General features: G+C 40.8%; 1 protein-coding gene and 2 long non-coding RNA genes across 3 annotated transcripts; 1 reads left to right on the forward strand and 2 right to left on the reverse strand.

Moving 5' to 3' along the window:
* Window positions 1-13,095: 13,095 nt before the first annotated feature.
* Window positions 13,096-81,994, forward strand: WIF1 (WNT inhibitory factor 1). Its single transcript, XM_041754305.1, has 10 exons — window positions 13,096-13,422; window positions 14,649-14,788; window positions 55,771-55,879; window positions 64,874-65,014; window positions 66,026-66,121; window positions 67,081-67,176; window positions 70,717-70,812; window positions 76,236-76,331; window positions 76,836-76,931; window positions 81,126-81,994. Exons 1-10 carry the CDS (start codon window positions 13,275-13,277, stop codon window positions 81,245-81,247), a joined length of 1,140 nt encoding a protein of 379 aa, XP_041610239.1. The 5' UTR covers window positions 13,096-13,274; the 3' UTR covers window positions 81,248-81,994.
* On the reverse strand, window positions 76,022-86,020 carry LOC121490550. The gene is made up of 3 exons (XR_005987710.1): window positions 85,868-86,020; window positions 80,808-81,021; window positions 76,022-76,251 (listed from the first exon to the last, which is right to left on the reverse strand). It is a non-coding gene; the product is annotated as an uncharacterized LOC121490550 (long non-coding RNA).
* Window positions 86,021-90,655: 4,635 nt separating this feature from the next.
* LOC121490549 lies at window positions 90,656-115,919 on the reverse strand. Its single transcript, XR_005987709.1, has 7 exons — window positions 115,803-115,919; window positions 110,472-110,539; window positions 102,480-102,892; window positions 101,195-101,379; window positions 96,603-96,695; window positions 94,522-94,757; window positions 90,656-90,784 (listed from the first exon to the last, which is right to left on the reverse strand). It is a non-coding gene; the product is annotated as an uncharacterized LOC121490549 (long non-coding RNA).
* Window positions 115,920-144,179: the final 28,260 nt, after the last annotated feature.

The following is a 144,179-nucleotide window of genomic DNA, read 5'->3' on the forward strand; positions in this document are numbered from 1 at the left end:
ATTTTGCAGGTAGACTCATGCTAGGGAATGGGTGTCGTAGAGTGCTAACTTGTGTTCCAGTCCTCAGAAATATATTCCATATCCTGGAGATTAATAAATTATCATTTTGGTTGATCCCAGTTCTGAGTGTGTTTAGCCTAAAACCATCTCTGAGATCTGATCAATTTGGAAGTAACAAAATTGAGATTTATCTCTGCAAAATAAACTTCCAGTTTTGTGTTAACTACACTGAGTTTTTATCCCCTCAATAGGTTTTAGGTTCGCAATAAGCTCATCTCCTTTGAAATTTTAAATATGTCTTTTTAAAAATTCACGAGTGTGATGTCTGGTGGCTTAGTTGGTTAAGCATCTGCCTTTGGTTCAGGTCATGATCCCAGGATCCTGGGATTGAGCCCCGCATGGGGCTTCCTGTTCAGCAGGTCAGTCTGCTTCTTTTTCTCCCCCTCTCCAACACGTGTGCTCTTTCTCTTCACTCTCTCTCAAATAAATTAATAAAATCTTCAAAAAAAATTCACAAGTGAACGTTTTTTAAGGCTACAGCAAATACCATTTAGTATTTTACCTAAAAAAAGCCAGTTACACAATCTGGCATTGTTTGATTTTGATTATTTACATGAATGGAAAGAAAATGTATCATGTTCAGGTGGTCTAAGGAAGATACTTCAGGAAACTTGAGAATTCTCAAGAATGAGTGCAAGATAGAAGAACTCAACTCTTAGTGTGGCTATTGTCAATGAGGCAACTTCCACAATAAATTATATGAAATCCTTGGTTTCTAGAAGTTTTAAAATTATATATATTTTTTGTATACAGGAAGGGTTTTTAGAGTCATGATGCTCTCTGAGACTGTATTTGATGCTGCTAGTCTTGCATGGATGATGAAACCAGACTTATGTCTTCGTCGTCCATTAATGGTAACATTTTTATTGCAATATCCCAAGAGCAAAGTAAAATTTGCTTCTTGGAAATAAGCTATATGGCTCCATATAAATTAGTGATAACCAAGGTAGTCATGCTATTAGAGCAGCCTGAGTTAAGAGTAAATTTGTGTGGGCTGCCCGGAGTAACTGAGAAGAAGAAACCAACTATAACCATTTAGATCCTAGTATTGTATTAAGTCTTTCAATGTACATTTAACAGACACTCATAAAGCACCTATTATATTTTAGGAACTTTAAAACCAGAAATATTCCTTAAACTGAATCTGAGTTGAAGTATAGTCAAAGTTAACACCATTTTAACTTACAGCATGACATTCATTGTGTGCTCACTTGTTCAATTTGGATGAGCAATGTTTCTAGTCCTTTAATATTGTGAAGTCTGACAAGAACATTCTTTTTTAAACATTTTTTAATCTAAGTTCAGTTTAAGTAATGTATACTGTATTATTAGTTTCAGAGGTAGAATTCAGTGATTCATCAGTTGCTTACAACACCCAGTGCTCATTACTTCAAGTGCCCTCCTTAATGCCCATCACCCAGTTACCCCTCCCCTCACCTACCTCCCCTCCACAGACCCTCAGTTTGTTTCCTATAGTTAAGAGTTTCTTATCATTTGCCTCCCTCTGTTTTTGTCTTTATTTTTCATTCCCTTCCCCTATGTTCATCTGTTTTGTTTCTTAAATTCCACATATGAGTGAAACCATATGGTATCTGTCTTTTTTTCTAACTGACTTATTTTGCTTAGTGTCATACCCTCTAGTTCCAGCCACATCATTGCAAATAGCAAGATTTCATTCTTTTTGATGGCTGAGTAATATTCCATTTTATATATATATGCCACGTCTTCTTTATCCATTCATCTGTCGATGGACATCTGGGCTCTTTCTCCAGCTTGGCTATTGTGGACATTGCTGCTATAAACGTTGGGGTGCAGGTGTCCCTTAAAATCACTATATATGTATCCTCTGGATGAATACCTAGTAGTGCAATTGCTACAGTGTAGGGCAGCTCTATTTTTAACTTCTTGAGGAACCTCCATACTGTTTTCCAGAGTGGCTGCACCAGTTTGCATTTCCAGCAACAGTGTAAGAGGTATGTGTTGTTGTTGTTTTTTAATATTTTATTTATTCATGAGAGACACAGAGATAGAGGGAGAAGCAGGCTCCCCACAAGGAGCCTGATGTGGGACTCGATCCCTAGACCCGGGACCACGACCTGAGCCGAAGGCAGACGCTCAACGCTGAGCAATCCAGGCGTCCCCAGAGTTTGATAAGTTCTTTATAGATTTTGGATACTAGCCCTTTATCTGATAAGACACTTGAAAATATATCCTTTCATTCTGTAGATTGCCTTTTACTTTTGTTGACTGTTTCCTTTGCTGTGCAAAGCTTTTTATCTTGATGAAGTCCCAATGGTTCATTTTTGCTTTTGTTTCCCTTGCCTTTGGAGACGTGTCTGGCAAGAAGTTGCTGCAACTGAGGTCAAAGAGGTTGCTGCCTGTGAAGAACATTCTTGTTCACATATATTTTATGCATTTTAATTATTTTATGCATTTCTAATTATCTCATAAATTCTCAAAAATAAAAATTCTTTAAAAATTTGTGTATCCAAAATGCTAATACAAGATAATAATATTACTCTTTGGAAAGACTGTATCATTCCTGCTCTCAACACCAGTGAACGCTATGAATTATTTACAACTTTGTTCCAGTGAAAGGTAAAAGAGAGTATCTCATTGTTATTATTTGTATCTCTGTAATGACTAAGGAAGTAGGATATCCTTTAAAATATTAAATGACTGTAGCTTTTCATTTATTTTATGTGTATGTCAGTTACCTGGAGATATGCCCATTTTTCCACTGGGATATTCACCTCCTCCTCTAAATTTTGGTGAGAATTGACTTATATTAGAGATGTTAGCCCAACATTTTCCCCTAAGGACATCATTTATCTTTTAATGTTGTTTCTTGTATCACTAAGCATATAGATATATAGATACATGTATAGATATGTGTCTATATGTACACAGAAACTGTACATAAATGCATTTAGTTGAAAAGATAAAAAATATAGATCTTTGGCACCTATATACGATATATGTATATACTATATACCTTTGATTTTTTTAAAGAAAGATTGCCAAATGATCATGTAAATTTTTTTCTAGAATGTTTACAATCCATCACACTTTCAAGATTTTTTTTTTCCTGCAAGACATACAAATGGATGTCGTAACCCTCTCCCCTAAGGCCCAACAGACAAAAAAGACTCATAGAAGGAAGGGGTGAGGATTCCTTGGTGGTGGTAGCAGTCACACCCCTACTGACCCCAAACAACACTGTTGCAGTGTGATGGCTCCTGCTCTAGACAAGAAGGCCTCATCAAAGCCGCATGTCAAAATCATCCTGCTACCTCTTAAGGCTCATTCTGAAAAAAATATCTTTTACATAGTATTTCTGTTACTCATGGAACTTTCCATTCTTCAGGTAAACTGTGTTCTAGGATGTCTGTGTCTGTGATAACTTTCTGGGTGTGGGAATGAGTGAAGGACTAGAACTCAGATTAGCATAAAAATCAGACCTCCATCAAGAGAGGAAGGTTCTTACTGCTCTGGAGACTTCAGAGATCAGTGATCACGAGAAGAAAACCCTCCAGCTCCTCTGTCCTGAGGGTGGCCTCAGGTCTACAGGTGAGTAAGCAGCTCCATGTCAAGGCCTTGAGCCTTAGCTATTCACTTAGATCACTATGACTAGAACTCATGAAATGCCAGCTACCAGTGGGGCTTTGCGGTTTACGGTTTGCTTCCACACGACTTATGCAGTTGTTATTGAAACAACATTTCTCATTAACCTATCAGGGCATTTTCTTATGTTCTGTGTGTTTACATTACACATAATACATTACACAGAAACATTGTTCTCCTGGGGTTTTTTTTTTTCACTCAAAACTTTATTTTCAGCTATTAAAAAGTATTTGAAAATGTCATTTAAAAATATTTCTTAGGGACGCCTGGGTGGCTCAGCGGTTGAGCGTCTGCCTGGGGTCCTGGGATCGAGTCCCACATCAGGCTCCCCGCATGGAGCCTGCTTCTCCCTCTGCCTGTGTCTGCCTCTCTCTGTGTGTCTCTCAGGAATACATAAATTTTAAAAATATTTCTTAGAGTCTTATTTTTGAAAATGGAGAAGCAAAGAGAAGAAATTTTAAATGGCTCATAATCACATTTACCTTACTAATTCCTAGTAACATTTCATTTTTTAAAATTTTTTGTTAACTTTTATTTATTTATGATAGTCACAGAGAGAGAGAGAGAGAGAGGCAGAGACATAGGCAGAGGGAGAAGCAGGCTCCATGCACTGGGAGCCCAATGTGGGATTCAATCCCGGGTCTCCAGGATCGCGCCCTGGGCCAAAGGCAGGCGCTAAACCGCTGCGCCACCCAGGGATCCCCCTAGCAACATTTCAAAAGGGAGAGATCAACTATTGTCTAAAAAATAGATGATGATAGATAAAAATGATAAATAAAATTTATCTATCTAAAAATGATAGATAAAAAATACAAGAGAAAAAAACCCTCTTCCCCCAAAATCTAACTAATCCATAGTTCTCTTCTCTAAAGGAAACCAGCATCCAGTTGGCTATGTATGATAAACTTAGGGTGTGTGTGTCTACGTGTGCATGCTATTGCGTCTTTCTGGTATGTACATGTACATCCGTGTTTAAATGCTTGTATATATAATTTTATGTACATTAAGGAACAGAAACTACATACTCTGCTTTGTACTTGCTTTCATAATGAATCTTGAGAACTTTCATAATCAGCACATACAGAGCTTCCTTTTTCTGAATATTCCTGATATTTGCCTGATATTCCACTCTATACATGTACTATAATTTGTTTGACTAATTTTCAGTTAATGCATATTTAGACTGTCTCATGTTTTTTGTTTCTTTGTCTTTGCCTTTACAAGCAACAGTACAAAGGATATTTTTGTAAATGTATTTTGGTCGTTTTTTTTTTTCATCTGTATTCATGTAATAAATTCTCAGCAGTGGAATTATTGAATCAAAGGATGTATGTGTTCTGAATTTTTGTTGAATATTGGGAAATTAAAAAATTATTCTTCAAAAACGATGAATCAATCAACTTACACTTTCATAAGTCATATGAGAATATCTCTTTCCTACATCCTTAACGATACCTTAGTTATTTTTAAATTGGTCTAATTTTTAATTTATTTAATTTTAATATTTAGCGATATTTTGTATTTATTGTTTGAGTTTGCATGTCTTTCATTAGAAGTGGAGGTAAGCACCTCCTAGTCTTTTGTACTTCTGTTTCTGTAAAACAGAATTCTATAGTCTTGTCCATTTTTCTACTAGATGACATGCTTACTGGTAAGTATAACCATTTTGGGAAATTAAGAAAGTTCTTCATTTGTCTCTCATATGTTTGCAGGCATGTCCCCCAGTGTTTTGTTTATGGGGCAGATATTTTTATTTTAATTCCTACATAGCTATGTCAAATACTTTTCTAAAAAATACTTTTTAAGTCAAATTTATATATCTTTTCTTTTTTTTTTAAATTTATTTATTTGTGATAGTCACACACACACACAGAGAGAGAGAGAGAGAGAGAGAGAGAGAGGCAGAGACACAGGCAGAGGGAGAAGCAGGCTCCATGCACCGGGAGCCCGATATGGGATTCGATCCCGGGTCACCAGGATCGCGCCCTGGGCCAAAGGCAGGCGCCAAACCGCTGCGCCACCCAGGGATCCCTATCTTTTCTTTTATAGCTTTCAAGTATCTTGCTCATAAAGATCTTCCCCATTCGAAATTTATAAACACATTCATATATGTGTCCTACTAGATCTTTTATGACTTTGTTTTTTATATGGTATAACAATTTTTAGTTAGTATTTTATTAAAACATAGCATGTTAAAAAGTGCACAACTATAAGTATGCAACTTAATGAGTTTTCACCAAATAAACATTCCCATGTTGCTAATATCAGGATCAAGAAACAAAAACATTATCAGTATCTCAAAGCTCCTTTTATATTCCCTTTCAATCATAACCACCCTCCAAAGGTAATCCCTTCACTATCTTGACTTCTAATATCATGTATTAGTTTTTCCTATTTTTGAATTTTTAGTAAATGGAATCATCATCCAGTGTGTACTCTTTTGGATTATTTAGTTCAACATTATGTCTGAGATTCATCCATGATGTATGCGATTGTAGTTTGTATATTCTAATTGTTGTATAGTATTCCATGTATGCCTAATAATAATTTATTAACTCATTACACTGCCAATAGATATTTGAGTTGTTTCTGTTTTGGAGCCAAGATAAATAGTGCTGTTACAAACAGTCTTTGGATACATATATATGCTCTCTCTCTCTCTTTTCTTTCTTTTGCTAGACTGTCTCTCTAGGAGTGGAATTGCTAAGTTGAGCTAAGTTGAGCTTTTGTAGTTATTTCCAAATGGTTTTCCAAAATGATTGTACCAATTTACACTTTTGCTAGCAGTATATTCTTCACATCCTCGCCAACTTTATATAATCTTTTTTTTTTTTTTTTCATTTTAACGATTCTGAGGGATGTGAATTGGTTTCCCACTGTGGTTTTAATTCACATTTCTCTAATGGCTAGTGACATTGGGTATTTTTTCTTGTGTCAATTGGCCATGTAAATATGGTCTTCTGTGAAGTGCCTGTTCAGGTCTTTTGCCCATTTTCTACTGGCCCTTTTTCTTATGGATCTTAGAAATTCTCCACATATTCTGGACAAGATTCCTGTACATTCAAGTATCTTGTCCCACTCTGTGGCTTGTCTTTTCATTTTCAATGCTATCTTTTGAAAAAAGATATTCTTAATTTTAATATAGTTCAACTTACCAATTTTTTTCTCTTATTGTTAGTGCCTTTTGTATCCTGGTGAAACATCATTTTTTTTTTTTTTTTACTTCTTCAGAAAAAATTTAAACAGACTTAATGATATTCAGTTGACAGTAAACTGCATGTGTTTAAAGTGTATGACTTGCTAACCTTTGGGAGTGATGGGAATGTACATTATCTTGATTGTGATGATAGTTTCATGATTGAGCATATGTGTCAGAACATTAATTTTAATGCGATAATATTTCATCCTATAAAAGTGTTTTAATTTGTTTCTCATTCCTCTAATATTGGGCCATGAAATTGTTTTCCTCTTTTCCCCCATCACAAAAAAATAATACCTGTTAAATGTCATAGAGATGAAATAGCATGTATGAACAGAGAATAAGGGCTATGGCTTGTGGAAGACCAGATATGCTAGGTTGCTTGGCAATGCCATTATGTGAGGGAAGAAGAGCAAGAGTGTTACATGGGATGACGAGGAATGCTCAAGCTGTGCTGTGCCTCAGTAATGAGCTGTCATGTGTTGTGATGTACAGTTTTGAAGTGATAAAGTATGCAAGCAGCATAGCAAGAAGTGCTGGCCTAGGGTGGTGACAGCTGCCTACTTTAGGAGAAACTGACTGAAGCAGGAAAGAAAAGATCTTTCTCCCTTCTTAAAATGGTTTTAATTACAAGAGCATTTGCTTATTTTTAAAAAATCAGGAAATATTTGTGCATGAAGTGAAAATCATGCCCTAGACCCAGTTCCACTCCCTATGGACAATCCCTAGAGGTATTTTGGTATGTGACCTTTTAGACATTTTCTGTGCATCGTTTTAAACACACACAAATGCATACATATGTTCACATACACATTGTTTTTTTTTTTTTTTTAAAAGGACTGCAATAAAAATAATGCGTGTCAACTGGCTCTATTTACTCCATATCTTATGGTCCCCTCTCCAAACAGGGTACTATGGGGGTGCCCATTTCCCTCCTTTCCCAAACACAGCTTAGGATGCAGCAGAAATGCCCCAGTCTCAGTGGCAACACCTGGAGCTCTGGTTGAGACCACGAGGCAGAGTAGGCAACAGAAAGACGGCTTGCCTGGTAGGTGGGTGGCTGGATACTGGCAAGCTCCTCCTCTACAGCAGGCTTTGCCCCTGTTCCCTGGGATGACTGCTGGTTTCAACCCCCTCCGGCACTTCCCCACTCCCTGTCCCATTGCCTCTCCTCTAAGTCCAACAGTAGCAAACTCAGGAGCCAACAGAGGCCCAGCAAGTCAAGTCAATGAGTCAAGCAGGCTCAGTAGAAGAGTGTTAAGAATTGTCAGAAGCGGAGCCCTGCTGAATGGCAGCCACTACTCATACCACCACTCACACACCTCCTCTTTTAGGAGGGAATATTGCCAGATCTCTAAATTTTCCTTGAAGAAGTCATAAGAAGCCAGGAAAAGTCTTGAGAAGCTAGAAATCCAAATTTCACAAGAAATCTTCTAAGTTTCAAATGTCAGCTATCCCAGTGTTTGGGGATGTACTTAGGGCTGTTACTTTTTATTTTTAAAATAAACTTTATTTTTTAGAACTGGTTTAGATTTACAGAAAAATGGCAAAGATAGTTCAGAGAGTTCTTGTATCCCCTCATACCCACATGTCCCTGCTACTGGTGTCTTACATTAGAATGGTAGATGGTCACATTTAATGAGCCAATATTGATACATTAATATTAGTCATTTATTCAGATTTCCTTAGGTTTATCTGATGCCCTTTTTCTGTTCCAGGATCCCATCTGGGACACCACGTTACACTGAGTTGTCATGTGTCCTTAGTCTCCTTTTGACTGGGACAGTTTCTCAGATTTTCCTTGTTTTTGATGACCTTGGCAGTTTTGAGGAGTACTGTTCAAGTATTTGTAAAATGTCCCTCAGCTGGGTTTTTCTGATATTTTTCTCATGATTAGACAGAGGTTGTGGGTTTTCAGGAGAAGGCCACAGAGATAAAGTGCCATTCTCCAAACATACCAAGGATATGTATTATCAACATGACACATCCCTGTTGATGTTGACCTGGATCACCTAGGTGAGGAAATGTTAGGCCTTTCAACTATAAATTCACTCTCCCTCCCCCGTTTTTGTACTGAACTCTTATGAAAGAACGTCACTACGCACAGCCCACGCTTAGGGAGTGGAGAGTTGTGCTCCACTTCCTTGAGGACAGTGTCTCTCCATAAGCTACTTGCAATTCTTCCCAGCACAGTCTTGCATAACCAACTCCTACACACCTTTCTGGCTTCATCCAGCTGCTCCCTCTCTCTCCTCGTCCAAGCTCTCATGCTGCAGACCAGTACTCGCAGGTGCTGGATAGTTCCATTCTTTCTCTCATCTCTTGTTCTAAGGCCACTCTCTGCGCAGGGATATCCCATGTCTTCCTCCCTTGTGTGTTCAATTCCCTTCTAACCTTCAAGACGGTTCAAATATCCTGCACTCTAAGAAGTCTTTCTGGAACCCTGTGTGTATTAGGGGACTCTCCTCTGAGTCCCCAAATACCCAGGGCATGTTCCCATCATGGCATTCATCTCTCTCTATGGTTCACTCTTTACACTCTCCTAATAGACCAAGATTTCAAGAGCAGGAGGCATCTTTTTACTCGCTTTTCTAGCCTCTGTGTCTGTGCAGTCCGTACATCAGACACTTCACCAATGCTTTTTGAATGAACTAAAAAACCTTCTGAATCCCAGATATGAGATTTATTCTTTGAATTCCCAGTCCTTCTGTGAATAACCACCGTATTGTGCCTTGCATTATAATTACTTGGGGGCTTGTCTTACTCATTTTAATACCTCTGATACTCCTCAAGGGCTGAGGTCATGTTTTGCTTTTCACACAGTTTTTTAATTTTTTAATTTTTATTTTTTGCTGCCTTTGTCTTCCTGTAACTTTTAGGACAGTGCCTTGAACAAAATAGGTATTTTTATTTATTTATTTTTTAAAAAGATTTATTTATTTATTTATGAGAGAGAGAGAGAGAGAGGCAGAGACACAGGAGGAGGGGAGCCCGACGTGGGACTCGATCCCGGGACTCCAGGATCATGCCCTGGGCCAAAGGCAGGCGCTAAACCACTGAGCCACCCAGGGATCCCCGAAATAGGTATTTAATAAATCTCTGTGGAATGACTGAATGAGTTAACGAACAAACAAATGAATCTGCCTACAAATGTAGTTGATGAGAACGAATTACATAAGGAAAGGAAAAGGAACAGTCTCAAACATAAATGATAGAATTTTTAAAAAAATATATTTTTAAGGTTTTTATTTATTTATTCATGAGAGGCACACACAGAGAGAGGCAGAGACACAAGCAGAAGGAGAAGCAGGCTCCGTGCAGGGAGCCCAATGTGGGACTCGATCCTGAGACTCCAACATCGTGCCCTGGGCTGAAGGCGGGAGCTAAACCACTGAGCCACCCAGGGATCCGTTTAAAAAAGATTCTGAAGTAATCTCTACACCTAACATGGGGCTCAAACTTCTAATCCTGAGATCAAGAGTTGCATGCTCTACCCACTAAGCCAGCCAATAAACGGTAGAGGTTTTAAACTGAATGAGTGGATTTGTGATACTACATAACACATTATTTCCAAATTTTTATCATATGCAAATAAATATTATTACTTTTAATACAGAAATTTGAAACAGGACTGTATTCTAGATGAAAAAGCCACTTTACTCCTTCACAAGAGAAAGGAGAGTCAAGCCTGATTTAGGTCTTAGGTGACCCTTCCCCCCAAAAGATACACCCTGTTACTCTTGGAAATAGCTCACCGTGTGTACCATATGTTCTTTTCTTCCCTTTAAAATGCAAGGAGCTCAAATCCAAGATTTTTTAAAATAGAATGTTTTTCTAACTATAATCAAACATATTTTTTTTATAAGTGTCCACTGCTAAGGAGAAGTGAATAGAGAGGGTCTCAATCAGAGGAAGTTGGATGAGGAGGAAATTTAGGCCCCTCTTTCTCTACCAGAAAGCACATTTTAGGACTATTTCCTGCTTAGTATTTGATTATAACAGCCTGTAGAGGGCGTCCTTGCACCAAGAGCCAAAGGGGTTTGAGCATCGCTAAGGGGAAAAAAGTTGCAATTAAGACCACACTTTCTGGAATCAAGGGAAAAGGTCTCTTGTGTTTCGAAACCATCTATAATTGGGAGACAACTGGCATTAAAATGTTAAAGAGTTTTAAGGTTTGCCTAACGTATGTGCATACTCTCTATAAAGGAATAATTACTGAAATGAAATCAAAACTAATAAAATGTCTGAAAAGAGGTAAAACTCTGATTTTCAAGGAAGAGTGCTGTGAGGCTTGGGATGTAAACGCCCAATTATGATTTACTTATCAGTGCGAGGTATAGGGGCTAAAAGAATGGGCTCTTAAATCGGGGTGCCTGGGGTTTGAACTCTGCTGGTGCCCCTTCCCAGCGAGGCAACCACAGGCGATTTACGGGGCGTTTTGGAACCCTGCTTCCCAAAAGTAAAATGGAAATCACAACAATGCCTATTTAAGAGAGTTGTGAGGATTAAGTAAGCGCTTTAATGTACTTACAGGGCAGTCCGGGGGAGGGGCTCAGCGGTTTAGCGCCTGCAGGCCCAGGGCGTGGTCCAGGGTCCCGGGATCGAGTCCCACGTCCGGCTCCCTGCATGGGGCCTGCTTCTCTCTCTCTCTCTCTCTCTCTCTCTTTCTCGGTGTTTCTTATGAATAAGTAAAATCTTTTTCAAAAAGTACTTATAAACTTTGACACTGCAAGTTCAAATCAGTCATAACTAGACATCCACTCTAACTACTTCTAAAGACCAACAGTTGTAGGGCGGGGAAATAGTCCACAACTGGAAATGCATATTCTGGGCCTTCTAGGCGCTTCCCCGCGCCAACCTCTTCCCGCGGACGCCCGCCCTTGCGCGGCTCCTCTTCTGTTCCGTTTCCCTCTTGAGGCGGCCCCGGCTCTGCAAAGGCCTGAGCGGAAGCCCGGGGCCTGGAGCCTCGACGCCCGGGCGTCTGTCACAGCATCTGAGACGAAGGGACAGAGGGAAGTCGACAACCCTTTTTGGGGTCTGAAGCCTTTCTAAGTTGTTTTGGTTTGAAACCTTTGGCTTCCGTGTGCTTGGGGGCAGCCAAGGGGCCAGGCAGGGGCAGGCGAGCTGGGGCGGCCCCTCCAGGCTGCAGCCCCCGCCCCGACCCCCGGGGGCCGGGCCCCAGCGCGCCGACTGCACTGCACGAGGCCGGGGCCAGGCAGGGGCAGGCGAGCTGGGGCGGCCCCTCCAGGCTGCAGCCCCCGCCCCGACCCCCGGGGGCCGGGCCCCAGCGCGCCGACTGCACTGCAGGAGGCCGGGGCCAGGCAGGGGCAGGCGAGCTGGGGCGGCCCCTCCAGGCTGCAGCCCCCGCCCCGACCCCCGGGGGCCGGGCCCCAGCGCGCCGACTGCACTGCACGAGGCCGGGGCCAGGCAGGGGCAGGCGAGCTGGGGCGGCCCCTCCAGGCTGCAGCCCCCCCCCCCGACCCCCAGAGGCCGGGCCCCAGCGCGCCGACTGCACTGCACGAGGCCGGGGCCAGGCAGGGGCAGGCGAGCTGGGGCGGCCCCTCCAGGCTGCAGCCCCCCCCCCCCCGACCCCCAGAGGCCGGGCCCCAGCGCGCCGACTGCACTGCACGAGGCCGGGGCCAGGCAGGGGCAGGCGAGCTGGGGCGGCCCCTCCAGGGCCCCCCCCCCCCCGACCCCCAGAGGCCGGGCCCCAGCGCGCCGACTGCACTGCACGAGGCCGGGGCCAGGCAGGGGCAGGCGAGCTGGGGCGGCCCCTCCAGGCTGCAGCCCCCCGCCCCGACCCCCGGGGGCCGGGCCCCAGCGCGCCGACTGCACCAGGCCGCGCGCCTCCGGGCTCCGGCGCAGTGCTCCGATCGGCGCGCCGGGCGGCAGGTGCACCTGTCAGCCTTCGCGGCGCCGCCCGAGCCGCGGGGAGGACCGGCCCCCGCCGAGAGAGCGCCCTCCGCGCTGCGAGCCCGGGGCGGCGGCTCGGGCCTTCCCCCGAGGGGACGCGCGGAGGGCGGGCGCCGACGGCTGGGCAGCGGGGGCGGCGGAAGGCGGGGAGCGGGGGCGCAGCGCCTCCTGCAGCACCGCGCGGGGCGGAGCCGTCCCCGTCGCGTCCCGTCCCCGTGCCCGACCCAGCATCCCAGCCGCGGCCGCCGCGCCCCCCCGCGGGCGCCCCTCGGCGCCTCGGCCTCCGCCCCCGACGGCGCCCCCCGCCCGCGCGGCCGCGTATTTAACCCCGGGGCTGTTGGCCTCGCCGCGCGTGCCGGCACCTCCGCCCCGCCCCGCGCTGCGTCCGCCCAGGGCTCGCTCCGTCGCTCTCTCGCTCGCACCGGGCTCGCGGGCTGGGCAGGCGAGGGGGAGCCCCGGGGCGGCAGTCGGCGGGAGCATGGCCCGCAGGGGCGCCGTCCCCGCCGCCGCGCTCGGCCTGTGGGGCCTCCTGCCCTACCTGCTGGGGCTGCGCGCCGAGCTCGGGCCGCCGCGCGAGGAGAGCCTGTACCTGTGGATCGACGCCCGCCAGGCCAGAGCGCTCATCGGTAAGGCCCCGCCGCCGCGCCCGCACCGGGGGCCGCCGCGCCTCGCTCCCCCAGCGCGCGTCCCTCCGCGGAGCCTCCTCGCTCCCCGGGATGCTCCCCCCCCCCCCAGCGCGCGCCCCTCCGCGGAGCCTCCTCGCTCCCCGGGATGCTCCCCCCCCCCCAGCGCGCGCCCCTCCGCGGAGCCTCCTCGCTCCCCGGGATGCTCCCCCCCCCCCCCAGCGCGCGCCCTTTCGCGGAGCCTCCTCGCTCCCCGGGATGCGCTCCCCCCCCTGCCCCCCTGCACGTGTCCCTTCGCGGGTCCCTTCGCGGAGCCTCCTCGCTCCCCGGGATGCGCTCCCCCCCCCCGCCCCCCTGCGCGCGTCCCTCCGCGGAGCTTCCTCGCTCCCTGGGATGCTCCCCTACCCACCCGGAGCGCGCCCCCCGCCCCCCTGCGCGCGTCCCTCCGCGGAGCCTCCTCGCTCCCCGGGATGCTCCCCCCCCCCCCCCAGCGCGCGCCCCTCCGCGGAGCCTCCTCGCTCCCCGGGATGCTCCCCCCCCCAGCGCGCGCCCCTCCGCGGAGCCTCGCTCCCTTGGATGCGCTTACCCCCTGCCCCCCTGCACGTGTCCCTTCGCGGGTCCCTTCGCGGAGCCTCCTCGCTCCCCGGGATGCGCTCCCCCCCCTGCCCCCCTGCACGTGTCCCTTCGCGGGTCCCTTCGCGGAGCCTCCTCGCTCCCCGGGATGCGCTCCCCCCGCCCCCCTGCGCGCGTCCCTCCGCGGAGCTTCCTCGCTCCCTGGGATGCTCCCCTACCCACCCGGAGCGCGCCCCCCGCCCCCCTGCGCGCGCCCCTCCGCGGAGCCTCCTCGCTCCCCGGGATGCGCTCCCCTCCCTCCCCACAGCGCGCGTCCCTCCGCGGAGCCTGGAGACCCCTAAGCGGGCCCAGCGTTCCGGTGGCGCGGGTGCGGGCGCCGACGGCCCTGCGCCTGTAGGGTGGGCGCCGCGGGGACCCACCCCCGCCCCCCGTCTCCTGCCTTCCCCGAAGGCCTGAGTGCTGGCACTGCTCTCATCACACGCCGAGGACAATCAGGTGGGGCAAGGACAGGTGCCTGGCAGGTAGCACCACGCTCCTTCTTGAGCGTCTCCCCCCCCCCCCCCCCCCCCCGCGTGCGCTGTCTGCTTTGGCTTCTCTGAAATCGGCCTGGTTGGATGGTTCTGTTGATTTTACTTTATTATTATTTTTTTAACCAGGATTTGAAGAAGATATCTTGATTGTTTCAGAGGGGAAAATGGCCCCTTTCACTCATGATTTCAGGAAAGCGCAGCAGAGAATGCCAGCCATTCCTGTCAATATCCATTCCATGAATTTCACCTGGCAAGCTGCAGGGCAGGTAAGCTTTGATAACGAGGAAGGGTGGAGAAAATGAGCCTGTAATATTTCCACTGCCTGATGGGCAGGTAGAGAGAATACTGTGTAGTGTGGAGGCTGCTACACTTCTACGACTTTTTTAGAGTGATTTCTCATGGGATCATCTCCAAAGCAAATAAGGAATTTACTCCCGTTTATTCCAACGTGTCATATAAAGATTCCCAAAAGGAAAAGGTGAGCAAATAAATAAATAAATAAATAAATAAAAATAAAAAGATGAGCAGTGTGCCTAAGCTTGCTGTTTTGATATGACTCTGAGTCTTCAGGCTTCTAGAGACAAACACCAACATCACTTCTTTCTATGATCGTTGACATTAAAATTTAACATAATATCTTAAAAGATTCTTTGCCATGGTATATACCCAATCACTCTTGATGTTGTTTATGCTTTACAACAAATTTTAAACTCTGTAAGTGATTTTGACATTGTGCGTTTGAAAAAATTGTTGAATGTTATTCACTGGGACAATGTAAATGCTGCGTATTTCTGGTTGAAGTTCACAGCCTCAAAAAGTGTCACATTTGTAAAATATTGCAGGCTATTGATTTTTTAAGTACCGTTTTAAATACTTTCATATGGAAAAAGAAAACAATATATTTTTATGAAGAAGCATTCCTTTTATTTCTTAGCACATTACCATCCTTTGTATGTTACCTTTTGTACGGTTCCAGTAATACATAAATGATGTCTAATTTTGGAAAGAAAGGGAGAATAAATATTATGTGAGTTTAATTTCTTTTGTGCAGTTGGAGAATTTACTCTGGAGGACAAATAGTAAGTAATAAATTCTTTTGCTCATTAGTCGGTAAAATGTGTCCACTATGAGAATCATTGTAATTATAATTAAAATCACATTTTCAGGTCTTTTTTTTATTCTAAATTTACTTACATGGCTATTTTCATGAACAATGCAATCCAGAAAACACTTTATAAAAAGTAATTATTTGGAATTGAGATGCCACATTGGGTGCCTCTAATTATCTGTTATATGCTGGGTGTGACTGTTTTACTCATCTTTTTCCCTCAGGTCTGTTCTCTCATTTTGTTTTTGGTTTTGTTTTCTAAAACAAACCGAATCTAGGCCTATCAACACTCCATCGTTGTAAAAATAAAACAAAAGCAAAAAACAAAAAACAAAATGGATTTTGGATCCACCAGGGTTCATAGCAGGAAGGTCATGTACTCTAATATCCCCATTTGGCAGATAAGTTCACTGAGGCTCTTATTGCTCGAGAGGAGATCATTCCTTTTCTCCTATAATTCCCTCTTTATAGATACTTCATAGACTATTAATTTTGGAATAGTGTGAAATCAGTAATAAAGCAGTGAATGGCCTTTTATCATCTCCTTTTCTTTTCACCTGACTTAATCTGTGTTTGACCACTTGGCAGATGAGATCAATATTAATTCTGTAGTTTTATTTTTTTAATATGTTATTTATTTATTCATGAGAGGCATAGAGAGAGGCAGAGACTTAGGCAGGGGGAAAAGCAGGCTCCTTGTGGGGAGCCGGACGTGAGACTCGATCCCAGGACCCCGGGATCACACCCTGAGCCAAAGGCAGATGTTCAACCGCTGAGCCACCCAGGTGTCCCTAATTCTGTAGCTTTAAAAAGGACATCATCTTTACCTATACTTTTATGAATTTATAAGAACCATTAGAAGGTAGCTTGACTTACACCCCTTCCTAGCTGAAAGTATTTGGTAACTATAGGAGAAGCAGAAAATGTCAACAGTTCTTATTTATTAATTTATTTTACATATGCATTTGTCTTCTGGAGAATGGATTTTGAAGCAAAGACTTAAATATCATGTCATCTCCCCTGTTACTTTATAGCTTAGCGCATGTTTGCAAACACTGACACATTGTTGAGTACAAAATGAGTCTCGAATCAATCTCAGGAATGTCTCTTGTAAAGGATTAGAGAAGATGTTGGAACTGGCATGAATATGAAGCTTCTAGCATCTTTTTCTCTCCTGTTTGGGTGTTGATCACCCTTGTGAATCATCTCATTATGCAGTATAGTGTTAGCACTTCGGTTAAGTTATCTTGCTCTTTATGCTCAGTCTGCTCTGGATGTAGTTACCATCAGTAACTACATGAACTCTGGTGTCTGTTTTAATTAGCTAGGAGAGTAGGTGAGGAAGGTAGGGTCTACACAATGCCAAATAGAGGGACACTTAAAAATACTATTTAAATTTTACTTATTTTGCTCAATAAAGTTATGTGACTCCAGCAGCATAATTTTTGAAATGCATGGAAATTTTGAAGATGAGAAAAATAATCACTTCAATGCCAATTAAGTATTTTGAAAGGCATCTCTGGCTACAGCCAAACCACATCAAAACATCGACATGGAAAATGAAAAGTTCATTTCATTATCTAGTTATTTCATCCAAATAATATCAAACATTTAGGATTTCAACACAAGCAAGAACACACAGCTGATTAACAAAATTTTAAGCTTAATATTTAAGTGTTTTGGCAACACGTGGAGAAAGTTAAAATAACTTTAGGATTGAAGACCTAGAGGCAGTAGGTATTATCTCTTTCCAATAAATTATTAGTCCATTAACCCAAAGTGTTCTTGGGGCGATTTGAAATAACTTTTATGTTCTACTTCAAACAAATGCAAATAAAAATTACAGTGAGATTCATTTACCCAAATCAAGTTGGTCAGGTTTTTAAGAGTGTTTTGAGTATGTGGAGAAGAGTGCATGCTTATATATGGCTGATGGCCCTGTTAGCCTTTTTGCAAGGCTATTTATTCTGATAGCAAAAAGTTTGATAGACACCCTTTGACTGGAAAATTTTATTTCCAGAGATTCATTCTAAGGAAATAATTGTGGATGTTAATAAAAATGTGGTGCAAGACTGTTCCTCATTGTGCTATTTATAAAAGTAAAAATGGGTAGGATCTAAAGGTCCAGTGATAGTGGCAGGAGAATGCAATGAAGCATTAATAAGAGTATTCTAGACATTAAAAAAAAGAATATTCTAGGCATCTACTCAATGCCATAGAGAGACATTCATGACAGATTAAGTCAACAGCCTGTATCAGTATATTCTATTTGATTCCATTACAAAATATGTAGGCAGACACAGGAATAAGCATCTGATACACCTCTGATTCTCCAAGGTGCCAACATAGTTACATCTGTGTGTATTGTGTTTTTGTTTTCCCACGATGAGTGTGTATTGATTTGTAATTTCAAGAACTATTTTACATTAAATGTGTGCAAAAAGCTCTGCTTTAGAGTTAAAACTTTCATGATGTTCTACATTATAGTTTACTTATATTTATTAGCCAGTATCATTTTTACACTATGTATCACTCAACAAAATGGTAAAACAGATGGTTTTCATGGCTGATCATAACTATGGAGCCCAAAGAATTCACTAATGCTTATCTGATTGTCACCACTTTCTTTTACGATCCCTAAAAATCTGTATAGGAAGGCTTTCCTATCTGAAATCAGATGACCTGACCCCTTCCTCTCACTGAAATCCTCATTTTCTGTGGGAAACCCTGTCTCTACTTTATCTCCCATTTAAAATACTCATTTTCTGACATGCCCCTTTTCGAGGCCTTTAGATCAGAGAAGAATTTCTATTAAAGAAGTTTAGGCTTGAAGGATTTTTAGTAATTAAGGGAAAATACTCTTTATTGCTGTGTATAACTTTTAATAGTTGATATTTTTCAATGAGACCTTCCTTATTCTAATTTTTCTCTAAATTTGGGAAAGGTAGGGGCCATGAGTGACCATTTTGGTTTTCTAAATGATGCACTAATTAAACATTTTATTTGGAAAATAGCCCTTTCTAAAACTAATGACTTTCAAATAAAACTTTAATGAGAAGTTTTGTTGGACAAATCTGAATTCTAATACTAGGATACCACTGCTGATTTCCATATGAACCAATTTGGTTCAAGGCCAAATTTTTTTGTTTATATAGACCATATAAATAGATTTTTATTTAAAAAGATTTATAAAGATCATATAGACTTGATTTTAATAACTGTAGTATAGTCTATCACCCGCATATAGATGCCAAGGTTCTGTGAATATAGTACCCATTTGGTAGGGCATCTCTTTTAATGTTGGCTTTTTTTTTTCTTTTTTAAGCAGTGGTGATGGATTTATGTTGAGCCATTTGTACTAGTTTACCAACCTCCTTGTGACCAAATGCTTGGATTTCTGAGATGGTTGGCAAGGGTTGGGATGAAACTGGGGTGTATGGAATAAAAATTCTCTGGGTGAAGATAACTAGTCGCTATTAACTTCCAACCCACCATGTGGATTACCAAGCTTGTAACAACAGGTCCAGATCTCAAAGTACGCTTGTTATCATATATAGTGGTCCCAATTCTTATAACCACTAGAAGTCAGTGACAGAGCTTCATTTTTCTCAGTTGCAAGATGTTTAAATACATAACTGAGAATGTCATTGTGGATACGGGAAAGGAAGAGGAGAATGTTGCTGTCCTGGGAAGGGGGTGGTCACATGCATATTTTAGAAGAATCGATTATTGGGTTACAGTGCAGAAATGTGCTCCTGTGTTTTATGTATCACCATAGAAAACAGCAAGTACAACAGATGGTGAAGATACAGTGTATCTAGTGCAATATTCACTCATGTAAAGAACATAAATGTGTTCATAACCCTTCCTAGCTCCCTGTCAGTTAAAAAACTTCTTGAGTTACTTCAAACTGCCAGCGATAAGGGCAATAATAATACAAAATCAAGTATGAGAAAGCTCAAGGACTTTGTCTGGATAGTGGTGTCTTTGTGAATGATTCCAGTCAGTGGCACCCAAAGTTAGCTTTGAAATGAGGGAGGTACTATTGGCAAAAAGGAAAATAAAAAACAGACCATTTTCCTGAAAACTGACTCATATTTTTGCTAATTTTTTTTTAAAAGCGGAATCCTTCTGACGTGTTTCCATAATATGAACTAGATAATATGATTCTGGCATTTAAATGCCCCTACAGCTCGGGATAGCTTGTTTTTGCAATGTACAGTGTCACACTAGTCCCATTAAACTGGCTATAGTTTGTAGCCTGAAATCTCCCACTGGACTTGTTGAGGAAAGGAGACCTGTATGAAAATGTTTCTTTCTGGGACCGCTGGGTGGTTCAGTGGTTCAGTGTCTGCCTTGGGCTCAGGTCATGATCCTGGGGTCCCGGGATTGAGTCCCACGTCGGGCTCCCTGCATGGAGCCTGCTTCTCCCTCTGCCTGTGTCTCTGCCTCTCTCTCCGTGTCCTTCATGAATAAATAAATAAAATCCTTTTTTAAAAAAAGAAAGAAAAAATGTTTCTTTCCTTCTTTTCTCCCCTTGACAAAAATGAAAGAAAAGCAATAGAGAAGTGAATTTTAATTCACGTACTTCCCCTCCTTCTTCAAAGGAACTGCCAAATACCATTACCGGCCTTCTTCCAATTCCCTAAGTTATGGTAACACTGATTATTATTATTTAAGTCCCTGAATGTGTACCGTCCACATTTTTTCCTAATGGAGTTGTGATTGTTTTGGTAGTTATAAGTGGTTGCATACTTGCATACTCCTGGGGTTAGCCATCGTACCTTTGCAGTGGTTTTATGTCACCAAATGGAGGAAATACCTCGGTTTTTAACCCCTGGCCCGTGGTTTCAAAGTGGGAATGCGAATATGTTTACTCACTGTGGGCATGATTTTTTTTAAGAAGGTACTCATATCGAAAACACAGCTTTAAACTTTTAATGTTTAGATGCTGCTCCGCTGTGGTATTTTGCATTGTGGTGTTGTGGACATGCCACTAGGGATCAAAGAGTAATTCTGCAGAGAGCCCATTTCATTTAGCAAAGCAGGCATGTGCCAGCCATCTGTTGTATCTGCTGATAGAAAACAGCAGTAAGTTTCTCAAACTTCTGCCAGAAAAAAAAAAAAAAAAAAAAGCCTTTATTGCTTAGAGGAGATGAGTTACAAGGTACCTTGTAAGCCACATCTGGTTCTATAGCGATTTACATGGCACAAATGTAAACTCTGCTGTGTCTTCCTTACACGGTGGTATAAAAGCGCATAAACAAAGCCTCCACCACTATCCTCTGTGTTTATTCCTGACTTTAAAACACTTGCACAAATAAAAATCTTTTAAATTGTTGTGGCGAAGCAGAAAGGAATGATATTCAATAAAGCATTTTGTTTTGGATTAAGCTCATTTCACTTAAATGTCCCTGATGTGTTGTGAGAGGAGAAGTTTGGGGGGATAAGAGTTTAGTGAAAATGTTCTTCATCCTGTAGCAGGATCTCTGGAGGAAGCCTTGTCAGGTCAGGACTTCTTTGGCTGCAGTAATTTAGCCAACTTGCCCCATTTGCCAGCCTGGGGGTAACTTGGTTCCATTGCTGTGAACCCTCCGTTGTTCTCCCCTGCCGCACTTCTCTGCTTCAAGCAATCAACAAACATAGACCCTGCGTCATAGAGCACACGGAGGGTCCCTGCTCTCAGGAAGCTAATAGTCTAGGAAGCACATATTCATCATCCTCATCCACATGAGGTTAGAAAGAATGGGATTGGCTGAGAGCACGAAGAAGGCCACTCTATTCCCTGCCTGGAGGAACGAGAGGCAGGAGCTCTTCACTGAGCTCACGGAGCAGGTGATGTCTGAATTCATTCCCGAAGGGTGAGGAAGCATTCATCAGACCAGCAACAGAGGAAATTTCTTTCCAAGGGGAGAGCTCAGGATGTTCAAGTGCATGGAGATCTTAAAGAGAAAGCCGTGAGAGGTCATTGGAAATTCAGCGAAGGAGAGGTCAAGGTCAAATAATGGAGAAGGGTTCTGGGGGGAGAGAAGATGGGAGAAACAATTCAGGGAGATATCTCTCTTCTCTGCTGTGAAAATAACAGACTCAATATTTTGCAGGTTTGTCCCGGGGATATATTAAATAAATCTTTGGTTTAGGTGTTGGGTGGACAGTGGCTTTTCTACAATCATCAATTAGTTCTTCTTTTTTTACTAAACTTTTGGAAAACTTTGTGATGGTTAGTCTCAGTCCCAGGTTAAATTATTTTTGGCAATTAGAGTATGGAACGATAAAAAAAAATATCTCATTTTGTGAGTGCATAGAACTTTTAAAAAATCAATTTAATTTTCTAATGGAGCCTAAAACTTTGAACTTAATGTAAAAAGAAGCTTAAATAAGGAAAATAACACGTTGATATGGGAAAGAATTGATTTAGCATCTATTCTCCACTCCCAAACCTTTTTAAGTATCAAGCAAAGTACAATAAAGGTATAGAAATTACACTTGGCAGGTGATACTTCCATTTAAATGAGGAGAAGTAGACACTGGACATAGATTTATTTAAAATAAGCCTGTTTCTTCAAGTATTTACCCTTCTTTTAAAACTTACTAGTTAAAACTCTAAACTCGGGCACCCATGTGGCTCAGTCAGTTAGGTGTCCGACTCTTGATTTTGTTTCAGGTCATGATCTCGGGAACATGAGATGGAGCCCTGTGTGGGGCTCTGTGCTCAGCGGGGAGTCTGCTTGAGATCCTATCCCTCTGCCCCTACCCCCCCCAGCAAGTGCACCCATGTGCCCCCCCACACACACACACACACTCCCTCACTTTATCTTAAATAAATCTTAAAAATAAAAAACAACCTTCTAAGACACTTTCTGTTCTCTGTTTTTCTCAGGTAGACATGTGGATTTTGCCTTCTTTTTGAATTTTAAGATGAATGTGATTAAAGAATCTTGAAAATTGTCGGGCGTCATTTGAAACGCATTTGCCTGAACACAGTCTCATAGAGCAGCTATGTCTTGTGTGGCCCTGAGAAAGGGGACATATTCACGATCGACTTCTTAGCTGACAGTATGAGACAGGCCATGAACACAGTTCTTGCCTAGCTGCTCTTGGCCAGAACGCAGATCATGCCCTGTGGAGGCAAAACATGATTAAGGACCAATTCTCTGCCCTTGAGAAAATTAGAAGCTAACTGGAGAGGCAGATATATATATATAAACAGATCATCCTAATAATTACTGAGAAGTGCTATTGTAGCAGTACTAGGACATTGCTAGGCTATAATAAGAGAACAGAGAAGCAACTCCAGAGCTGAATCTGACTTTTGGGTTAGCCAAGAAACAATGTGGAAGAATGGATGGTTTTTAGGGAAAGGAAACAGCTTAAGGCAAGGTGTAGAGACCAGAAAGATGGTATCTGGGAACCAGTAGTTTGGTGTGGCTGATGTGTATGTTCAAGTGGGAGGTAAAGAGGTCGGCAGGAGTTAAGTAAAGGACTTTGTGCAGAATGTTGATGCACCTGGGATTTACTCTACAGACAAAGTTGAGTTAATCCACAGAAAAGTATAAAGCACAGGATAGTGGCGTCAGAGTTATGTATTTAGATTATTGCATCAGCAGGATAGAAGATAGCTTTAAGGGGGGTTGACTGCGAGGAGGAAATCAGCATATAAGATCAGGGATGAAGAGAAGGGGAAAATGGGTTGGGGAAACATTTAGGAGATAAAAATCCAAAAGTCTTGGTGCTAGGGATAAAATCTCATTTCCCCCACTGTCTGCTTCATTAACTTGGTAGTCGCCCTGTTGGCCTTTCTGCCCCCTGCCACCCAAGCTCATCCTTCCTGCCCAAGGGCCTTTGCACATGAAATTGCCTCTGCCTACAATTCACTCATGCTAGATTTCTGTGTGGCTTGCTCACTCAGTTCCCCCATGTGCAATCAAATATCACCTCCTCTAACAGACTTTCCCTGCCTCCCCTCTCAAAACAACAGCCACTGCCCTCAATACTCTTGAGTCTGCTTCTCTGCTGTATATTTTTATGGCCCTTACAATAATGATTATACTTGATTATATTTTATTTTAATTGTTCAGCCCTCCCATTCAGTGTAAGCTCACGAGAATAAGGACTTTGTCTCATTCACCATGTCACTACTCCAGGTCCTGAACAGCTCCTGACACACAATAAGCAGTTGATAACTATTTGTTGAATGTATTAAGACATGAAGTAGATCCCATGATTATTTCCATTTGATAGATAAGGTGACTGAGGCAGAGAAGAGCAAGAGAAGCACAGGTAGTAAGTGACAGAGCTGGAATTTAAAGCCATACAGTTGGGATTCGGAGCCTTACTCTGATGAGGGTTGGATAGAGGTATGAACACAGAGGGGGCCACAGCCAACCTTGGCTGACTTGGGAGGGGAAGGCTTTGCCAGAGAAGACACAAATACTGAACTGGGACTTGAAGCTGAGACAGGAGTCAGGGGTAGAGAGGAAGGCTATCACAGGCCGAGGCAAAGGAGCTGCAAAAGGGCATTCTGGGAGAGGTTGTGATGCCCCAGATAGGGGCTGGATGTATGCAAGGGAAGATATTGGGGGCCAGGGCTGAGCGGGCAGTATTTGTGTATGTGAGGAGATGAGGCCAGACATTTGGGAAGGGCCGGAGGAAGAAACAGAACCCATGGAAAGGTCACTAAACCCAATTCTTTTATCTATAAGAAAAGAAGTTTGGATTATCTCTAAATGCCTTCCAAATTCTAAAATATTGCGATTCTGTCTCTTGAACATCTTCAATACTGTAACATTGACGGTAATATCCTTATTTAGATTACCGTCAGTAACTGTCCCTGTTTCTTAAATCAAGGCAGAAAGATTCTTCCTCTAAAACTGTCTTATTTGTTGTCAAATTTAAAAGGGCTGGTCTCAGAATACTCCTTTATTTATTTGTTATGTTGATGATAATAGTCAATAAGTCATGTAACATAGACTCAGGGCTGGTCACTTTGCCAGATACTCTTTCATCACATCTTCACAGAAAGCCTGAAGTAGGCACCAGTAATGTCCTCAATTTATAAATGAGGAAACTAGGGAATAAGGAAGTCAAATTATTTACCTAAGATCATGCAGCTAAGAAGACTTTTTTTTTTTTTTTTTTTTTTTTTTGCTAAGAAGACATGTACGTGTTTATATACTTAAGAGATTTCTTATGATAACTTCTGGAATGTCTTCTCATTCAAAAAACAACAATTCAAAGGACATTTATCAATGCTTACTATGTGTGAGGTTCTGAGAATACAAATTTTAATTGATCTAACTGCCTTCTAGGAATTCACCAGCTGGTGGTAAAGACTGTGGCATATAAGGCAATAATAATTGTGTTGAGTTCTCAGGGCCCATGCATGGGGTTGGATAGGCTTTTTCGTTGCATAAGGTAACCTGACCAAAGTGGCAGGTTCAACCTTCTGAGCAGAAATCCAGCTCACTTCACTTGTCAAGTCTGGCCTGACAACATGCCACAGAGCTGCCAGAGGGGACACTTCTACGTAATTTGCACAGAACCTTCATATGAGCTAGGTGGCCCCCATTAAATGCCCTAATAGAAGTGCTATGGGAGCATAAAGCCAAAGGGTTTTGTCTTTGATCAGATAAATTTACAATTACTTATGTTCTGAAGAAGATATCACAGAAGAAGTAACATCTAACCTGGGTCCCAAAAAATGTTCAATAGGCAGACACTGGCCAAGGCAGGTGGGGCTGGAATGGGCTTTCCTACATACACTGAATGACCCGTAGGAGGGCACATAGGATTAAGAATCACTGGTGTAGTTGGAAAAGGACTATCAGTCCCAAAAAGTTTGGAAAGATTATGGTTTCTGTATGCCATAGTTGGCTTGTCTTATAGAAAATGGGGGGGGGGGGAGAAAATGGGGAGCATGATTACATAGGTGATAATGTGATGCCTGTATGAAAGACAGCTTTGGTGGCAGAGGAAGGATAGATGCTGGAGTGCCTGGCTGAAGACTAGGAACCAATTAGGAAGTTCTTTAAGACGTTACAAGGTGACAGAGTGTGAAAGAAGACGAGTAGTGGGGAGAGGGAGGAAGAAGCAGATTCTAGAATATCTCTCAGTATAATTGACACGTGGGTGTTATGAAAATGAGGGGCTAGAGGATGACTCCAAGATGGTTGGACAGATGGTTGGATAGTTATGTCTTAACTGAGAAATTAATTACAGGAGCAAAAGCAGAACAGTTTGAGGTACAAAAGCAGTGGGGCCCATTTGGAAATTCCTAAACATGAATTTTCTGCTGAACATTCCCACAGCAGAGTCTGGTATGAATTTGAAAACTTGAGTCAAGAGGGAAGATAGGAGATGGAGAATAAAAAGCCTGCTTTCGGAGAGCTGAGGTCTTCCTTCTCTACCTCCCCCTCTTCCTTCCTTGTTTTGACCCTAACTCAGTAAATATTTAAGGACCTACCTACTGCCAAAGCTTGTGCTTAATGCTAAACAAGCAGACAAACAAAAAACAGAATTCGTATATGAAGATTGCCCGCAAGGAGATCAAGCTTGCCTTCAGTCTAGTGTGACAGCAGGTATGAACAAAACAACAAGAGTGCAATATTAAGTGGGTTATAATTGCAAAATGAACAAGGTACATAACTGTTGGGAGAGGTGTGAATTAATTTACATAGCTTCCCTGGTGTTCTTCGGGGCGTAGCCTAAAACCTATAAAACGAATAAATGCCCACTTGGAACAACCGCTCTGCTTCACTTCATGGCTTTTATGTACTTGAGATAGATTGGCCTCATGTATGCTGCCTTCTACTTGCTGTTATTATTATTATTACTGTTTTGGAAATGAATATGACAGTTGTCCCTATATCACTAGGTGTCTACACCACGGGCTTTGTTAGTATGCCTCGTTTTTAAGGGCTATTTCAGGATTAGCCATGGGTGCACCACCAGGGGGTGAATCACATCTGAAGTCAAGTCCATGTAGATTATCTCCTACTTAAGGCAATACTCTGATGGATGGATCCCCAATAAACTTGTAAAATTACTCTGCTGTCTGCCTTCTGAGTACTTCGTGAAGCCATTTGATTCCTGTCATTGGTAAATTCAATGAATATTCCTGTTTCCAGTTGGAACTTGGTGTGTCTTTGAAATTGTATTTCTGTTGCTGTCACAGCAGTAGCCAGCAGGTGGCAATGTAAAAGTTACTTCTTTGTGAAATATTCCACCTCAACATTTTTCGAAGCTGTGGGGCTGCTCTCTGTCTAACAGAGAGCAATTTGTGGGGTACCGTGATCTTACGTAACTCATTTCACTAGACCATTAATATATTCAGTAAGTTAGAGAATGAACTGTCTCAAATTCCACATCACTGAAAGCATTTGAGACTCATTGTAGATGTGAGGACTCATCCTAAATAACTACAAATGTGAATGATTTCATTTTATGCCCATTTTCTGTTTTCTTCCTCTTAAACAATTGCTCGGTTTCAGGCTGGAGTGAAGTTTTGAGTATCTCTCTGTATTCATCCAGGATTTTCTTTGCCTTCTGTGGCTGTAGCTTTAGGTGTCAACAGAATTGCAGAGTTGGAAGAGATCCCGGAGCTCCTCCACCCCATCAAGCCCAACGTTTTCTGAAGCATCCATGAATCGGGGGCTCTCAGCCTCTAGTTGAACATGCTCAGCGGCAGGGAACTTACTAGCGCAGGTGATACTGAATACTTTTAACTGTGTTAACCAAAGAAAGTTTTCTTCAGAATGGGCTACAACCTGCCTTCCTGCTGTAACCTGAATATCCAAGACTCGAACAATCTGTGTGCTCCGATTTGGAGAGTCCTGCTTTGCATTTATACCCTAAAGTTTGCTGATGTGTCGTCTCCCTCATGGCGGATGTAGGGTCTCTGGTTCATTTACCCCTGCTTCTTCCCTAGTGAAGACCAGCTATTTCTGTGAGTTCTTAGAAGGACTCTTCACATGCCATCCTGGAGGGAGATGTCTTGACCTCACCTGGTACAGTGTGGCCCTGGTGAGACCCGCCTGTCAGGTCTAGATGCAGCCTCACCATGCTCCCTAAGCTATGAAGACTCAAGGGGCCACAGAGGGCTGTATTCTCCATTGGCCTCCCAGTCTCAGTGCAACATGGTGTTCTGCGCCAAAATGGGGAATCTACCTCTATCCTCAATTTGACATTGAGCGTTGTCACCTGGCACCTACAAGAGCATGACTAAAGACCCTTGACCGCCACTAGACACCAACATTAATTTCCTGCAGCCTGAGTCCCTTCAGCTCCTTCACGTTAGCAGTTTTGCATGTCTTCAACCTTGACTCCTAAATCCTCAGCGAAAGTATAAAATTATCACAGATGGCATTTACTGGTACTCTATTCTTTATACCCTGGTGAGAAAAGAGTTCATTGCTAGAATCAGGGATTACTTCTAGGATTGTGAAATCATCTTTTGGGTCATGAAACTTGTGTGATAAACTAGGGAAGAAACAGAAGAAGAGGGAGGAAAGGAAGAAAAAAGGAAAATATCTAACACTTCTGGTATTCTATGTGCCAGTCGTTGTTGCTAATAATCACTTTTCACCACTAGCTACTTTAATTCAACAACCAGTGAGATCAGTGCTCCTAATACTACCATTTTACAAAAATGAAACTGAGTCAGAAAAAAGTCAAAAATGCAACATGCCTAAGGTCACTCAGCTAGTGGGGGCTGGAGCCAGGATACTCAGCTAGATACTCAGGTATCTGACTCCAAAATCCATGACAAAACTGCAATGTGTTTAATTCTCTTTAAAACCGAGAATTTCCTGAACCGGCCCCTTTATTCTTTAGACATTTATAGTACGCACACCACGTGCTGTGGAGCATGAGTAGATAAGGACCCTGACCAGTAAGAGCTCATACTGTTGGAGGAGGCCAAAACAGAATGTCTTTTGTAGAATATTAGGTTGACTCACTTGAAATTGTCATTTATAGTAGGTCAAAAATGGTTGAATTTCATGTGATTTAACCTAATAAGAACTGATATTGATTAGATATTTACTGTGTGCCAGCAGATATTCTAAGTAATTTATATGGATTTAACTCTCCGACCAATTCTTTGACCTGAAGATGCTGTTTTTATACTATGAGAAGACTGAGGTGCCAAGAAAGTAAGTAACCTGCCCAAGATCATACCCTAGTCATCTGCAGAGCCTGGGTGTGAACCCTGGTAGTCGGATGCCCAAGTAGGGCTCTGGCTGTATATATTATTTCACCCTCTGTGTTATATAAGAGTAGGCCAATCTTGTCCAACCAAATCAATTTTTAATGAAGCAGCTTCATTTAGAGTCCTGTTTTACAAGGTAAATATCAAATCGATTAAGTCAAGATCTAGTCCAGAAGCTAAATGGAATGAATGCAAAGTCCATTTGGCTCCAGACTGGCTAAATGTCTTCAGTTCCCAAAGCTTGATCATTACATTTTTCTGATTTCTTGGGTATCCACAAGCTTGAATTTGGAGAGTTATCATTGCCTATCCTATTGTCTGGGGTTGGGGGAACATTTACTCGTAAACTGAGGGAGACAGTGGAAACTGGTACAGCTGTCTTGAATTAAGGTAAGAGATTTCTATCATTCTGCTAATAGGAGTGACACCTTTTTATATTGCACTTAATAGTTTAAAACATGCTTCATTGATATTGTCTCACTGAGTTCATTCAGTTCTCCTAATAACTGAAAAAAATCATGCATTGCTGAAACTGTAGATAATTAAGTATGAGGAATAACTGTGATAATTTGCAGTGAATGGCCTTTAGCCCAAAGAAAAATAATTCAAACCTGATCTTTAATAGTTGTGCATTCCTCCATAATGCATGAAAAGATTTGCTTTTGTGATTTTATAGAAATACTTTTGCTTCTTGATAAAAATAAATAAGGGCCCATTCAATAAATACTATTTAAATTATAAGGAAGCATTTTCAGTGGAAAATATAAGTGGATTACCATTTCATGCCATGGTAAGTATAGAAATAATTACCCTTCATCTGTTTTCATTCTTGATATTTCAGATATTTGTTGCCATCAATTCCTTGAGAAACTGCATATCCAAGACTTTTCTAGAATGGTATTTATATGATTGTAGAAAGCTGTCCCCTTAATACAAAACCCTTCAAGTTAAGAGAGGTGATGAAATCCACCCTTTTGAGTGGGACATGGGGCCAGGAGTAGGGTGAGTGAGACAAGTGAGGCACTCAGGGTGAACCTAGGAGTAAGTAAGTGCCTCCCTAAATTTACACTCTGCATACCTTGATCACTTCCCCCTAGTCCAGGCCCTGACCACACTGGGGAACATGATATATGATTGTTAATTTTATGTGTCAACTTAACTAGGCCACTAGGTACCCAGACATTTGGTCAGACATTATTCTGGATACATCTGTGAGGGTGTTTTGGAAGAGATTAACATTTGAATTGGTAGACTGAAGGCATATGGCGCCACCCCCGCCCCTGCCCAGTGTGGATGAGCCTCATCTGTTCGCATGAAGGCCTGAATGGAACAAAAAGGTTGACCCTCCCAGGAGCAAGAGGGAGCTCCTCCTGCCTTCAAACTGAAACACTGGTTCTTTTTGGGTCTTGACCCTGCCAGCTTTCGGACTGGAATTGTATCACCACCTCTCCTCAGTCTTTAGCTTGCCATCTGCAGATCTCAGGCTCACCAGCATCCATAATTACATGAACCTATTTCTTGTTATCTATCTATCATCTATCTATCTATCATCTATCATCTAGCCTACTGATTCTTTCTGGAGAGCTTTAATACACTGTTTTCTGTCTTAGCTGGAGAAGTTACTGTCAAAGAGAAGCAAACAGCAGCATGGACCAAATCTTGAAAATGCTTGGGGCCTTGGTTTCTTCAAGTGCTAAAAAGAAATCATTAATTTACTTCTTACACCGGCAGCAAAATGCAGTGGCATAATGTGTACAAAGTACTTGACACATAATCGACACTGAAAAAAGTAGGGTCTTTTCTTCCCTTTGTATTAATGAGCTGTTAGTGCTAAATGGGAGCCAGGAGGCCAAAGAAAGGAAGCCTGCCAGATTGCAGGCTGGGGAGTGTGCCGGCGAGGTGCCCAAATTCCACTATATGTGATGGTGTCCCAGTCTCTGAACTCAGCGTGTCACACTGAACTGGCCTCAGGAGACCTGGCTTCTGGCCTGGACTCCCACACCATCTATCTGGGATCTCAGACAAGTATTTCATTTTCTTTCTTCTGCAAAAATAAGGGGTTCTTTTTAGGTCTAAATGTCTGTGATTTATTAGTCATTATCGTTTCCGCCTTGTTCTTGGTTTGTGTTTGAATTCAAATCACCAAAAGACAAACAACTTGGAGAATACCATTAATTGTAACAAAAAATAAACTTGGAGCAGAATTAACTTTTCTAAATACGGTTTGCCTGAATAATGCCAGTAGCATCTTCCAAAATCTATTTTAGGCAACCTTCATCAGGTTTTCATATTAGCTTGATTTCAGTTCGTTCAATCTGACTGATAAACTGATTTTAGGAGTTCAACTCTGAGGCAGGTAGAGCAGATGGCTCTATTACTCATGTTTACCCTTTAAGATCTCCTTCAGACGGTAGTTCCTTTCTACCGTCTGAAGGAGATCTACTATATTCATAATATTTATCCTTGCTTGGCTCTTTACAAAGAACGGAGGTACCAAGTCTGAGATTTTGTCTCTCTGGTACAAATTGATGTTTCTGCATTGTGAGCTGCCTTTGTAGTAATTACAACTTGCAAAACCCATTACTCACTCAGTTACATAAACTGGACTTCATTAGAGTGTGCAGAACTTAATTTCCTGGGTAAAACTATTTCTTTTTATGAATCCTTACAGAGTTTTATTTTAAGTTCATTACTTTTTTCCCTCATAAACTAGTACACCCTCTAAAAGTCGTTGGAAAAATACAGAAAAAGAGAAGGACGAATGGGAGAAGGCAAGTCATGTATGGTCAATGCATATAAGAAAATGCTAAAATTTTGGGGTTTTTTTCCTTTCAAGCAACAACTTGTGCCCCTTTTTGCTTGTTGTTTGCTTAAGGATGGTGGGGCAGTTTCCCATGTCATTACATATTCTGTAAATATGATTTTTTTTTACCAGCCACCGAATATTCTGTGGATTATTTAATCATTCTTCTCTTTAGATTGTCTCTAGATAATTTTTCACCATTATAAATAACACTGTGAAGAGCAACCTGGTGCATAAGAGTTTTTCCATATTAGGATTACTTCCTTAGGACTGAGATCCGCAAGTGGAATTTTTGAGTCAAAGCACCTGATCGCTGTGTTGGCACTTGGCACATACATTAATGCTGAATGGCTTGCAATGGTTACTCCGTGCATTCAACATAATTATGCAAGGATATCCTTTTTAGTATTCTCTTGTGGCTTATTTCTAAACCTCTAAATGAAGCTTTCCAAATGATACTGGTGGCTGTTGATTTGTACCACAGCATTTTTAAGTTCTGACGAGTTTACCTCAGTAGGAATTTCATACTGTAGGGGGCAGTGGGGGATCAGTAAGTGGCTCTGCTCCTTTTCCAGAGAAGGAGATGTCAAGGTCGGTCAAGGTAAAAACTACATAGGGATGATTATTAATTGTGAACACAAAACTCTTCAGAAACATATTATTTTCAGATTACAAATACAAAACTAATGTGTGACTTCCAAAGATTAAAATAGGTCATTCCTTTTTAACATAGCAAGGAAACACATTTTCTATTAATTTTTAAGAGAATATGAATACATAAGTGAGTTCCTCTGCATGTTTCATGTACATATGTAGTTATACTTATCCAGAAATGTTTTGAAATAATAGTGATTGGAACATTTACTTCTGCATATATCCTCTTCAAATAATTTTAATGTATTTTATATATTAGGTAATTTATTCTCTAAATACTCAGTGATATAATTTTCTCAATTTTCAAAGGGACAGGATAGAGAAGGATTAGCAAGTAGATCAACTTCAAAGCCTAAAGGGTTATTGTCATCAGTGGCTAGAGCATAGCACTTTCTAAGAGGAAGAATGGTATGTTTATTGCATTATCAGGATAAGAGAACCCTGAGCAAATAAATTTGCCTTTATAGGTGTTCCATAAAAGGGAAGACAAATTAATTTGCCAATAAGAGCTCCCAGAGCTGTATATCCAAGTGGAAGGAGAAAGAGTTGATATAGAGGATTCTTTTTTTTATATATAAATTAATTTTTTATTGGTGTTCAATTTACCAACATACAGAATAACACCCAGTGCTCATCCCATCAAGTGTCCCCCTCAGTGCCCGTCACCCACTCACCCCCACCCCCCGCCCTCCTCCCCTTCCACCACCCCTAGTTCGTTTCCCAGAGTTAGGAGTCTTTATGTTCTGTCTCCCTTTCTGATATTTCCCACACATTTCTTCTCCCTTCCCCTCTATTCCCTTTCACTATTATTTATATTCCCCAAATGAATGAGAACATACACTGTTTGTCCTTCTCCGATTGACTTACTTCACTCAGCATAATACCCTCCAGTTCCATCCACGTTGAAGCAAATGGTGGGTATTTGTCGTTTCTAATGGCTGAGGAATATTCCATTGTATACATAGACCACATCTTCTTTATCCATCATCTTTCGAGGACACTGAGGCTCCTTCCACAGTTTGGCTATTGTGGACATTGCTGCTAGAAACATGGGGGTGCAGGTGTCCCGGCGTTTCATTGCATCTGAATCTTTGGGGTAAATCCCCAGCAGTGCAATTGCTGGGTCGTAGGGAAGGTCTATTTTTAACTCTTTGAGGAACCTCCACACAGTTTTCCAGAGTGGCTGCACCAGGTCACATTCCCACCAACAGTGTAAGAGGGTTCCCTTTTCTCCGCATCCTCTCCAACATTTGTGGTTTCCTGCCTTGTTAATTTTCCCCATTCTCACTGGTGTGAGGTGGGATCTCGTTGTGGTTTTGATTTGTATTTCTCTGATGGCAAGTGATGCGGAGCATTTTCTCATGTGCATGTTGGCCATGTCTATGTCTTCCTCTGTGAGATTTCTCTTCATGTCTTTTGCCCATTTCATGATTGGATTGTTTGTTTCTTTGGTGTTGAGTTTAATAAGTTCTTTATAGATTTTGGAAACTAGCCCTTTATCTGATACGTCATTTGCAAATATCTTCTCCCATTCTGTAGGTTGTCTTTTAGTTTTGTTGACTGTATCCTTTGCTGTGCAAAAGCTTCTTATCTTGATGAAGTCCCAATAGTTCATTTTTGCTTTTGTTTCTTTTACCTTCGTGGATGTATCTTGCAAGAAGTTACTGTGGCCAAGTTCAAAAAGGGTGTTGCCTGTGTTCTCCTCTAGGGTTTTGATGGAATCTTGTCTCACATTTAGATCTTTCATCCATTTTGAGTTTATCTTTGTGTATGGTGCAAGGGAGTGGTCTAGTTTCATTCTTCTGCATGTGGATGTCCAGTTTTCCCAGCACCATTTATTGAAGAGACTGTCTTTCTTCCAGTGGATAGTCTTTCCTCCTTTGTCGAATATTAGTTGACCATAAAGTTGAGGGTCCACTTCTGAATTCTCTTCTGTTCCATTGATCTATGTGTCTGTTTTTGTGCCAGTACCACACTGTCTTGATGACCACAGCTTTGTAGTACAACCTGAAATCTGGCATTGTGATGCCCCCAGATATGGTTTTCTTTTTTAAAATTCCCCTGGCTATTCGGGGTGATATAGAGGATTCTTTAGAGAAAAGTACTCAGGCATCTGAAGAGCTGGTTTCATCTGAACCAGCAATCTTGATATCTGAGTAAATATTCTGCATTTTAGACTTTGAAGTGTCTGTTAGCTTGTCCTGAATTTGCTCTCTGTGGAATAAAATGATCCAGGGAAGAAAAAAAAAAACCTGGTAGGTAGACACAAATTATTGTTTATAAACTGCTGGCTTCTCTGCCGCAGAGCATCTTCTGTAGCCACTTCAAAGACAGGAGCCCTTGTGTACTTCTTTGAGCAAAATCTCCTGCAGTGAACACGTGGCAAACAAAATGGAAATGGGCAGATCTGATGGAGGGAATTCATTCTCACTCTAAGCAGTCTCGTCAATTGGTTATCAAAATGTATCTCTGCAGTTTGAAAACATCAGAAATTGATAAAGGCAAAGGTGTAGTTCCAAGGATATCTGTGCAGCAAATTTCCAGGTTTGTATGTTTCTGAGAAAATTCCTCAATAGGTCCTAGATTGTAAAGGCATTTTTTAAAAAGATTTATTTATTTACTTGAGAGAGAGATAGATGAAGGGCAGAGGGAGAGTTTCTCATGAGGCTCAATCTCACATGAGGCTCAATCTCACAACCCCGAGATCACAATCGGAGCCAAAGATAAAAAAATTGGATGCTTACCCAACTGCACCACCAAGGCACCCCACGAGGTCACTGTTTATTGAGCCCAGTTCTCTATCCAGTTATCTATGCAGAATGAACTCTGTTCTTCTCAAATGCTCAGGAGAGACTCTGTGTTAAACTCTGGAAGGATTTGTCAAGTGCTGCCTCCACTCAAAATCACAAACTCTTAGAAGGCAAGGAAGGGCATCTTAAAGGTTCCTTTGACCTCCTTAATTTTCAGATTTGAAAACCAAGGACCAGAGGTGACAACGGACTTTCTGAGGATCACAGGGTTAGCAACAGAGCTCGCAAAAAAGCATGTGTCTTCTGAATTTCACCCAGCACCAGTGTCCAGAATGTGGTAGGCAGTTAACAATGGTAGTGCCCCAAATCTCAGGCTAATATCAATGTTGGGTTCTTTTTCTCTTTAATTTTAATATTAGTGTAATGAAGACAGAGGTAGGGAAGTATCATGGAAAGCGTGCTGAGCCAATCCTGTTGGACGGGCCTTGGAAATATAATTTAACCTCCCTGGTCCTCAATATCCCTAAATGATCTCCAGACTTTTTCCAGCTCTACAGTATCATATTTCCCCATGAGAGGGACTTAATGAAGACTGACCCGTTCACAAAGCTTTCTGAGGTTTCTTACTGTGAAAATTCCAACAGTATCAAAAGAAAGATATAAACAAATTTTTCAATGAGATTTGGAAAGTCAGATAATATATATATTTAAATATAGCATTGTTTTTACATGACTTTAAAAAATTGACCTGATCCTGTGCTAACCTGTTTCTAAAAGTCTGGGCTCTTAGGTTGGCTTTTGTCTTCCATCCACTGCCTACGGAGGAAGAATGACCTGACCTGACATTAGCACAAAGTGTGCTGACCCTTTTGTTCTCTGATTTCTAGAATGATATGTAAACAACAACAACAACAACAACAAAACCAGGAAGAACTATAGACACAATGAACTTGGAAAAGTAATCAACCTGAATACTTAATTTTGAAAAACACTCATTCATAAGACTTTTTAAATGATTTCAGTAAACTTACAATTTTTTATTTAAATTCAATTAGCTAACATATATTATTAGTTTCAGAGGTAGAGGTCAGTGATTCATCAGTTGCTTATAACACCCAGTGCTCATTACATCACATGCCCTCTGTAATGCCCATCACCCCACTACCCCATCTCCCCTCCAGCAATCTTCAGTTTGTTTCCTAGGGTTAAGAGTCTCTTATGGTTCAATAAACTTTTGATATGTTTTTCTAGATCCTTCTATTCATTCATATCATTTAAAATAGATACCAGTAGTATTTTTTTTAAATTTCCAATTCTTTTCTTTTAATTGAAGTATAATTAACACACAATGTTATTTTAGTTTCAAGTGTACAACATAGTTATTTGACAATTCTCTACATTACTCAGTGCTCACTACAATAAGTGGAGCCACCATATGTCCCCACGCAATGTTATTGCAATCTTATTGGCCATATTCCCTATGCCGTACTTTTCATCTTCATGACGAAGTTTGTTCCTCTTAATTTTACACACAATAAGCTTCATAATCAAGTTGACATTTTCCATATAGCAGAAAATTGCTAACTCATCTTCAGTTTGTGGTAAACTGATTTTCCAGATCTGGTTTCCCTAGTTTCGGTTGCTGCATTATGCTCAGAAGTTGACCTTTTGTCCCTGCAAATTTAATTCTAGTTTTAGTGTTGTCATATGTTAACTGATTAAGAACACTTAGATTCTTCTGTCTTCTAGAGTATAAAACCCACTTAACTCAAGAAAGTCTCCAGCTTTTGTGAGCACCTTTACATTTTGTTTGTAAAAGTCACTAATAAGGGTATCTGATAGATTGATTTTCTAAAACCAATCTGAATGAAACATCACCCAATATGTACAGGCTGATGGAGATTCATGTTTTGAGTGTAACTTAAACTCTTAAGCCAATTGTTTAGCTATTCCACAGAGGAGTAAAGGCTGGACTTCCCAACTGTGGGAAGCAATCAATAGTGATTTTGACATAGAGGTAGACTCTCTATTGCTTCCTGTCCTCTCTTATGAGGAAGAACAGTAATTTGGTCAGGCACTGTTTATTTCTTGTGACTCTGTGTTGGTATCTAGGTTATTCTTCCGGGTGTAAGAGCCATGAAAACAGGTACTGATGCTGAAAGATCTATAATTTCCAGAACCATCCTTTTTTCTATTTTGAAACAAAACAAAACAAAACCCAAAACCAAACCAAAACAAAATGAATAGAGGAGACCCACTTCTTAATGTCTTTTAGTTTCCACGCATTCACATAAATCATGATTTAGATCATATTGTCCTTGCTGATTTGTGTACGTCTGGTTTTCCCATGGTCTATTTCTTTTCCTCTTTATATAGCCTGTCACAACTGGACAGAGGCTCATTGGTATTTTCTTTAAAAAACAGTCAAATCAAAGATATTAAAAGCTTGATCCTTCTCCCCTTTAGTGTACTGGTCTTCTTTCATCATCCATGTGTGTGTGTGTGTGTGTGTGTGTGTGTGTGTGTAAGACTTTGAAATTACTTCTATAAAATAAAGTTGGACAATTGAAAATAGATTGGTAAATAGTTATAGTCCCTGCATTTAGGAATTACATACAATCAAATAGAGGAGATATGGGGCCAAATATCACATTCTTAATGTAGATGGTATAAGAAATGCATTGTGAGTCAGTAATTCAAATTTTAATATGGAAGCTAGTAACATACTTACAAGTTTGAATAGTGACTGTAGAGTCACAAAGATTACTTTAATGGTGCTATTTTGGACTAAGGAAACTAAAGGTGTATACATTTGCTGGAAATGAGCTTTGGCAACATTTTTTAATGGCGCTATAGTTGACACACAGTGTTAGTTTCAGATAATACAACCTAGTGATTCGACAGGTGTGTACATTATGCTACGTTCACCACAAGTGGAGCTACCAGCTGTCACCATAGAACATCATTATAATACCACTGATTATATTCCTTATGCTGTACCTTTTATTCCTGTGGCGTATCCATTCCATAGCTGGAAGCCTGTGTCTCCCATTTCCCTTGACTTATTTTGCCCAACCCCCTCCCTACTCCCCTTTGGCAATTTTCAAATATGTTCCAGAAGAAAAACTAATTCGTGGCAACAGGTAACAAAACTGAATAAGGCGACACTGAGAGGGGTCATAATAGTCGAGAGAGAGAAGGCTAACATGCAAAAGAACAAAAACAAAAAAACCCACTTTTGATGTGTCTCCTCCCCCCTTTAATTATTGGTTTGGGCTTTCTATACTCCTCTCTCTTTAAAGATATGATGTTTAGTCTAAAAAGATAGGACTCGTCCTTCCTTGGACATCTTTCACTCTGTCACTGAATGTTCCTTCAGTTCAGACTTCTAACTACTGTGACCATGGGTTAGGTACTTCTCTTCCCAAATCTTTTCTTGCGTTCTTACTGCCCTTTCTCCCAAAATGAAGCCAATTAAGCTACACTAAACACATTCACAATTTAGTAATAGTGTAATTTAGCTTAGTGAGAGAGAGAAGTAAGTATCAGTCTTAGATAATTAGATAGTGGCATAACGGCTTCCTAGCCAGGTCCCAGTTATTTGAGAACGTTACATGAGAACATGCCTTTTTGCTAAGTGAATATATTTTCTACTTGTGTTTTTAACCATCATTTGCTGGAGGTCTTTTTCCCCTGAAATATTTTTTAAAGCACATAAGCTGCACAATTAAGTAAACAATTACTGGCTTTGATTAAATTGCTTTGCACAAATGAATGTCTATTGGATTGGGAGAAATATGTATTTATCCTTTTAAGCTTTCCAAAAATCCTGCCTGTTAACGTACCCACACCCAAGCTCAGAGGCCTGAAGAGTTCAAGGCTGACAGTAGCTGTGAAAGTTTCATAGCCTTTTAAGAAAGTTCAACGGCTATGTTTTGGGGAAGAAATATATGTATTATGCAAGACTGTAGCTAATGCAGAGATTGTAGCATATGGAATTCATAAAGGTCCAATTACAGGACCGTCACTGTTTGCCATGGTTTTAACTTATGTAAGTTATTGATTATACTTTCATGAGATCATAATCAAAAGGTTATTCTTTGGTAATGGTGTGTTAGAAGGGCTTTATCCTGAACTTCAAAGCCATCCTCTGAGCCCCAAGAACAAAGGCTGAGAAGTTTGAACCAGGGCCAGAATCAGTCTGTATGAGTTAACGATGTTCCAGACCATCCGGGAGCCGAATCAACCAATCCACGTGCATGAACTTTCTCTCATCACATCAGATCAACAGTCATCACTAAAAGATGACAGTTGATCCAGCTTTAATGTGCCTTTTTTTTTCTTTAATGAATCAGCTTGACTAACTACGGTGCCTGCCCACATCTGCCTGTTTATTTTAACTGCACAGCATTGTCATTCACTGTGCCCTCGAGAGTCACGGTCATTAACTAGGTTTACGTCTAGGAAGGGGAACTCAAAGGACTAAAGAATTTACAGGAAATCATTCTTAGAAATGAGAAAGCTAACATGTGACATAATAATTAAAAAGAAATAAAGGAAGGTTCATATTTGTGCTAATATTCTGGTGTGTTTTAAGTGGGCAAAAAAGAAAGACCGTGAGGTTACAAATGGAAGTATGCTTGCTGCCCACCCCTTGGCTCCTCAGAGCCTTCTGTAAGGACCCAAGGCTTAAAACTCTTACACCCAATAAGCAAAATGCTGCCACGTGTAATGACCTAGAGCAGTCGTGGCTGCTTCTCACACAAGCCCCTACAAACCAGCTGTGTGGGCTATTTTCTCCCTGGACCTTCAGATGACTCCTCAGGTAGGTCCTGGACTTTCTCTAGTCAGCCAAACATCATAAATGTCCTCAAATGACTTTAGTGCTGACGTTATTCTCATTTCAGTAATTAAAATACCCACTACTGTGTAGTAGTTAAAGTTCCCATCTTCATTCACAGTTAAAACTCCTCCCCTCCCTTAGCTGCAGCCTGGAAGGCACAGTGGTTGACTCTTCTCTAGACACCTCCAGCTCCCCAAGGGCGGGAAAGCTGGGGTGTTGGTGGGAGAACATGGGAAACAGAGACTTAGGAGCACTTCCCTGGGTTCCTCCAGTGGGAGCCTCTGAGCCCTTCCTTTGCCTGAGACAGGGTGAGGCTTCCCGGCCTGCTGAATGCTCCTAACCCCAGTGCCCTGCCCCGCGGGCTCTGGTCCTGCCACCACTGGCCTCCTGCTGTCTGCCCAACCTGTCAGGTACCTTCCCACCTGGAGGTCTTGGCACCACCATTCTTTCTGCTGGAGTGTTCTTCCTTCAGATATTTGTTCAATTACTTACCAGTTTTCCAAAATTCATATTTGCCTCCTTGTATCAACATGAAAGCTTTTCTGACAAAGACAACAATGGAGAGTATATTTTTTTTGTTTTTTGGTTTTGTTTTTGTTTTTGTTTTTGTTTTAAGTACTGGTTTAAGTCAGTAGTATTTATTACCTGTATTGTCTAGGACGGTGTTAGGCAAGTCAAGGATTGCAGAAGAAGTCTTAGTGTCTGGCTTTGAGAAACTTGGATAATAATACTATTTGAACTTATGAAAGGAAATAAGAGGATTTGCTCCTGTTTAAATTAAATTTGATGTTTAATCTCATACAACCAATTTCTTGTATTAAAATCTGAATAGAAAAAAAGATAAAATCTGAATAGAAGGAAATCACATGATCAGTAAAATTGTGGTTGAATCATACTGTGCTTGAAAAGGGGGCGGAGGATGGTCTCTGGGTGGTTCAGTCAGTTAAATGTCTGACTCTTGGTCTCAGGGTCATGGAATCCAGCCGCACTTTGGGCTCCGGGCTGAGCATGGAGTCGGCTTGAGATTCTCTCTCCCTCTCCATCTGCCCCACCACCCCCAGCACACGTACACACCCACTCTCTAAACATCAGCAATAAAAATTATACTGTGCTTATGTTTCCAAAAACACATACAATTTTCCTAGATCTTGCCTTTTACCCGACAGATGAATTTTAGCCAACAGCTCTCAAATTGCCAAAGTAAATTTTAAAGTAAATTAACTTTAATTAATTAATAACAAAAACTTTTCCAAATTGAAACATAAACAGAAGCATGTCATATGCTGGCTGACCTTTCTTTATTTGTTCCTTCTTTAATTCACCCGATAAATAGTTATAGTTAGGGAGCACTTTCAATATGCCAGGCACTGCTCCAAGTACTGGAACTATAACAGTGAACACAAGAGAGTGATGGCCCTTGTGGAACTTACTTTCCCTGTGGTGAAGAAGAGGAGACACATAATTTCTTTTTTTTTTTTTTTAAGATTTTATTTATTCATGAGAGACACACAGAGAGAGAGGCAGAGGGAGAAGGAGGCTCCATGCAGGGAGCCCGACATGGGACTCCATCCTGGGACTCCAGGGTCATGCCCTGGGCTGAAGGCAGCGGTAAACCTCTGAGCCACCCAGGCTGCCCCACATAATTTCTTAAATGTTTAAATGGACACATATCAAGTGATGATAAGTGCTAGTGGAAAAATATAGCAGAAAATTAAAATATGCATGGTGAGGAGGTGCTGTTTCAGAGAGGACAGGCGAGGCTGCTTGGATGAGATGACATTTTACTAAAGAGGGATACAATTCATAAGGCGGCAAGCTATGTGGCTATCTGGGGGAAGAGCACCCCAGCTGAAGGCGGTCGTTAGTGCCAGGTCTCTCCGATGGGAGTGCACCTGGCACATTCAGGAAGCAGCAAGGAAGCCAGTGTGGCAGGACCAGAGTGGGTGGGGAGCTACAGTTAGTGAGCATCCAGCCGGAGGGGAAGCATTACCGTATCACTTATGATGTGTTATTCTCTATGAATTAAAGCTTATTCATTCAACACAGATGCCAATGTGAGGCTTTTTTTCTTTTATAAAAAGCCTTTTAGTATGGAAAATTTCAAACATATACAAATATTGACAGAATAGAAAAATGAACACCCACTTATCCATCACCCAGATTCAAGAATCGTTAATTCATGGTTAATCATGTTTTATCTACACTCCCCTACCTGTGGCCCCCTCCCATAGTATTTTGAAATAATCTCAGGCGTCATGTCTTTTTATCTACCAGTATTCTAGCATGGATCTATAAAAGGTAAAATTTAAAAAAAACCTCTGTAAACCATTAAAAATAGTTCCCTAACATAATCAAGTATCTGGTTAGTGTTTACATTTCCAGGTATTGCTCATAAACGTCATCGATTTTTAAAGTACATATGTGTGTGTGTGTGTGTGTGTGTGTGTATACTTTAAAATATATAAAAATAAACAATGTTTGTTTGAATGAGAATCCAAGTAAGGCACTCATACTGTGACTGGTTGATAAGTCTTAGTTCTCTTGTAATCTGTAGGCTTCCCCTCTCTTTCTCTCTCTCTCTCTCCCTCTCTCTTTTTTTATTCCTTCAGACTTTTTTTAAAGGCTTTTATCTTGATTTCTTATTTTTAAAATATTTTTATTTTATTCTTATTTATTCATGACAGACAGAGAGAGAGAGAGAGAGAGAAAGAGAGAGGCAGAGACACAGGCAGAGGGAGAAGCAGGCCCCATGCAGGAAGCCTGACGTGGGACTTGATCCCAAGTCTCCAGGATCATACCCTGGGCCGAAGGTGGCGCTAAACCGCTGGGCCACTAGGGCTGCCCTCCTTCAGACTTTTGTTGAGGAGACTGGGTATTTGGCCCATAGTTTCCCCTAGCCTGGATTTCACTGATTATATGTTTTTGGTATAGTTTTACTTGTTCTTCTATCCTCTAAATTCCCTGTAAAATAATATTTCAATAAGACATCTTTAATTTGTTTCAAAGCTAAAGAAACGAGGCAATTCCAGGTATACCTATTTATGCTAACTTCAACTGTAAACCCACATCTGCAATAAGCAGAAAATAAAATGTTTTTTAGACTATTTTCACAACCTCTTGTTCCCTTTGAACTCTACTGCTATGCCCACAGCACGTAGCTGATTGCTTTGGGACTATGGGAACCCCCTTGATCTCATTCCTCTAGTGCCAAACACTCAGAAGTCACCAGACCACTCCTTTCTACCTATGGATTCTTCCACTGTCTAGAAACTCCCATTGGCATGCCCCAGCAATAGGAGAATTGTGTATTGATCCTATTAATGATGACCACTATTTGTTGACTGCTTACCATGTGTCAACATTGGCTACCTACTTTACCCATTACTTATTTTCATCTTTGCGACAACACCGTAGAGTGGGAGCTGGCCCAGTTCAGTCCTCCAGCTTGCCAAAGTCCTGCGAGAGCTTATGCACCTGATCTTACTTCTGCCAAAAATGCCGCCCCTCTTCTACCCACGTAACCTCCATTCCGTAAGGAGATCTCAATTCTGCCATTCTTTCTCAGTCAAGCTTTTCTTGACTCCCCTCCCCAAGCTAAGCCTAATTACACATCCCCAAAACACTATATTTTTCTCCTCTGAAGCACCTTATCACAGTCTTTTTTTAATCATTTATTATTTTATTTATTTAATTTTTTAACTATTTGGTTAATGACCAATTCCCTTCCAGTCTGCAAGCTCCATAAGCATAAATATTAGATCTATTTTTGCTCCTCTTTGGCAGGTGAGCATGTACAACATCTATTGCCTGGTACATGATGTGTTGAATGAATAAGAGGCTAAAACTAAAAAATAAAAAATTAAAATTAAAAATTTTTAAAAAAGAGGCTAAACTATGCCAACACCAGCTAGTAAGTAATAGAATGAGAATTCAAGCCAGTTGGTCTTACCATAGCCCAGATTTCACCCAAATTAGCCTCAGCCTGTGAATGTGGTTATTTGGACTGTCAGTGGTCTGTCTCCATGGAGAGCCAGCTCAAGACCAGCTTGAGTCTCCTTGGGCATGACTCCATCTTCTCCCATTTCCTGCTGACTTGTGATTAGGATCTCAATGTCTACTTCTCTCAATCAGGACTTCACAAAGTATACTTGGGCCTCTGTTTCATTTAAGTCAGAAATTTCGGGACTGGGAATGGATATGGTAAGATGTGATTTACCTAATTTTTCAGGGTATGACTAGTTTGACTCAAAGCCTGTATTTATTTTTTATAAACAGTCTCTGTGCCACAAAAGTTGTTAGTCACTGGGGATTCAAATAAGAATAGACAAAGTCCCTTCCACAGAGGAGACTTTAATGGCGAATTCAGGTAAATAGACTGTTACCGGAAGTACAATGGTAAAAATAAGGGGGAAAGGACAGGAAAGAAGGATCTGAGGTGGGAAAGTTTTACAGAAGAATTGATATTTCACCTGTGCCTAGAGAGGTAAGTCAATTTGCTTGATAGACAAGGGCAGTGAGGGAACATCCCAGGCATATAGAGTAGGGAGCAGGGTTCATGAGAAAGCACAGCAGTTCAGTAGACTCAGTGCTTGCTATGGCTGGACCAAATATGTGAAAGAAGAGGACAGTGGGCAGAGCCAGCTGTAAAGCTGTAGCTAAACTCTTCCCCATGATTAGAAACCATTAAGATTTTTAAATGGGAGCAGTGGTATGGTCCAATTGGCATTTCGGAAGAAAACCTGGATGATATTGTAGCGTGGAGAGTATAAATCTGGACAGCAGGAGTTAATAGGGAGTTAGGTTAGGGGACAATTATACAAGCACGTATGAGAAGTGTCTGAATTTTGGTAGTAACAGTAGGAAGGAAAAGAAGGGAATAGATTTAAGTCAGTGAGAGTTTGTGGAAGTGGCTAGTGAGAGAAAAGTTAGGGACCTAGAAATATTGCCAAGTTTGTCTCTTGAGCAGTCAGGCATCAGGAAGGTAATGAGTTTGGTTCAAACATGTTAAGTCCGAGGGGAGATGTCTGTGAGACAGCTGCCAGTATGAACGTAGAGCGCAGAAGAAATGTGAAAACTGGAGATAAAAATTTGGAGGTCATTGAAATGTTGGCAAAAATTGAAGTCACAGAAATGGATATGATACCTCAAGAAGAGAGTAGAAGCAAGAAGAGGAGAGCAGCAGCTGTTTCTTGGAAACATCAGCTTTTAAGGCAGTGGCTCTTACCATTATTTTTTGAGTCATGGACTCCTTTAAGAACGTGATGAAAGCTAGGGTCTGTTCTCCACAGAAAAATAGTCACAAATATATGAACACAAAAGCTATGGATTCTCTAAGGGTGCACGGGCCCACATTCAGAACTCTTTCTAAGTCCCCATTGTAGAAAGAGAAGCACATGAAAGTCATGAGGGAAAGACTGATGAGAGAAGGAGAAGAGGAACTCACAAAAGACAGGGCAAAAAAAATTGATTATAATAAAAAATTTCTATAAAAGACTATACAAGAGATTAAAAAGGAAAAATGTCCATTGGATTTAACAGTTGGGAGGCCATCTGCGACCTTTTATGAAGACGTTTTAATAGTGATAAGGGCAGGGGCACCTGGGTGGCTCAGTCGGTTAAGCATCTGCCTTCGGCTCAGATCATAATCTTAGAGTCCTGAGATCAAGCCCCATGTTTTTGGGCTCCCTGCTTAGCAGCGAATCTGCTTCTTCTCCCTCTGCCCCTCCCTGTCTCATGCTCTCTGGTGCGTTCTCTCTCTCTCTCTCTCTCTCTCTCTCTCTTAAATAAATAAAATCTAAGATAATAATAACAGTAATAATGAGGGCAAAAGCCTAACTGTAGTGAGCCAAAGACTGATGAGCAAGAACACTGAAGCCATGAGTACAGACCCCTCTGGAAGCAATGTAGTGACAGGAAGGAAGAAAGCCTGATGGAGACAGTGTTGAGTTTTCAACCTTTTAATCATATTAATACACATGAGGGAAGATGACATTACTATTAGAGCCAACCACCCAGGATATGGGAAGGAAGCAGACTGAATGTGAATGTGGGCTCTTTGTAGGTGGATGGAGGAAAAGTTGAGAGAATTCCTGTCCAGTAAACCCCTGTTTTCTTTGTGAGTAGGAAGTTGTCATCAGTTGAGTGATGATAGCAGAGGGGGCAGTGGACTTTGGGGAAACTATAGAATTGTGGTGTGTAGGAGAAGGGAAGGAAGAGGGATGTTTAAAAGAATTGCTTAGGGGGGCACCTGGGTGGCTTAGTCAGTTAAGCATCTGACTCTTGATTTCAGCTCAGGCCATGATCTGAAGTTGTAAAGATTAAGCCCCTCCACCCCCTCCCTGTTGAGCTCCATGTCAGGCATGGAGCCTGCTTGAGATTCTCTCTCTCCCTCTCCCTCTGTCCCTCTCATCATCGTTCTCCCTCTCTAAAATTAATTAATTAATTAATTAATTAATTAATTTAAAAAATAATTGCTCAGGGGTATTAGGGGGCAATTGAAGTTGGCCACATAGATTTAGCCTGTCCTCGGATAACAAATTTGCATCATCAGTGTTCTCCAGGAAATTGCTTCAGTTGTGCCTCAGTTTCTCATTTTATTAAAAAGGATGAATAATGTGTGTATGAGTAACAGTTTTAAAATAGCAAATATCTAGAGGAGCTTGGAAGATGAAAAGGGCTGATGACACTGCATGTTCTAGGCAATGGCTTTTTTTTGAAGTATAAAAATAAATTTATAGTGATGACTATTACTTGAACCTTCTGCTAGTAACACTAGTTCCCTAAAGTTTTAGACTTTGAAAATCTGTAACTATGAAATTGCAGACTTTTTTTCTATTTGGCTCTTAGATAGGAACAGAACAACTGGTCATTGGAGGATATCTTGTAACATAGGATTTTGATATATGAAATTGTAATTATATGAACTAAGGAGTCAAATTAAGGCATATCTCACATTTACCAAATAGTATAATGTATTTTTTCAAAATACAAAGTCAAGAAGGACAGTCTATTTTTTTTTTCTGGTTTTTATCAAGAAGTAGGTTAATATGGTCCACATGGATTCAATAAAAATATATTAAAGAATTTTAGAAAAAACTACCTGAAGCTGAAACTAAGAAAAACATGACCTAATGTTAAATATTTTGAAAGCCATCACCAAGAATATTTACTGATATTTCTACATCAGTTAAAAATTTCCAAGCACTTTTTATCAATGGAATGAAATAACTACATATGCCAGGAGATAACTATATATTTTAAAGAACTCAAAGGAAATGGGACACTAGTCTTGCCTGCTTTGAGCTACTTCTATGTGCTAAACAGATTTATGTGGACATTTTATAAGAGTCATTCTGTCCTGTAAAATGTCATGTGCTACCGCAGCGCATGAATTGCATGAGGTGAGACGGAGGGAAGGAGATACCAGTGAGGAATGAATGTACTACATGAAGCATAAGGGTAGTTGCTCAGTTTTGAAATTATTATCAAAGAAAAGAGCTCTTAGCCCATTCTCTTCCCCTCTACCCCATATAAGTGAATACCCAATGACTGCCTCTAAAACCTTAAGAAAAGAAAATATTCAAATACAGATTTTGAGATCAGAAGAAAAAAAGTATTCCTTTTCCTTAAGGAGCTGAAATCTTTCATCTCCTCTAGAGCCCCTGCATTCATACCGCTGCCTCCTCGGCCCTTCCACGTTCTCCATCCTCCTTTCCAGGAGAAATGTGTGACTGTGCTCCTGACCTTTCTTTTCCCGCACATCCTGTTTGGACTGCGCCTGGCTGCACCCTGTAGAACAAAGTTTTCTTTCCTCAATCCTTTTCCTTACCCACCTAACCCACCCCAATATTGCCCAATACTATCCCTCTCAGTGCCCAGTATGGGAGTTGACCCACAACTTTGCAAATGCTTGAATTAGGGCAGGCTTACTGTGAGGAGGAGGTCCTGGTCCCAGAAGCCTTGAGGAATAAAGAGGAATGAAGCTTTCGGAAGCCTCCCCGCTGCCTACATTGCCCTTCCCGTGGAAAATTTTGGCAATCTGGTGAAAGCAGTATGCTGAAGGGGGCGGGGGCTCTACTTTTAGAGCCTACTTTGTGTGCATACTGATACCCTTTTTCTCCGTCTTTAGAAGCACTAAAACAAAACAAAACAAAACAAAAAAAAACACACACACAAAAAAAACACTTTTCCATTCCCCAATGCTTGGCTTTTCTACTTCCTTGTGTTATGCTATATGTTGGCAAATTGAATTTAAATAAAATATTCTTTAAACAAAAAATAAAAATCGCTAGCTTTTGGTTTTATCTAACACAAAAAAGCAATATAGTACTCTATGACACTGCTTTTCTATCTTTAGGAATCTTAAAAGAGAGTGACTAGCCAGTGATTTGTCAGATAGCCAGGTCTGTTTCTGGTTTGCATGAGCAATGGTGATTCCAAACCGTAGGAGGAAAAAGATGGAAAATGGCTTAGATATTTCAGATTCATGTGAAGCCAAACTGTGTGATCTCCTGCCAGTTTTCGTTTACAAAACTTTCATGGTCCCGTATGTGTTTACTTGGACTTTAAGTTTTAATGTTATCATTATATTCCAATAGCTTTACTCCCTCACCCCAACCCAGTAATTGTGGTCAACGGCAGTGTGGATAAAAATAATTACTGGAACAGAAGAATGAGGCCATTGAGATTCTCTCCTTAAGTGATGTTCACTTCATTATCAATTTAGCCAAGACCAGTAACACAATTAAATAACCACTCTGCATGAGGAGCTTTTTCTTTTTTCTTTTTTTTAAGATTTTATTTATTTGAGAGAGAGCACGAGCAGGGAGGGAGGCTGAGGGAGAAGGAGAAGCAGGCTCCCCACTGAGCAGGGAGTCTAACAGACTCAGGGCTCAATCCCAGGACCCTGGGACCATGAGCTGAGTCCAAGGCTTAACCAACTGAGCCTCCCAGGCGTCCCTTTTTTTTTTTTTTTTTTTGAAACAAGTTCTTAGAGCCAGTTTCAAAAGAAGTCATGAAAGAAGTCTTTGTTGATATTTCACACTTTCTCAGTGACATTGTAATCGCATAATTGTAATTTGCAGAAGGTGTTTATATGTATAAATTTATACATAGTTATACAAAATTTATAAACTTATAATGATATAAATTACATATAAATACAATTATATATGTGTGACTTAGAGAAGAGATCAAGTCTCTTCTGGAAATATGAACCAGAAGAGGATTGGACAATGTCATGTTTCAGAACTGGGCCTTATCTACACTATCTGCTTGTATTTATTCTGGGAGCCTCATTGCCAAGGTTTTGTCCCTAAACAAGCATGAAACAGTTACAAACTACATGGAGATTGGCTGGATATCAAATGTCAGTGTTTGGTTCATCGTTATTTTTTTCAAAAATATTCTCTATTCTCCATACATGCTGTGGTGACTGGCCACACAGCAAAGTAAAAGAGAATCTTTTGGCCCATAAAAGTAATTTAGCAGTTGCCAAAACAGAAAAGCTGATGCCCGTCTGTAAAATCATAGGGTAATGCCATTTCACTGTAACAGTGTGTTCTGGAATGCACTGGGCTTATGCATCTGGATGCCTCTCAGTAGGTCATTCATTCATTGAGCAAGTATATATTACATAGCTGGCTGTACCTAATGCTGGGTACTGGGGGGAAAAAATCCCATCCTCAACCACCAAGAATCCAAACTGTACATGACAATACATGATCTGTACATGGGAAAAGTTTAATAATAATACAGGACTGTATATGTTTAAGGGCCACACTGGTTTGAGTCCTATTGCAGGCCAGTATAGATGAAAACCCTGGGAGATAGGTATGGCTATGATGTATTCAGAGCAGGCCAGTTGAGCTCCAGAAAAGGATCCCTGTTGGGGAGTAGTCTGAAATCAAGGAAATTTGGAGCTAGACCATGAGGGACCCTTAACAGGCTAAGGGCCTTATCCTAGAGACAAGAGGTGACATGAAAGCATTGCAATATGGCAAGTCTGATGTCTCAATTAGATATATTGGTTCATGTCATGATGGAGATTTTATTTTATTTTATTTTATTTTAATTTATTTATGATAGAGAGAGAGAGAGAGAGGCAGAGACACAGGCGGAGGAAGAAGCAGGCTCCATGCACCGGGAGCCCGATGTGGGATTCGATCCCGGGTCTCCAGGATCGCGCCCTGGGCCAAAGGCAGGCGCCAAACCACTGCGCCACCCAGGGATCCCATGATGGAGATTTTAAAGAGGAAAAATAGGAAGATATTTCAGGAAAAGTTATAATAATGCCAACATGAAGGCCTAAGGGCCAAGTTAGGGCAGAAGCAGTGGGAATGACAGGCAAGGGGCAGAATCAAGATTATGCAAAGAGAAAGGACAAGTCTTTGATGTCTGTGTGGCTATCAGGACACGGGGTAGAGGCAAGAAACAACAATGACTCAGAGGTTCAGTACTTTTGTTATTGGAAAAAATGATAACTCTGTTGACAGATACAAAGACGTCAAGTGAGGCTTCTGGCTTGGGAAGGTAATGAATGAAGCTCCGTGCACATGAGGAGCTTGGCCACGAGGCAGTGGGAATGGTTTGCATCGAGTGAGCATCATTGCCCAAAAGGAAATAGTTCCATCTGTACAAGTGCGTGAGCTTTATGATAGAGTATAAACAGAGAAGAGCTGAGGCCTGAGTCTTAGTGATTTTTTGAGATCATGAGCTGGGAGGAGGAGGGTTAACAAGGAACTGCAGGAAAAGCAAGGCATGGGAGAAGAATCAGCAGTGTCCCAGCATCCAAAGATAATGAGTTGTGCGTCTGAAGGATGACATTTTGCAGGGAGGTGACAAGAAGAATGCCCAGGAAGAATGTGAGATCTGGCAATTTTGGGTCTAGACATTCAGGCGTCAGATTATTTTAAGCATTGGGTGTGCTCATTCATTTTGTTTGGGACTTTAACATCAAACTCTTTTGCTTTCTCGCTTATTACTTTAGTAGATTTCTTCTTGCCGTTCGCACACAGCATAGGAGTTTACTTCAAATCGCTCTGGTAATTCTCATACCGAATGCCTGGTTAATCTGAACACAACGTGTATGCTCTGATAATACCAGGTTCTTGTGAGAATTAAGTGGACAGTGACCGGAGTTTAGTAAACACTCAATAAAAATTATTTGCACATTTTCAAGCTTTATGGCATCTGTATGCTTTGCATCTGTCAATCGCCTGAAATTTCCTTCAGGGCAAATCTGATACCTTTATTGTTCCATGTGCCTCATGAACACTTAGGTCAGCATCGTGATACATGAAGTTGAAAGAGGTTGGAGAGCCATGGTTTTATGAAGAACCCTTGATTCTTAACTCAGACGCTCCTGTAATTATCGTGCTAATATATTAGATTAAGTAGGCACCACAAACCCAGAACTTCAAAGATGGAAAAGAAATACTGGATTCCCTCTGTTCCTCCCAATGGTTAATGCAGTTCTCTGCTTCCTTTCTGTGTGTCTACCCAAGAAAGAGGGCCAGAGCGAAGGCCTTCTGAGTTGTCCCATTTTGCTGTTTAAATAATGTCTTCATCTCTTCTGGAAGGAACGACTTTCATATTCAGCCAAGTTGCTTGGAAGCAAGTTAAGTGGCCTCTAGCACTCACTCCTCTCTTGATAATATTTGGGTGTCTTTTATACTTCTCCATGAAAAGAAAATTTACTGCATGGGAAACCAGGCCAGCAAGATTTTTCAGCGACTTAATTTAGAAGTGAATTATTCTCCTGAATAGACCCATTCTTTGTTTGAATACAAGGCAATCTTTTCATGTGTTTCTCAACTAAGCACCCTACTTACCTCTACCTGAGTTTCCACTAGTGTCATTTAATAAAACAAAATGTACTTTTCCCTAATAGAGGTTTCGTGCTCTCCAATATGCCACCTCCCTATTACAGTTCATACTCTGAGTTCCTTTTATCTAACTAATAAATCTACAATCTGTGAAACTTGTTCCCAAACTTGAAAGCGAGCTTGCTGTTCTCTTTGGCATAGAATTTAGGTTTTATTTGCCCCCAAATAAGTGTTTCCAGTGGAGAGGTTTGAGACTAAGACTGTTTATGGTATTATAAATAAAGTAAAAACAGAAAGTCCTGTCTAGAACTTAAACTGTGACATTATAAATTTAACATTTATTTCATCAGCCTTTTTTTTTTTACTTTGAGGGAAATATTTTAGCCATTTAATAATTAAGTTAAATGAGGAATATAGGTTATCTCTACTACCTGGTGATGATACCTGATTTGCAGAAATATTTTATATGGCATGGGTGGTTTTGCTAGGTCTGTTGATAATGACAGAGTGAAACATTGAAAGAAATCTGTGTCAAGATCAGAGACAAAGGGTTGGTCAATTTCTAAGTAGTTTTCAACTTGGAATTTTTAAGAAGGAAAATGGTAAATGGACAAACCTCTTTAAAATGTATATGCCGAGGGGATGCCTGGGTGGCTTAGTGGTTGAGCATCTGCCTTCAGCTCAGGTTGTGATCCCCGGGGGTCTAGGGATCAAGTCCCACATTGGGCTTCCTGGAGGGAGGAAGCCTGCTTCTCTCTCTGCCTGTGTCTCTGCCTCTCTCTGTGTGTGTCTCATGAATAAATAAATAAAAATCTTACAAAATATACATGTGTGTGCCAAGTATGATGGAAATTATGTATTTCAGAAATTACAGCATCGTTATCATCTCCAAAAAGGAGGATTAACAAAAAAAAAAGTTTTCTCTGGAAACTGCCTATTGCAGATAAAATCCAAACATAAACTGTTTTGACCAGTTCCTGCTGTAAAATATAATCTTAGTATTGCAGCAGAAAAACTGATATTTACTGATTCTCAGAGAAATCAAAGGGACACCCTAAAACCTCTAGTGTGAAATTTGTTATTGATAAGATGAGACTATTGACTATCTGGACAAATCCATTGAACCTGGCTGCATCGTGCTAAGCAGTCACACCAATACTGGTTACAAACTCTCTGACACTGAATATAACGGATTCTGAGCTTACCAGTCTACCTGATGGGGTCATACTCAAAAGCAACAACTGGAGACCCAGAGGCTCTATGGAATTGTTTCTGGACCCTGAGTGAAATTCTTTCAGTTCCACATTCTTTGAGCATAGTCAAAAGCTTTTGAGAGACACATTCAGAAGCTACTTTACTACTAAATGTTGTTTTCTTAAAGCACACTTTCAGGGAGGGGCACCTGGGTGGCTCAGTTGGTTGAGGGACGTGACCATTGATTCTGGCTCAGGTCATGATCTCAGAGTCATTGGGATCAAGCCTCATGTCAGGCTCCGCCCTCAGCACAGTTTTCTTGAATTCTCTCTCTCCCTCTGCCCCGCCCTGCCACTCCCAATCAATCAATCAATCTTTTTTTTTTTTTTAAAAAAGCACACTTTTAAGACGACAAGAGATTTAAATCAAATTGTTCCATGAGCACAATCTCACTAAATAAAAGGTCCAAGAATATTTCATCTATGATCAGAGAATTCTACAAACAGAGCCAATGATTATCACCAGCCACGCAGAACTGAAACAAGGTACATAATTAGTGTTTGTTTTTAAATAAATGTCTTTATTTCACTAGGAAAGGCATGGAACCACTTGTAGAAAAATTGGGGGGAAATCAGTATCAGTCCTACACAATCATTGTTTTAATATGGGTGGCTAGTCTTTCATCCTTTTTCTTATTAACACACACAAAATTGTTAACTTATATTTAATTGTATTTTTATTCATGCCCTTTTAAAGTATATCACCCATATAAATTTCATTTATAATGTGATGAAGCTCAAAGATGTAATTACGGAACAGTAAATGACAACTTATGAAATGGTGTTTGAAGCAGTCTAGCCAGCGAAATGTTTTATTTTCAGCATGCTTGTGCTCTACCCACCCAGCTCTTTTCCATCATGATATGTACTGTTAATACAAGTGTTCAAAATAAGTCTTGGGACGTGGGATGCATTACACAGGTGTTCGCTATGTTACTGTTGCTAGTCGTTATTCCTGTACTTAGTAATACAAATAACCCAAAGGTATTAATTATAAGGACATACATCACTAACTCCTTTCATTAATGCCAACGAAAATATGTTTTAGAACAAAATGTTAAGTGATAAACATTATCTAGATAAGCAGAGAGGGAAGCGCAGCTGGTAGAGGTCATTTAAAACAGCTGGATTCAGGAAACACTCCCTAAGAAGTAACCCACTTTTAGTAGTTGTTGGTTTTACTGCAGGGTCAGAAATCATCTCTTTTTTTTCAAAGGAATTCATTCCAAATTGAATTACCTTGACGGGCAGTGAGGAGAGCACTTGATGGGATGAGCACTGGGTGTTATACTATATGTTGGCAAATCGAACTTCAATAAAAACAAAAACAAAACAAAACAAAAAAAACCCAAACAAATTGAATTACTTTTCCTGATGACACTCCTTTCTTTCATCGGACTTCTTGTAACCCTCTGCCTTCCCTCAAACAGGGTAGGAATCGACTATCTTAAAACTCTTTATCCTCAGGGCCCTCCTGGTGAATGAATTTAATAAAATTAATTCACAAATCTTTGTTACCCATAAGGAAGGACCCTTCATGGTGGTCATGTGGAACATTGCCACAACCCAAAGAAGGGGCTGCAGTGGGAATTTAGTCTGTTTTCCTGGGGAAACCAAGAAGTGTTTTGCGCCAATGTGCTGCAGGTGTCACCCACGGCAGCTGGGATGACCCCTTTGCATGACCCTCCTCACTTGGAGTCCCTAATAGCTAGTACATTGATACTAGGACCCAAGGCCACAAAACTGTGTGTATATGTACGAGGTATCTCTTAATTTTCTCCATATTGGGAAATAAATTGTATACTGACTATAAGAAAGACTATATTCTTTTTTAAGTGTTATTCTAGCCCATGCTCATGTAATTCATAATTTAGTTACTTAACCCGTCCAAATTCTGCATATCTCTACAGATAACCGCAGAGCCACTCAGCTCACCTCTCACTTTGACAACAGCACTAATTATTGGTTGTCCTCCCTTCCCAAGTGAGAACACATTGTTTCCATCACAAATCCTTTGAATAACCCAGTAGAGAATCAGTTAAGCATCAAAGCTCTCCAGGGAGATTATGCTTCACTATTTTCAGTTATTTCATGCCTATTCAAGTAGCAGGAACCATTTTCTCTCCTAGACTTAGTGGGGAAAATGAAAATGTTTACAAAGTCAAATTTCACAGCATGCTGTCATATTGCAGTAGCGGTTTTTACACTTTTAGGCTTCTCTCTCCATAATTAAATTGAGACGTGAAATGTAAACCTGCCAAAGAAATGATACTGAAAAATAAATATTTAGAGCAAGTTCATTACATTTTGGGCTTTAATATCTTCTTTCGTCGATAGCTTACTGCATTCATTATCCCTTGTTTATTCCAGCTTTCCAAATTCTGATCAAAAGACTCACCTCAGATTTGAAAAGAATTAAAGAATGGCCCAAGAAGCTGCGATGGATCTTCTAGGGACTAGTTGCTGATTGTTTTGACACAACCTGTTTCCTTAGGAGCATTTTTTTTTTCTCAATCCTTTTAAGAGACAACAACTAAATAATATCATAAAAGGCTACCTTGTGGGTATTTTGGACAGATGTCATTAATGTTTTTAAAGCACCACTTCTCTCCCAATGGAGTCTGATTATAGAGTTCTAAAATCCAGAAGGGTGAGTTAGGCCTACCCAGTTTTTTAGACGTCATGTGTTCCAGATTTCCTGTAGTGCAAAGTGTCACTCTCCCATCAGAGGAGTGACCAGTTAGGAAACACCTTCTCACGCTCCATGGTTCCCCTGGTACTGATTGTCAATGCCTTTTATTGTAGGAAGAATACTTCTATGAATTCCTGTCCTTACGCTCCCTGGATAAAGGCATCATGGCAGACCCAACGGTCAATGTCCCTCTGCTGGGAACAGTGCCTCACAAGGCCTCAGGTGGGTGGTCTTTGCCTCGGGGGAAAGTTTACACTTAAACTATGATGGTGACCAAAATAATATTGAAGGTCCAGAAGCCACTCATCAGAGGAATCATGGAATAATTTCCTGAAGAGATCCGTTGATTTTTTAGGGCAACTCAATTGTTATGTCCCTATCTCTTTGGGGCAAAAAATTAGGATGGGAGTGATGAAATGACTTTTCTCTTAATTTGCTAAAAACTCTACATGGCCCCAGTTTGTATGTGATTCCAGATTAAAAAAAGAAAGTCACCACATGAGATGTATCCAGCCAATAGTTATGAATTAACGTAGTACACATAAATGTGACAAGGATGCAAAGCAAGTCATTGGGGGAAAATGGGATGCATCAAGAAAAACACCCCCCAAATGAGCATGGTACTGAATAGGAATTTGAAGGAGAGAAGACACCTGGAAATGTGGGAGGTTAAGGGGTTAATATGTCAGTGCTAATCATCCTTCTCTGCTGAGAAAATATAGTATGGGGTATTTGTTTAGAGCTGTTCGGCCTGCAAAATAGCAGCTCCTTCCTGATCTAATTTGAGTTCTGGGAAGGAGCCAAGGCCACAATTACTGCTCCATTCTACAAATTAGAAAATTAAGCCTTCTGAGGCTTCACTGACTTTCCCAAAATCATATATGACTAATAAGCAGTGGAGCGGAGAACAGGTTTCATGATCTTTAGAGAAGTACAGAGATCACTTATGCTAACATGTTCAAATACATGTTTGTTTCTTTCTAGTCTATAGAGATACATTTTTCCAGAGTTGTGAAAATATTACATACTTACATACTTGGTTTTGCACTGTGTGGTTTTTTTTGTTTGTTTGTTTTTGTTTTGTTTTGTTTTGTTTTTTGCTTTTAACTTTTAACATAAGCATTTTTCCATGCCATTTTAGATTTTTCCAAAAGTTGTTTTTGATGCCCTCATTATCCATTTTATGAAAATACCCATAATTGGTTTACTCATTTCCTTATTGTGTGTTACTTAGATTATTTTCGGGGATTTCATACTAGAAATATGACAATAAGCACTCTTTTTGAAGTAATAGTTGGTCACTGAGCAGGAGGCCTTGTCTTATTCACCACAACTGCCAACAACGGCCCAGCACGGAACAGGCATTCAGAAAATACTTATTGGATTAATGTGTGTACCAAAATCTTTGCACTCATCTCATTATTTTGTTAAAGTAGATTCTTAGAAGTACAATTATTGTGTCAAAGGACATGAACTATGAACATTTTAAAGGCCTTTTAGAACAAATTGCCAAAGTGCCAAATTAGTTTCCACAAAGGTTGTGCATTTGTGCCCTGGCTAGCAGTGTGGGAGAGGGCCTCACTCACCGTAACCTCATCAATGCTGGTTCTTAATCATGTGAGCTGTTCTGCTCACTTAAAAAGCAAAAAGTGGTTTCTTAGCGTTCTTTTGATTTTTTTAATTCCAACTGGGGTAGAAGATGTGTTCCTCTATCTATTAGATGATGTAAAATATCTGTGTACCACACTCATTTTTTATATTGAAAATATAAAACAATCTATTGATTTGCAAAGCTCCCTATATATTAACTGTCTACACTTTCTGGCATATTCTTCAGTTTATTACTTTTTTTTAAGGTGAGGATATTTGATTCTAAGTCCTATGTGATCACAATTATCTTTCCCTTTGTCATTTTCCCCCTATTACTTTTCTGTTTGGAAGTTAATTCTTATTCCAGAGAGCAGTTATGTGATCATTTACATATGCTTCTGGTATGTTGTCAACACTTATTTCGGCAATAGTACGAGGTAGGGCTCTCACCTGAATTATTTTCCCGAGTATTCAGCTTTTCCAGTGTGAGAGGTTGAATTGATTCCAGATTTGCCCTTTATTTCACATTAAGTTCTTTCATACATAGAGTTTTAGAGCTTACTATTTGTTCTAATACTGTAATATTTTTAGTTTTATACTATTTTTAAATAACTGATATTGTAATCCTGTCCTTTTTAGAAAAAAAATTAGTCTTATTCTTCTAGAGAAATGTTAGAATAAGTTTTTTTTTTTTAAAGCTTTTCACCTTTTTTTTTTTTTTTTTATAAATTTTTATTTATTCATGGAAGTCACACACACAGAGGAGAGAGAGAGAGAGAGAGGCAGAGACACAGGCAGAGGGAGAAGCAGGCTCCATGCAGGGAGCCTGATGTGGGATTCGATCCCGGGTCTCCAAGATCGCGCCCTGGGCCAAAGGCAGGCGCCAAACCGCTGCGCCACCCAGGGATCCCTAGAATAAGTTTAATGTCAAATGAAAATCTCATTAAGGACTAATATGAATCTATGCAATAATTAGGAAATCAAATACCCTTGTAAAGCCCACTTGCAGGTTGCAGTCATCTATTACTTCCAGTGGATCTCTATTTTCACGTCTCATCACTGGAAGAGCTGGGGACCAAATGAGCAGAGTTTTTTCAGTTTCCTGGCATAGGTATCAATGCGGGTGTAGACACGGGTGTGTAATTTGAGGTGTAACTAGCAGCCCTCCCAGAGTATTTGCTTCCAATCCGGATGAGTTTGGGGTTCTACGAAACTCCTGTGAAAGAATGAGGCCTTGGATTCTGGAGATAAACTCACCTGAGATTTGTAGCCCCAAGGATATGGATACCCCGTTCCAGATCCATGGCCATCCCTGTTGCACACAGATGGCATTGCTACTGTAGTTGCATACTGCTACCTCACAGAGACAAGAACGTTCTTGGACGAGAACATTCCTCAGTCTCAAGCCACGTCTCACAGTGTTTCTTTTTAGTCAAAGATCATTTTTTTTTTTAAATAAAATGTTCTTGATCATATTTTTTGCTCTCTCTTTTTAGAAGCAGTCAGGAATAAAACAAATGCAGAATGTAGCTCTCAATTTCCATTTTATATTCTCGAATTTTTCCTTTGTCATTCCCTGATTATTAAAGGAATATAAGCTCATTGTAGCCCATTAAATAATTAAATTCATTATACAGTCACATCAGCTCAACTTCCAATAAATCTTGCATCTTTGGGTTTCCAATTTAATGCTTATATCCTAAATCTTCCCAGCTTCATTCACTTTAGTGTCTAGTGAAAAAAGCTTCCTGAAATTCTGTTTCTTCAGAATCTGAGATAATCAAATTGTGAATATATGGAATATATGATGTGAGAATATTTTAATACATCATGCTGAGATAAAACTTCAATTTCTAATAATATAGAATCTTTATAAATAATAAAATTTAGGGGAAAAGCTGATTGATGCTTGGACAAGGTAGGATTAAAAAGAATAAGCCTTCTGGGCTGAAGTGACTTATGCATGTGCATGCACACACATACACAACACACTGCATGTACAACCCCATCGTCCCCACACAGAGGGTTTTGAAGGCAGATGCAGGTTTGTTTGCAGAAATGCAGGTGCAAGATGTTTATGGGAATTTTAGCTCATTGCAGGGCAGTTATTCATTAGCCTTATGAGCTCAGTCCCCACAGTAGGAGCAGCAAGGGTACCTTGAATTATTAAAAAGTAACCAAATCAGTGTGTCTTTGCCCCTAAACATCCAGGTAATATTCATTATTCTACCGGTCTATTTTATATCCTCATGCTGCTAAGTTGTTCTTTCATCCCCCCAGACTCCTCTATGTCAAAGCATTGCATGAAAAAGAAAACTCTTGATCTTTAACAGTTACGAAGCGCCTGCCTTCTGGCATCTGAAGAAAACAAAAACAGGAAATACAAACTGCAGGCTGCTTCAGTAAAATTGGGTAACAAAAAACAGTTTCCATAAACCCAAGGCTTTGCCTCTCTGAACACGGTTTCAGTCGTACCGTGAAACCAGCAGAGCAGGCTTGTTTCTCAACCAACATTTCCAGGAATTCCAAGTTGAGAAATGTTTCAGTAGGTGCTAATGCTGGAGGGACCATCTTCTTCTTAGCGATCCCAGTCCTTGGGGGAAAGTGAAGCCCAGGGAAGGTGCTCAGGATTTGCTGAGACAATGAACTGCTGCCAGCACAGCCTAGAGCACTGATGACTTGGTGCCATCGCACAGCCCTTTGTGGTCAGGTGGTGCTGAGGATGTGCTCTCTCCTCTCGTCTGGTCTCTTCCCTTGTAAGGACAGTGGCTCAAGTGACCAGAGGCTCCCATCTCAGAGTGGAAGAGGTGTTTAATCAGAATACGCTGGCTGTTTACTTCCCTTTGAGAGTTAGTTTATGTGCAGTCAGTTAGTGGCACGAGTGTCCCGGAACACCATGTGAGTTAGGTTCAATCTGCTTTCGTTTTTTCTGGGTTGTTTTCATTTACCTCAGTCTCAATGATACAATCTAGACTTCCCCGGAATTCACAACATCTGGACTAATTTCATCTAGCTGTAGGTAACAGTGGCCCTCCACTCATATGCTTATTGTTGCAAAAACACAACGTTGCCATCATGTTGCTGTTACTCCTTGGAAGTAGGGAGTCTGTGCTTTCTCTACCTTTGAGATCTCTTTTTCTTCATGGATGCGTTTTTCTGCATACACACTGTTAATGTCTTATTCTCTGCATCTCCCACTGTCGATGGTGGATTTCTGTGTGTATGCATTTGTGTGTACGTGTGCTGGTGTGTGTGCCTTTGTGTATAAAGGTATATGGGTGAGTCTCCCCACAAGGTTCATCTTTGTGTCTGTCAGTGACTAGTTGGTGATGCACTAAGTTGGTGATATGCTAAGTACTGAAGTTACAAAAACCAGTAGGATATGGTCCCTGCCTTTGAAAATCTCATCCTTAGTGAAGGATGCAGAATCATAATTAAATCATTATGTTCAAAGGCAAGCATATGTAGAGGGGCTCTCGTGAAATACATAAATGAAGTGATTTAGGCAGGTGGTGTTAGGGAAGGTTACAGAGAGCAAGTGCTGTTTCACTTTGGTCTTGAAAGACAAGTAGGAGGACACTGGACAAAAAACAAGAGAAAGAATATTCCAAGCAGTAGGATGGGTGCACGGAGTCAGGGGAATGTGGACCTGGACCACATGTTGAGGAAATGAAAGAAACCTAGTTTGGGTAGAGCACAAGTTACAACTAAGTCAACTACTAAAGCTAACTAAAGTCAGGTGTTGCTTTTTGGTTTTGTTCTTGTTGTTGTTTTTATTTGAGAGAGAGTAAGACAGAGAGAAAGTTGGTGGGGGGAGTGGCAGAGAGAGAGGAAGAGAGAAGATCCCAAGGAGATGCACCTGCTAAGTGCAGAGCCCAACGCAGGACTCGATCCTACAACCCCAAGACCATGACCCGAGCTGAAATCAGGAATTGGACCCTCAACTGACTGAGCCACCCAGGTGCCCCAGATGGTTCTTTTAATAAAGCAAATTTTTTTCCAAATAACTCCAAAAGGTATAATTGTAATTCTTATTACTTGAATGGTCTTATAGATAAATTTATAAACAGAAAGGAGGACAGATAGCATTTGCATAAAAGGAAATCACATTTCTATTTCATATTTTAAAACTGAAAAATATGCAAGTATAAGTAGTGTAATTTATACATCTTTTATTAATTTCTACTTTTATCTAAAAGTTAATTCATTGAGGGGTGCCTGGGCGGCTCAGTTGGTTAGGCGTCTGCCTTCAGCCCAGCTCATGATCTCAGGGTCCTGGGATCGAGGCCTGTGTTGGGCTCTCTGCTTGGGGGGGGGGGGTCTGCTTCTCCCTCTCTCCCTCTCCCTCTGCTCTTCCCCTTGCTCATGCTCTCTCTCGCAAATAAATAAATAAATTTTTTTAAAGAGCTAATTGAAACTCATAAACTAGGTACCCCTTAACTTTATTTATTTATTTTAAACTTCCTTTCAAATCATTCTGTATTGAGGAAGCCCATACTTATGTTGACATACTTCCTGTTTTGAAAGAGATAGGTACGTGTTGGTAAAACGTTTCCACCTGGGCTGAGGGAATTTGCGATGTGTTCATTTTTAATTGAAGTTGTATTTGTTAAGTTGTGATTATGAAAATACGCACAGGTTTAAACCTAGGGTGTTAGATCTTTAAAAGATGAAGAAGAAAAATACTTCATATGAATATTAACATGAACATCATTTTAGATTAGTACATTAATTCTTAGAGATAGCTTCCTTTTGGTTTACTAAGAGAATAGAGATGCTACATCTTTAGTTACCTGCCAAGATTGCCTGAAGTATTTCTATTCAAAGATATAAAAGACTTTTTTTTCTTTTGCATTTGACAGAATAAGGCCATAACTATGCTACCTGAGTGAGTGCTTTGATAATATTTTTTTTAGAGAGAGAGAGAGCAAGAGTGGGAAAAAGGGAGGGGGGGCAGAGGGAGAGGGAGAGGGAGAGAGAGAATCTTAAGCAGGCTCCATGCCCAGTGCAGAGCCAGATGCAGGGTTTGATCCCATGATGCTGAGATCATGACCTGAGCACCCCATGAACTACCTTTTTTAAAGAATTAAGTGGGCTGAGAAGTGGAGGCTGAATAAGGTCCAGGAAAAAGATCACCTGGAAAATAATAGCTTGGATGATTACATGTGGCGAGAAAATTCTGAAAGTTTCATCTCTAAGAATCCTTTCAGGTTCTTCCAGCCTTTTATGCCTCAGGATGGTTATTGACCTCCCCTGTCCATGCAAAAGATTCATGAGAAAGAGTAACAGAATTTTGGAACTGAACACAGCGAAATTGCACTGGAAGAGTTAACAATTGAAGGAAAATTGTCAGCGCTTTTGCTTCTTTTTGAAATGGAAATTCCTACAATGGATTTTTGTGTTTTGTAAATTGGCATTTTCACGCATAAGATTTCATTAAACCAAGGCTTTCGGTGGAGACAATTTTACTTTGAAACGTCAGACACAGTTTTGGTTTTCTCTTCCTTTTTATTTCTGTTAGAATGTCTGTATTTCCTTTTTACCTTTTAATTTATTATTTGCATTGCTCAGATCTCAAGATTCAGGAGAACTGGAAATCCGTATTATTTGAGAATGGCACAGTAATAAACACTGACAATGCCAAAGCCTTGAGAGAGGTTTTTGGTTGTCAAGCACATTAAGATTATGTGACCAGGGACGCCTGGGTGGCTCAGCGGTTGAGCATCTGCCTTTGGCTCAGGGTGTGATCCTGGGGTCCTGGGATCAAGTCCTGGATGGGCTCCCTGCAGGGAGCCTGCTTCTCCCTCTGCCTATGTCTCTGCCTCTCTCTGTGTTTCTCATGAATAAATAAATAAAATCTTTAAAAAAAATTTATGTGCAATGCGTTATAGAAGAGCAAACCAATTTCCAAATCATTCCTTTTTAAAACCTAGGGGAAAGGTTTATGAAAACTAAAGGGAAAGGATTTTTCTTGGCTTGGTATGATTTCCCCAAGCTTGGCAGTAATAATAACCTGCTGTATACAATGGCCACAATAGCCAAACTGTGGAAGGAGCCTCGGTGTCCATCGAAAGATGATGGATAAAGAAGATGTGGTTTATGTATACAATGGAATATTACTCAGCAATTAGAAACGACAAATACCCACCATTTGCTTCAACGTGGATGGAACTGGAGGGTATTATGCTGAGTGAAATAAGTCAATCGGAGAAGGACAAACAGTGTATGTTCTCATTCATTTGGGGAATATAAATAATAGTGAAAGGGAATATAAAGGAAGGGAGAAGAAATGTTGGAAAGATCAGGAAGGGAGACAGAACATAAAGACTCCTAACTCTGGGAAACGAACTAGGGGTGGTGGAAGGGGGGAGGAGGGCGGGTGTTGGAGGGGAATGGGTGACGGGCACTGAGGTGGACACTTGACGGGATGAGCACTGGGTGTTTTTCTGTATGTTGGTAAATTGAACACCAATAAAAATTAATTAAAAAAATAAAAAAAATCATCAAATATCAAAAAAAAATAATAACCTGCTGTATAGAAACAAAATGAAGCAAAATTTCAAGTGTATACTATTAGCAGTATTTCACCTAGTGGATCAGCTAGGTCACTATTCCCCAGTGGATATGTTATGATAATTCAGGGGATTTTAGAAATTTATATCATCAGGGTCTCAGTCGGTTTGGTGTCTAGACTCTTGATCTCAGCTCAGGTCTTGCCCTCAAGTCATGAGTTCCAAACTCCACCCCCTAAAAAAAAAAAAAAAAGAAGGAGAAATCTACATACTCCATCTCTTAGCCAATGACTTGATCCAGTTTCCACCCACTCACTTGTGGGCATTCCACAATTGGTGGTCTCTTTGCTCCTCCAGTCACCATCATCATTAGTTGTCATTCTTTGTTAAGTCAACATCTACATACCCCCAGTGATCATTACACTTATACAAATAATGGTTCATTTTTAGGAAACTAAACCATTAGGTATATAAGCTTGTCATGACATTATTTGAGCACATCAAAGTTTCTTCTAGATCTCCAAGATATGGACTCTTTAATATTAACAAATAGCCTAAGAAAATATTAGCTTCGCTAACTCAATCCAATAATTGGAGTCTAGTCTGAGTTGTAAAATGTTTCTAAAGAAAATATTTTGTCACTTTCAAGCACACAGAGTAAAAAATAAACTAGCGCTTATGGGTCGTTATTTAATAGATTCTGGAATACTGTTTTTTAGCTCTTTTTGGATTATATGAAGGCTGGTGAAGGTACCCACAAGGTTTCTTTCCCTAATCAGTCCATCTGTGTTGCCTGTTTGCTCCTTTAATTTTTAGAGAAAATCTTTTTTTCAAGATAGTACAAGCCCAGACTAGGAACAAAATATCCCAGATTCCATATTGGTAGGGCACAAATTAACGAGTCATTCATTCTTTTGCCACCAGGCATGATGTATAAGTTCTGAGGAGAATGCCCATATGATCAAAATACAATCACTACTCTGGTAGAGATACAAGAATATCAAATAAATGAAATGTGAACGTTTTTGCCTTGTTCTTTGTCTCTCTAACCATGATTTCTGTACAACTGGAATCAATTAGATAAACTGTTTCTCTATACTTGCTTTTTCGTTAGTTGTCCAAGTTGGTTTCCCGTGTCTTGGAAAACAAGATGGAGTGGCAGCATTTGAAGTGAATGTGATTGTAATGAATTCTGAAGGCAACACCATCCTACAGACACCTCAAAATGCTATCTTCTTTAAAACATGTCAACAAGGTAATCAGTGATCACCATCAAGAGACGGCTCATAGGGCTTCCTTCCAGGTGTGATGTGGGTAAAAAGATATAGATAGATGATAGATATATAGATAGATAAAAGATAGATAGATAGATAGATAGATAGATAGATGATAGAAAGATAGATAATAGATAATTTTTAATTATAATTAATTAAGATAGATTAATTTTTAATTATACCGAAAAATTATCGGTATAATTATAACCACACCAATGGATAGAAGGGCTGGTTACTGCAGGGTCCAGTACTAAGACTTTCTCTGCAACCCCACTCACAATTTTAGGAACCCCCAATACCCCTTCAAAAGCCCTCTTCTTACCTCTCTCCTTCCCTTCCTCCAACACAATCTTTGGGAGTCCCCAGCCTCATGGCAAGGCTGCCAGTCATTACCAGCAACCACCACCTATGAAGGCAATACCACTCATACCCCCACCATAAGCTTGGTGCTGCTGACCTCCCCAGAGGACAAGGTGCTCCCATCACACCAGCAATTTCTGCTAGGCAAAGGCATCTCAACCTGATGCCCATTTAAAGCATGAAGGCCTAGATTTTTTTCCCACCCAGATACAAGCTTTTCCAGCACATATTTTAAGCTTTGCAGTTTTTCAGGGCTCTAAAGATGAACCAGAAGGCCATTCCACCCTCTGAAAGTGAGCATCATGGGCCATATCATTTATTTCGGTATGAATTTAAGAAGGTACAGTAGATTGATAGGTGGGGATGAAGGCAGAATGAAGCTTGTTTGTCTTCTTCCATGAGCCCCCTACTGTTGGAAGTAGAATTGAGAGAAGCAAAGTCTGACTTGGATGAGGATTTAGTGAAGCACAAGTGGTGTAGAGGGAATACACGTAGAAGTCATCAGTACTCAGTAAATTAAGATCATCAGTGCACCGGAGGGGGAAAGTCACCACTCACCTCTTCATGCTCACTGTAATTCACTCAGCACAATTTCAAAGGTGTCCATATAACCTTGTTTCTCTTTGGTGAAGCCGAATGCCCAGGAGGGTGCCGAAACGGAGGCTTTTGTAATGAAAGACGCATCTGCGAGTGTCCTGATGGGTTCTATGGCCCTCACTGTGAGAAAGGTAAAGAATGGGGAGAGCCAGCTACCCTCGCTTGCTTCCCAATGAAATTGATGTCATACCAGAGCCCTTACATATGCTTTTTTAACACATTCCTTGAAATTATTTTTTTGGGCATAAGGATTGGTAAAATCTTAAAAAGCCACAGAAGAATAGTTGGAAAGTACTACTCGGAGTGATATTCTATTAAATCCAATATATGGGGAGGGGGCAGAGAACTTTAACACAATGTCTACATTCCTTGTGGCCACTACCCACCGCCCCCCCCATCCCTAATTCGCTACTATATGTGCTATGCTTCGGCATAATCTTATAAAAGTCTTTAAGTTTTTCTCCTCCACTTAAATTGGATTTAAAAAGCTAATATTGTGACTGGTCTGAGAATATCTACTCCAATTAAAAGTAGCTTGATTCACAACTGAGTCTACACCTGAGTTATGAAGTTCCTAGAAGGCCAAAAAAAAAAAAAAGTGAAAATCATTTGATTATAAATATTTCTCTTAGTGAAATTCCTATTATTATGAAAGAGTTAAACAAGAAAATGTGTATTAACCACAAGATGCTCAAATAGTAAGAGCTTACTTGATGAGGGTCAGCCAAACATTTTTCATTTTCAAGACCTAAGAATTTTTCTCGTTTGCATAGATTTTGGAATTAGAAGGGGAAAAAGGGCAGGGAAAAATTTTTATAGTCATAAGAAGGCTACATCTTAGTCAAAGTAATGATTCAAGGCAAATTTTCATCAGCCATGGAAATGGAACAATTCCAAAATTCTCATTGATGAGATTGGCCCCCAAAGAAGCACCTCGTTTACAACTCATATATAATGTTTAATAGAGCAAACCTATATCTCTAAAGACTTTACAGAGATTAAAAATGTAGAGCTATTCTATTACTGGTATTTCCACAATGTCCTTCCTCAAACCTCTACTTGGCCTTACTCAGTGCTCTCTCTCTATCAGCCCTTTGCACACCATGGTGTATGAATGGCGGGCTCTGTGTCACTCCTGGGTTCTGCATCTGTCCACCTGGATTCTATGGAGTCAATTGTGATAAAGGTAACAGTTTCTTTTTAAAAACAAGGTTCTTTTTTACTTTTTAAATGTTTAGTGAAAAGTATATTTAATATATCATCACTATGTAATAGCTCGTTGTAAATAGGTAAATAGGGTGTAACAGTTCGTTGGCTGCTATGATAACTTTAACACAAATTTTAATGTAGTTCAACACAGTCGAAGTTTGTTTTCACCTACAGAATGCTCCAGGGCAGGGGTCCCTACAGTGGGCAGGACAGCCCTTCGTACTGTGATTCTAGGGCCTGGCACCTTCCACCTATGGTCCCGCCTAAAGCTCTGGAGCTCTCTGAAGTTAGCCAATGAGCAGAGAAGAAGATTGGGGTAGACACTACTTTAAAAATGGGGGGGGGTGTGGGGCACCTGGGTGGCTCAGTGGTTGAGCATCTACCTTCAGCTCAGGGCATGATCCGGGGGTCCCACATCGGGCTCCCCGCAGGGAGCCTGCTTCTCCCTCTGCCTGTGTCTCTGCCTCTCTGTGTCTCTCATGAATAAATAAAATCTTAAAAAAAAAAAAAAAAGAGGGTAGTGGTGGTGGTGGCTGTGTGGCTCAATCAGTTAAGTGTCTGCCTTCAGTTCAGGTCTTGGGATCAAGTCCCACGTTGTGGTTGGGCTCCCTGCTCAGCGGGGAGTCTGCTTCTCCCTCTCCCTCCCTCCCTGCTCATGTTCTCTCTATCTCTCTCTCAAAAAAATAAATAAAATCTGTAAAAATAAAATAGAATAAATTAAAATAAATACATGCCGTGAAATAAAAAGATGTGTTAGTTTTGAGAAGTGTCTCTTTGGTGATCATGCAGTTAGCATCAATTAAGATTGAAATGAACAGCTTTTTTAAAAAGAAGGAAAAAGTACAAGAAGAGCCCCTCAACATGAGTCAGAAGAATAATTTGCAGGCATCTGCCCTTTTGTGATACATAAAGTACTTCACACATTTATCTGATTTTACACTCAACAACAGCCTTTTGAGATATGTAAAGTTTTCTCTGTTTCATTCTCAGATAAGCAAGATGAGGTTTACGGAACTTCAGTAGCTTGACCCCGAACTCACATCTTCTGCTGTCCTGTGTTGTCACTCAGGCTAGCTGCCTCGGGTCCCCATTTCTCCACAAGTGACTTCATCTGGGCCGGTGACTTGATCTCTCTGGGGGTCACACTTTTCCAGAATATAAATTGGGAATTAAGCCATTGCCCTTGGCTCCCTAGCTCCAAGCTAATTGAGATAATATGTGAGATCATCTCTACCTCTTATTTTTGAGTGATCTAAAACTAGAATGGTTGGATTAACACAGTTTTAAAGTCCGTGTTCATCAAGGTTAAGCACTGATGACACGAGGACAGCCAGTGAGTAAAAAAGTTTCTTCTTGTCTTAATCTACCATTCACCATCTCTGCTATGCCAAAAGTGGGCAATTTTTGAAGCAGAATTAAGCTCCTATTGTCACAAAACTGTTAGGAAATAGAGCAAATCCTTCAGAGATTTGGAAGAACAGGTTTAAAGAGAACATTTGTGAGACCTGCTTACTTGGGTGTGTCTGTCATTGTGTGTCACTTGTACAATGGAGCATCAACTGCAATGTTTTCCCAATGCTATGGAGCCACAAACACTGCGTGGTCACTGTGGAAGGAAAATATGCATATTCCAGTATGTTTTACACTTTATAATATTTTGCCTTTCAGATGAAAGATTTTTCCCTACTTGTCAGACTCCAGTAACTTTTTATTATTATTATTCTTTTGGAAAGCCTGTTGAAATTCCACTTGGTCTCATTGGAGATCTGGGAATATTAAAAAATAATGGTTTTTACTACCTCAACAAAAAAATACATTTATCATCCAGGAGGGAGTATAGAGCTTCTGAAAAATGGCTTAATTACTGGCCCAGAGCTAGACCTTAGCACAGCATATTTGAAGAAACATTAAAGATTAACGTTCAGTGGCTCTTGGGACATCTGTTGCAAACTTTAGGAAATGAGTAGTTAAGCCCTGGCCCAGGACACCCTCAGCCCCAGTGAAAGTTACCTGGTGTCTCTGGTTCATTTTCCTGGTCAAGAATCATTGCACAACAGAAATGTAGAGAAGCTTGTAAAGTGTTCTACAAATACTGGGAGCGGGGACACATTCTTTAACTAGCTCCGTTGTTCTTGTTCTTCCGTGACTTCCAATCCAGCTCCCAGGTTCACTGCATTCTATTCATGGGATGGTGCCCAGAGGGCTCTGGCCAAGCAGATCCTAATCCTGATGTTTCTTCATCTCTTCTTAATTCCCCAGGAGAAACAGGGACAAGTGGGGAGACAGAAACACACCCGCAAAACAATCCTCCGGTCCCAACAATACTAGCAGCAAGTAGCAAGGAGGAAGCCCTAAGAGCTGGTTCTCCTAAATCCTAAATTCCATACCCAAATGCTGCTGCTCCCCTGTGCATCGGGAGGCTGGATTTGCCAAAACAAGTACAGCATGACCTTAAGATGGGAGATACTTAGGATTTTAAACAAAAAGCTTTATCATTTTAGAAGCATGATATTTGCAGAACAAGCTAGTTGGACTTCTTTTCCACAAAGCGTACACATAGCTCTTGGATCTCCTTTTTGATTTTCCGCTTGGAAGCTTACTCCAGCTTTTGTTCATCTGCAGCCAACTTTGGCCTGTTTTATATAGGACACGAACAAATAGGGCCGATAACTGGAATTGCCGAGAATCCGAGCTCTCATTTTAATCTCCTTTATAGAATGAGCCAACTTGTCTATCTTTAGATACTCAGTCTACCTTCTCTCGTCCCCATTTTTGTCCTTTTATTTTACGTGTGAGCAGCGAAATTCCAGAAGTTGACACGAAGACAGGGTTTACGATGAATCACAAACAGTATGATTATTACCTGGAAAATCTAGTTAATTGGACTCCCACAGGAATCTGTGCAAGTAGCTGGTGCCACTCCCCTGCCTGTGGGATCTCACGAGGGATTGACAGTCTGTCCTTTTCCAAATACCTTGACTCCTTCCTCTGAAAGTCATGAAAGTCTATTTTTTAAAAAATCCCGATGACATAAGATGAATCTCTGTTCTCATTCTGGGAAAAAAATAAATGCTTTCTCCTTTGCCGGCTCCTAGTATTGATGGCCTCTCTCCCTTTTATCTAAAGTAAGTCTTCTTTTCACTCTTCTTCTAGCTTCAACAAATATTTTAGGGGGTTATAATGTTCTCTTTTTTAAGGGCATAGATATTTACAAGAAAATATAAAAGATCATTTTTTTTTTTTACACATTCTGCCTTTTTTTTCTAAGATAGAAGCACCTGGGGGAGGATAGGATATAATGTGTGTGCTATTCTGTTGTGTGGTTGGAATCTGCCATTGGCCAAGCAGTTGGTGACGATCCTTGGCCTTTGCAGAAGTGGCTTATTTGACTAAGTATGTAAACAGGCAGGCAACAGATGCCTCAGAAATATCACCTCACTTTAAGTGAAGCTGCATTTTTTTGTTTGTTTGTTTGGCCTACTGTCTAATGCAATCACCCTGTTATCCATTCTAATAGCAAACTGCTCAACTACCTGCTTTAACGGAGGGACCTGTTTCTACCCTGGAAAGTGTATTTGCCCTCCAGGACTAGAGGGAGAACAGTGTGAAATAAGTGAGTATTGACCTTCTGCATTCTCTTCATTGGGAGGGAGAACTTCAAAACTCCACCTATCATTTAATCAGTGAGGAAGCTGAAGCCCAGATGCAATGACTAGTGGTTTCTTTTCACCAGATTTAGCCACCATTCATTGTGGCTAAAGCTGGAGCAGAGGGTGCCATAGCTCAGCTCAGCTGACTGAGCACACACACTGACTCAGTTATATCTGGGTTTGGGTTGTTTAGCGTGTTGCATTGTTTCTTGTTAGTGAGTTCATCCCCTTCTCATCTCAAAGAGCCCATAGCTTCAGCCTAGAAATGTAGACCAAAGTTTTGAGACAGGTGGATTTGTTTATCTACCTGCAGGCATAGAAGTTTCTTCTCCTCCTTTCACTGCCACATGTCCTGAATTACACTGAGCCAGGACCCATCTAAAAAGAAAGGATAAATTCAAGAAAAAGGGAGAAAGGGTGCAGAGCAATAACAACAAAAAGAACAAACTAACAGTACATACAACACGAATCAATTGCAGAGATGTTCAGTAAAGGAAAAAGTGCATACTGCACGATTCCATTTTTGTGAAGTTTAAGAACAGGCAAAAATAATGGATGATAGTAGAAACCAGGATAGTGGTTGGGGGTACAAAGGGACTTTATGGAGTGCCAAAAATGCTCTATATCTTGAATGATGAAGTGTCACATGAGTGTTTATTTAGATTAAAAACAATAGCTGAGCTGTAAGCGTAAGATCAACACAGTTATGTCTTCGTTACGCCCTCACTATATGTTTGTCGTGCTTCCATACAAAGAAAGAAAGAAAAATGTAAGGGTGGAATGTGGTAGATAATCATTGTTTTCAGAATTAGGATATCAAATTGCTTATCCTGGCTCTGCCACCTACCGGCTGTGTAACCCTCAGCAAATCACGGAAGCTCTCTATTAAACTCAGAAATGAGCCAGCCACATCCTAGATTGCTTTGTGATCCAGAAAACAGATAACACCAGCACTCTGTTCAGGAAGGAGCAAAAAGAACGTGAGCATGTCTGCTAAGGGTGCTGTGTCCGTGCCTTTCCTGAAGTTCTGGAATATAGCATTCTCATTTCCAGCTGGATTGGGTCTGTAAAATACTGCTGTGTTTAGTACAACCATAATTTCTGAAGTGGGTTGCAGTGGGATCAAAATTAAATAATATCGACTTCCTATTTTTTCAACCTCTAATTTATTTGTGAGTTTTTGTACTTTAATGAGTAGTAGACGAAGTAACCATTTTTTACCGAGTTCAAATGAAATACCTCTGAAGTTTCCATAGAACATGTAATTAATTGTCAGGATGTGGTTTCTGTTCTTACAAATTACCCTGACCTGATAAAGATATCTCTGAACTAACTCCCCTCAATTTTCTCCCCATACTTACTCTCAGACTTCACATACTTAGCTAGATTATATTTATGAATCTTTGTTCATGGGCTCATTTCTCCTCATGTAAGTCTGCCCTTGGGTTTACGACCTTTCCATTGACAGAGACAATGATTTCTATTCCTGTTTTTTCCCCTAATTGCACCACAAATGTAGGCCTTTGAAAGCTCCTGATTATCCCTATCACAAGTTATGCTCAAATTCCCCCCTAGGAAATGTCCTGTTTCTATTACAAGAACCACATTACGAAGAAAATACAGAAATAGGTCTTGAGTTGCAAAGTGCCTCTAGAGAGACAAAAAGTTGAATTATGAGTTCTTATTTTTAAAATTGAGATCTAATTCACATACTATAAAATTTGCCATTTTAAAATATGCAATTCGATATATTCATGAAGTTATACAGCATCATTTCTGTCTCATTCCAGAACATGTCATCACCCACAAAAGAAACCCTGTTCTCATTCCCCTTTCCCCAAGATACTAGAAACTGCTAGTCTACTTTCTGTCTCTTGAGATTTGCCTATTCTGGACATTTCACATAATAGAATCATGTAACATATGTCCTTTTGTGTCTGACTTCACTTAGCATGATTAAGTTTTTGAGATTCATCTGTGTTGGGCATGTATCATTACTTCCTTTAATTGCTGAATAATATTCCATTGTGTGGATATACAGACCACCCTTTGTTTATCCATTCATCAGTTGATGGACGTTTGGGTTGTTTCCACTTTGGGGCTGTTGTGAATAAAACTGCTGTGAACATTCATGTACAAGTTTTTGTGTGGACATGTTTTCAGTTCTCTTGGGTATATTCCTAGGAGTGGAATTGCTAGACCACATATTAACTCCAAGTTCAGTTTTTTGAGGGAATGCCAAACTGTTTTCCAAAACAACTGTACTATTTTACTTTCTCACCAGCCATGTATGAGGGTTCCAATTTCTCCAGATCTTTGCCAATACTTGCTATTGTCTAATTTTTTTCACGAGATATGTATTCGGATGTTATTTATATTTTCATTTCTCCTGGCCTCTATCAGGACTGATATCTTATCAAACTTTACTTTGACTTAATTTGAGATACTGTTACCAGTTAACAAATAACATCATGGTTAGAAATATCTGGATGTATGTAGTATACATTTACCGCATTACTTAAGGTTCATAGATAGCCCAAGGATCTTCAGTGGATTTTCAGTTAAAAAGTTTACATGGACTACTTATACTGTATTATAAATGAGGTTTTAAAATAACTTAATGGGTTCTTATTATTATAAAAGTCCTTTGTATAAAGTGTTCTTTATTAAAAAAATTAAGAACACTGAATGAAACAATTAAAAATCACCCATAATCCTAAGACCCAACAATAGTTGTTGACACTTTTGTAAATCATTTTTATCTGTTCTCTACATGAAGCAGAGTCACAAATTTAAGTTCTCTTACAATTCGATGGGTAGAGGAAGTTTAATGCCCTTATTTTGTCAATTTCTAACTAATTGTTCTCCTTGGACTCATCCACATGTTATAGTAAAAATGCTAACTGATTAAACTGAAGTCAGATCTGTTTGTCTTCAAGCAATGCTTAGTCTGTTTTAGGTAAAAATATGTAATCTTCCAAGTTGGCTCACTTTCCCACAGTCCAATGGATAGAATTTGTTGCAAAATGTTTTCAAGGAAAGGAAGTCAATATTAAAGGCACTTTTTAGGATTCTGAATTGTAAAGCAATCAGACCTTCATGCGGCTTTGGCTTCATAAGATTTGATTTGAAATGGCCTTTGAGCAGTCACCCAGAGTCACGTTTCTGCTGTGTGATGACCAGGAGAACATCCTTCTTCCTGGCTGGGGTGAACCTAAGGACTCTCACTTCCCTCTGACCAAGAAAACAAAAAGACCCATGGAGCCAATGAAAAGCTTCTCTCCACCAGTCATTCTCTGTGATATCCCTGGCTACCAAGTTCACTTCTCATTGAATGTGGGGAAATTTGGACTCACCAAGTATTTCACCATAAGTATTATCTTTTCTGCCATATAATTATTGCCCCACATCTTGTTTACTTGAAAAACCCAAGTGCATTTCAGAGTACTGTGATATGATCTGATTTCATACATATGGTGGGGTCAGATGTTTTACTGATATAAACGGAAATTCAGAGTTATGTGTTCCTTTCCTTTAGGTAAGAACCGAGATCTTGACCAAATAGTAAATGCTATTCTTTGTATCCAAACCTAGCAAAAAGGTTTAGGATTTTTAATAGTCAATGAAAAGGTGGTATTCTATTAGTAAGGTATTAGTAAGGTATTCTGTTGTTTTATGCTTATTTCTACAACATCCCTGCATGAGGAAAACTTAAAGGTATAAAGGCACTGCAGGTTTTTGAGAGACTCTAACATCTCAACATTATGTATATATGGTCTCCATAATAACTAAATGCTATTTGGATCTATTTACACATGAAGAAAGTTCTTTTGGATAAGTGAAAAGAGAAGTAAAGTGCTTTAGCAAAATAATTTGCTAATATGGAATTCATGTTTATCAAACATAGCACTTGCTGGGAAAACATAGAGTAGCTCACTTCTTTCAAAGGTTCATTTGACCATAAAAACAAGAGCTTAGAGAATAAAAGTGTGTTGTTTTATAATAAAGATTTCATTTCTTCTCCTTGTATATTGAAACTGATGTAGAGTGCTCTACTAAAAAAGAACTACAGTAAAAAAATCCAAACTCCTCCACTACCAAAATCTAATGGCTGTTTGCTCTCTTTGGAGCATCTTTATGCCAGTTACAGGGTGCCATCTCAGCTCTGGGTGAACAATCCTTTTTTTCCTACTTCTTACAAACATTCAGCCTCTGGATGGCAAATTAATGAGTAGTAGACTACTCATCTAGATTGCAGAGGGAGAATAAATAGCTTCTGGAGTAAGAAAGAAGACAATCATTATGTCATTTTTACATCTAAGGCTCTATTCCAGCTCTACAATCCTGTAACCCAAAGAGCTGCGAAAACACTAGCAGTTCTTAGTTGGCACTGACATGAAAGAAAGAATGATAAATTGTAAGGATCTAAGGCATTCTAGAAAAAAAGCATAGGTGTGGCATGGGGCCCCTTTGGTGCCCTACCTCATATCTCTGCTCTGCCAGCCTTTCACTCCAGTCACTGCTGTGGGAACCTGTTTTGCACAGACACAACCTGATTGCCCCTCATCTTAGCTGTTCCACACTTCTGCTTTCTGCCAGACGCCTCTGAGTCCTGCCAAATCAGTCTGCTCTCACACAGTGGCAGATTGGAAGTGTGAGGAAGCTATCCCATAGGGTGACCCTCAACCAGGGGGAGACAGGTGCCAATGAACAAATGCCCCCCTCTCCCTTCTTAAGAGTGACTTGAAGGTGCAGTCTTCATGGCTCCTCAGTAGGACCCAGCAGGACAGAGCCCGGTTGCCTGTAGTGATGACCAACCCACAAACATAATTTTGTTTTGGCTTTCCCTCCTTCCATTTTCTTCACTCTCGCTATTACCCCATCCCCCATTCTGGTTTCCTAGGATTGCTTCACCAAAGAAACTCTGCATGCAAGCCCTGCTGTCTGGAGAATCCTAGGCTAAGAAAGACACTGTTGGGTACAGGTGTAGGCCTTCTTTCAGAAGGAGTGGCATTCAGAGTCAGCACTCAGAGAAAAGATCATTTAGAGGCTTATTCATATCTTAACTTTTACTGTAGCTTAAATTACAAATGTTTATGAATCAGATTTTTATTCTGTTTATAAAAAGTTCACATAAATGTAGCATGTGGGCCACACATTTATTGTAGAAGATATACATTGGAAGTCGCAAGTAAAAATGCTAGCCTGTTTGTTCCAAAAACAAAACACGAATGGTATCAAAGCCAGTGCAGGTCCAAAATAAGTGGGAATAACTGCCCTTTAGAAGCATTTATCCTCTTAAAGCTGTGCAGTTCCTTTGAAAAATGTGATGATCTCTGAATGATGCACTGAGTTCCTTGCTTACTCACATCCTTCTCTGTTTCAGGCAAGTGTCCACAACCCTGTCGAAATGGAGGTAAATGCATTGGTAAAAGCAAATGTAAGTGCTCCAAAGGTTACCAAGGAGACCTCTGTTCAAAGCGTAAGTGCCATCCACATAATCACCCTGGGTTTGGGGATCTCTTCCTACACATCTCCTGGACCATGTTGCCTGGGCTTCGCAATGAACCTTTCTTCACTGATCCATATGTTCCCTTTATCTAAAACAAAGACACTGTATGAAATCCATGCGTGTAAAAACAAACAGACACATTCACACACTAGCAACTCAAGTTTTTAACTATTCAGGGTTTTCTTAAGGAAAACGCACTTCCATTCCAGCAGTTTCAAAGTCTTACTGAGCATCTTTTGTGAATGAGAAGCATTAAGCTTAGTTTATGATCTCTCTCAGGACTTTTTTTCAAAAAGTCTCAAACTGACTTATAGCTGGAGTTTGGCTTAGGAAACAAAACAGGACAAAACAAACAATAGCCCAAGGCATGAAGCCCAAACTAACACATTCTAAAGAACTGCAAGCAAAGCAGCTGTGTGATTCTGTTGGACAATGAAAGCTCAGTACATGCCTTTTATCTCCTCCGTGTCTTAGCTGTCTGTGAGCCTGGCTGTGGTGCACACGGAACCTGCCACGAACCCAACAAATGCCAATGTCAAGAAGGCTGGCACGGAAGACACTGCAATAAAAGTGAGTGGGAACCATCTGGAGGGCCCGCCTCTTTCATATCTTGGTTCCAAAGGCTAATAGATAACCCCTACCTCAGCCCTGCTTTCCATTTCAGTGAAAGCAGCTTCCCCTTCTCTGCTTCCTCTCCCCTGTGGTTCCCCCCTGGCCCCTATAGCTCTCTACACCTTTGGCTCCACGTTTTAGAGTATAGGGGCAATGCAGCTGTGTAAATCATCGCCACATCTGTAAAACTGCTCCACGACCGTTTTCTAAGTACTAATTCTCAATTAGAAATTTATGTATACAATAGAATATTCCTCAGCCACTAGAAACGACAAATACCCACCATTTGCTTCGACGTGGATGGAACTGGAGGGGATTATGCTGAGTGAAATAAGTCAATTGGAGAAGAACAAACATTATATGATCTCATTCATTTGGGGAATATAAATAATAGTGAAAGGGAATAGAAGGGAAGGGAGAAGAAATGGGTAGGAAATATCAGAAAGGGAGACAGAACATAAAGACTCCTAACTCTGGGAAATGAACTAGGGCTGGTGGAAGGGGAGGAGGTCGGGGGGTGGGGGTGAATGGGTGACGGGCACTGAGGGGGGCACTTGACGGGATGAGCACTGGGTGTTATTCTATATGTTGGCAAATTGAACACCAATAAAAAATAAATGTATCAAAAAAAAGAAATTCAGGTTGACTTGGTAATACAGTGTGGTAACTATGAAAGAAATGACAAGTATAAAATTTTAAACCAAATCTATAGATCTGTTGGGCTCTGATTTTATCATTCAAGATTTATCAGCAAGCATATAAGACATGAAAGGTTTTGCTCCTTAAAATCATTAACTGTTATTGGTTATGATAGGTTTTAACTAAGTTCTTTTGAGGCAAAAAAAAAAAAAGTATGGGAGAGATGTTATAATGGAGTTGTGTTTTTTTCTTTTTAGATTGACTACCAAAAAGGAGCTAGCTTTATAGATAATAAACACTGGCCTGTCTTGGACACAAAATGAAACTGGCTACATTCAACCATTTCATTTTGATTGATATGTTCTCTGTTCCAAGCAGGAATCCAGGCGTTGGAGACATGCCAGTGAACAGACAGAAAGTGTCCTGCGTGGTGGAGCCCAGGTTCTAGTGGGAGGGACAGTCAATTAGCAAGGGAACAAAATAAACATTGTGGTTTCAGTACATCTGGCAGCTAGAGTTCAGTCTCCTGAGCGTGGGCCCACGGTCCACTTCTTTGAGGGAAGGAAGGCTTCAGTCATACAACACCCTTTTTAATACAAGCACCCAGAAGTTCAGATTGTGCTTGTCAGAGTGCGTCTCCAAAATAATGGACACACACTGAACAGATCACATTCATGTCAGATGTTTTTTCAGATCCTCAGCCTCCAAAGGGTGATCTGTGTAGCCCGGTGAGTATGGGAATGTTCAGCTGGGTTGATGGAAAATACTAGTTTGAAAATATTCTTATGTTTTATTTTATTATATTTATATATAAACAGATATGTAAATTTATATATCTCAATCCCAAATCTCTAATTTTTGCACATATTTTTATTTTTTTAAATTTTTTTTTTAATTTTATTTATTTATGATAGGCACACAGTGAGAGAGAGAGAGAGAGAGAGGCAGAGACACAGGCAGAGGGAGAAGCAGGCTCCATGCACCCGGAGCCTGACGTGGGATTCGATCCTGAGTCTCCAGGATCGCGCCCTGGGCCAAAGGCAGGCGCCAAACCGCTGCGCCACCCAGGGATCCCTGCACATATTTTTAAAATGTTTTTGTTGGAGTTCAATTTGCCAACATATAGCATAACACCCAGTGCTCATCCCGCCAAGTGCCCCCCTCAGTGCTCGTCACCCTGTCACCCCAATCCCCCGCCCATCTCAATTTCCACTATCCCTTGTTCGTTTCCCAGAGTTAGGTGTCTCTCGTGTTTTGTCACCCTCACTGATATTTTCCCTCATTTCTCTCCTTTCCCTCTATTCCCTTTCACTAATTTTTATATTCCCAAAATGAATGAGACCATATAATGTTTGTCCTTCTCCAATTGACTTACTTCACTCAGCATAATACCCTCCAGGTCCATCCACGTGGAAGCAAATGGTGGGTATTTGTCATTTCTAATGGCTGAGGAATATTCCATTATATACATAGACCACAGCCTCTTTATCCATCATCTTTCGATGGACACCGAGGCTCCTTCCACAGTTTTTTTGCACATATTTTAAATGTTCACATTATATTATTAGGATGTATATCTAATATGTTTCTATGGAGATAGACGTACTTAGTTGTTGATTTTAAGGTATGTTGTTATCTGGTCCAGGCTACACTAAGCCATTGACTTGAGTCTTGTCACTCACTGAATTGACTGGATGGTAGATTGAATTGGCTTCAGGTGATTGTAGCTTAACAAGAATTGCATCTCCTCTGGAAAATAGTTGTTTCCCCAGGTAGTCATGGCTGAATGGTATCCCTGCAGAGACACCCTTGGTGGGTGGGGGGGGGGCTTGTTTTGGACTAAAAGACCTAGAAAATGAATCATTTCTAGAGACACTTTGGGAAAGAATAAACTAAATCCTTTACATCACCCTTAACTTGAGATACAAGTAACTTTTGAGACCTCCTCGGGCCTAGGGGTGGTTTGAGATCACACTATACATCCCAGGCCTCAGTTACAGAGATCTTCTGGGACCCACGTTTGGGACCTGGGGACCAAGAGTGGTGGCGAGAGAGTGGAAGGGCACTGTTCCTGCTGGTACACCAGTCATGCCTCCAAAAAGAAGGCAAGTTAGGAGCCCTCGGGTGGCATCAATGAGCAATCCTGACCGTCTGCCAGCCTCACCCCCCCAGGCACCCCTACTCCTAGACCTGCTGCTGAGAGTTTTGTCACCAGTGTACCTCCCTCAAATCAAGGCACCGCATCCAGAAGATGCCCTGGCGCCTGATGCAAATGTGAACGTGTTGTCCAGGGGAGGCCACCCAGCCATTTTGCACATTAGCTTAGAGAATCAGGCCGGAAGAATGAGGTTTATTTTGACCAGGGGGAGGTGACGAGGGAGCTTTGAGGCACAGAGTTCTGCTGAGAACAGACTCCCAGCGAGGTGACACTTTGGGAGGTCCCAGGCACCCAGATATGTTATTGGGGGAGGAGGACACTGGAGACAGACTTCCTGGCTGAGACTCAGCCTTGCCAGCAGGGAGGCTGGGGCTTCATGGGTGGCGGGGAGACAGCAGGGTGGGGATCTACTCCAGCGCATTGTTGGCTCCTGTTGTGGCTGTTCTTGAGCTACTAGCCTACATACTGACAATTCAGAGAAACACATTCAGAGACAAAGTATTCTGTTCTCAGTAGTTACTTAATGGCAAGCTTGCATTTGAAAACCACAGGGAACAAGCTGCAGTGCCAAACTTGACTCTAATGCAACAGGAAGATGGAGGCAGATTTTTTTTTTCAATGTGATTGCTATCTTGGATCCCTTTTAGGAAATCAGTAGAAAATGAGTCAGTGCCCCAAGCACCTCCAGAAGTTCTCAGGTAGGAGGAAAGGAGATCTGAAGCAATGTAGAGTCCACTTACAGCTACGCTGGAAATGGATAGATGCCCACTTTGCCTGAACTGACAAATCCCAGTTGATAAGGAGTCCATTCAAGTCATAACCCTTCTCTAAAATGCATCATGGAAGTCCTTACTTCTTCCAAAGTTTCTATCTTGTGTAAATGCAATAGGTACACTTGACGGTGTGATGGAGATGAAGAGTAGGGTGGGGGGTGTCCTGGATCAATATAATCGAGGCTGGTTTGGCAATGCAGTGAAAATGGTCAAGTCCTCTGCAGCAGCCTCCTTGCTTCAGGGACCCCAGTGCCAAATGCTTACCAGACCTTGAGTGCAGGAAATCCTTCATGCAGTCACATTGGTCCAAACTTTGCATCGAGAGTTTCTACATGGCCAAAATCTCTAGTGAGTCAGAGCTTCGATGGAAGCCAGGTTCCATGGAGTTCCTAAAATGGGTTTCTTCTGTAACAGAGATCTTGAACCTATAACATCCCCTCATTCAGGTGGCTTTTAGTGGTGCCTGTGGTCTTTCACTCTGGGTTGAAAAGGGAAAATGAATTTCATTTGAATGGTTAATAATGAATCTGAAGAGCCTGTTTTTGTAGTTTCTTTTCTTTTAAGCTGTGAATAATTTTACAGGGTACGGAGCCAGCCTCATGCATGCCCTGAGGCCAGCAGGCGCCCGGCTCAGGCAACACACGCCTTCACTTAAAAAGGCCGAGGAGCGGCAGGATCCACCTGAATCCAATTACATCTGGTGAACCCCGACATCTGAAACGTTTTAAGTTACACCAAGTTCATAGCCTTTGTTAACCTTTCATGTGTTGAATGTTCAAATAATGTTCATTACAGTTAAGAATACTGGCCTGAATTTTATTAGCTTCATTATAAATCACTGAGCTGATATTTACTCTTCCTTTTAAGTTTTCTAAGCACGTCTGTAGCGGGATGGTATAGATTTCTTGTTTCAGTGCTTTGGGACAGGTTTGATGTTATGTCAGTTGATCAGGTTAAAATTGTGTCTTTTCGGTTGCATAGCCGGCAAATAATTTCCAAAATGACAATGCACTTGTGGTGTCGAGGGGCTGGGGGACAGTGGAGAAGGTAAATGAACCAAAAGGCATAAATCAAGGGTTCGGATAGAGCAGTTAAACATGTTGAAGTTATGTTTCTCACCTTATTGTCATGTGTTTAGACATTCGTCACATTTTTAAAATCCCCCTTGTTCTTAAACTCTCGTTATCTTTTGACCTTACTATGATTCCAGAGAATTCAATATAGAAAGAAAAGAAGAAAAGAAAAGAAAAAAGAAAAGAAGAGAAAGACAAACACTGTGGCAGTGGCATTTAACAATATAATATATTGTAAACACAATAAAATAGGGAATATAATGTATGACTTTTGGCATTGGCTTGAAGCAATATAATATATTGTAAACAAGACACAGCTCTTACATAATGAACATTTTATACTGTTTGTATAAAATAAAGGTGCTGCTTTAGTTTTCCGAGGGTTGTATGGCGTGGTGTTTGCGCGTGCTATCTTATGGAAATAAAGTTGGTCGCAGTGAGTTGCCACAAGTGGAAAGAAGTTGGTTGCAATGAAAACTCTGCAGCATCATAAAGAAGTCCCCGGCCCAGTCAGGCTCCCCAGGCCCACCTGTCCCGCACTGCCTGGGACCTTCCTACATTCCTCAGCTCCCATTTAGTAGTTGTCATTGCTTTCAAGAAGTCTTCTCTACCTAGAATGTGTTGAAATATCCCTTTCGTGGGGGGCTTTCTAAGACTTTCTAAAAGTGTCAGAATGTTGTAAATGGGAAGGGCTGCCATTTATGAAAAACCTGTTGGTTCCCAAGAACATTATAACGTGGTATCTTACAATCCAGAGAGGCAGGTCTCCTTGTACCCTTTCACAGATAAGAAAACTGAGGTAGGGGGATACGTACGATTCACCCAAGATCACACCTGAGAGGGACAGGTTTGAATTCATGTCACCTGACTCCAAAGACATTAACACTAGGCTCCTCCCCCTCCTTCCTTTTCCCCAGCAAATGCAGACAGACCTCCACAGATCCCAGGTAGGCGCTTTCCAATATGTTTTAGTCTCCCCAGCCTTCTCAGGAAATGTGGACTTGATTTTATAGATAATCTAAAACATTTTCTTTTGCTGGGCAGTGGCATAATGACTTGTGTGGTTTAGAGACATGACGTGTCATGGGAAGCAATCAAGGAAGAGGCTGGAAGCAGAGTGAATACATCTTGTGGTGCTAGGGCCACAGCAGTCTTCCTCCTCTACCTAGCCAGAGCCCAGGGCGCCAGCTCCTGCTCACCTGGACTTGGCAAAGCAGGCCAGGAGCCAGAGAGCTAACCCTGGGGATCCTACTGTGAGAACCAACATGATTTAAGACTTTGAAATAAAAAATCCAGATGCTTGACAATGAGGATTTAAGATGGTGACAGAAAGTGAAGTTTGGGAATAGGCTCATAGTACTAATAGCTAACACTTGCATAGTACTTAGTTTATTCTAAGCCCTTTACCTCTTGGGTGAGTAATAAAATGGCAGGGAAGTTAGCAGGGTGACAAACCGCAGTAGTCTACATTGGCCGTCTCCAAACCATTTTGACTCGACACTCCCTTAGAAATTTCTGAGCCTGTAGTCCTTCGGGTGACCATTATTTATCTACATATTTAATTGGCAGGTGTTAAAAAAGCCAGAAATGTTGAAGAGAGAAAAATAGAAATAGAAGCTCTAATATTTTCTCCACTTGTCCGGAAGACAGTTTTACGTACGCCCTGGAGTGCGCACCCTCATAAGGGAACTCAGGCAAAGAAGAGAGAGAGCAGGATCCGAAGTGGGCTTTGGAAACAGAGAGTCTGCATTCAAGGATGACAAACGTAAGCAAGGGACTGGGTCACTGACTGAATGCAGGTTCTAGACAGGAATCTCAATAGTGATGTATAGGACTGAGGAGGAACCAGGATGGGCAGTGGTGAGGGTTTCCAGAGACGGTGAGTTTGGCACTGAAGATGTTGAGTTTAATGTGCCTTTGGGACATCCTGGTGGAAACGTCTGGTAGACAAGTGAAAATACAGTTGTTAGGAGGTTAGTCTGATAATTTCTTGATAATTAGTTATATTATATGTGAAGAGTACTAATTATATATTGAATTACTTTTAATATGAATACACATAACAGCTTTATTTGGTGAGATGCTATACAATTCACTTGTATTTTATTGTGTGTTTTGTTTTAGGGATTTTGTTTCTTAGAGAGAGAGAGCGAGTGCACACAGGAGTGGGGGGTTGGGAGGGCAGAGGGAGAGGGAGAAGCAGACTCCCCACTGAGCGGGGAGCCCGACGTGGGGCTCCATCCCAGGACCTCGGGATCATAACCTGAGCTGAAGGTAAATGCATAACTGACTGAGCCTCCCAGGCGCCTCTTTAGATCCTACAAAGTTAATACCCTTTGCTGCTTTTCTGTGTCTATGTTTATTTATATAACAGTGTAGTTTACTATTTGGCAAACTGAGCACTTCCTCCCTCCCTCCCCCATATGTATTATGAATCTTCATCCAAAATATGCCCTTTGGGTACTTGGTTAGTTTATGTCAAATCACAACAATAGTGGCCAGCTCTTGAAACAAAGGCCAATAATATGAAATATGAAATAATTGCTATTACTCTTATGAAGTAACCATGGAAGAGGAGAAGAGAGAGAAAGAAGAAAGAGAAAGAGGAGGAGGGGCGCCTGGGGGGCTCAGTCGGTTGAGCCTCCAACTCTCAATTTCAGCTCAGGTCATGATCTCAGGGCCATGAGACTGAGCCCCGTGTTGGGTTCTGGACTGAGCCTGGAGCCCACTTGAGATTCTCTCTCCCTCTCCCACTGCTCCTCCCCCTTCCCTTAAAGAGGAGGAGAATATTTATATAAAATATCTCTAAACAATAATTTAAAAGTTAAAATAGTAAGGAGTTAAGGCTGTCTGAGAAGATGTGCACTGTTTGGCAGGATCGAATAATTAGGAAAAATTAGGCAAGAGGAAATAAAGGCTAAACAATAAAATGGGCCCCAGAATGAGGTTAAGACAAAGGGCATACAGGGACTCCTGTGCACTGTGTGAGAGGTGCACATTTAGCTCTAAACCCTGCTCTAGCCACCTCAAAGAGGAAATCGGTGCTGGTTATGAGTCCCAAATACCATAAACACAAAAACCAAGCAGTTGCTCAGGAGAAGTTAAACTATACAAGGCACTTCATTAGGCCTGGATCAAGGTAGGGAGGTCTGTGGGAAAGCTGCTTGGGCATCCCTTCAAGCCAATAGTCTTTAAAATCTCTCTTCCATGCTTATTTGCAGAGGAGCTGCTTAAAGATCTTTGCAAGGGGGGAAAAGGGGGATTGCTGACAGGGTTCAGCTTCTCATCCAGTATCCCAGGCAATTTGTCTCCGGCCCTACAATTCCACGCCCCACCCAGCAAACAAAAGCTCTCCAGTTAAATGCAGCCAAGATGCTCAGAGGGAAGTTGATGGAGCATATTGTTACTTGATCACACTCCTTGAAAATCTTAGCACTTCCCCAAGTGGCTTCTCAAAATATTCCCTTCAACCATGTACAGTAATCCTCCTAAAAGAAGTTTTGGGAACTAGGCTTTTTTTCTCACCTCATTCCCTGTCCGGTGGCCCTTGTGACACAATGCCAGCTGGCTGTGCTAGGCATCACCCCTGATGAGCTAGCCCTTCCACCAACTCTACTTGAAAGTGAAGAGTGTCACGTATGACACATGCTCTCAGGAATATAGACAGAGTCATAACAGGACTAGTTCTTTCCATGCTCTTCAAGAAGGCACAAGTCATCACAGTAGAGTGCAGTTTCATAAAAGCATTTCTACCAAAAGCAAGGGAGGGAAAGGGAATATCGTGAGGTGAGCCATTTTTAAATTAGTTAAATGAGAAACATTGCCCTTGCGGAAGAATTTCCTGAGGCAATAAAATGAAAGAAAAGGAAAGAAAACAAATGACTATCCAAAGACAGGAGTTTCATCATCATAATTTTTAGGCAGTTTATGCAAGTGGTGCAAATATAAAAGTTTAATAAGCGTATTGAATAAATGTCCTCCATATGGCTCAACATAAAAAAATAGAAACAACCTACAGGAAACTGACATCATAAAATGAAGTTTTCAGGTGTTCAGTAAGACATTTTAAAAATTCTAATATAAACTCCAATGGAAATTGATTTTGCACCTATTTACTGGTTTACTGTTAATAAGGATACAGAAATTACAAATGAAAAATAATTTTTATTAAGCTTTGGCACTGCAAAGCTTTTACTAGGTAACACATTTCCCTTCCTGCTCGTGGTTGGCTGGCACAGCTGTTGAAATTACCTGGCATTTCTTGAAAGTCTGGACCAAGAGAAAGCCAGTCTGAGATGACAAATAATCCATACAATCCACAGGAGGATGGTTGAAAGTTGACTCACCGCAGAGTGAATATCAGCTTCCCACTCCAGTGAACATGGCACTGAGCATGGTCTTGAGGCTGCATCTGGGGCCATAGGTGGGAGAGAAGAGCAAGAGGAGAGCGGAGAGCCTTGGTCAACAACAATCCAAGAGCAGACTAGCTGTCTAATTAGAGGGGCCCAGAGCAAAACGAAAATGTGGAGCCTCTTGTTCAAAAAGCATTAAGAATATCAACCTGGTGACCACAGGGCATTAAGCCTGGGGTCTTCCTCCGTGCAAGGGCCCTGTGCAACTGCACAGTTCACGAATCCATGAGGCTGGCCTGGCCTTGTCCAGGAACAAGTTCTTAGGTCCGTGGACAAGGAAATCTAGGTAAAATGCAAAACATCTTCCTCTCCTTAGGCACCAGCCAGATAAGCTCTTCCACGCTGGTCCCCCTCTCAACTTTAAAACCAAGCCTTGAGAATGGAAGACTCATTCATCATCAAGGCAGCTAAGTCAGTGACCATTGACTGAATTGCTCCTGTGTTAATACTGCAAACAGAAAAATAGGGGAGAAAGTATGGGGCATATTAAGGAGATAAAGTGTATTGCTTTATACTTCAGCCCAGTCAAGTTCCTTGAACCTCAGTTCCTATTTGAGAAAGAATCTGTGGCTTTCAGTGGAGCTCACAAGGGGAAAGACATTTTTCAGAATTTTATGAACAACCCTCTTTAACCAAAAAGATAATCTTGAGTTTTTCCAATTTATAAATGCTGTTTAGAGGCAGAAACCTGGCTGGAATTGGGTTCTAAAGCTTTGTTTTTGAAGTTAAGTTCATCTCCACCCAGGGAAGCTTGATTCAGTGAAGAGCCTTATGACACTTTCCAGAGACCCTAAAGACAAAGATCCCCCAACGCCCAAATTAGTCTTGCCCTCACTTCAAGGAAATACCCAAAACTAATTTGTGATTATTTTTTACTTTGCAAAGATGAGTATTTGCTCCTACTTAAGCCTAACACACTCTGGGAGGAGAAGACGCGAAGCCAGTTATGGGCCCCTGGTCCATTGGGCACCATGTTGATTCATGAATTGTTGGCTGGTGTCACAAGAGCTAAACTCCAAGTATCCTGCCAGAGTGGATACTTTTCAGTCTTTTGGGTACTTTGCCCTGGCTTGTTTATTTAGATTACATACTACCCGATTTCTAAACTATACCCAGACTGAGAAGGCAGCAGAGTAATGAGTAGTCATCCTGGCTCCACATTTAAGCCACCTTTGAAATGATGTGAACCACAGGTAATTCCATGACAACTTTTCTTAACGTACGTGGCTACAAATGTACTAAAGGGAATTACTCGTTGTGCCTTCAGAAGAAAATAACAGAACCTCTGAAACAAGCCACCAGGTTGAAATTGAAACAAGTTGTAGCTTCCCTGGCCTTGCCCAGTGTCCCCCTTCTATGTGTGTGCCAGTCCCAGGTGACATTCCGTGGTGGTGCATTATGGAGAGTTGCAAGAGAATAGAGTAAATAGGAGAACCTGTACAGTGGCTTCCTGGTGATGAACCTTAGCCAAACACGGAAGTAGCATTTCCAAAGTTCTGAAAGAAGCTTTCTGTGGAAATTTTGGTTCATAGCATCTCTGTCGGGGGGTTATTACTTGAAAGGAGAAACTGAGGCTAGGGTTTGCTAAAGATCACAAAACAATTTATGATTGCTAATAATAATCCCCCCCCCCCCAAGTGGGGATTCCAAACTTGTTCCCAAAGAACACCAGTTGTCCGGGATGTTCACATGACTTATATGAAAACAGGATCCGGGGCCAAATAAGTCTAAGAGATGGGGGGGGGGGTTACACGAAATTAGGGCTTTGTCTTTAGAGCAGCGCTGCTCAGAGCCTTTATCACACTGTTGTGTGTTGCACATCCCCAAGAGGGACTAATATGCAGCAGCCCCCAAACTTACTTGATCAAAGAGAGCTTTTTCCCCTAAAGCATCTCCCAGGGAATAAAATTTTTACACAGCACACTTTGTGGTGCACAAGTCCTAGAATAGATCGAAGTCTCTGAAGTTGAGTCTTTACTCCACTCTTTTTTTCTTCAGCATGTTTAATGTTATTCTATCCGTTGGAACCTAATTCAAGGAAAACTAAAACTTCCAACTTACAACACAAAGAACATCCAGTGTAACTTGTAAATCAGCTGGTTTTACGTAATTTGTTTATTTTCCTCCCTACATATTCCAGAATAAATTGATCTCTTAAAGGAGCATTTAAAGGAGTATTAGAAAAACACTTTAATTATTGTTAAGTACTTTAAAACTTTGGATATAAGTTTACAACTTAGGGAATTAGTTTCATCAACAAAGGATAAAGCGATCATTATGATGAATTAATTTTCCAGGCGTTTAAGCAACATCCAACATTGAGGGAGCCCATGCGAACTACCTGGCAAAGGGATTTCTTTAAGTCACTTGCTTTTGGACCATGTTTACGGTGACTCATAAATTCTTGATCCCCACAGCGCTTCTTAAATATTACTCAACTTTAAATCAGAAGTGGAGATGTCAGACAGAGAACAAAAGGTCACCATCTAAAGACTAACAGGGAGCATGATGCATCAGGAAGACCAGCAGACTGGAATGAAGAGACCCCAGCTTCAACTCTGCCACTGGCTAGCTAGTGGCTCTTACCCAAGATCCCTAAAATGGTGCGTCAGCTGCATGCTGCCCTCCTCATCCTCCTCTGGGCCTTTTCTTTATTCCTAACAGTTGGCTCCCAAGTCCAAAGTGCATCAAGAATTCTGATAGATGGAGAAGCCACCATTTCCTCCATTTTGCTACCAATTCAGTGCTGTTCATGGGTGCCCACACTCTTACCCTTGGGTCTCTCCTGACAGTCATTAGTCATCCCTGGGGACAAAAGCGGATCCTGGGTTAGTGCCAGGGCTTTCCCAGGGTGATTAAGGAAAATACCTCATTTCAGCTTTTATAGAGCTCACTAGTCAAAATAATAGCAATAGCAGTAGAAATTAGCTAACACTTATATACCGTTTGCTATGTGTCGGGCTTTGTTCCAAGTCCCTTACATACATTAATTTAAATAAACTGGAGTTAGTCTATGCCAGCTCATGAGTAAGTGTCAGTTGTTAAACTTTTGGAAATTTATAAGCCAGTTGTTAAACACAGCCATGATTAAAGAATTCAGTAAATTCTTTTTAAAAACAAGGTTAACAAATGTTCAAAGTTAATCTCTCCCTAATCTATTTCACTACGTTTACTATTATCTACATTCTTGGGGTTATTTCAATGCATTGTTTCTGTGTTAGAGGAAATATTATGTCACGTCATGGTGCACTGCTGTGCATCTCTTTCCAACGCCATACTCAGTGATGCTACTTTGATAGCTTCAAATTATCCACAAAGGGAGAATTTACACCACAGAGATTGCCAAATGCTACATACCAATCAAGAGAGGTGGTTGTTAAACCTTTACTGCTTGATCCTTATAAAAATTGTAGGAGGTTTGTGCAATTATCATTTCCATTATTTAGAAAAGGGATCCCATGCACAAGAAGGCTAAGTGACATGCCCAGAGCCACACAGCTACATAGTGGCAAAGCCAGCCTTGAACACAAGCAACCTGGTTCCAAAATCCTGCTCTTTATGATTATAGGCAGTAACACTGGTTTGTATACAATGGAAAATAAAGTATATCCAAAAATGGCTGATGTGTAATTTCTTCCCAGATAGAAAGAAAAATATGTCCATGTTGTAGTAAGTGCAGTTAAACAGAGTTCCTAGAACCTTCGTGGTTGAAGATGAATGACTGAATGAGTCAGTGAATGCGCTTCATTCATAAGAAGGCTTATTCCAAAGGAATCGGAAACCCCTTTGTCTTCTGGACTGTCTTCAGGACTACGTTTACGACCTCCCAATATGCTGTGTTGCAGCTTCTACTCTTGCTCCATTTAGCCACCACATTAAGCAATGGTATTAGTTTCCTGTGGCTGCTGTAACAAATTATCATAAATTTAGTGGCTTAAAAGAAATGTGTTCTCACAGTTCCAGAAGCCAGATATCCAAAGTCAGTTTCACTGAGCTGAAATCAGGTGTGGCCAGAGCCATACCCCCTCTGGAAGATCTGGGAAGAGTTTGTTTTCTGCCTCTCCCAGCTTTCCGTAACTGTCAGCATTCCTTGGCTTGTGGCCACTTCTCTCTCTGTTCTGTGTTCACATAGTCTTCTCCTCTGTGTATATGCATGCGATCTCCCACTATCCCTCTCCTCCTATAATGGTGCTTGTGACAGCATTTAAGACCCACTTGGATGTTCCAGGATTAGCTCCTCCTCACATCTTTGGCCACATAAGATAATATTCACAGGTTCTGGGGATTATGACATGGATAATATCTTCAGAGCCACCATTCAGCCCACTATAGCCATCATCATTAATGACCACAACCCTCTCCTCCACTGACAGTGAGAGTTACAAGGGGCTACGAGCGGGATTGCTGTCTGCAAAAGTCTACAGCTTATAGAGACAGAACTCATACAAAGATGTCAATCATGTGGGTTGTAAAATCGGGCACTGATGTGGAAACAGGCAGTTTCTTAAATAGTTAGATGGTCTTACGATATGGTGCAGCAATTCCGTTCCTAGGTACATACCCAAGGGAAATTAAGGCTCATGTTCACATAAAGACTTACCCAGGAATGTTCAGAGCAGCACTATTCAAACCAGCCAAAAGGTGGAAACAGCCCAAATATCCATCAACTGGTGAATGATAAATACAGTACAGTATATCCAAACAATGGAACACTATTCCAACGTAATTCCATTGGTACAAAGGAATGAAGTTCATGCTAAGTGAAAGAAGCCAGACACAAAAGACCACATTTTATATCACTCCATTTATCCAAAATGCCCAGGAAAGGTAGGACGCAAGGATTGACAGCCAATGCTGGTAATGGTTGCACAATTCACTAAAAATCATTGAACTGTACACTTAAAAAGGGTGACTTTCATGGAATGCAAATTACACTTCAGTAAAATTATATTTTTTAAATAAATAATAGCACAAGACCACACATGCCAAGGGGAAAGCGAATGATGAAAAGGTTGAGAATTTGACTGACAAAGCAAAGCGTCAGACAGAGCATGATCCTGGGCTGGGCTGGCAGACAAGCAAAATCTGGGGGAGAACCCACCCAGGAGTGCCATGGGAAGGGTCTAGTCTCTGAGGCCCACGGTGTCATCCTTCTCTCAACCTCTTTCGTGAACATCCCACTCGCCTTCCCTCGGCCTGCTGCTTGAAGGCCCAGGGGTCCTGTGGCCCAGTGGACTTCCTGAGCCTAGCCTAGCCCAAGATGAGTAGCAGCAAAACATGTCAGCCCCTCCCTGCTCCCATAACTCTGAGCCAGGCTTGCTGGGGCCTCCTCCCTCAGAAGAAGGATGTTTTGGGAGACAATCTAGCCGGAACCTTCCAAAACAAGATGATAATACCTTTTCATGTCCTTTTGGATCTATCTGACAATATTTCCTATGGATTTTCTCTCAAAAGGTTGACAGGAAGCTCTAGGGTTCTGTTGTCTAACTCTGATGAACCATCCACATTGTTGCAAAACATTCCCTAAAGATGATGATTTCCCATATATTTGGAAATCAACCAGACACTCTAACCTAGCCTCGGCTTAACTAAGAAAGAACTTTTTCTTTCACAAAACTATTAGTGATATTTTTAAAAAATCTCTGAAAGACCATAGGACAGACTTTAGAAATTAGATATCTACTGTCAAATTGCAGTCTAATAGGATTACAGGCCAGTCCTGGGTCTCAAGTCACATGTTATAAATATGTGAAGGCTATCATTTGGGGAAATACCATTTATAACATATATTCTGGGGCCCCAAAGATGATAGTTAACTACTTCACAAGGTTGACAAGAGGATAACATGTAATGTGCAGGAACTGGCACACTCAAAGCAGAACTCAGTAAACGATTATGGTAATGGGCACTATTAGCCTTTAAGTAAAAAGAAAAAGAGGAAAAGTAAACACCCAGGAATCATTTGAAAGATAAATGAAATTTAAACCAAAATGGGATACTGTTTTTCAGCCATTCCAATGCAGTACAAGTGTTAGAAAAAATGTGAACCCAGAGGAATGACCATCTGTTGATAGTGGGAATATTCGCTGCTACAACCAAGTAGGAAAGAAGTTCCACATTATCTTGAAAAGCCAAACATACACACCATATAAGACCCAGCAATTCCACACCCTAGAGAGACTTTGCATATAATGCCTCAGGAATCATGAGCAAGAATGTTTGTAGCAGTGTTGTTTATAAAACCAAAGAGTTAGAAATGACCCAACTGTCCATTGACAGGACACTGAATAAATAAAAGGTGGTACATACACATAAGGGAATACTATTCATCAGTGAAAACAAGTGAACCTAATGCTGCAGAAATCAAACATTGGTGATTTTGGAACACAGCGTTAAAGTGCAGAAGACTTACGCAGTGTGACTCCATTTTCAAAAGAGATAAAATTAAATAATATGCCATTTGCAGACATGCAAAAATCAAGGGTTTCTTTGTGAAGATGCTGAGCAATGGGATTGGGAGATGCTCATCAGGGTTTCAAAAGAATCCATGATGTACGATTTCTCAGGCTGTGTGGTAGGTTCAAGGCTGTTTATTTTCTTTTTCTAAATATATCTCACTGTGCACAGATTATTTCTAAAGAAAATAAGTCCTAATATTCACAACAGAAAAATCAAAGAAAGGTGACCAGTTGATCCTCAAAAGAAGATATGTCCATGACTAAGAAACTAATTTTTAAATATTCAAATTTAGTAACAATCAGATAGCTATAAAAAATTATTGCAAATTTTTTAAACAAGTAGCATTTTTCACCAATTAGATTGGCAAAGATATTTTTAAATAGCACTTAATGCATATGTTAATGCAATGAGATGGGCAGTTTGTTATACTCTGCTGCTAAAAGGGTAAGTCAGGACAACTTTGGGCGCCTGGGTGGTTTAGTTGGGTAAGCGTCTAATTCTTGGTCTCAGCTCAGGTCATGATCTCAGGGTCATGAGATAGAACCACGCGTTGGGCTCATGCTGGGTGTGGAGCCTGCTTAAGATTCTCTTTCTTCCTCTTGCCTCTGCCCCTCCCCTGCGCTCTCTTTCTCTTTCTCAAAAAAAAAAAAAGAAAAAGAAAAAAGGAACAACTTTTCTAAAAGGCTGCTAAACAATACATATCAAGAAGACTTTACATTTGTTTCCTTGACTCAGTATCAGAAGCTCACAAGAGAGTCAGTGAAAGATTTAGATGCAATACAGCATCGTTCACAACAGCCAAAAATGCAAACCACATATCCACTCATTTGACGAACATTTACTGAGCACCTGCCACGCACCAAGTATTCTTTGGGGGCACCTGCAATATTGTAGTGAACAAAATTGACAAAAATCTTTACCCTCGTGGAATTTACATTACGGTGGGAAGAATCAATCACAAACAGTAAACTTGGGAAAGAGCTAAAGTAAAATAGTACATGAGAGAACAGGTGCTGGAAGACCAAGAAAAAGCAGGGCAATATAAGAGGGATCAGGAATGGCTGGAAACAAGATGAGGGGGAACAGGTTACTTCACTAAGAAGCTGATATTTGAGCCAAGTTTCAAAGGAGGTGAGATATCTAGATAGTGGGTCCCTGGGCATTGGAAGAAGAGGGAACAGCTGGTGCAAAGATGTAGGGACACAAGCCTGTCCAGCAATTAGAGAAGCAGTAGGGAGTCTAGTAGCTTGAGTACAGCAGTCAGAGAGGAAGCTGGGGACCACAGAGAAAAAGAGCTCCGGGGCACTTATGAAGGGCTTCAAAGGACTTAACTCTCAGCAAAATAGGGAGCCTTTGCCACTTTGGAAGAGAGAGCCATGCTGTGCCTTTTTTTTTTTTTAAAGCATCCAAGTGTTCAAACAATAAGGAAATAACCAAATAAATTATAGTAAATACTGTGCTTGTTTATAGTAGGACCTCAGGAAACATCTAGAGGACAAATGAATACAATGAAATACCATACAGCCATTAAAATCATAACTTCAAAGAATATTCAGTGACCTGGAAGAGTGTTTATCTTGAATATTAAGTGAAAAAAAAATCTGATTAAAAAGTTGCATGTAGGGGCACCTGGGTGGCTCAGTGGTTGAGCGTCTACCTTTGGCTCAGGGCGTGATCCCGGGGTCCTGGAATCAAGTCCCGCATCAGGCTCTCCGCAAGGAGCCTGCTTCTTCCTCTGCCTCTGTCTCTGCCTTTCTCTCTGTGTCTCTTATTAATAAATAAATAAAATATTTTTTAAGTTGCATGTAAGTTACAGTTCCAATTTTGGAGATAGCTAGATAATAGAAACAAAAGTAGATTAAAAAATTATAAGGAAATACCATCAGATATGAAATGGCTTTAAGTAATTGATGAAATTACAGATTTTTATAGCATTTGTATTTTTATATATTTCTGAATGTTTTGTACTAAAGCATACTACTACTCTCATAATCAGAACAAAAAATAAATACAACCTTAAAAAAAAAAACCTACCACAACTGCTTGGTATTCTTCACCACTTCCATGGTGAATGTCTGGAAATACATCCATTGATCAAAATTATTGGATTTGTTCTGGGTCCACGGGAAAATGGAAGGTGTTTGATATTCATTGGCAGAATTTAGCAGCAGGCAGCCTGCAGTTCATCAGTGTGGCTGTCACCAGTAGTTCAATAAATCCATTGGAATCACTACAGAAGAATTTCTAATGGGATCATGGAAACAATTTGGCTGGTAAAAAAAACACATGATTAAAAAATCATTACATTATCTACCAGGCAGGAGAAGAATTGCCTAATTTAACCATGAAAGTCACTACAAAAGACCAAAATAATTATAGTGTAAACGGATACCCAAAATAAGGGATCATTTTATTTTAATGATACCTTGAAAGAAAATTATGGGTGCGGGGTGAGTTTGCCAGAATCAGGTAAAACAGCTCATTAGCACCCTTACTGGACTCAATTGACTGCTCATTTGGATCTGAGGCAGCACCCGATACCCTCCTCCCCCTGCCCCCCCACTATCCCGGGAGCTCCTTCTTATTAATTTCATTTTGGTGCTTGGGTCTCATGTCTTCAAATGCCTGCATCTCATGCTGGAGGACAGGTCTCCCCAAGACACATCTCCTTTGAAGTTCCTACGAAGCTCAATTTGTAGCAGCATTTCATCCCTCTGTAGCCAAGAACATGTTGATCCATCAGAAAAATGTGGCAATTTGGTCCACGAGGCATATGGAGTGATGAACCAAGCAAAGAGTCCTTCCCAGAACCCCAAAGTGGGATTTCCATGAAGCATTTGCAATGCTCCCAGAAACTTGCTTTCCCTTCCTCAAAGGAAGAGTCAGTCCATGGCCACTCTTTCCGAAGAGCTGGAGCATGTTCTTGCACAATTGCATCTTCAAATCCAATGTCTTCCCCAGCAAAGGTGGCTCCAGAGCTAAGTGGTCGCTGGTTTATTTAATCAGGTTCTAAGTTCAAAGGTGGGTAAGTCCCTGCATTAAGGAGTGAATTATTTCAGAGGAAAAGGGGATAGATAATTTGTTGACCTGCTATGGGATCAAGGGTGCTCTGGGGGCACAGTGAAGAGTCTGGAGCCAGGCAGGGCAGAGGTGGTTACTTTTCCTTTGACAAGAAATGGCTCAAGGTAATTCCAAATAAGTTAGGCAGACGAGAGGACAATGGGATCATTCTTATGATGCCTGACACAAAATACTCTGAAAATAAGCCCAATATTGCTGGGTTTTATTGTTATCGCTATTGTTTTGTTTTTATGAAAACAGCTTTTCTCTCCAATTACAATCCATGTTCAGCATGAAGTTCTTGTATTTCACTGGCTTGAGACAAGAAGTCTTACACTCCAAAGGTCTTGTTTTAAAAAAAAAACTCAACTGAGTCAATCTGAAGATCGAATTGATTTTACTCGTTGGTTCGTGAGTCACATAGCAACCCATCCAGCAAGCAGAAAAGAACTCCCAGGAGCTGTACAAAATGGAAGACTTTTCTAGACAGAAAGACGCAAAAGCAAGGAAGTTATTCTAGCAAAGAATGGGTCATTTCAGACAAGGTCACTTGTGGAAGAAATGTTGATATGCAACCGATGTTTTGTGTTAGGACCCCAGATGAAACATCTCAAATGGGAAAAGAGGCCCAAAACCTGCCCCCAAACTCCTGAGGAGTGCCTCAGGTAGGTAGGATCTTTCTGAGGTAGGAAAAGATGAAGGACCCTGGGAAAAGGAGGAGCACTATGTTGGCGTGCTAGGAAGGTAGTGCCACTGGAAGGCCACCAGGCCAGCCCCAGGGGGTGGGGGTGGGGTGGAGATAGAATCCTCCTTCCTCACCCCAACCCTCTCCACAGCAGCAGTTCTTGATTCTTGGGTGTGACTAGGGTCCCTCTGAAGGAAGGAGGGGTGGCAGCTTGGGTTTTCCAGTGATTCTCCTAACCGAGAGCTACAAATTAAAGGCAGCGCCATCTCCTCCTCAGTGAAGCTGTTCCCAGCATCCTCAATCCTCCTCAACCAAGATGGATCGGCCAAGGTTACCTGAATTTGTAATAAGACTAATGGCAAACACTTACCTGAAAACTCTGATAAAAAGAAGCAGATATTTCTCCTTACTGGTATGAAAGGATTTTCTCTTTTTCAGAAGTCAAAAGATATGAGTGAACCACCTAAAGGGTAGAACATGATAAGCGTTTAAAACAACTATGCTGGAAACATTTTTCTGGGCCAAAAGGTGGGAGAAAGCTCTCCTTCCCTCTCCCCTCTTCCCTCTTCCCCTCCTTTCTCTTTCCTTCCTTTCCTAAAGAATTCACTCCTGAAGCCATTAGGTGGAGGCAGACCACAGTGGGCTCCCACGGGCAGTGGGAGAGGGTCAGAAGCTGCAGAGCCCAGAGCAGAGGGGCAAGGGCCAGGTGGGATGAGAAGGGAGCCACACCCGCAGGCAGCTACATAGGGGGGAGGGTCAGAGCCCGGGTGGGGGGGCAGGGGGGACAGCACAGATGATGGCCAGACACACAGCAGGTGAGGAGGGCGCCCAAGGTGAGGTGTTCAGCGAGGATGTCAGAACCCAAGCTGGGCCAGGAGAGGCCACACAGAGGGGTTGGCCCCCAGAGGGTGCAGAGCCCCAGCCGAGGGTGAGGGTGTGGAGGGTGACCATACGGAGGAGGAGATGGTGGTGGAGAAGAAGTATCAGTGATGCTCTGGGAGATCAATCAAACAAGCAAATATATTAAGGGTATTGGGAGCCGAGTCTCTTGTTGTCAGAGAGGGAAGCTACAAATATGAACCCAACAACGTCGGTGTTGAATTCGAATCAGAGCTATGGATGCGAACCTACAGTTTTCCACGTAAAAGCTAATCACAGAAAAAAAGATTGCACATGTGAGTGCACGTGGGCCTATGTGTTACTCCTTGGGAAAATGGCTCATTCCCCGGCTGGAGCAGGAAGGTACGAGTCAAGCCTGGAGCATCTTATGGTGGGAAACAACGCACCCATAGAATGACAAAGACATGTCCAAGGACACAGAACCCAACTTGCGAAGAGTTCACCGACCAAACTCAGGGACAATTAAGCAAGAGCATCTCATGAGTGTGTAGCCCACGACAGAAACAGGAAGGAAACCATGGGTCCTTACAGACTTCATCAATGCAACAAATGAAAAGTTGGAGGCTGAATGGGATATTTACATGGTTTCAGTCAGATTACCTCCCCCAGAACACCTTAAGGACACCACCTTAATAAAGGCACCAAAATGGACATTGCCAGTCACTGGACAAATTAAAATCCTGTGCATCTAGAGAGGATGCAGTGGGAGAACATAGCCTCCCTTCTGTGATTTCCCTGCCCAAAGAGAAGAATCAAAATGGAATCATGAGCAAACAGCAGGCAAACTCAAACTGAGGGACAGTCTACCAACCAACCGGCCTATAACCTTTTAAAGTGTGAAAGTCAGGAAAGTCAAGGGGAGACTGAAAATTTGCTGCCAGATAAGGAAACCAAAGAGGCATAATAACTGCATGGCATGCATTATTCAGAACTCGATCTCTTTGCAATAAAGCGTGTTGATTGGGGCAACTGGTGAAACTGTAGGGGAGACTGCAGTTTAGACAGTAGTGACGTATGTCTTTACATTCCCGACCAGGATGGTTGTAGTGTGGCCACGCGAGGGAAAGCCCTCGTCGATTGTGTGCAACACGCATTAAAGTATTTAGAGATGAGGGGCAGCAGCTGGGCAACTTCCTCTCAACTAGTTCAGAAAACATGTTTTTAGACCATAGTTGCAAACTTTCCATAAGTTTGTGATTGTTTAAAAGAAATTTGAAGTTTGTTGTTTTTTTTTTACATCTCTATAAATATGTCCTGTGATGACAATGAACGACCTGATAGGAAGGCTCTCCTACAACTATCAGGGTGCCTGGCCGTTCTACCCGCTGTGGGTGAGACAGAACTTTCTGGGGCAGTTCTTTGGGTTCCTCCAAGAGCAGCTGGGCCTTCATCTTTGAAGTCTGGTTTTCTCTCGACCATGGAACTCTCGTTCCAGATGATTTACGTTTATGATTAGCATGGCTTCTCCAGGCTCAAAAATCCATCCCATGCTTAAGAGAACTTAAAACACAAAAGGCCAGGCACCTGTGCATTGAGTTTCCTTGCCAAGTAGCACAGGATTGTTGCCACCAGCTGACATCTGTACACTGTGTGCACACAGTGGCTCACTGGTCAGAAGCCAAAACTTTTGAAGGACGCCAAATGGTTGGGGCTGAACCAATGGTTGAACCATTGATGCCAAATGGTTGGACACCAAGAGAAAGCCATTCCTCCTCTTCCTCCTTCTTCCTTTCTTCCTTTCTTCCTTCCTTCTTCTTCTTCTCCTTCTCCTTCTCCTTCATTGAACAAATACTTATCAAGTAGTTAATTTGAGCCAGACATTATACTCAAAGAAGGGGATGGAGCTGTGAATAAAATCTCGGTCTTTCTCCTCAAGGAGAATACAACCTAGGGCACTGCCTAAAGACCACATTTTCTAAATTGAACAGTAACATATACACACAAAAGCACACAAATCATAATTGCACCGCTCAGTGAATTGTCCTGAATCAAACACACCCGTGCAATGAGCACCCAAATCAAGAAATAGAACATTAAGAGAACCTAAGAAGCCTTGCTGCCCTTTCCAAGCACCACCCCTCCTCCCTGACCTCCTGACTTTTAGCAAAGCCTAGTTTTGCTGGCAAACCTTCCCTTGTAAGGGAGATTTAAAGGAGGACACCTAAGTACTGGCTCTTCTAGAATGGAATTTCTCCTCCTGGGGACCAGGACCATATAGTGCTAACATTATCTCCTCGCACAGTGACTTGATTCTGCTTTTCCACAGTGCTGAGAGTTGCTGGTTAATGGTGACAATTTGAGCTTTGCCTGGTATGGATCTGGATGATAATTCCCATATGAAAAAGATTGAGCAGAACTGCTGAATTTGGTTGCCAGCAGGGGGTCCCTTTTGTTAGGCCAGATGCATCATGGCGGGATAGAGCAAGCACCCAACTCATGCAAAGGCCTAGCAGCAACCCTCAATGTAGGAGTTGTTTGGGTTGGCAAAGTGAGTGGAGTGGCACAGTGAGTTTTATCCGTGGATCCCGTGGCCGTTCATGGGCTTGCGTGATTCTCAGGCGGCCCCAAAAGAACTCAGCCCTTGTTTCTTTAGCAGGAGGCCTTAATGAATACCTCCCTAATTTCCCATGGTGGTGCTGCCCCCTTGGGGCTGCTCACTTCTATGTCAGAAGATCCCACCTCTATCTCAGGGACTGTTGAATTCAAGTGCCCTTTTATTTGTGTAACAGAAAGCCCCACAGAGCTCAAGAGGAAGTAGGTGTACCTTCTCAGCTCGGCCGGTGAAAGTATCTCTAGTTTTTAAAGAAATTTCGAGCAATTGCAGGGCTGTTGAATCCCTCTCATCCTGAAGACTGCCCAGAGACAAAGTCCATTCCTCATGGAGGTCATAGGTCCCTCCCTCACCAATCCCTTCCTCACATCCTTTTCTTTTTCCTCTCATTCTGACCTGTTCTTTCTTTTCACTTTTCTCTTCCTTTCCTTCCTATCTTTTTCCTCTCACTCCATTATTGCTTCTAAGGCTTCTACTTGGGTCTCATCATTTGCAGATGTATGAAGAACAGAGAGAAAGGAAGACAAACTCTTCCCCAGAAGTTGGGTAAGAAGGAGGAGAATGTTCCTATAGATGGCAATGTTCGTCACCTGCACGGAGCAACTGAAAATGGAGAGACACGTATTGCTACTGTAGGGAGAGAAAAATTTCTCCTTTACATTTGGGTCTCCAGCTGGGCCTAAGAATTAAACTAACATGAGACAGATAAACAGGAGGAAAAGCATACAAGTTTTAGTTACTTTTTTTTTTAGACTTGTACATTAGAGCCCTCACAAGAAAAATGAAGACACAAAGAAGCAGCTAGAGTCAAATGCTTCCACATGAAGTTGGACAAGGAGGACTAAACTGTGAACACGTGACAAGGCAGAGGGGCTTAGGCTAGGGTAGTTAATTAGGGAGAAGCAACTAGAAGGCTAGATTAGTTTATTTTTTAAATTTTTTTTCATTGGAGTTCAATTTGCCTACATATAGCATAACACCTAGTGCTCATCCCGCCAAGTGCCTCCCTCATTGCCCATCACCCAGTCACCCCAACCCCCCGCCCACTTCCCCTTCCACTACCCCTTGTTCATTTCCCAGAGTTAGGTATCTCTCATGTTTTGTCACTGTCACTGATTAGTTTAATAGGTTTGTTTGCACTCTTGGCCTTGACTCCTCGTCTCTGGTGATATGAATGTTTCTTGCCTTCTGCTATAGGCAGGACATCTTCCATATCAGCATCTCATCTCCTGCTTTCAGGAGGAAAAAGGAAGGATGCCCTCCATGGATCTGCTGTTTCTAAAGTGCCTTGAATTAAAAATGATCTGGAATAGGATATTTTGGGGTCATATCTTCTAAACTCTTTCACTATATAGGAAATACTTTCCATGAAGTCTTCCTTTTAAAGAAGAATTTTGAAGAAGGTGACTAAGAGTCATGTCCATCACTAAGATAAACTTAAATCTATAGAATATTCCATTTGAGCCCATTTCCAGAACTTAGAGGTCCTAAAAAGTCATCCAACCCAATACCTTCATTTCACAGATCAGATGGCAGTCCCAGAGAGGCTGATCAGCTTACGGTCACACAAGTAGTCAGTGGCAGGAACCCACATCTAAAATGGGGACTGCCCTTTCCCTTGGGATCATTCTTGTAAAGTTGGTAAACAAGCCAACTTCCTCCTAGGAGTCCTGCTTAAGTGGCAAGCTCTACCAAGCTGAAAAGCAAAAAATGACAGTATCATTTGCAAAAGCATCCCACAGAACTAATTCCAGCCTTCAGAAAGCACAATAGAAAGTAATCCTCTAGCTGACTACCTTAAATTATGGGCAGCACATTTAGTGATGTTTCTCTGACTTACTCATTTAGGAAGTGTTGAAACTTTTCTGAGGAGTCCTATCTTTTTGTCTTCCTGTGGTTTTGTTTGAAATTCATTAACTGCTTTCATCCCTTGTGATCCCCTTCTCTCCCTCCCCACTCCTTCGCCCTTCCATCCCACCCCATCCCGGGTCAAATCTGAAGGATCTGCTAGGGGAATATCATAGTCACCAAGGACCTATCATCATCACCAAGATTGATCCCATATGGTGTCTACAAAGATGAGGGAGGAGGCCACGGTGCTTGCATACTCCACAGGGATGATGTGGGAACGCAACTCCTTTTGTCTTCATTCCCAGTCCCTGAGATGAGCTCAGCCTGCTAGAACCAAGAATCTCTACTCCCCTGGCTTCACTAGCACTTCCAGCCATGCTTTTTCCATTTCTTCAACTGCGTTTCAAGAGCAATGGGATTCAGAGGTTTGAAAAGCTTTAAAAAATATATTTCATGTGATCTTGTGCCTACAGAATTCATGCTCCAATTTACCTTTGAGCTCATGCCTATTCTTACTAATTCAATTGTTCCTTTTGTGTCTATAAATTATATTTGGATTTTTTTTTCTTTCCCCCAGTTTGTTTAGTTTCCAGGAGAGAAGAATTCTCATCTCAGGCTCTAATTACAGCCCCAGCACTAGTCTATCATTTGTTTCCAAGATGTTTGAAGAGGTGTCTCACTGAGTTCTTCCCTTTCAAGCTGGCTTCTCAGAATGTCAGTGGAGATTTCCAGAAGCTTCTTCCACTAACCATGTGTTGATTTGAACCCTGAACGGTTTCCCCCAAGTTATGTGCTACAGTGGAGGCAGGGAACCACAAAAGACTAAGCGCCCTCCAACATAATCCTTATAGCATTGGTGCTTGGAGCATCCTTGTCTTCAACTACAAAATGACAACTATTAATAACATTTTGAGTTTATTTCTTTTAAAGTAAGAAGCGACTTACTGTCTGGTTTCTTCTCATGGTCTTTGTCTGGCCAGCTGTGTTTGCAGAAGCCAGGAAAGACTTGCTGAAGAAGGAAGATCTGTCTGGTTGGACTAATTGCTTGCCCAGTTACCCAAGCATTACGACTCATGCCAATGGCCACAGTATTGAACGGTCAGCCAGAAATGGACATGAAAGAGAAAGAAAACATAAAAGCAAGTCTACTCTAGTAAACTGCATGGCATTCAAGGAGGGGAAAGACAAACAACTCAAAACACAACCTTAGAATGTTCTCAGCAAGAAACAGACGGCCCACGGGGGACCTCTGGAACTTCCTTCTGATGCAAAGTTCAGTTTTCCCGCGAAGTACTGAGTAATGGGAGGTCAGGCCATGGTAAAGGAGAGCAGACTCTCTCACCTTACGGAATGCAGCTCTGTGAAAGATTTATCACGTAGCTGATGGACTTGCCACATGTCGAAGACTAACTTTTATTTTATGAATTCTTTCCCCCACCCCTCACTCCACACAATAAAAACTGTAATTGTGGTGATAGGAAAGTGTCTGTAACAATTTTAACACATGTGAGATTACCCAGGAGGTGTATCATGTGTAGGAGGTTTCAGAATTTCATTAATCCACCTTCTAGGAATGTGATATTTTACAGACTGTACTTGTGTACAGGACAAAGACAGCGAATTCCAAACAGACACTAAAGAACAGTCCCTCTTTTTCCAACCTGCTCCTCACATTTCTCTAGCTGAGTTGTTCAAAGGCAGAAAAGTAACTTGTTGGATGCTCTGCTACTGGCTTCTGACCCAGATCCCCTTCAGAAAACAAGTAAATTCTGTTTGCAGTTTACCAAAAATAGGGTTAGGAGCCAGACATTATATTAAATGAACTGACTGGGCATGAATGCCACTCGTTAATTTCCCTTTGTTAGATTTGCTCTACCAACTTCAATTTCAAAGATGTTAAAAAAATATATATATATATATGATATATATAGGAGATATATGTATATATCTCGCTGAGTTGAACTGTCTCTGCAGGTAGGCTGGCAAATCCTAGCAATGAATTTCCTGGGATGACCATTTACAGCTGTTTCCTTTACATAAATATTAGATAAGAATGCCCCTCTTTTGGGATCCCTGGGTGGCGCAGCGGTTTGGCGCCTGCCTTTGGCCCAGGGCGCGATCCTGGAGACCCAGGATCGAATCCCACATCAGGCTCCCGGTGCATGGAGCCTGCTTCTCCCTCCGCCTGTGTCTCTGCCTCTCTCTCTCTCTCTATGACTATCATAAATAAATAAAAATTAAAAAAAAAAAAAAAGAATGCCCCTCTTTTTTAGGAAAAAGGATCTGTTACCCATAAGCCCTTGTGCTTTAGAGCTAAATGCCATTGTTAACCTGCTGCCACTTCTAAACTTCTTCTCTCCTGGAATGTGATCTCTGAGTATCTCGTTGAATCAAGGCACAATGTTACATGGGTATCTTCTTGATCCAACCTGACTCATGGAAGCTCTGCCAACAGAACAAGCATAGATCTGAATATAAACTAGAAATATGTCATCATGATTCAGGACCACATGCAACCCTTGTCCAGAATTTAAAGATATGTAGAGGGCAGCCTCTGTGGCCCAGCGGTTTAGTGCCGCCTTCAGCCTGTGGTGTGATCCTGGAGTCCCGGGATCGAGTCCCACATCAGGCTCCCTGCATGGAGCCTGTTTCTCCCTCTGCCTGTGTCTCTGCCTCTCTCTCTCTCTCTCTGTCTGCCATAAATAAATAATCTTTTAAAAAAAATAATGATATGTAGAACTACAGAAGGGAATTTAGTTCATCACCTTGTCACTTTAGACCCATGCTCAGATAATCTGCAAAAAGTTTCCAAAATTTTTAAAACCAATCAGTAGTTGTTGACACATCTTTGCAAAAAGAGTTAAGAATGTGATGGTAAAATGAGCTATATGAACCATTACAGACAACTGCATGATCCTGCCCCACTTTTATAAACCCCTCTACTGTAGTCACTTCTATAAGCTTCTCCCTGTCTCAATTGGCTCCAGGCATGCTGGTCTCCTTGCTGTGTGCAAGTCAAACCCCCACCTTAGGGCAGTTGCCATCCCATCTGCCCAGAGCCCTCATTCCCCAGTTGTTCAAATGGCCAGCTCAGGCCTTTGCTCCAAAGCGTCACTCAATACTTCCTTCTGATCGGGGCCAGCCCTGACTATTCTATTTAAAATTGCACGTGCTTTCCAGTCCCACACTCTCCATCCTATTTGCCTTTCTTTCTCTTTTTTCGGTAACATTTATGATCTTCTGATATACTACATAATTTACTTATTTTCTATGTCTATTGGTTGTCTCTCCTCTCTCCACACTAGAATGTAAACTTCATAAGGACTGGAGTCTTGGTTTTGATCACTGACATATCCTGAGTGGTAGATGAGTACCTGGTATATTATAGGTGTCCCATAAGTATCTGTCAAATGTATAAGTAAATGGCTCAAAGAAGCAGAAGACCATATAAAAAACAATCATAAAGGCATCCAACAAGAAGTAGAAATTCCTCCTTTGCTGGGGACATTTTGAGGGAAAGAAACAGAATAGAGCAAAGAGGTTAGACTGTAGGGTCCCAGCTCTTCCTGAGGGCTGAAACCCTGTGGGAGAGGAGGCCTGCGTGTCTGTAGGAATCCCCATGGAGCACTGGCAAAGAGATTCTAGTACAATTCTCCAAGTATGGCTCAGGAGAGTACCTTCCCTGTATGCATACTTCTTAGGTTCACCCTGGGCCACGGAAAAGAGGAAAAAGAAGGACTAAAAACCTTCAGGGAAAAAACTACAAGTACCCAAAAGACACTGGGTTAGACCAAACTTGGCCATTTTAAACTATTTTTAAAAATGAATTACTTTCATGGGTGATAGCTTTAAATGGTTTCCCCACCATCAATAGGAATGAGGCCTACCATAAAAAAATAAAGAAAACTACTTTAATTTTTGGCACATCTGAGCTATAAGGCATAAACTCTAACCTGCCATAGTTGCACAGTCTCTACGGCTGGACATTAAGCATCACAAAGAAAGGCCCCTATCTATTTGGTTTACTGCCCTATTCACAGCATCTAGCATAGTGCCTTCAGTGTGGTAGATGATTAACAGCATTGGTTGATTGGATCAGTGGTTTTCTTAAGAATGAAGCAATAAATCCATTCCATATGTGTTCTGGGGTCAAACTGCCTGAGTTCAATACCCTTGCTCTGCCAGGGGCAGTATAGACAATGGAATGGTCATATCTTCATCCTGCTGTGGAAAAATTATTTATTGAAATACTAATTTGTATTTTGTTGTCATCATATTTTTTCTATCCCATTCTAAGCACATGATGGACCTTCATTACTCTAAGCCTCAAGGGAGGTAAGCCAGCCAGCCTGGCTAGTGATGAGGATGTACGCTCCACCTCGGTGATTTCAAGGAAAGAGCAAGCTCTCAGAGAAAGAATGGACTACATGGCCCAGTATCCACCCATTTTCAAGGGACCATGATGATCTGGATGGTGAAGATGTCAGTAGCATGGCAGGCTAAAGATTAAGGGTGCATTTTCCATTTTCTAAGAACCACATAAGATTTTTGTACAGCCCTGGGCAAGATATGTGGGCCCACTTCATTGAGCATAAATTTCCTGCTGTCACAGCATTGGTGGGGGGATTGCTTCTGAGTCAGATTTGACCTGACATAAAGAAAACAAAGACAAATGACCTCTTTTCACACTCAGCTTTATGGAGAAGGATTCACAGCAATACACTATTACTTTTAAAACTTACAATTCTAGAACAGTGATCTTTAAGTTCCTCCAAGAAACTTCTCCATGAAAAATTCTAAATGTCTGTTGGAAGTTGGATAAAGGGGACACTGAATTCAACTTAACCTCTTTCTAAAGTCAGCACGACATAACCCTGCAAGAAATCTGACCAGAGCTCATGAACTGTTGATAGTGCTCCTCCAGGCACCCATGGTCAGTGTCTAGGAGTTTGATGGGCTGTGGTTTGGGTTCCTGGGGTGGAGACTCTGGTTGGTAACATGAATGCTTCTCAAACAGTCCCATTCTCTAAAGAGCCTGGGAAGACATTTTCCAATCTTTATAGTTTCTTTCACATTTATTTGTTTTTCAGACTTTAAGTCTAAATCTTATAATCATACTCCCACAAAGCAAAGTTTTAGAGTTTAACGGAAAATTGCATTAATTTTCTTAAAAAGTCATTCTCTACATAGAAATAAATTTTCCCTCTTCCCAGGGCTCAAATGGGCATGAAGAATTTCTTTAATTTAATAAGTGCTTTACACTTAAGACAAATCCTCAAAACTATGTTTCTTTTCCCTTCAATTAAGAATTACTAGAGTTGATCAGTCTTTGAAAAGATACTCCCTGTCTCCTCTCACCATTCTCTTTCAACATTGTGCTGGAGTTCTAGCTACTGCAACAAGATCAGAAAATGATATAAAAGAAATACTGATTGAGAGGGAAGAAATAAAAATGTCTTTGTTCACAGATGATACAACCATCTATGTAGAAATTCCAAAAGAATCAACAAAAAAATCTACTGGAACTAACAAGCGTTATAGCAAGTTTGCAGAATAAAGGTTAACATACAAAAGTCAATTTTTTCTTATATACCAACAATGAACAAGTGCAATTTGAAATTAAAAACACAATGCCATTTATATAAGCATTTCCCGAAGTGAAATACTTAGGTATAAATCTAACAAAACATGTATGAGATTTACATGAGGAAAACTACAAAACCCTGATGAACAAAGTCAAAGAACTAAATAAAGGGGGAGATAATCCATGTTCATGGATAGAAAGACTCATTATTCTCAGATGCCAATTCTGCCAAACTTGATCTATGGATTCAATGCAACTCCAATAAAAATCTCAGCAAGTTATTTTGTGGATATTGGCAAACCAATTCTAGAGTTTATATGGAGACTGACACTACCTGACTTCAAGACTCACTGTAAAGCTACAGTAATCAAGACAGTGTAGCATTGGTGGGAGAATAAACAAGTAGATCAATGGAACACAATAGAAAGCCCAGAAGCCGACATATATAAACACAGACAACTGTTCTTGGACAAAGGAGCAAAGGTAATACAATGGAGCAGATAGTTTTTTTTTTTAAATAGATTGTCTTTTCAACAATGACATTGGAACAACTGGATATCTACATTCAAAACAACAACAACAACAACAAAAGAATCTAGACATGTATCCTATACCCTTCACAAAAATTGTCTCAAAATGGATCATAAATCTGAATGTAAACCATAAAACTCTTAGAAGATAACAGGAGAAACCCTAGATAATCTTGGTAATGTTGATTATTTTTTAGATACAATGTCAAAGGCATAATCCCTGAAAGAAATAATTGATAAACTGGATAAAATTTAAAACTTGTGCTCTGTAAAACATAATGTTAGGATGAGAAGATGAACCACAGAATGGGAGAAAATACTTGCAAAAGACACATCTGATAAAGGACTATTATTCCAAATACACAAAGAACTCTTAAAACTCAACAATAAGAAAACAAACAACCCAGTTTAAAATTGGGACAAAACAGACACTTCACTAAAGAAGAAAAACAGCAAATAAGCATATGAAAAGATGCTCCACATCACATACCATCAAGGAAATGCAAATTAAATCCACAGTGAGATACCACTACACATCTATTAAAGGGGGCAAAATCTGGAGCTGACATCACTAAATGCTGGCAAGAAAGTGGAGAAACAGAAAATCTCACTCATTGTTAGGAATCGTTTGTTGGTTTCTTACAAAACCAACTCATCATCCAGTAATTGTTCCCCTTGGTGTTCAACCAAAGTAGCCCACAATTTATGTCCCACCAAACCTACACACAGATGTTTATAGTAGCTTTATTCATAATTGCCAACATTTAAAAGCAACGAAGACATCCTTCAGTAGGTGAATGGATCAATAAACTGTGGTATGCCAGACAATGTAATATGATTCACCACTAAGCAGAAATAAACTACCAAGCCATGAAAAGATATGGAAAAAACTTAAAGTGCATCTTACTAAGTGAAAGAAGCCAATCTGAAAAGGCTACATACTGTATGATTCCAACTATATGACATTCTGGAAAAGGCAAAACTATAGAGACAGTAAAAAGATCAGTGGTTGCTAGGGATTGGCAGAGTGGGAGTAGAGGGGAGAGATATATAAATAAAGCACAGAGGATTTCTAGGCAATGAAAATACTTTCTACATACTAAAACGATGGATACATGTCATAATACATTTAGCCAAACCCATAGAATGCACAACACCAAGAATGAACCCTCATGTAAACTCTGGACCTTGGGATTATGATGTGTTGAGGTAGGTTCACTGATTATGAAAAAAGTACCATTTGAACAGGATGTTGCTAATGGGGAAGACTATATACGTGTACAGGCAGGAATATATAGAAAATCTCTGTACCTTCTCCTCAGTTTTGCCCTGAATATAAAACTGCTCTAGAAAATAAAGTCTTAATTTTAAAAAAATTTGAACATAGACATCAAAAAACACTTCCTTAAAAAAAATCGCTCCTTACAGATACTTTTTTTTTTTTTAGTTTTCCTCACTGTATGTGTTTGCATATGAAATGCCACCAAATATGAGAACACAGTGAAAGTAATGATTTCCTTTCCAATGAACATGAACTTTTGTTCCGAAACTTGAATTGGAACAGGAATTTGGGAGAGGGTCATCAGAAGACCATCCAAAAGATTAGGGCTCTCAAATGAAAAAAGTGGGCAATGGAAAGGGTGGCGTGGCATCGGCTTCCCATGCAGCCTCATGGAATGAGTTTAAGGCGCAGTGGTTTGGACTCAGGTCATGGTCTCAGGATTGTGGGATTGATCAACCCTGTGTTGGGTTCCACACTCAATGTGGAGTCTGCTTGAGATTCTCTCCCTCCCTCCCTCTTTCATTACCCCTGCTCACTGTAAATAAATAAATAAATATTTTTAAAATGCAAACATGTCATTAACTCCCCCAGAGCTTAATTGCCACAAAACGCATCCCAAAAAATTTGCATAGCACTTTAGAATGTTAACTGTAATTCATGCTGCAATGGCAGTGCTACTTGGCAATGCTACTTGCTTGAGATGAGAACTGGTGATGAAAACTTTTTGTTAATAAATGTCCTTTTGGAAAGTTGCCATGACCAATGAAAGAACTTGAAATACAGCAGGAGAAATATGATTAATCAGAGTCTTGCTTTTTCTTTGCTTCCTGGGTGTGTTGAAATTTAGTGTCTCAATTAAGAACTGGGTTTTGTTTTTGTCTCTTCTAATAATTTTACAGGGAGTAAGTCAAGGTAGGTCTGGGCCAAGCCGATATTTTAGGGAAAGGGAAAAATCTGAGACATTCAATGTCAAGGCTATGGGTCAAATAACAGTGACTGGCAGCCATGTTTTTGGCAAAAATTTCTTGAGTACTTCCAGAAAGTCAGGCACTAGGCTTGATACTGATAATACAGAGGAACAAAGTTATAGCCTTCACTTTCAAGAAGCACATACTGAGTGAAAGAGAAAGGTAAGTCCTTTATTTGTTCATGCTCAGATCCCTTTCTCCTTCTCATTCCAATGAGAACCATTCCAAATTTCCACCAACGCACATTTCTCAATTCTTTTTCTCCAACTCCTACCTTCCTGCTTCTCAGCAAATAGCCTTACTTCATACTTAAGCAAAGAAAAGGAGTGATCAGAGAAATAATTCCCTCAACAACTCACCCACAATCTATGAGCATCTCCTCCCTTACTCATCTTTATTTCTTTTCATCCACTCTCAGAGATGAAATCCTTTTCCTTGTGTTTAAGGCCAGCCAGTTTCTGGATCTTGATCCTTCAGTGACCCTCCACTCTCTCTACCTCCTCCCTCCTCCCTCCTTCCCTCCATTTTTCACTTCCTTTTCTTCTCTAAACATTTATAGCAAAGAACACTTACCTCATTAAGTAGACTTCCACTATCACTGCTATTATCCTTAGCACGTCTAAGATGTAGTCATAGATGGGCTAGACCAAAAGTAGAGTCTAAAATTAAAACAACTTCATTCTCATCCAATATTATCTCTTTAGGTCAAGACTGAAGCACATGTGTGGAGCAAAGCAAAAAAGAACATCTTTAATCTACTGTTGTAGAACTCTCATTCAAAGTTTTTGATCTATAGAACAAAGCAGAATGTACCAAGACAATTCAGGATGTTATGTGATGGATAATTTGCTTAATCTTGTTGGGAAATGAGAATAAACACAACTGCCAATTCCCATACCTATTGTTGATACAATGGGAACCCATTGCCAGATAGACTGAGACAAGGGTGATTGATTTTAAGGAAAAGTCACAAACCATTGTTTTCATATTCTGGCATTATAAATTGAAACAATCTTTCTTAGTAATACATATCAAAAGGCTTTAATATGTTTATATATTTTAATCAAGTAATTCCATTCTGTAATTTTATCCCAAGGAAATAATCATGGCAGAAACCCAAAATTTAGCTTCAAAGATGTTCACTGCAAGAACTGTTAATAATTGCAAAAACCGGAAACAGTTTTAATAGTCAGCCATGAATCTGCTGATTAAATAAGTTTTGATGCTATGCAATGCGGTTTTAAGACTCTTGGATTTCTCTTCTAAATACTTATTTTTTTTCCTAATTACCTCATCCCTTTGTCTTTTTTGTTCTGCTTTTGGGAAGATTTCCTCAACTTTACCTTCCAACTCTCCCGTTAAATTATTTCTCCCATCAAACATTGTATTTCCAAAAGCATATTCTTATTCTCTGCCTATTCCTTTTATTTTATTTTTTTTTTATTCCTTTTAAAATAGTGTCCTTGTCTTGTATCAGGGGTACAATATCTTCTCATCTCCTTGAGATATTAATTTTGGCTTTGTTTTTAAGTTTTCTTCTGCTCCCTTCATTGTCTCTCTTTATCTGTGTTCCTTTTTTCTGTTTATTTGTTTTGGACTCTGGTTTCACACAAAGACTTCTCTCACATAACTGATGACCCTTGACTGAAAGTTTGTATTTAAACACTGATTAGAAGCTCTCTGGAGCAGGGGCAGGAGAGGGGGTGCCTGGGTGGCTCAGTCAATTAAGCATCTGACTTATAATTTTGACTCAGGTCATGATCTCATGGATCATAAGATAGAGCCCTGCATCCACTCCCCACTCAGCAGGGAGTCTGCTTGAGATTCTCTCCCTTGGTTCCTTCTCTCCCTACTATGCTCGCTTGCAAGCTCTCTCTCTCTCTCTCACTCCAAAATAGATAATAAATATTTAAGAGGGGGGAAAAAGCCTTCTGTGTGTGCACACAGAGCCTGTCCATTGTACAATTTGTTGAAGGGTCATGGGGTCATACCAGGTCATACATGTAAATTCTCTTCTGTAGACAGGTCAGATTTCCCTCCAAAATCCTGTTTAGAGTTTTAAGCCTGGCTGCTATCATCCTTCGAACCTAGCTGGGGGCTCAGAATTTTACCATTAACCTCTATGACTTTTCATTGTTCCCTACTTTTAGTGTGATTCCTTACTACCCGCTGGTGAGGTACCTTGTGTGCCTGAGTCCAAAGACCTCTCCAGAAAGTAAAGTTCCTATCTTATGCCAAGGTGAGGGAGAAATAGTTGCTTGAATGCATGGGGTGGAGAGGATCTAGGGTTCTAAACACTATTTTTTAAAGACTTTATTCATTTATTCATGAGTGGCACAGAGAGAGAGGCAGAGACACAGGCAGAGGGAGAAGCAGGCTCCATGCAGGGAGCCCAACCTGGGACTCGATCTTGGGTCTCCAGGATGGGGCCCTGGACCAAAGGCAGCGCTAAACTGCCGAGCCACCCAGGCTGCCCCTAAACACTCATCTTAAAGACTTTGAATCATGTACCTCTACCTAAAATGGAACATGATAGCTCTGATTCTACAGGTGAATTTGACTAGAAGAATCTGATTGCTTTTAACTGGCTTTCCCACTGTGGGTTTAGTTATCAGATTTTTTTTCTGGTTTTCCTTTTTTTTTTTAATTTATTTTTTATTGGTGTTCAATTTGCCAACATACAGAATAACACCCAGTGCTCATCCCATCAAGTGCCCCCCTCAGTGCCTGCCACCCAGTCACCCCCAACCCCCACCCGCCTCCCCTTCCACCACCCCTAGTTCGTTTCCCAGAGTTAGGAGTCTCTCATGGTCTGTCTCCCTCCCTGATATTTCCTACCCATTTCTTCTCCCTTCCCCTCTATTCCTTTTCACTATTATTTATACTCCCCAAATGAATGAGACCATATAATGTTTGTCCTTCTCTGATTGACTTACTTCACTCAGCATAATACCCTCCAGTTCCATCCACGTTGAAGCAAATGGTGGGTATTTCTCATTTCTAATGGCTGAGGAATATTCCATTGTATACATAGACCACATCTTCTTTATCCATCATCTGTCGATGGACACCAAGGCTCCTTCCACAGTTTGGCTATTGTGGCCATTGCTGCTATAAACATCGGGGTACAGGTGTCCCGGCATTTCACTGCATCTGTATCTTTGGGGTCAATCCCCAGCAGTGCAATTGCTGGGTCGTAGGGAAGGTCTATTTTTAACTCTTTGAGGAACCTCCACACAGTTTTCCAGAGTGGCTGCACCAGGTCACATTCCCACCAACAGTGTAAGAGGGTTCCCTTTTCTCCGCGTCCTCTCCAACATTTGTGGTTTCCTGCCTTGTTAATTTTCCCCATTCTCACAGGGGTTAAGTGAGATCTCATTGTGGGTTGATGTGTATTTCCCTGATGGCCAGTGATGCAGAGCATTTTCTCATGTGCTTGTTGGCTATGTCTATGTCTTCCTCTGTGAGATTTCTGTTCATGTCTTTTGCCCATTTCATGATTGGATTGTTTGTTTCTTTGCTGTTGAGTTTAAGAAGTTCTTTATAGATCTTGGAAACTAGCCCTTTATCTGATACGTCATTTGCAAATATCTTCTCCCATTCTGTAGGTTGTCTTTTAGTTTTGTTGACTGTATCCTTTGCTGTGCAAAAGCTTTTTATCTTGATGAAGTCCCAATAGTTCATTCTTGCTTTCATTTCTTTTGCCTTTGTGGATGTATCTTGCAAGAAGTTACTGTGGCCGAGTTCAAAAAGGGTGTTGCCTGTGTTCTCCTCTAGGATTTTGATGGAATCTTGTCTCACATTTAGATCTTTCATCCATTTTGAGTTTATCTTTGTGTACGGTGCAAGAGAGGGTCTAGTTTCATTCTTCTGCATGTGGATGTCCAATTTTCCCAGCACCATTTATTGAAGAGACTGTCTTTCTTCCATTGGATAGTCTTTCCTCCTTTGTCGAATATTAGTTGACCATAAAGTTGAGGGTCCACTTCTGGGTTCTCTATTCTTTTCCATTGATCTATGTGTCTGTTTTTGTGCCAGTACCACACTGTCTTGATGACCACAGCTTTGTAGTACAACCTGAAATCTGGCATTGTGATACCCCCAGCTATGGTTTTCTTTTTTAAAAATTCCCCTGGCTATTCGGGATCTTTTCTGATTCCACGCAAATCTTAAAATAATTTGTTCTAACTCTCTGAAGAAAGTCCATGGTATTTTGATAGGGATTGCATTAAACGTGTAAATTGCTCTGGGTAACATTGACATTTTCACAATATTAATTCTGCCAATCCATGAGCATGGAATATTTTTCCATCTCTTTGTGTCTTCCTCAATTTCTTTCAGAAGTGTTCTATAGTTTTTAGGGTATAGATCCTTTACCTCTTTGGTTAGGTTTATTCCTAGGTATCTTATGCTTTTGGGTGCAATTGTAAATGGGATTGACTCCTTAATTTCTCTTTCTTCAGTCTCATTGTTAGTGTATAGAAATGCCACTGACTTCTGGGCATTGATTTTGTATCCTGCCACGCTACCAAATTGCTGTATGAGTTCTAGCAATCTTGGGGTGGAGTCTTTTGGGTTTTCTATGTAGAGTATCATGTCATCAGCGTAGAGGGAGAGTTTGACTTCTTCTTTGCCAATTTGAATGCCTTTTTTTTTTTTTTTGAATGCCTTTTTTTTTTTTTTTGAATGCCTTTTATGTCTTTTTGTTGTCTAATTGCTGAGGCGAGGACTTCCAGTACTATGTTGAATAGCAGTGGTGAGAGTGAACATCCCTGTCTTGTTCCTGATCTTAGGGGAAAGGCTCCCAGTGCTTCCCCATTGAGAATGATATTTGCTGTGGGCTTTTTGTAGATGGCTTTTAAGATGTTGAGGAATGTTCCCTCTATCCCTACACTCTGAAGAGTTTTGATCAGGAATGGATGCTGTATTTTGTCAAATGCTTTCTCTGCATCTATTGAGAGGATCATGATTCTTGGTTTTTCTCTTGCTGATTGATATGATGAATCACATTGATTTTTTTTACGAGTGTTGAACCAGCCTTGCGTCCCAGGAATAAATCCTACTTGGTCATGGTGAATAATCTTCTTAATGTACTGTTGGATCCTATTGGCTAGTATCTTGTTGAGAATTTTTGCATCCATGTTCATCAGGGATATTGATCCATAATTCTCCTTTTTGGTGGGGTCTTTGTCTAGTTTGGGAATTAAGGTGATGCTGGCCTCATAGAATGAATTTGGAAGTACTCCATCTCTTTCTATCTTTCCAAACAGCTTTAGTAGAATAGGTATGGTTTCTTCTTTAAATGTTTGATAGAATTCCCCAGGGAAGCCATCTGGCCCTGGACTTTTTCTGGTTTTATGAGTTACTATATCCGTTAGCTATTGTTATGTAACAAACTACCCCCCAAATTCAGTGGCTTGAATCAATAATCATTTACGATTACTCATGACTCTTTAAACAAGCTGCATGATTCTTTTGTTTTCAGCTGGGCTTCCTTAGGCATGTGCAGTCCAACGCAAGTCTGAAAAGTCAGTTTTGTCAACCTTGGCTGAGTTTACTCATAACACTTGCAGCCTTGACTAGGGCAACTGTGCTGACTCAGTTCTGGCCACATATTCTCTCATCTTTCATCAGATTAGCCTGGAATTGTTCATGGCAGAGGCAATGGTCCCTAGATTTAGGACAGAAACCCATAGACCCTTTGATGGTTAGGCTGGGACTGGTAAAATTTTATGGTTTCTTTCTATTGGTCAAAGCAAATAACAAGACCACTTCCCATTCAAGAAACAGGGAATAGACTCTACCTCTTGATGGTACAGGCTGTAAAGTCACATTGCAATGCGCATAGATAAAGGGAACAAAGAAGGAATGTAGTTATTTTTGCAGTTAATCTATCACAGTTACCTCTGATTGGTGAGTTTTTCTGCACCAAAGATGCTGACGTCTCTCCAGCAACTGTTTCTGATCTCATCTTCATTGTTGTGCCTTGTGCCTCTTTACTCCTTTATTCATTTATCCATTTATACACTCAATATTTAAGGACTCACTAGGATATCAAGCACTGTCCTACCAGGTGAGAAGATAAACATGAATAAGGTAGTCAAAATCCCTGGCTTCCCCTCATAGGGTTTATAGTCTAGTGAAAGGAAATAGATAATAAACAAAATGTTTAATAAATGTTATGATTTGCCCAACAGTTATAAATCCTATGGAGCAAAGAAGAGCAGGGAAGTGACATACGAAGTATGGGGCATGTGTATTCTTAAACTGGATCATAATAGTCATTTTGTGAGACTTGAGGAGGAAATAGAAGGAAATGTGCATGTTCTGTCTACTAAATTTAAGCTGCAATTGTCCCAGTGAAATATCATGCATCCATTAAAAATTATGTTACAGGAGACTATTTGACTTCTAGTAAAGATATGTTAGAAATCTATGTTTTCAGGTATCCTCCCTACTCCAATCACACAACGATACAATTAAAAAGAAAAAAAAAACAGGCAGCCTAGTCACATTTAAATAGAAGATCAGCAGATCTTTGTAAAACACAGACAGAGCAGAAACATAAACCAGAAAGTAGGGTGAAGTTGTAGACAGTCTGGGACCTGAGTCAGGTTCACTGCTCAAATCCAGAGACTGAAGTATGGTTTCCGCCCTTACAAAAAGACTAAAAATGCTTCAATTAACTACTTCCTGAGGCTGTGCCTTACTTATGCCCCTTTATTTATGATAGTAGGAGAATGCAGATATTGCCCCAAATCCAGCACCAAGTTACCCACATGCTTGGTGATAGGATTCTCTTTTTTAATATCACCACAGGACTGGAGCCCAAACCCCAACATAAGACCTGCTTCTGCATTAAGGATCCCTGGAGTATTGGATGGAGGTAACCACACAATGACTACTGAGGGTGGCATGAACCCAGAGAGAGAGAGAGAGAGAGAGAGAGAGCAAAACCAAGGAATAAAAAGAAAAAGGACACTCTAATTCAAGATGAGCCTATCTACCAAAATCCCAAAACATATGAGGAAACTAGGAAAAACAGAGATATTATTTTATTTTGATAAAATCTACCGTTAAGAGATTACTATAATCAATGCAAGCAAAAAAAATGAACTAAATAAAAATAACTTTAATGTATGTATAGACAATCTCCAAAGTACGATGGTTGGACTTACATGAATTTTCCATTTTAAGATGGTGCAAAATAATACACATGTAGCGTATTTCAGATTTTGAAGCAATATGTGATATGATACTCTCTTGTGATGCTGGGCAGCAGCAGTGAGCCACAGCTTCCAGTCAGCCACGTGATCACAAAGGTAAATAATTGATACACTCAACCATTGTGTATCCATACAGTCATTTTGCTTTTTACTTTCAGTACAGTATTCAGTGAAGTGCATGAGATATTCAATACTTTATTACAAAATAGGCTTTGTGTTTAATGATCTTGCCCAACTATAGGCTAATGTAAGTGTTCTGAGCACATGTAAGGCAGGCTGGGCTAAGCTAAGCTATGATGTTAGGTGCACTAAATGCATTTTTTACATTTGACTTTTTCAACTTACCAAGGATCTATCCAGGCATAACCCCATCATAGGTCAAAGAAAATCTCTATATTTATGGCCCTCGGAAAGATAAAAGGAGTCATAATAACTATAAAAAGAATGAATGCACTCGGCTAGATTAGTGAACAAAACAGAGCAGAGAAAAAAAATCCCTGCTCTTATAGAGCTTCATTTTAACAGGGGGAAAAAGACAACTGATATATCAGGACCCTTCCATGAAATCGATTGCACACTCAAAACGGGTGAATGCGTAACTCTGTACGGTGTATGCTAAAGCACCCAAGGCTAGCAACAGGAGGAAGTTATTACCAGAGGCTTGAAAACAAAACACAGCATTGCAGAGAGGTGAGAATTCAGAAGTTCCCACAAACTTAGAAAAAGACTGATTGTTACAGCCTTGGCAATACATAGCCATAAGAACCAGTTTTAAACCAGTTCAAATGATCCTCAAAAACTCAATTCAGTGAACATACTTTTGTAAGGCAACCACTGTCAGACACTCATCCTGAAAGTCAGCCAAACAGGGACAGACCTCCCTCTAGAGAACACACCTCTGAGACTCAAGCAATCAACAACAGTCTTGCTGAGCAACAATACAGATGAAGGCCAACCCTCTAGAGCCTCTGAGAGTCCACCAATTCTCAACTTCTTGCTTCTCTAAAACCCTACATAAGATCAGTAGTTTGCTTGGCTTCAGGACGCTGTGTTGACCAGTCCAGTCTCCTCTGACAGAGGAATTGAAGGAAATACACACCCTGTGTGTGTGTCTCTCTCTCTCCTCTCTCTCTCTCTCTTTCTCTCTTCCCCACACCCAATCTTTTGATAGTGCCTTCTTGGCTAAACTGAACTAAAAGCCAGAGAGCAAGAAAGATTTGTTGAAACTGCCTGCCCATAGATTGTAGCTCCTCAGGGCACAGAGTAAGGTAGATAAGGGTGAAGAAGGGACCTCAAGGAGCAAAGGAAATTTCCAGCGTAATAACAAATAAGTAAATTATATAATCAGTTAGAAGATAATAAAACAGGGGCACTTAGGTGGCTCAGGCAGTTAAGCACCTGCCTTTGGCTCAGGTCATGATCCCAGGGTCTGGTGAATGAGCCCTGCATTGGGTTCCCAGCTCAACTTCTCCCTCTCCCTCTGCTTATGCTCTCTCTCTTTTTAAAAAATAAAATCTTTTTAATAAAAAATATATGTACCCCCTAAGAAAACCTTTTTTAAAAAAGAAGGTAACAGAACAGAAAAAGGAAGACTGTAAGACTATAAGCAAAGGCGGGGGGGTGGTGGGGGAGACTGAAGTTTCAAGAAGGATTTTCAGAGTAGATTTCACTAAGAGTCACATTTGAACAAAGACTTGAAAGAGGAGAGTGAATTCACATTGGGAGGAAAGGGGAGTTTAGGCAACTTGGACAAAAGCTCTACAGCAAGGGTATGCCCGGCATGCTCAACATGTCTTTCTAGAGAAACTGCAGTTATATACTTACTTCATTATTCCCTATCACAGCTGCATCAGCTAACTGTATAGAAAGTAATAGAATATAAGAGAATTCAAACTCAAAGTCCATATAATAATTTTTACCAGCAGTAGACCTAAAATCATAATATGGCCTGACTTCCTAGATTACCCCCTACTCATTAGCTCCAAGACAACAAACCATTTTCAATTCAATGAGTAGCATAGGGATTCTGGAACTCATTTTCCCCTTAGTTAATTGTCATCTCTAATAATTATTCTCTTTCATGCTGAACTCTGTGGCTCCTTTAACACATTCTTGGATGGTCCACTAATTTCTCAAGTTCCCTTCTTCCCATGATCTTTGGCAATTCTGAAAAAGCCTAGAAGTTATTCCTGCCAGAAAGTATTTGTGTCTCCATAATTCTACTGGTCAGATTGTGGAGTACTTTATCTTGAGGGTAACTGTTGGAAAGGCATGAAGGGTGAAAGTCCCATGTACCAAATCCACCAATTTCACAGCCTCTCTGAGTCTAAATCACAAGGGGAAGTCTAAAAGGTAGTATTTTCCTTCTCAGATATTCCAATTTGAACAAAAAGAGTTTTTAAATCTACAAACTGGTCCAGGCAGAAAACAGCTTCACACAGTTCCCAAACCGTTGACTGTTGCGTGGCAATATACACATGGCATTGATGAATCCTTGGCCTGGCCTTGCCTCCAAGTCTCATACAATTGATTACTGGATTTTACAGACCAGAGTTGGCTACTACATAGAAGCCATCATCTTAGGCTCTGGAGAGTTTTGCCTCATGCCTGTCCAGCTGCTCCTTTTCTATTTATTTTTATGTCTTACTCAAGCCCCTTCTCTTTTGTAATTGATGACTTTCCAGCCTTAATGTTTAGCCAGGGGAATTAACAGATAACCCAAGGCAATGATTTCATTGCTATGGACTCAAAACACTACCATTACAGAATTTTATGGTTTCTCCTTTCTAGATTCTTTTCCAATGGAGTGTGAAATCCAATGGTTGTTAGATGGCAGGAAGCTGAACTGGGCTCAGGGCTCTGGACACAGTGACAGCTTGTTGGCACAGCTTTGCTACCTAGAGAATGAGGGAGCCACACACTTTCCCTTTGGAGAGGCCTCAGTGAAGACAAGTTTTATAAAATGCCTTGACACTCAATTGGTTTGGCTTTTTCTTTCAAACAGTCCATTATGTGCTGAAACAATGTTTCCTTTCTCTTGATTTATATAACTTGTTTAAGATTTATAAATTTCCTGGACCAAAATATTGTGACCTATTTAAACTTTTTACATCTTTTCTATACTGTCTCTACCTCATGACTCCCAGGCTTCTCTTTTCCCAAATTTACATCCAACAAACTAAAGATGGTGACTCTCCCATAGTAGAAATCTCTCTACCATAGAAAGTAGACTAGTGAATCACTGAGAGACCAGTAAGTTTTATCTCAACCTAGGACTGACATAGTAAACGTTTGGTTCAGTCTACTCTATAATGTAGAGTGACTGAATACACTCTTTCATGCGACCCTTCCACATGGTCCATAGAACAAACACTCATGATACAGCCAAAGTGAATGGGAGGAAGAGGATCAGATCTCACACACATTTCCCAACAGAGGTATAGGAAGTAGGGATTCCAGAACTTGAAATGTGTAGAGCAGAGCCCTTGTAAGGGTGAGACTAGAAATACAAAGCAGAGAAAAAGGATTGAGAAGGAGCAAAAAAAAAAAAAAAAAAAAAAAGTATTTTTTTGTAAATAATTCTTTTTTTTAAATTTTTATTTATTTATGATAGTCACAGAGAGAGAGAGAGAGAGAGAGAGGCACAGACATAGGCAGAGGGAGAAACAGGCTCCATGCACCGGGAGCCCGATGTGGGATTCGATCCCGGGTCTCCAGGATCGCGCCCTGGGCCAAAGGCAGGCGCTAAACCGCTGCGCCACCCAGGGATCCCAAAAAAAAAAGGTATTTTTAAATACCTACTATGTGACTGACAGTGGAATGCATTGACCTTCATCATTAAAAGACAGAGTGAAACTCAGAAGTCAGGCATATCGGTTCAAACCTTGGCTCTCCCTCCCATCGGCTGACAACCTGGACAAGCTACCTAACCACTTCATGTCTCAGTTTCCTTACCTTAGAGGGTTGATGTGAAGATTCAATGAGGTAATATCAGTTAAGAGCATAGAACAGTGCCTAGGAGAGTAAACAACCAACATATGCTGGCTATTATTGCCAATCATCACATTTAGTCAAATAATTTATCACAGAATCAAGAGAGAAAGTGTTTCCATCCAAGACATGAGCTGCTCATTTACTCACTTACTCAATAAATATTTATTGGACACACTTTCTATTAGAGAGTCTCTCTTCTAGGTGCTGGGGATATTGCAGTCATCAAAACAGATGAAGCCCCAGGTTATAAGCAGCTTTTGATCTAGTGCCCTGGGAAGCTGACTCCTTGGAAGGGAAACACTTATATATTCCTTTGAAATGAGAGAGTTTTGTGTGAAAGGGAGAGAGACTGAAGATCTAAGTTTGAGAATCAATGTAAAATTAAAGCATTCAGTCATTTATGAAACACCATAGTTAAGTATCGCAACCAAGAACACACAGCTCGTAGGTTACTTTTTCAATTATAGCCCCTGATTTACAAAGACCCTTGGTTTACTGAGGTATCTGAAAGGCCAATTTATCCAGACAAGACTGTCCTGTTGCTCTTTCTGATTCTGCCTTCTTTTTAGTCCTTTGAGACCTGGTTCTTCTCCTTTCTTATTGACGGTGTGAGTCACCTCATATCCTTTCAGTCTTCTCCCTACCCTTTTAGGTTAACAAGAATTGGTTCTGTTATTTATGATCAAAAATATTAGCTGATAAATCTTTAACAACTCAAAAAGTATTGAGGGCTCTGCCCCTCATGCCTTACAGGAGTGAGGAAGAGACCCAAGATGAAAGTAGAGGCAGATGAAGTCTTTATAAGTATTAAAAAGAATGCTAAGCTTTACTGAAGAAAAACAGAAAACCACTAAATAATTTTAAGCATGTGTATATTATTAGTCAGGATTCTCCAGCAAAACAGAACCAACAGGAGGTAGATAAAAGATAGATAGATAGATAGATAGATAGATAACTTATGAGGAATTGGCTTATGCAATGAAGGATGCTGAGAAGTCCCCAAATCTAACAATCTTCCCTCTGCAAACTAGAGACCCATAAAGCTTGTATCTAGCTCCAGTCTGAACCTAAAGGCCTCAGAACCTGGAGTGCCAATGGTCTGAGTCCTAATCCAAGAGCAAGAAAAGACTGATATCCCAGCTCAGCACTCAGGCAAAGACAGCAAATTAATTCTTACTCAGATTTCATTCTATTCAGGCTCTCCCACATTGGGGAGGGCACTCCACTTTACTCAGTCTACCAATTCAAACGCTAATCTCATCCAAAACATCCACACAGATACACCCAGAATATAATATTTTACCAAATATCTGGGCACTCTGTGTCCCTGTCAAGTTGATACATACAATGAACCATCACAGTAAGGGAAACACCAAAAATGATTTTAGAATTTCCCTTTGCAAGTACTTAGTGATGACAGCCTGATTCATAAGGAAGACCAGTCTTTGAGCTCAATCTTCAGAGCAAGCACTCTGCTTATTAAGATGTGTGTGTGTGTGTGTGTGTGTGAGAGAGAGAGAGAGACAGAGAGAGAGAGAGAGAGAGACAGACAGAGAGAGAGGGAAGGAGAGAAGGAGAGAGGGAGAGAGAGAGAGAAAGAAAGATACAGCTCTGGGGATGATATTTGGAAGGAGCCAGAGGTCTCCAGAATAGACCCATGGTGGCTGTTATGAAAATGCAACTCTCGGAGTGCCTGCTGTGGGAGAGTAATTGCAACATAGCCTCAAGTGCTGTGCTCTGAATCTATTACCATGTTCAAACTAAGGCCATATTTCCCATGATTGCTCTCAGTCAATGACAGAGTATAGCAAAAACACTAATGCAGACCCATTCCCGCAAGACATAGGACATGATGGCAGTTTTGACTCACAGACTCCTTGTCAGCCTAGTAGAGACTTTCTTAGAATGGCAGACTGATAAGAAATGGGCAGAAGACATGAACAGACATTTCTCCAAAGAAGACCTACAAATGGCCAACAGACACATGAAAAAATGCTCCACATCACTTGGCATCAGGGAAATACAAATCAAAACCACAATGAGATACCACCTTACACCAGTCAGAATGGCTAAAATTAACAAGATAAGAAGCAACAAATGTTGGCAAGGACACGGGAGAAAGAGAAACTCTCTTGCATGTTAGTGGAAATGCAAGCTGGTACAGCCACTCTGGAAAACGGTATGGAGGTTCCTCAAGAAGCTAAAAATAAAACTACCCTATGACCCAGCAATTGCACTACTACATATTTCCCCAAAAACACAAATGTAGTGATCCAAAGGGGCATCTACACTCTACTATTCACAGCAGCAATGTCCACAATAGCCAAACTGTGGAAAGAGCTGAGATGTCCATTGAAAGATGAGTGGATAAAGAAGACGTGGTACATACATATACAATGGAAGATTACTCAGCCACCAGAAATGATGAATACTTAGCACTTACATCAACATGGATGGAACTGGAGGGCATTTTGCTGAGTGAAATAAGTCAATCAGAGAAAGACAATTATCATATGGTTTCACTCATATGTGGAACATAAGAAACAGCACCGGGGTGCCTGGGTGGCTTAGTCGGTTAAGCATCTGTCTCTTTCTCTCAAATAAATAAATAAAATCATTTTAAAAAGAAAGAAAAAGAAACAGTACAGAGGACCATAGGGTAAGAGAGGGAAAACTGAATGGGAAGTCATCAGAGAGGGAGAAAAACCATGAGAGACTCTAAACTATAGGAAACAAACTGACGGTTGCTGGAGGGGAGGTGGGGGAAGCGATGGCATAATTTGTGATGAGCATTAAGCAGGGCACATGATGTGATGAGCACTGGGTGTTACACGCAACTGATAAATCACTAAACACTACACTTGAAACTAAGTATGTACTTTATGTTGGCTCATTGAATTTAAATAAAATAAAATAAAATAAAATAAAATAAAATAAAATAAAATAAAATAAAATAAAGAACCACAGACTCTTCCTAACCAACCTTCTTCCTTCCCTCTCCTTCAGAGGGATCAGATCAGTATCTCTGGCTAAAGGTTCTCCCCACCTCCTTCAGTTTCCTTCCCTTTGCCTCCAGTAAATTCCTTGCACATCTCACTCATGCCTTGGCATATGCTTCTCAGAGGACGTAAACTAATACAAGTCAGAGACATATCAGATTTCCATTTTGGAAGGAGCACTGTGGAGGCTATGAGAAAATGGATTGGAGGAGTGTCGGAGGATCTGGGAGGACTAGATTAAAGGTAATATCAATAAGCTAGGCAAGAGGGGATCCCTGGGTGGCTCAGCAGTTTAGCGCCGCCTTGGACCCAGGGCGTGATCCTAGAGACCCAGGGTTGAGTCCCACGTCGGGCTCCCTGCATGGAGCCTGCTTCTCCCTCTGCCTGTGTCCCTGCCTCTCTCTCTCTCTTCTCTCTCTCTCTCTCTCTCTCTCTCTCCTCTCTCTTTCCCTATGTCTCTCATGAATAAATGAATAAAATTTTTTTAATAAAAAAAAAAAAACTAGGCAAGAGTTAGCAGTGACTTGTACTAAGGTGATGCCAGCCCAGGTTCACCTTAAACACAATAGATGCCAGATTTTATGAGGGATTTCAAGTTTCAGTTCCTACCTGCCTATTTCTGGAGATAGGGCTGCTTACATCCTACCAGAGTATCTCAATATCTATCTAGAAGAAGGATAAAGTGTATTTGGAGGGCTTCTGTACCCACAGCTAAACCAGCTTAGTGAAAACAGGCACTAGCTCATGGAATGTGGGATGGTTTCCGTCAACTAGTTTTACAATATTCTACAATTCAGGTCATGTTCAAGTTTCTAGCATTATGAGATTTTTCATAGGAAAAATAGCATTGATATTTGGGCCACTATAATCAAAGAGGGGCTAGCACTTCCACTGCTAGCGCTATTTTTCCAGAGCCATAACATTTACAACTTGCTGAAATATGGTACACAAAGTTAGCCACAAAAATTTTCTAAATTTCTCATGAAGACTCTATTCCTCCATTCTTAAAAAGAAAGAATGGAAATATAAATAAAAGCTAGTTGAGAATGATTGAAAATCTTCATGTGAAGAAGCAAGGACTTCCTAGAGGTATTCCATCAGAGAGTCACTAAAAAATGTACATTTGTTGAACTTTTAGAAAACCCAATTGTTGCTCAGTTCAAGGGCTTCCTTGAGATCATTATAAGAAGACCTTTTTTTGTATATTTTTTTATTGGAGTTCGATTTGCCGACATATAGTATAAGACCCAGTGCTCATATACAGGCCTTTATGTTCTTTCTGGGGAAAAAAATCCTTTGAGAATCCAACACCACCTCTGATCCTTAAAGATTATGGAAATGCTGAATTGAATCTCAAAGAAAAATAGAGAGCCAATAAATAGGAAATGAAGGCAAAAATCTTGACACCCAATGTCTCACACTGATGCCATTGAGTTATTTCTTATTCCTATTGAAGAGTGGACTTTAAAAAAAAAAAAAGAAAATGAGTCTGCTATTTCATTCTCTCAGATTTATGTGGAGTTACCATCTAGACTGATATTGCTGTAGCTGAATGAGCAGCACATATATTTTAAACCCCCCTTAGAGCACCTCACCTTGGGGTGGCTCAGTTGGTTAAGCATCTGACCACTGATTTCAGCTCAGTATCGTGAGATTGAGCCCCATGTCAGGCTCATGCTGAGTGTGGAGTCTGCTTAAGATTCTCTCTCTCCCTTTCCCTCTCTCTCCCTCTGTCTCTCTCTCCCTCTGGGGGAAAAAAAAAACTCACTTCTCTGAATGGGAAGCCATATAACTAAAAGTTTCAGAAGTGCCACGATGACACAACAAGGGAACACTCACACTGAGCACTGGAGCAAGGGCTCTGGAGGAAGTTGGAGGGCAGGGTGGGGGCTCCCACCTGCAAGTAAAATAGGTGTTTGTCGGTTCCTCAAATTCCTTGAGACCACCCACAGGCATGGAAGATGGTGAGCAAAGCCCAAGGAATGGAGACTATCTTCAAAAAGTGCTTCCTGGGAGATTTAGAGGACAATAAGAAAATAATTTGCTGGTTTCTACATCAGCTGACATGGCTTTTGATCATTCAGATGGGACAGTTCTGCCTGGAAGGGATCAAGCTTTTTTTTCTTCCAAAGACTAACACAGATACAAATCAAAGGAGGTGTTCCTTCAATAAAGGAAATTCCAGAGGGGATGCCTAGGCTTAATTAAAATATAACCCTTTGCTTCAAGGACTCTTCTTTCCCTTGCAAAAGGAAACGCACGCTCTGAAGAGGCATGTGCCGGGACTGGTGAGTTCAGATTCTTCAGCAAGTAAGGATTTGTCTAGTTCAGGGCAGGATCTTAGGGAAGCCTTCAAGGGAATCGTGCCTGGAGTCCCGGCTGACTTAACTCATCATCACAGTCCTTCATCACAACATAATGAGTGTTATTACTTCCTCATGTGGCCTGTGGGCTTCGTTAATTAAAGAATGGAAAGGTAAGTAGTTCCAACCTTTTGCTTTTAATTAATCAAAAGATGTGTTTTTCCATCTTCAAATTGCTGGGCAGCAAGTAAAGTATTTAGTCTGCCTTCCAATGCCCAAAAGAGTTCAGTGAACAAACTCAGCTGCTGGTTGGAGAATGTGTGGACAACACAGTAGATGACAGGCTGTCCTTTCCTTTCTAAAATTTAAGTCAATCGTATTGGCCAGACTACTGCCTATAACATAATAGTATCTGAAGAAAAATGAAAAGTCCCATATCATCTCATCGATACAAATAAAACCTTCCTAAAGAAAAGATCCATATCTTAAACTTGGTGGGTATTTGTCACAGTACTAGGTGATCAAGGGGCACTCAACACAAGAAAATAACTGGAGCAAACATTATTGAGTGCCTATTTAATGCCAAAAACTCATGCTCTTTTTATTATACTATGCTGCCTTCCTGTTCACTTGATTTACTGAAACTTCTAGCATTTGGGTCATTCTTCCACATTAAAACATCCTCTAGGCTTTAAATAGAAATATATTACCTGGAAGGAAAACATGTCAACATTAACAAGCAACACACATTAGCAAAGGCAGTACTTCAGAGAATGAGCAGGGCACTAGCATATTTCCTTTTGGAAGAAAGTTAGGAAAAGCCTGGGACGTGGTGGCAAGTAGGTTCTATCCAGTGTTCCAACCCTCCACAATTAATGTTGGCTGCTGCCCAGAGCTCTGCTTTGAGAAGGAGTCTGGAGGCAAAGAGTCTAAGCTCCATAGGAAAAAGAATTGCGGTCGCTTAGTGATACCTGCTTTGCTGGAGGCTTGGTAATGAAGAGTGAAGGGCTGGAGAGTCCCACTAAGAAAACTTGCCATGCGAAGCCACTAAGAAAGAAGTAGAGATATAAAGTGAAAATTGTCCCATCTCTTATGAGAAACCCAAATCTTTTAAGTTTACCTCTGCAAGAGAATCTCTCAACAGGGAGGGAGGGAACAGAAGACCCAAAAGCCTCTACCATTTCCTCTTTCCAGGTTCAGTTTGTCATTACAGATACCTCATACCATGGGGGCCAATGAGAAGTCAGGCCATGCTCCTGTCCACTTAATAAATACGCTGGCTCATGGGTAGCCCGTAGTCTGGCTGAAATAGTTGGTTTATTCAAATAAGGCATCTCTGAGAGGAGCTAGATGCTAATAAGTATAGAGAACAGAGACTTCTTAAACCTTTTTAAGTCATGGAAACCTTTGGCACTTTGGTGAAGCCTGTGGAATCTCTTGTCAGAATAATGTTTTCTGGTTTGGGAGGTTTTTCAATTAATTAATTACTTTTTTGAGTATAGCTGACACACAATGTTACATTAGTTTTAGATGTACAAAGCAGTTCAACATCTCTAGATGTTATGCTGTGCTCACCACAAGGGTAGCTACCATCTGTCACCTTTTATTCCCATGACTTATTCATCCCATGGGTGTAGGCTGTATCCCCTATACCCTTTCATCCATTTCACCCACCCACCCCCACTCCCCTTCTCTCTGGCAACTGTATTTATACAGTTGTCTCTGTTGTCTGTATTTATAGGTCTGATTCTGCTTTTTATTTATTTGTTTACTCATTTGTTTTGCTTTTTAGATTCCATATATGAGTGAAATCATATGGTATTGGTCTCTCTTGGTCTGATTTATTTCACTCAGCGTACTACCCTCTAGGTCCATCCATGTTCAGAATAATGTTTTTAAATGTATGAAAGAAAGGATTAAAAAGGAAAGTTGTAATATCTAAATATAGTTAGCAAAATATTAAAATAAAATGTGATCTAGTAACAAATGGACTTCTTTATTAACATATTAAATAACAAGACACTACATTTAAAATACAGGCAAGTTAAAGTTAAATTTTGTGTGTTTTTTTTTAATTTTATTTATTTATGATAGTCACAGAGAGAGAGAGAGAGAGAGAGAGAGAGGCAGAGACATAGGCAGAGGGAGAAGCAAGCTCCATGCGCCGGGAGCCCGACGTGGGACTCGATCCCGGGTCTCCAGGATCGCCCCCTAGGCCAAAGGCAGGCGCCAAACCGCTGCGCCACCCAGGGATCCCCTAAATTTTGTTTTTTAATGACATTGCAGTGTGAAGGCTATTGGTCTTAATTTGACTTGGAACATTAAACTTTGAGGTGGTCATTATCTTACCTCCTTCCTCATATTGATAAGAAATATGAGAAAGCAACATAGATGTCTAGATCACCAGGATGAGTACACCACCCTCAGCATTTGGTGGTTGAATGACCGTTAGGCAGAGAGCTACCCAGTTCTTGGCTAAGTATATAAACTGAACATCTATAGATCATGTGTAGTCTACCAACAAATGTAATAACAATCACAACTTCAAAGTGGTGATGAGCATAAAAAATATTTAGAGATGTCTGAAACTATAATGTGATATCAAAATATTTTACTGATGGAAAAAAAAGTCATTGATAGAGCCTAAACTTTTGAACTTGTTGCTGGTGGAGTGAATTAGTAGACCTAATTTTCATCCCTTCTGTATTCACATTTTTTCTTTGTGACCTTGCAATTACTCTTACAAAATGCAGAATGGGGCACCCTGGGTGGCTCAGTGGTTTAGCGCCACCTTCAGTCCAGGGCCTGATCCTGGGGACCCGGGATCAAGTCCCACGTTGGGCTCCCTGCATGGAACCTGCTTCTCCTTCTGCCTGTGTCTCTGCTTCTCTCTCTCTCTCAATCTCTCTCTCTCACTCTGTGTGTGTGTGTGTGTGTGTGTGTGTGTGTGTGTGTTTCTCATGAATAAATAAATAAAATCTTTACCAAAAAAAATGCAGAATGTACTTTCTTACTCTAGGCTTTGGACTCAGTCATATGACTTACTTCGTTCAAAGCAATATAGGCAGAAGTGACTACATGCCAATTCTGAAATTCTGAGCCTAAGCCTTAAGAAGCCTCATGTGTTTTCACTACTCTTAGTACATTCTCCAAAACCATGGGAAGGCCCAGACTACCCCAGTGTCTAATGAAAATAAAAAACACTTGGCATAGAATTGCCTAGCCAATCTACAAAACTACAGTAAAATGCATAATCAACCAGTTGAGCCCACTCTAGATTAGACAACCTGCTAAACATGAGTAAGATCTAACTAAGATCAGAAGAGCTATTCCACAGGACCTACCAATGCATGAAAAATAAATGTTTGTTGATGTATGCCATTGAGATTTTCATGATTGTTTGTTGTGCAGCAATAGCTGACTGATACACTATATTCACAATCTAAGGAAATGTGAAATTTCAGTTAGATCTTGTATTATTTAGTTAAACAAACATTAATGTGCAGTGTTTTCTAATTCAGGTTCACAAACCCTTCTAAAGCAGACAGGGAAAGTGCCTAGGGGGGCTCAGTAGGTTAAGTGTCTGCCTTCAGCTCAGGTCATGATCCCAGGATCCTGGGATCAAGTTCCAAGTCAGGCTCCCTGCTCAGCAGGCAGATTGCTTTTCCCTCTACCCCTGCTCATGACATCTCTCTGTCTCTCTCTCTCCCTTCCTCTCTCTCTCTCATACTCTCTCTCAAATATGTAAATAAAATCTTTTAAAATTTAAAAATTAAATTAAAAAAATAAAGCAGACAGGGCACCAACAGCTTAACTTTCAGGTTCTGTTAAGATAACTAATAGTCCAGAATGGTGCCAAAATAATATTATTGAAGCCTAGAGAAGATATAAAAATAAGAATAACAATACCTCTAAAAAAAAAGAATAACAATACCTCTAAAAAAGATAAAATAACAGTATGACAGCAACAACAAAAAACTAATTAAAACTATGTTGTTAATATTGTAGTATATATAAATTTATTTATAAAAATTTAAAAACTATTATATATGTTTTCACATTTTTGTCAGACATGTAAGTTAAATAAATTGAGCATTAAACAAACTATAAATAATTGTGGCTACTGCTGTCCACATTAAAAACAAAAGCAAATGCAAAAACTCTGAGCATTAAAAATCTGCTGCTACTTTTCTCTGTGTTTAAGCCCAATTATTCTCAGTCCTCCTTCTTCTGAATACTAATGGGGTGGAACTGGGGGACACCTTCCCCTTTCAAGTCAAACATTCACTTCTTTTTCTGGTCTAGGAGGAATGAGAAGGAACAATCATCCCTTTTAGTTAAATTCTTGTCCCAAAACACAAGGATATCATTTCATTATTACATCCAGGAAAGGACTTTTACAATAAACCATGGCACAGATTATAGTCTGGGCTACCTGTTTTAAACATCGCCATGTGTGATGGTTAAATTTATGTGTCACCTTGGCTGGCCAGAGGGTGCCCAAATTAAATTAAATATTATTTCTGTGCGTGTCTGTGAGAGTGTTTCAGAAAGAGATTAGCATTTGGATCAGTAGACTCAAAAAGGCAGATTGCCCTACATAAGGTTGGGCATTACACAATACATAAGGACCTGAATAGAACAAATGTGGGAGAAGGAAGAATTTGCCTCATTTTCCCCCTTTTTCCTGCCCCACTGATTGAGTTGGGATGTCTTGTTATATCTTCGCTATCAGACTAGGATCTACACCACAGGCTACTCTGGTTTTAAGCCTTCGGTCTAAATTATACCACTGACTTCCTGGGTTTCCAGCTCACAGACAACAGATCATGGGATTTCTTAGCCTCCATAATTGTGTGAGCCAATTTCTCATAATATATACATATATACATATCTTACTGGTTCTATTTCTCTGGAGAGCCCTGATTAATATGCTAAGTACACAGCACCAACAAAATGGTGTAGTCAGCTCTATACTAAGATCAACTAATATCTTTTCATTTCTGTCAGTTTAATTTGGTGCAAAGATCAGGCCTCAACATGAGTAAATGCTTGAACCAAAAGACATGCATGTCCTAAGTGAAATTAATAATTTTCAGCAGTTAGGGGAGCTTAAATCCAAAGTTAGGGGTAAATCTAACTCTTCTGGGTCCCTCTATAAGCACATTGAAATAACATTACTAACATAAATTTGACATCTTGCCCAAACTTCCATTGCTCTTACTCAAATAAGAACTGGGAAAAGACTAAAACATCTTCTTAAAAGTATCCATGAACTAGCAAGAAAGTAAGTTCATAGTTAGGCCAAAACAAAGTGAAAGTAGGAACCTAAAAGTTAAGGAGAGTAAAATAAAAACCTTTTACCTTGAAAACATTTACCAAATCAGCTGATCTGAGCATTAGTAGTCAAACCCCATAGGGCTTAGAAGACAGGAAACAGAGGCGCCTGGGTGGCTCAGTGATTGAGTGTCTGCCTTTGGCTCAGGCCATGATCCTGGGGTACCTACAGGGAGCCTGCTTCTCCCTCTGCCTGTGTCTCTGCCTCTCTCTGTGTCTCTCATGAATAAATAAATAAAATCTTTTTTAAAAAGAAGACGAAGACAGGAAACAAGTTCTAGAGCCGTTCCAAAGTAGGTCATATAAAGGGAGACCTTATTTACAAAGTGAAGACTCAAAGACCTGCTCTCTCAGTATAAGGATAAAATATAAACAATAAGCCTCATTTCAAAAGCAATGAGGAGAAAATACCTCCTAACAATGGTGCTAAAGAGAGAGGGAAAAAAGAAAAAAAAAATTCTCCCTGAGAAGTCATCCCCATAAACCAGCTCTTGGGTATAATTGAGCCTAAATTTATACCAACTGAATGGTCAAAAGAACCTCAAAGTAAGAATTTAGTTGACAGGGGACCAGACTCTTCGTGCCCTCAAGTATGTGACAGAAACAAATGCAAATTCACTTTGGAAGAGCCTCAGAGAATTCCAGTTTAGAAAAATGGGCAGCTCTTAGGCGAAAAAAACCAACAAAACAAAGCACAAAAAAAGGAACTATTAGTAAGAGCCAAATGAAACCACAAATAGCAGAATCAGATCCTCAATGATTTCGGATACTGGAATCATAACAATTACAATATGAAACACATATGTTTGATATATTTCATTTAATAGAAGAGTCTGGATAGTGAGATTAAACAGCAAATAGATTTTTAAAAGAATAAAGTAGAAGTTCTGGAGGTGAAAAATGCACTAACTGAAATTAGAAATACAATAAATGGTTTCAACAGGATATAAGACATAGCCACAGAAGGAATTAATACATTGGAAAACAGAACTGCAGAAATTATCTAAAATTCAGCCTAAAAGAAAAGAGATAAAAAAGATGAAAAACAGATTAAAATACATAGATGTTAGAATGAGAAAATTTTTTTTAAATATTGAAAAAAGATCATAGCACTTACCGTTATTCAGACATGTGGGCAATATAAATATCCTGAGCCATTCAATGTCTCAGAAGAATGGTCATACTAAGATTCACATTGAAGAAAAGTTATCAATGAAATACTTAAAAAGAGAAAAAAATTCAAGAGATGTTTTATAAGATACATGCAGTAAAGTTATTTTAAAATCTTAGTTAAGAAAAAAAGATATTCTACAGTGAAGTTCAAAGCCTACACAAATGTTTTATTTGAATTCCAAAAATTCTAAAAGGAATTTAAATTTTGCAATGAAATAACCATCATACACTCACAAATTTCAATATACTGGAGACCTCTTACACTGTTAGTGGGAATACAAACTGGTACAGCCACTCTGGAAATCAATATGGAGGTTTCTCAAAAAGGGAAAAATAGAACTACCCTACGATCCAGCAGTGGCATTGCTAGTATTTACCCAAAGGATATAAACATACTGATCTGAAGGGACACATGTACCCACCCTGATGATTATAGCAGCATTGTCAACAATGGCCAAATTATGGAAAGAGCCCAAATGTTCACTGACTGATGAATGGATAAAGAAGATGTGGTATATATATATTATATTATTCAGCCATAAAAAGAAGGAAATCTCACCATCTGCAATGACGTGGATGAAGCTACAGTGTATGATGCTAGGCATAGTAAGTCAGAGAAAGACAAATAACATATGATTTCATCCATATGTGGAATTTAAGAAACAAAACAGATGAACACGATGTGGGGGGAGAGGCAAACCATAAAACAGACTCTTAACTATAGAGAACAAACAAAAAGGGTTGCTGAAGGGGAGGCGAGCAGGGATGGGCTAAATGGGTGATGTGTATTAAGGAGGGCACTAGTTGGGATGAGCACTGGGTGTTGTATTTAAGTGATGAATCACTAAATTCCACCCCTGAAACTAATGCTACACTATATGTTAACTAACTGGAATGTAAATAAAAACTTGAAACAAACTAGTAATAGAATTGTCTACAAGTAATTGAGCCCCATCCCCAAAGAGGACTTAATGATGAGAATGTTTATAGTCATGCACAAAAGCCCAAATAGGAGGCACATTAGCGTGTCTACTTTGCCCCCAAGCTAGCTCCCCTTAGGATCACAGGATAGCTCCCACACTCTCAGTCCTCTGCAGACACAACCACATACCGCAGCAGAAGCCGCCTCTGCTTCTCCTCTGGGATCTCTTTTTTTTTTTTTTTTCCTCTGGGATCTCTTTTAAAGAATAAAAAAAATTTTCCCAGAATCTTCCCAGCAGCCTCTCATCACCTTTCATTGACTAGAATTTTAGCTCTTGTTCATGTCTAAACAATCTCTATCAAAAAAAAAAAAAATCTCTATCAAGGAAAATGGGAAAACAATGACTTACCAGGATTACCCCAGTTGCTGAGAGATGGGGACCTGTGAAGGACCTACCTCATATGGGAAAGGTAAACAAAAAGAAACTGAAGCTCTATTAGCAAGAAAAGAGAGAGAGAAATAGTTGTTATGTATGCAACCAACGATGTCTGTTACAAATGGGGATAAGAATCTTTCCCACAGGACTCATACAAGAATAAAATATGAAAGTCCCTAGAAAGTGACCCAAGGAAGGCATTTCATGAATATTATTCTTCCTTCCATTTTCCCTTTATTTCTTCATTCCCTCCAGCTACAGTCTTGGCTTCTCTTTCTCTCCCCCATGTATTGGTTTAGGGTATTAGAACTGGCATATGTTAACCAACAGCCTGGGAAAAGTCCCATGGTGCTCACTCCACCCCTGTGCTGACAAACTGTAGGTTACCCTCAAAAGCCACAGGGCTAATCTCCAACTGCCTTCTGGGCATTCCAACTGAGAGAAGATTGAAATAGTGTAGAAGATCCAATTAGCAGTAGTCTGGTCCTCGTGAGCATCTAGTCACGACTGTCTGGTTATCATCCTGTACAATCAATTTATGTGAATGTTTTCGTAACTGCAGATTTTCCCTGTTTAGTCATCATGATAATTTATACTTAAACATTTTGTAGGTTTGTTGTACAATTAAAGTGACTACACATGCAGTTAGTTTAGAGTTTCAAATTAGAGCCCTGTAATTCATATGCACACTCATAATTTTATGGAGAGAACAGCATAGTTAACACTGTGAATATAATGACTTAAAATACTAAGTATATCAACTACAGCAAAGTAAAGAATCTTATTATTTCCTTTTGCCTGATGGACTTCTGTAAACTGACTTTATAGGTTTGGGAGGTTGGTTTTACCAACATAATAATAACAAATAATAGTTAACCACTTATTGAGAGATTGCCAGAAGCCCAGTGCTCTTCTGTGTGCTTTTTACATTTAATTTAATTGAATTTAAATGGGTTTATTTCATTGAACCGAAGAAACTGAGACACCAGGATTAAGCAATTTACTCAAGATCACAAGTAAGGCCAGAATTCAAACCAAACCAGTCTTCCTCCAAAGCCAACTCTTTCAACCATGTTCTAATGAAAACCCTATTGCCTCTTCCAATCCATGAGCATGGAATGTTTTTTCATCTCTTTGTGTCTTCCTCAATTTCTTTCCTAAGTGCTCTGTAGTTTTTAGAGTATCGATCCTTTACCCCTTTGGTTAGGTTTATTCTTAGGTATCTTACGGTTTTCGATGCAATTGTGAATGGGATCGATTCCTTAATTTCTCTTTCTTCTGTCTCCTTGTTAGTGTATAGAAATGCAACTGATTTCTGTGTATTGATTTTATATCCTGCCCTGTTGCTGAATTCCTATATGAGTTCCAACAATTCTGGGCTGGAGTATTTTGGGTTTTCCACTTACAGTATCATGTCATCTGCAAAGAGTGGGAGTTCGATTTCTTTTTTGCTAATTTGAGTGCCTATTATTTCTTTTTGTTGTCTGATTACTGAGGCGCATGATGTGATGAGCCTGAGTGTTATATGCAAGTGATAAGTTATTTTTTTAAGATTTTATTTAATGATTCATGAGAGATACACAGAGAGAGGCAGAGACACAGGCAGAGGGAGAAGCAGCTCGCTGTGGGGAGCCTGATACGGGACTCAATCCCAGGACCCCGGGATCATGCCCTGAGTCAAAGGCAGACACAACCACCAATAAATTATTGAACACTACATCTGAAATGAATGATGTACTATATGTTGACTAATTGAATTTAAATTTTTTAATGGAAAAAAAGAAAGAAAGAAAACCCCATTGCCTAAGAAAGCTTGAGTTACTAATACGTGTAACACTAAGTGAAATAAGTGATGGTGATCTACTAAGAACATACCCAATCTTTCTTTCCCTTTTCCACTCAGCACACCTGGAGAATTATTTGATATTTATTACCTCTGTCATAACCTGCTTTCACCATCCTTCCTTCTCTTTCCTTGACTCCAGTTCACTTATCATTTTTGAATTCACACACACATACCCCAAATGTTACCCCCCTTTGACCCAATAGCTCCTGCTCAAAGCTCACCTCTCATCTGTTGTACCCTTTGATCTGACCATCCTCTCTTAGCATGCATCCTGGAAGGGATGAAACCACTGAGGTGACTGCTGGGTTAGATGTATGAAAGGAGATTTACCTTTCAAGAGATAGCTGCTAAGAAGGCATACTCACCCTACCATTCGTAACCAGAAATGAGCCAAATTAATGCTCAGCTATATTAACTTTAGGGAGCTGGAAGCATGCTATGAGAAGAAGACATACTGGATTCTATTCCCACTTCTATCACCATCTCAATGTTCCAGCATTATTTCAACCTAGAATGTTTTCCTGCCTCCTCTCTATTTATGCCCTTCCTCTATTTCCAAATCGTATATGTATTCAATTTCTCCGGGAAAACTGAAAAGATGCAACTAAAAAGTGCATTGGATTAAGGAATAGGTAATAAACAGAATTTTATGAGTCTCTTTGGAGACCTATGTCACTCTGAGTCACTGATCTATACAAGGGCAGGCAATCACAACTAACAAAGTCATTGAAATGAGCCACCTTATCACCCATCCCTACTCCCCCCACACGATGTTACTACAGCTTGCTTCACTTGCCTAACTAAAACAAGTGAGATTCTAAACAATTCTGGATGTAGCCATAAATAGTTAAAAATTAATCATCTTAGGGGTATCTGGGTGGTTCAGTCAGGTTCAGTATCTGATTCTTGATCTTAGCTCAGGTCTTGATTTGAGGGTCGTGGGTTCAAGCTCCATGTTGGGCTCCACACTGGGCTTAGAGCCTACTTTTAAAAAAACTGTAAAAATTAATCATCATAACACAGTGTGAAAGAATGGCCTTTTTCTATACTTAAAGGAAACTACTGAACTGTGAATATAAGTAAGCAGATCTGTAGCCGTTAGTTAGAACTAAGATGCTCTGCAGAAGGAAGGACAGTTGTCAGGCAGGGAGAGGAGGCTATAAATTCCAGTGTGAGGGAAACCAGAGCAGAAACAGTAGATGATGCCAGGAGAAGAGCAGAGAAAAAAAAACTCTATTTGACCTCAGCATTTCAGAGACTGAGAGAGAGAAAGGTCTAAAGGGACATTCTGAAGTAAAATAATATTAAAGTGAAATACTTTGAAGTGAAATCACATTAAACTGTGCAATGTCAATTACCCTCATCCCTTACAAAATATTCAGGAAAATTAAATTGCTGGCTGGTCCTCTGATAGTAGAAAATTCCTTAAGAGGATTGCAAAGAAATGTCAACAGCAGCTTCCAAGTCAAAAAAGGGTGAAAAGAGATATATAACCCAGGGACAGATGATTTATTGGTTATATGTATAATAAAGCAATAACTTCCATTTCTTTGAAGATTAATCTTCCATTCCTTACTCGACATTAATTTCCTTATATCTTCTTTCTATACCCATGACACCTTTACTCTCCCTTTATTTTAGCATCAGTCACACTTAAAGATGCTCTATTTACGTGGGCCATTTATTCTCTTCCCCACACACATACACCTCTGAGGTGACTGCTGGGTTAGATGTATGAAAGGAGATTTACCTTTCAAGAGATAGCTGCTAAGAAGGCATACTCACCCTACCATTTGTAACCAGAAATGAGCCAAATTTGCATGCAATACGCATGCACGCATACCCACACTGAGCTTCTTGAGGATGAGAAAACCGTCTTATCAATTTTGATGTACCCAGTCCTCTGCTTGCCTATAACAGAGTAAGCATTCAACGTGTATGTTTACTCAAAAATATGAAAAAGGAAAAAAACAGGACTTAAATAAAACTTTCAATTCTATACAAAGGACTTCGGTGACCAGATGGATTGACCTTGAGTATGCTTTTGTCATTCATGTTGAATGTAATGACCTGCATTTGTTAGGCTCTTTTCATTTATTAATTTGGGGGCAAGAAAAAGCATATTCCGTCTTCACAATGCTTTTCTAGCCCACAAACACAGTGGTCAGTCTGAAAAATCTTGTACATTTTTTGTGAAAGTGTCTATAAAATGATCTGAAGTTTTAGGAGAAAGGCAGTATAGACGCTCCAAATATGATTATAAATGTGCTCAACACCCCCCAACACACACACACACACACACAGAGATGAAGAGAAATCAAATATTTTACTAAAGCATTGATGAAACAAATTTCAGAATCCCAGCAGAATTATGTAGGAGTGGTAGAGACTATTAGCTATCATCCTGTGTATATTCTCCTCCTCCTCCTTTTGGTGCGAGGGCGCCCCCCATCACCACTGCATTGAGCAGGGCTCTTGGCCCCTAGTCAGACAGTACAATCTCAGCATTTCCTGCAGTTGGCTGTGGTCATTTGACCATATTATCATTACCATAGTGTGAGAAGTGATGTTTGCAACTTTGGGGACATCTTCGTATAGGGAAAACATTTGGCCCCACATCCTCTTTCTCCTTTTATTCTAACTAGAATGGAAAAATGTGGATGGAGCAGAGAAGCAAGAGTCTATCATGAGGACAAGGGAAACATCTCCAAATAGAGATTTAACCTGTTTTGTGTCATAAACCTCATAGGAAGTCTGGTAAACCTATGTAGCCCTCCTCAGAATCATGTTTATAAATGCATAGGATAAAATACATAAAGCTAAAAAGGAAAATATAGTAAAACACAGTTTTTGAAATTATGCTTAAAAGTTTTAATATTTGTGTTTATTAACCCATCAAATAGCAAGCTCTGGGGGCAATCTACTGTTAGTAGTGATATAGTGTAATATTATTATAAGATATTTGCAACAAATCAATATGATATAAAATTATCTGTAATTTAGGGGCCCTGGGTTGAGCCTTTGTGTGAGTCCCACATCTGGCCCCCGCAGGGAGCCTGCTTTTCCCTCTGCCTGTGTCTTGGCCTTTCTCTCTGTGTCTCTCATGAATAAATAAATAAAATATTTTTTTAAAATTATCTGTAATCTCTGCTAGTGGCAAAGTCATAGGTACTGCTGATACCATTGTTGTTTGTTACGTGCATTCAAAAGGGAAAGAAAAAAAATCCTATCCATGGCCTACCAAGGATCCATGGACCTAAGATCAAGACCTTAGCTCTGGGAAATAGTCAAGAAATAAGATAAAGTATGACCCCATGGAGTAGAGCCACCTACTTGCCATGGATTGCCAATTTACATCTTGACAGTTACAGGAGAGAAAAATCAACTTCTATCTTATTAAAGCTACTATATTTTAGAGTCTCTCTGCTATAGCAGCTTGGTCTGTACTCTAATATAGTGAAGTATCATAGTCCATCAAAAAACTGTCCCTTGCTGAGGCCAGATATCCTGAAATCTAAAACATGCAGTTTTCAGCTGCTGAGAAGGAGTAGTAAACAAACCAGGATGGTGGGGAGAAGAAGTATCCGGAGTGCAGGGCCCTCAGACCTTAGTTGGCTCTGAATGCTCAGTCACTCAGAAACCCTCACCATGACTTCTCTCCAGTTCATACTACCAGGTTCCGCAGGCCTCTGAAAAATGCAAGCTCAGTCATTTCAACTCAGAGAAGTGTGGCTGTCTCCTGTGTTTGATGTGGCTGGAACTACATCAACAACAGTGAGAAAGAAGACTTCTGAAGGATTGAGTCTTACTGGCCCTTAGTATCTCTGAAGAAGGACAGGAAAAAGGAAAGCCTCCCCAAGTCATTACTGCGATTGCCCACAACCTTTCAATTTGCTGTACAAATTCTTATCTTGGCCAGTTACATGAAGCCAAATTAAAGCAGGAAACACTTGATCTGAACAATTATTTGTCACTCTCCAGAAAGGGCTTATACAAAAGAATTGAAGAAACAAGTAAGTAAAACTTTAGTTGTTATTAAAAGATCACCAAAGGATGCCTGGGTGGCTGAGTGGTTGACTGTCTGCCTTTGGCTCAGGGCGTGATCCCGGGGTCCTGGGATCAAATCTCACATTGGGCTCCTCACAGGGAGCCTGCTTCTCCCTCTGCCTGTGTCTCTGCCTCTCTCTCTCTCTGTGTCTCTCATGAATAAATAAATAAAATCTTTTAAAAAATCACCAAAAAACCAGGCGTGATAGAATCATGAAGATTTCTTGATCTTACTTGGCAGACCTTCTTCTCAAGTCTAAGAACAGTTGGTTTTGAGTAAAAGGTTTAAAAACGACTTAGGTCAAAAAAAAAAAAAAAAAAACAACACGAATTAGGTCAGAGACAACAGCAATGTAGAGAGCGTTGTGCAAACACCACATACCATTCTGAATCAAACGGACACAGCTAGGAGAGGAAAGATCTACAGACTAACCTCCTATGGAATCATGACTTTTTCTAGCAGACTATGAAAAGTTCTGTCTTCTTCGTTTTAAGATAGATGCCAGAAAAGGAGGCAGGAGACTTATGGAAACCATACTGATGGTAATCATAATAACAACAGCTAATGGTGACCAAGTTTCTGTAAAGTCAGCATTATTTCTTCCTTCAGTGTTTGGGAGAATTCACCAGTGAAGTCATCTGGGCCTGGGATTTTCTTTGTGGGAGGTTTTTCATTTTGAATACAATTTCCTTAAGAAATAGAGGGATTTAAAAAAAAAAAGAAATAGAGGGGTTAGAAATGTTCTCTCTTTTTTTTTGTCAGATTTATTATAATGTGTGTTTTTCAAGGAGTTTGTTCACATCATCTGAGTCCTCGAATTTATTGGCAGATGCATTGACCATCATATTCCCTTGTCATTTAATGTCTGTAGGACCTCTAATAGTGCCTCCTTTTCACTCCTAACATGGTTATTTGTGTGTTCTCTCTTTTTTCTTGATCAGTATTGTTAAAGGTTTATAAATTTTATCAACTATTTCCACAAACTGATTTTGGCTTTGCTGACATTCTTCATTTTTCTATTTCACAGAGCATGTGGAAGTCATGTGATCTGACACGTTTTCATAGGATTCACTCTGGCTGCTATTTGGAGAATACACTGGAGGAAGCAAGGACAGAAGCCCAGAAGCCAGTTAGGAAGTTTGTGCAGTGGTCCAGACAGGTGGCTTGCATCAGGGTGGTAACAGGGGAGATCGTGAGCATTAGTCATATCGGGACACCTCCTGAAGAAGAAACAACAGGATTCAATGGGATATTGTATGTACCATGTGAGAGGAGAAGGGTTGCAGATGACCCCAAGGATTTGGGACCAAGCAAATGGATGAATTTCGTAGCCATTAACTTAGATGGAGAATACCTTGTTGCTGTTATAATTAACGAATGTTCTATTCACTAATAGCATATGAAGGAAAAATAATCTATAGACTAATGCTAATTTATACAAAGTATTAGTGACTAAGTTTTTTCTTCTCTCAACAAGCATTTGTGTGTGTGATGCACTAGGCTTTACGCAGGTATGTGGAATCTAAAGAGGTAGTGACTTGACCCATGAGATCTAAAGAGACAGAATGAAACCTGAATGGAGACTTGTTGGCATGAGAGTAAGACTGCTTTTGGGGGGATTTGCTGTGAGGCAAGGAATCCTGCTCTAATTTTCCAGAACTAATTAAGTAACCACTCTTTTACTAGCTGTGTGGTCTTATGCACATTCTGGATGGTAGTTTTCTAATTAATCTATCAAGGATAATGGATATTCAGTAATTATTAATTTCTTTCCTCTCTAATACTTCTGTAAACTGCCCCAAGTATAAAATTGAGGGCTAGTCCTGCCTGATCTGTCTTTGAAGGAAACAATGATGAAAACATTCATTTGGCTTCCTAGATACTCTATGTGGATTTGATACTTTCCGAGAAGTCTCTTCTGAGATGGGGACTCAGTTTCTGTCCACCAAGTTGGATCCCAGCCTGGGTCCTGCCCTGAGCCAAAGGCAGAGGCTCAACCGCTGAGCCACCCAGGCACCCCTCTTTCCTCCACTTAAACAGTATTACGCATCTACTGTGCATCTGTTGCTGTTTTAGGTCCTGGACATTCTGTAGTGAACAATGTAAAACCTCTGTCCTCACGGAGCTTGTTTTCTCCTAGAGGAACAGACAACAGATAACGTCCATTTTTAAATGCCAGAAAGGTTGGGCAGTTATAAACGCTAAGTGATAAGTGTCTATCACATAATATTCCTATTGCCTGATTACTTATCTGCCTCTTCCACAAGAACAGGGCAGGAATGAAGCCTGTTCCTGCCTCAGGGCCTTTGCACTTACTGGCCCCTCAGCCAGAACACTTGTTCCCACACTTCACATAGCTCTTTCAGTCACTTTGTCAAAACCTCTGCTAAAATGGAGCTTCCACAAACCAGCCCTCTCCGACCAGTTTACCTAAAGGCACCTTCCAGCCCAGGTCACTAGGCCCCTTCCTCAGCCTTGTCCTTATGACACTTTGCCCTGCTCGATATGACAGCCTACATGTATTTGCTTACCGTCTATCTCCCCAGGGGAAAGTCTGCTCCGAAGGGCATGGGCCCTTTCCCATCTGATTTCTTGGGTTCCCAGCACCTAGAGTAATGCCTGACCCTAAGCAGAGGGCAATTTGCTGGGGGGCTGAACACAGGCCTGCCATGCCTGGCCCTGTGCTAGCAGAATACCAATAAATGCTCTGGGGAGCACATGCATCCACATGTGCACATGTGTGCACAGCACACAAAATGATGACCCGTGGGGGATGGTTGCAGCACCCCCAGCATGATCACATGAGAAAGATGAGAGGCCACAGGTGGGGTGTGGACGGTGGGCCGGAGGTGCAAGAGCAGAGCGTGGGGAGGCATCTGCCCTCACCCCCTCGGGAAGGGGGACAGTGTGAGGGGAAGGCACAGCCTTCTTGCTTGCTCTGCCCCCCATGCCAGAGCTCAGGAGGGAAAGGGGGTGACAGAGGACACCCAGAGTGTGCGAGGACTATGGAGAGAAGACAGTGGGGTCTGAGACACATCGAACGCCTGCAGGCCAAGAGGAGTGGAGCTCAGGGGACAACGGTTGCTCCGGCTCTTGACCTCCCATCGTTCAAACCTGATGTCGACTCATATTCAGAACTATGCTTCACCCACTTTTCCTGTCCTGCCCTCGTCCTGCACATGGGCTCAGGGTCCCCTAAGAGGCTCTGGGGGCACAAGACTCAGGCTGGTAGAGCTCTCCAAAGACTCTGGAGAAAGGACTACCGTTCATTTCTTGGTCACTTACAAAATAACACAAAGTTGTTTGTACACATTTTTCAAAGCACAGGGAACAGAATTCTTTCAGATCAATCCACCAGCCAGGAACCCCAACGTTACCATGTGGGTGTGATTCCTCCAAGTCTTTTTCGACCATGGGGAGCGCACTGCGTATATCATTTTCAATCCTGCTCTTCTCATTTAAGATCCTCCCGAGCTCTTCTCACACCACTGTAAATTCTTAGAAATCATCATCATACTTGCTACACAGGGGTCCGGCATGTGTGGACTCCCCCTGTTGTTGGACGATGACACCCCTGAGGTTCTGAGTGGTCTCAGGTTCCGTGCTGACCGGGCTGAGGGCCTGGGTGGAAGGGCAGACCTGGGTGCCGGCAGCGCCACCCTCCCAGCTGGGAGTCCTGGCAACCACGGGAAGGGCCCAGATGGTGAGGGCACAGGGAAATGGAGAAGCCACCTGGGTTCTCACCACACAGAGCCTCCAGATGCACTAGTTGGTCTTGATCTGTATTTGAAGACTCCACTTGGATCTAGCAGTGAACCAGATACCAAGAGTGGTATAAAAAGTGCCATATGGGGCAGCCCGGGTGGCTCAGGGGTTTAGTGCCTGCCTTCGGCCCAGGGCCTGATCCTGGAGTCCAGGGACTGAGTCCCACTTTGGGCTCCCTGCATGGAGCCTGCTTCTCCCTCTGCCTGTGTCTCCGCCTCTCTCTCTCTCTCTCT

The sequence above is a fragment of the Vulpes lagopus genome, chromosome 5 (genome assembly GCF_018345385.1).
Source record: "Vulpes lagopus strain Blue_001 chromosome 5, ASM1834538v1, whole genome shotgun sequence".
Lineage (NCBI taxonomy): Eukaryota > Metazoa > Chordata > Mammalia > Carnivora > Canidae > Vulpes > Vulpes lagopus.

Excerpts from the sequence above, each read along its gene's own strand:
- WIF1 (XM_041754305.1), top strand. The coding sequence starts at position 13,275 with ATGGCCCGCAGGGGCGCCGTCCCCGCCGCCGCGCTCGGCCTGTGGGGC. Across the intron at positions 14,789-55,770 it reads CCTGGCAAGCTGCAGGGCAG|GAAGAATACTTCTATGAATT; the intron begins GTAAGCTTTGAT and ends CTTTTATTGTAG. Across the intron at positions 67,177-70,716 it reads TGGAGTCAATTGTGATAAAG|CAAACTGCTCAACTACCTGC; the intron begins GTAACAGTTTCT and ends CCATTCTAATAG.